Here is a 144179-nt window from a genome sequence, read left to right as displayed (position 1 = left end):
GGTGGGGGTAGAGGTAGAGGTGGAGGTTGGGGTGGAGGAAGATCAAGAACAAGGAGAGTAATATCTGATGAAATTCAGGCGACTGTGGTGGACCATGTGGTCAACCATGGTTTGTCCTTGAGAGAGAGGCTGGGCAGAGAGTGCAGCCCTATCTGAGCCGCTTCACCGTAGCATCCATCATCCGGACGTTCCAACACGAGAATAGGTATGCACAGCAGACATTGGATCTACAGTATCTAATACTTGACAGTAGTACAACATAAAGCACAGTAAAGACTATAGATTCCAATACATACTGTAAGGGGAAACAAAGTCAATGTTTCATGTATTACTGTATGTATGAAATTAGGAGCTATACTACTTTGTAACATGTTTATCTTGTATACTGTACTAGTGTAGTGTTTACTGTACTGCATGCTATTTTGTTTTTGTAGAACTGAACAAGTCTATTTACAGACGAACAGGAGTCTGCCTTTGTGCAAATGGTAGGTGAAAATAATGCCATAAAAGTGCGGGAAATCCAACAACAGATTATTGAAAACCCTGCCATCATACCATAACATCAGAGTGAGCATATCAACCATGGCCCACATCCATAAGAAACACCATCTCCGGATGAAGCACATCTACAGAGTCTCGTTTGAAAGGAATTCCCAAAGAGTGAAGGATAAACGGTCTGAATATGTGCAAGTAATTAATGCAGTAGTATTACACTCTTGAAACATTACAGACTCATTGATGTTGCCAGTGAACTTTACTATACAGCAATTACAGTATTTATTGTCATTTCAGAGAATCATGGAGTTGGATGCAAGTACCATCCCTCAGGAACTCATATTCATAGATGAGGCTGGATACAATTTAGCGAAGACGAGGAGGAGATTTTATTTTATCGCAATGGATCATTTGTTTCTTGACATGATTTATATTTTACAATGTTTTTCACTGTTTCTTTATCTATTCTGTACAATTGATCTAACATACAATACAGTAATACAAATAGGCCTATTTTTCTTCCTTTGCATATGCAAAATATATTTACTTTATGTTTGCAATTTTACTGTATGTATGCTTTTAGTATGCTGTTTGACATGTATTGAGTCATGTTGAAATATAAAACGTACATTTTTGCATTTGTGTTCCTTTCTTGTTTGAGTACACACAAACAATATACATTATAACAACAAAATCTTAGTCTTTACACTGAAATAGGTTCTGATAGTAGTGTTTTGAATATATACTAATGTAACATTAGTGTGATCTCAGTTGTCATTAAGTTTGATTCATTTGATGTCTAACTTGTAAGTTTCAAGTCATTGTAAATAATACTTTTTTTCTAAACTGACTTGCCTTGTTAAATAAAAATAAAAAAATAAATATATATAATGGAAAAAGCAAGTGTTCTTATTGTTTTGTATACTCAGTGTATATAGAATTGGGGGTTTTCGCAATGGTCGCGAGGTGGTTCACCACATTTAAGCTAGTGTACGTTCCTCAACACGGATTTATGTTTATAAACTGTGAAATTAGCATTGAGGAGGTGTTCGTTGTCACATAGTCACATTAGAGCCAAGTTTATGTCTCAGAAACAATTATCATAACTCTTTTAATGCTCCATTTTATGACTTTTATAACCAAAAGCTTATTGCAGTAATACTGTTTTTGATGTTTTATGAAAGTGTCTGCAAGTAGCCTCCTAACTCAATATAATTTGACATAGAAAGGGTGAGGATCATGAAATAAAACATGTATTATACCATACTAGTATCCAATAATAGACTTGTATGACATTTTAATTTCTTATCTCAAACAGACCTTTTGCTCATGAGAAGATGTATGCTTTACCATGACCCTGCAGAGTGTGTGTGTGTGTGTGTGTGTGTGTGTGTGTGTGTGTGTGTGTGTGTGTGTGTGTGTGTGTGTGTGTGTGTGTGTGTGTGTGTGTGTGTGTGTGTGTGTGTGTGTGTGTGAAAGACAGAGAGATGTGTGAGACATACAATGCTGTGTACAGACTACTGGCATTGACAACCCGATAATAGCTTAACAGCTCCTATGGTAACCTTTAAAAGGAATAGACCAACAATGCACTGATAATCAAGAGCTGATTAGAATATATTTTTGTATTATTGTCTTTATATAAAGCCCTGCCACCACATCCTACATACTTTTCTGTCCTTTAGTCTAAACAGCACCGAAATGCACAAAAATGCCAAATTACAACTTGCAGTGGACATTATCCGAAAAGTCCCTCAGCTAGTGTTAATTAAATGAGGATTTTACATATTGCAAAAATACATTGTACGTGGTGCTTCGCAAGTTGCAGAATTGCTAATTTAAAGTGCTTTCCGATCTATACTGAACAAAAATATAAACACAACATGGGACATATAAACACAACATACTTTATTGTGTTACAGTTCATATAAGCAAATCAGGCACTTTAAATAAATAAATTAGGCCCTAATCTATGGATTTCACATGACTGGGCAGGGGCAGAGCCATGGGTGGGCGTGTGAGGGCTTAGGCTCACCCACTGGGGAGCCAGGCCTAGCCAATCAGGATTATTTTTTCCCCACACAAGAGCTTTATTCCAGACAGAAATACTCCTCAGCACCCCCTCAGATGATCCCGCAGGTGAAGAAGCCAGATGTGGAGGTCCTGGGCTGGCGTGGTTACACATGGTCTGCAGATAAGAGGCCGGTTGGACGTACTGCCAAATTCTCTAAAACAACGTTGGAGGCGGCTTATGGGAGATAAATTAACATTTAAATTATCTGGCAACAGCGCTGATGGACATTCCTGCAGTCAGCACACCAATTGCATGCCCCCTCAAAACTTGAGACATCTGTGGCATTGTGTTGTATGACAAAACCGCACATTTTAGAGTGGCCTTTTATTGTCACCGGCACAAGGTGCACCTGTGTAATGATCATGGTGTTTAATAAGCTTCTTGATTTGCCACACCTGTTAGGTGGATGGATTATCTTGGTAAAGGATAAATGCTCACTAACAGGGATGTAAACAAATAATATTTTTGTACGTATGGAAAATCTCTGGGATCTTTTATTTCAGCTCATGAAACAAGGGACCAACACTTTTGCGTTTATATTTTTGTTCAGTATGTTTAAAATATTTATTTTGTGCACTTCTAGTATGATTAGAAGTGGAAATTGTCAGGCTGATAGTGGCACATTGTCAGCGATTGGGTGCAGAGATGTAGCGGAGTCAGGCGCAGGACACAGGATTTTGAGCAACACAATGGAGTTTACTCAAAAGGTCAAGCAAAATTCCAAATAGGAACATACATACACACTAGCACATACAACAACCACTAAAGACACCAACAATCACGGACAGAACAGAAAGGTATGCCAGAGGGTTAAATAAGGAACATGATATGGGAATTGAAACCAGGTGTGTGTAATACAGACAAAACAAAACGAAACTGAAACATGGATCGGTGGTGACTAGAAAGCCGGAGACGTCGACCGCCGAACACCACCCGAACAAGGAGAAGGGCCGACTTCGGCGGAAGTCGTGACACACATGCCTGATTGAAAGCTTGACAGTGATCCTGTATATGCCCTCAGTGGATTGTTCACTCATTGTCTGTAGGCATAAACAACCTTTTTACTGGCAAAACATAATCTTCATAGTGCTGCTATTAGAAACTCTATCACGAGGGTATAAAAACCTACACATGAAAACTGCATCTGACACTAGGGTTACTTACAGCCTCAAATACCCCAATGCCAGTGTTACACTTCTCTTATCCCACAGCTGACACCACAATATTCCAGTTAAGATCCCACTTCTGACACAAATGTTACATATTGCCCCAGATCCCACTTCTGACACCAATGTTACATGTTGTCCCAGATCCCAATTCTGGCACCAGTGATGATGGCATTGCAATAGGTTAGTAAGTGTTATGTCACCGGCTAGTCAAGACCCTTATACAGAAGTCAAAATCCCACTTCTGACACCAGTAAAGACTTGCATTTCAAAGTGTAGTACTTAAAAATAACATTAAAAAAAATATGTAACACATATAGAATCATGTAATAACCCCCAAAAATATTAAACAAAATCAAAATATCGATATTATAAATGTTTAATAAATATTAAACATATTTGGATTTGTTTAACACTTTTTTGGTTACCACATGATTCCATATGTGTTATTTCATAGTTTTGATGTCTTTACTATTATTCTACAATGTAGAAAATAGTACAAATAAAGAAAAACCCTTAAATGAGTAGGGATGTCCAAACTGTTGACTGGTAGTGTATATACATATATACTTTCCCATTTGAGTGAAGAACAGAAACAGGGTATCCTTCATCAGCAATTTATTGTATTATTTGGCACACAAAAGTAAAATGCATGCTGTGTTGCAACTGCAGTCTATTGTGGTACTTTGGACAGAATAACTGCAGTTACACTACAAAATTACTGCAATCTTTTTTTCGCAATTGGAAAGACCTAATTTAAGCATAAATGCCACATCGCTAGAGATTGTTTTTCCTTCTCAATACTTGAATCATCCAAGAGCATTTATTTTCTGCAGATTGTTTGAGGACTCTAAATGCGGTAGGTTAATGCATGATAAACAATTGGAACTGACTGCGATCACTCTAAGAGTCAACGCTCTCTCCTCTCTCTCGTGAATCAAATGGTAGCTTTTTCACAGTGCCTTACCGAAATAGAACAATATCTGTCTGGCAGGCCACCGGATTAGGACCGACTCAAAACAACACGTGCTTCAATAAATTCAAATTGACGCTGCTTCATTTCACAGCTCTGACCTTTATCATCAAGCTGATGTTCTCAGTTGCTTTGACAACCGTGGAGCTGTGCAGCACAGGTGAGCAAAGGCTTCTGTAATCAGTCATGAAAGTGCCAGCGGTGTCACCTTTCAGAGTTTGCAGGAGCTATAAAAAGAGCTGACTGAAATAAGACCGAGCAGCTGACTGAGAGCGCAGCACACTGGTGATGAATTCAAATCTCTCAACCCTCTTTACTGTGTGTAACCTCAGCAAAGCAGACACTGAGGGAAGATATAGCCCACCACGGGTCATATGTGTAAGAAACACTCTTCGAACGGTTTGAAAGCCGTGCGCGAACAAAAACGGGAAGCCTGCGCAGTCTGTATAAGATACCTTTGGTGACAGTATATATTGGATAATGCAGATTTGAGTTGTATTGTCGATAGTCATGGATCATTAATCCACATTCACTAAAGAGTTTCCCCAGGATATAGGCTGTCCATCTAGCAAGGATTGCATTGAGTACTGTGCCATTCCTGTACCACATGCACACGGTAGCCAGGAGCTTTTGTTTAGGGCAATATATTTACACTGACAAACTGCAACTTTGACCTCTCACCACACAGAGGACTTGCCTGGTTTGAGTGGTATTTCATTTATAGCTCAATGCAAAGGGCAGACGTGAATCTTCAGGACATTGCTGACTGACTTGACTGATTGAACTTTGCTGCTAGTCTACATCAAGTTAGGGATTTCATTTGAACTGTAGATGAGATCGGCATGCTGTTATGGGTTCTAGCATGTTCTAGCAAGGGCCAAAGTCACGGAGGTACTGAAGTTCACTCTGTCTAGACGTTTGTGAAGATTGAACATTATGGACAACAGCCTACTGTCCTGTCACGAAGACAGTGAAGGGATATTGTTTTGATTAATACAGGTGGCATTAGGCCTTTATTAATACAAAAAGAAAACAATCATGAATATATGTGATGCTGCTTGCACGTGTCACATACCACAATGCATATCAATGACAATTATTGTTTTCCATCAATGTAGCATACCCATTCGACTTTCATCAACCCTATTTTTATCTAACAATAGCAGGCCACGCAGGAGAGGTTTTTGGAGATCCAGTTGCCAGTTTTGATTCAATCGGTCTAGCAATGGGCTACATTATTTAAATAAGAGTTTGATTTAGAACACAAACTTACTTCTTGTTCTTCATTTGCATAGTTACACATATTAATGAGAATTTCAATACAAAATAGGCTAATGTCCTTTTATCTAAAGTATATGTATCACTACACAGAAAACAAACAAATAAATAAAATTATAGTGCCAACGAATAAAAGGATGTGCCTTATTGCAGGCTACAATCCCAGAATCAATGTAGCTGGTAATTTACTAACAACAGCGACAATGCCTGGATGGTGATCTCAAGAAAACATTGGCACTTTTAGGAAAAATTTGGCAGGGGGTTTGGCAAAAGATAATAAAAAAGTGACTACACATTTTTGTCAATTATGTGGCACACATACTTCATTTCCTGTGAACTAGTAAGAAACAATTCAACTACCCACCACTACCTATTGTACTTCTCATTACTCATTGACATCAATACTTTGGGCTCAAGTCAGTCGAATCCACATTACTTAGGCCTAATGCAGTAGTATATTAACATACACGTTTCTTTGCGGTTGAACATTAATTACTGTAGGTCTACAAGTTAGACTCAGCCCACAGATATGTGAGCACATCAGAATGTACATTGCCCTTTGGATAGTTGATGCCATTATTAACATAACAAATGAAAGCAATGCATCTCTAGGTTATCAAAAGAAGGGCATAAACATGCTGTAAACTGTATTTAGAAAGAAATGACTTTGAAATGACTTTGAAATATTAGGTTGCTTTGTAATCTTTATACACGTGTTACATTTTCTGTCGAAATTCTCATATTATTTCACAGAATTACATCAGTGCTCAAAACCTTCTAGTGCCATAAACGTTACAGGTACGCCTAAAGCCATTTACATGACCTAATGTTTTCCTCAAATATATATTTTTTATTTTCTTAACACTAGTAGTACACTACACAATCATACACACTACGATCTCGTTATCTTCAGACCACTGAAATGAAATTCACAGCACATAGTTCATTTGAAAAATGACATTTAACTCTCAAGCTTTTCATAACCTCTTGTAATAAAAAAGCATTTTATTCTCAGCTAAATAGTTAGTCTGCTTTTCACCATATGGATACATTTTGATTCAACACAATCTTCAACTGTTATTACGATGCGTCTGCTTGTTAACGGAAAAAAACGAAAAGTAACCTACTGTATCTTGTCTGTGACCTTGCCATAGAACCCATTGTAACCAAATGGTCAATCCTTGTTGGATTTTGAAACACACAGAACCCAGTCTGTCATTCATATCTATACAGTAGTTTTATATCTGTATAGCTTTACTTCTTCAAACCCTTCAGAGACCAGCTGAGATCTGTGTTGACCAATATCATGATTTTGGTTATGATATGTACAACATTTTACATTCCGATTTAAGATCAATATCATACACAAACTTCCTCAACATTCAGAATCATCTCAAAGGTACTTTGCAATCTCTCTTTCCTCCTTTCAGTTCAACTCTTTTTCCCTTCCAAACACTTGGTGGAAATTCATTTCTAACTTGCGAGCGTTTTTTCTTGACTAGTCGAAGAAATCGATTAGCAACCAAACATCTGGGAACAATTTGTGTTTGTGTGTACTTAACTTTTACGCCTTAACCAACTGCAAACTCAACATAGCAGTTCATGTATATTAGTTACCAATGTGCCCAATATTTATGTACTGATGCCCCAAACAACCCCTGACCTGAATTCATCACAATATATCTTTCCATGAAAATGTTACATTTTACACATTTCTCTGTGTTCGTGTGTGAATGTGTCCACGTACATTACAACCCATATCGTTAAAAATCATTCCAAAGTTGAAAAATAATAACAGCCAATTTCAATGACACGTGACAGTGGGTCACTAACCTACCAACATCTGACACCCCAGAAACACAATCTTTGTAGATTATCAGGTCAGTCACAGAACTCTTTCCACTCCTCTGTAGACTGGTCAGTATACACAGTACCAGTCAAAAGTGTGGACACACCTACTCATTCAAGGGTTTATCTTTATCTTTACTATTTTCTACATTGTAGAATAATAGTGAAGACATCAAAACTATGGAATAACACATATGGAATCATGTAGTAACCAAAAAAGTGTTAAACAAATCAAAATATATTTTATATTTGAGATTCTTCAAAGTAGCCACCCTTTTCCTTGATGACAGCTTTGCACACTCCGGGCATTCTATCAACCACTTTCACATGATTCATATGTGTTATTTCATCGTTTTGATGTCTTCACTATTATTCTACAATGTAGAAAATTGTCAAAATAAAGAAAAACCCTTGAATGAATAGGTGTGTCCAAACCTTTGGCTGGAACTGTATATCCAACAGAAGTATCTCTTTGATTTTTAAACGGATTGATAATGTAAATTGTCTGTCGTCGATGTTGATTCGTCACAGACCATCTCTCTTGCAAGACATCGCAAGCTCTCTTCCTACCCGGCTTCACTTCCTATTTTGGTGACTTCTCGTTGTGTTGCGGCAACATGCTGGAGATCTACTTCCTGTCGTATTCGTCCTCCTTGCCCTCTTCCACTGCCTCCACAGTGAATTTCCCTACCTCCCCTATCCGGATGGCGGCCGGCTCCTCCACGGGACCCTCCCTCTTGGTTTCCCTTTCCGTTACAACCTCCGTGTAGGTTACTACCGGGGTTTTACTGACTTCCGGGCTTTTTCTTCCCTTGACTGGGGTCACCGCCTCATCGACCTCCCCATCAGCCTCAGCTCCCTCCTGGCCCTCGGCCACGGTCCTCTCCTTCTTCAGCTTGATGCGGAAGGACTCCTTGGTGGGGGCCTTCTTGGCAATGTTCTCCTTCAGCCTCTCGCCAGAGTGCTTGATGCGCTCGCTGGCCTGGTGCATCTTCTCCCGTCTTTCGGGGGGCACCATTTTCTCGCCCATGTTGTGGAACTTGGTGCCCAAGTTGTCCTTGGTCTTGGTCATGGTCTCCTTGGAGAAGGCCTGCTTGATGCTTTCAATGCCCTTCATGCCTGACGCCTTCAAGCGGGCGGTTCTGGAGCCTCCTTCAGTCTCGTCCACTGTCATGTATTCCTCGTCTGAGGAGATGTCCTCGGGGACATCGTAGGTGTCTGGCTCGATCACCAACCCCTCCATACCAACAGCTCCTTTTGGGGTCTTTGTCACGGCCACCGAAGGGATCTCATGTTCCCCCTAAAGAAAGGCAAATGAACTCTTTTAAAGTACAATAATATGGGTTGGCTTCTTAAGTTATATAGCCAATGGTTGAGTGCAGACTTGGGTTCAAATAGTATTAGTATTTCTTTTTTTTAACTTGATTACGTTTTTCTGGTGCAATGGAATAGTCCCAAAAATGCCAACCATGTGGCCTGCAGAAACTCTCAATCAAATGCTCAAAGTCTTTGAAAGGAAAAACATACATTTTGAAACCAGGTCTGCTTGACTTTTCACTTTTTGGGCAATTATGGAGAAATTCTACAAGCGTTCTCTTCTCTCCCTATCAGACATTTGGTTTTGTAACGGTTGCTACGTCTTTGAGTTTGCAACAGTATATGTCCCGTCGGGCTATATATTACATGCCAGTAACCACTCAATTCCGTGGGCAATTTTTCTACAGGGATCACAGAGCTTGGTGGAAAGATCAGTTTCTCAACGATTGCCTAAACCACACTGTATCATTGTAATCCGCAAGATATGGACATCTATGAGTGGGTGTTCTCAGCAAATAACTCAGACAACTTAGCCCACAACATGAGAAACGTATGAGAAACATGACACATTATAAACCCAAGAATAGCATCGAAAGATGTGCCATTAACGAGTACTTCCACCAAACCGTTTTAGTGTTAAAACGTACATTACTAGCACTATGTGATACAAGGCCTAATTGCTGAATCTCCCTCTCTATTATGCATTCCTAAAAAGTTGTAGTGACCCCCCCTTCTGATGACTGGGCAACCTGCTGGGTTCTGCAGGTGACTTTGAATCTGAGACCCAATTAATTCTCATAAAGACTCAGCCACCTCCAACAATCACTCTCATTAATCAAGAGGGGGAGTCGTCTGAACATGCCCAGACTCTGTGAATGACCCAACAATTACACCACCAGGGAATGTGGGCCAGCAGATTTTTTTCATTTTCATACGTGATGTTGCCCGGCAATAATAATAGATTATTGGCCGACCGACATGGCAACCACCCATAAGATGACAGTCATTGGTCACAACCACGTTGGGCTCGTGCTTCCGTCAACGGGATGGTGTGCGTTCGATGCTACTTTATTCATGTTGAAATCTGACCTTATTGGTGCCTCTGTTGTCATGGTTACATAACAGTACATGGACAGATCGGGCTCGTGGTACAGAGTAGGAGACTGCACAACATGTTCTAAATTCTCTCTGTCAACCCAGCAGCAGTAGCTGGTCATTTAGTGCCTGTATAAGATTGATGATGTCCATGTGATTGGCTTATCAGCCAGTCACGCTTTAGAAAGTCCTATAATGTATAACCCCAAAACAAGGGATAACGACAGCTTGACTGCTACAACAAAGACCTTGCCGCTATACAGAAAATACATTACTTTGACAAATATGTTGTTACCTTGTGTTTGTTAATTTTAGCTTTGAATGAAAGTTTGGCTGTACATGCCCAATATCTATCCTTAAAACAATGCCACCCCCACAAAATCTACGGCCATTTATCTGTGTCCTATTACTGGCCCATAGTGAGCTGTTGTGTCACATTTTTCAGTCTTGCCATGCTTTGCCACTGGCAATGACTGTCTCTATAACAAACAGTGCTTGCTTCCTAACTAAAGTTAAATGGCCATTGCAGCCATTGCTGCGTCAGAGGCAAAAGCACTATATTAGGAGATCTCTGCCCTGCTAGCCATGCCCTCAGAATAACCGACAGTAAATCAGTCATCTGGAAATCCTACACTCAGACTGTCCTATTCAGGCAAGAGGGAAATGAAGCCCCTCCCAGGGATCATCATAGAGGAAAGATGAGATTCACTAAACACTTATTGTAAAGTGTAGTATAACTATCATCTTCAGAAGCCACGTTTCAATGTCGACTACAGAGACTGACAGGCATTTGTGCTAATGGCCATTCACAATTACCCTCAAATATTTCCCTGAAAAGCTAGCCCCTAGGCCTTTAAAGTTCAGTCATATATAATGATTTGCCATTACCCATAAGAGTATAAGCACTGTTTGATGAAAATGTTTATTTGGCCTTACTGATATTAGCCTATACAAACGCATTGCATAACAGATTCACTAGATGGAACTACACATAGTCCCCCTCAAAAAGTGTCTGTCCTATATCTGAGATATAAGAAAGATTTTTTTAAACTTGTATTTAAACACTTATTTTTGGCACGAAACAGTCTCCATATACAGTACCAGTCAAAAGTTTGTAAACACCTACTCATTCAAGGATGTTTATTTATTTACTATTTTCTACATTGTGTAATAATAGTGAAGACGTAAAAAATGTGAAATTACACATATGGAATCATGAGTGTGCAAAGCTGTCATCAAGGCAAAGGGTGGCTACTTTGAAGAATCTCAAAAATAAAATATATTTGGATTTGTTTAACACTTTTTTGGTTGCTACATGATTCCATATGTGTTATTTCATCGTTTTGATGTCTTCACTATTATTCTACAATGTAGAAAATAGTAAAAAAATAAAGAAAAACCCTTGAATGAGTAGGTGTGTTTTGACTGGTACTGTATACTTCCATTCATTTTTTCAACTGGTACGGGGGACCCTCAAAATGAGTCTTGTGAGGCCTGTGGGCATCCTAGAGCAAAACAACCGACATATACACTTTTGGGGTCACTTAGAAATGTCCTTGTTTTTTAAATATATATTTTTTAATTGTCCATTAAAATAACATCAACTTGATCAGAAATACAGTGTAGACATTGTTAATGTTGTAAATGACTATTGTAGCTGGAAACAGATGATTTTTTATGGAACATCTACATAGGCGTACAGAGGCCCATTATCAGTAACCATCACTCCTGTGTTCCAACGGCGCGTTGAGTTAGCTAATCCAAGTTTATCATTTTAAAAGGCTAATTGATCATTAGAAAACCCTTTTGCAATTATGTTAACACAGCTGACAACTGTTGTGCTGATTAAAGAAGCAATAAAACTGGCCTTTAGACTAGTTGATTATCTGGAGGTTCAGCATTTGTGGGTTCGATTACAGGCTCAAAATGGCCAGAAATAAAGAACTTTCTTCTGAAACTCGTCAGTCTATTCTTGTTCTGAGAAATGAAGGCTATTCCATGCGAGAAATTGCCAAGAAACTGAAGATCTCGTACAACGCGGTGTACTACTCCCTTCACAGAACAGAGCAAACTGTCTCTAACCAGAATAGAAATAGGAGTGGGAGGCCCCGGTGCACAACTGAGCAAGAGGACAAGTACATTAGAGTGTCTAGTTTGAGAAACAGACGCCTCACAAGTCCTCAACTGGCAGCTTCTTGAAATAGTACCCGCAAAACACCAGTCTCATCGTCAACAGTGAAGAGGCGACTCTGGGATGCTGGCCTTTTAGGCAGAGTTCCTCTGTCCAGTGTCTGTGTTCTTTTGCTCATCTTAATCTTTTATTTTTATTGGCCAGTCTTTGCAACTCTGCCTAGAAGGCCAGCATCCCGGAGTCGCCTCTTCACTGTTGACGTTGAGACTGGTGTTTTGCGGGATGTCTCTTGGTCTGACAAGCACAGCTCTAGCTCTGTCACCTTTCACCGCAGATGTGGAAGTGCGACATCGGTTGATGCGGTGGATTGAGATGCATCCAATGCTTAAACTGACAGATTTTGGGGGGGATTTTTAAATTATGCTAATTAGATTTACGCGGGGGCGCGGACATCAACTTCAGGGGGATTTAAAGCAATGGTGTTTCAAATGCCATGACTTATCTGAGAGCTAAAGGCCCCATAAAAAATGTTGGCTTTCCAACATTGATCGCTACAGAGGAAATCACTACCGTCTTCAGTCTTTTACAATAAATACATGTGACACCCATTGACTGCTGATATCGCTTTCTCGTTAGCCTAGTAAGAGGTTGCCCCCAAGCAGGGCCACGTGATTGGCAGACCCTCATTCTTCAGATTGGCCCTAACAGTCCGCTGCCACATAAGAAGGCAGTTTATCGTGTCCCCATTGGCAGCGGGGAGCATACCATGCTCCTAGAATAGGACTCACGGCCACACAGCAGCTGCTTCTTTCAGTGGAAAGCACACAGAGCTTTCATTGCCCCCGGAAGTCCCTTTAACAGGAGCTATATGTCCTATTAATACAGAAGGCTTGAAGTCTCTTTTAGGGTACCTAGTATCTATTTTCATCAAAGACATACTATAACTTCACTCATGCCAATGTCTTAGAGTGGGGCATGTTTTTTTCCTGACTGTCCCTATGCTCTTAACTGCTAGGCTACCTGGCAGTAGTACTTGAAGGCCCTTAAATGGTACCCATTTCTCAATGCATCTAGCTCGTACTTAACAGAGTCAGCGCTTGAATTTGTTACTGTCTTGAAATTGCTCTAATATCAACCAAAGAAGATGTGAACCCTCTCTAATTCGCTTTAACTGTAATATCCAGCGACTTAAAACTGACCTAGTACAGTATATCTTCACTGACTTGCACCACTGGCCAATAAATGGACTTGCTCAGATGATAGTTCGCTGATGTATCATTAATACTTTATACACACATAGTATCAATTGTTTATAGAGCATCATGGAGGTATATTAGACCACTGGGCATAGTGTAACTTCTGGTACACCCATTGTGTACAATACTCACCTGCTCTGCATAAGTGCATTTGCATATTCTCCGGTCAGAACCTGTCCGAACTTGTTGTAAGCATTAGCATATCTCCCCCCTGGCGCACCTGTGCCTGTTGTTTAATTACTAAACCTAAGTTTGTACATGTGTGCGTTCATACAACAGTAAGCACCTTATCATATTTTCTTAATTGCATATTGTGTCATCTTGTTTGCTATTTTAGCACACAGAGTTAAATTATTTTCTATTACTCATTGAAGCCTTATGCCCTGTAATTGGTATCTGTATAGAGAATGTGTACAATGTTTATTATTTTATTGTAACCGCAGACACGCAAGGTCTTATTACCACAAGGTATTATTTCTATAGGCTTTATGGTATCCTCTTTCGTTCATGTGCTCATGTACTTTTTTCCATTAGTTCTGTAACTTGTATGCTAATCACAATGGAGAATTGCTAGCCATTTCTCATCAATTTTTGAAGTGGCCGTCATGGCCCTTTGGCCTGAGTATCATTGGCCTCTTTATTTGTAGCTCTGCCCTACATCCTTGTGGAGCTTTTCAGTTATGGTTTCCTTATGTAACCTAACGGTGCATTCTACAGCTGATTGTGAATGTTATCAGTTATTATGTTTGCAGCTCATTATATTACTTCATGGTAATGTTGTATCATTGCATCCTGGTATTGCTTACATTGCATACTAATTACTCTCTTTATTCTGTTATTTCAGAAAACCACAAATCATTATTGGAACTGGAGTTGCTGACATCTTTTGTCACCGAAGATTGAGGCCAGCTTTTTTTGACTAGCAACATTTAGTGAACGCACACTCCACACCCCTTTTCACAGTGCCTTTTTTTGACTACCCAGTTCACTACCAAGTGCAACCCAATGGTGAACACGGTTACCTGATAAATGATGACACGGAACTTGTTTCGGGTCAGCAGCTCCTCCTGTGTGGTCTCCACCTTCTTGACGCGCACGTTCTGCTTCTCCACGCGCGTGCGCACCTCCTTGACATTGGAGCTGACCTTGCGCGTCTTCTGGAGCAGCTTCTCCACGGTGCCACTGGTGGTGGTGTGGTCTTTGGCTAGCTTCAGGACGTCACCCTGGATGGTCTTGATGTTGGTCTCCAGGTCCAGCTGCTGCTCCTCCATGCGCTGCTGGCCAGCCTGGACATTGTCGATGATGCCTGCCACACGCTCCAGCAGCGACAGGATGGTCAGGGCGCTGATGGGATTGCCCGCATCGTCCTCCACCCCCAGCACCTCCAGCTTGTTCTGTACGCCCGCCATGCGGTACTTTGGCTGATCCATGGAAGTGCTCCTCGAAAGGCGAAAGGGAAACTTGGATGTTGGGTGAAGAAGCCGAGTGAACAGCGCTGAAGTGCTGGAACTTTGATGCGAGTGCAGAGAACTTGAGGATATCTGGTTAGACTTGGGTTTATTGGGATAGCTCCAAGACCATTGAGGTACCACCGACTAAGAGACCAGAGACGCGACTCCCTACCACAGTGACCCAACTCAGGTCTGGTGCAAAAGAGGAAGCAGACTTCTCCTGCCCTTTTAGAATAGGCTGCAGGATCAAGAGGGGACCTGCAAAACAAGCGCTCAGAGGGCAGGAGATAGACTGAAAGGGGTGTGGCGTAGCCAGCTCGCACCACATAGATATAAATACTATTTTGGTAAGCTGACACTGACATTTTGGGAAGATGCAAAGCAGGGGGATGGATGGAAATCCCCCTCTAGCCCACTCTGTTACACCCCGATTAATTTATAATTTTCCATTCAACAAGTGGTTGAATGGATCTATCTAGGCATGGCTCGACGATGCAGCTGTATGTCAAATTCTGACTCATTTGTAGTGACAGATGGAAAGACAACGCTTTGGTCATCTGCCTTGAGTACCCATCCTAGGAATGTTGAGAGGAGTAAACATAGTCGGAGCTGCCCTTTTTGAGTCCCCCCGGTGCAGCAAAGTCCACACATTGAGTGGCAGTGAGATCAGGAGCCATTTATATTGTCTACCAGCAACATTGTATTGCAGTGAGTGTCAAAGTGGCGCCATATCGGAATTATGAGCATTGAGCAGCTGTTGAAGTGAAGTACTTGTGTGTTACTTACTGTTCCCCTATTGATTTGTTAATGTGCTGAAATCCATATTGTGTGTTCCTGCAAATCCCTTATTTATTCTATATTATTTGTTTTCAATATAACAATGAACACAAATCACAATGAACAACCTTATCCCATACTTGGCAAATGGGAAAACTTGGTGAATGGGGAATCTTTTAAGCATACAATACCACCAAACGAGAGTTTCTGTTTATGAGAACGTTTCCTCTACTCTCTGCTGCATTGTTCTATCATTTCATCTAAATTCCTGTGGCAGCAAAGCCCTGACAATAATAAACAGTAGCACTTTTGTCCTGCCTCTGCACCACCTGATCTCCTTACTATCCCAACTCGTCCTACGCTTCATTATATGTAGTCCCCATTTCCATGGAGGTCCAGCTTCCATTGATTTCTTCTCAGAATAGTAAGAGGTCCGATAGTCACGGCCTTGCTGCCTCCCGAAAACCAGTGGGCTGAGACTGCCTTGAGGACCAACCTCCCTTTCCCAATCAGGGTCTGGTCCCATTTACTCTCATCCCTTGGGGAGTGTGCCGGGGGCGCTGCTGAATCGCCTCAACTGATGCCAGCAGCTGCTTCTGCTCTCGAAAACCCCCACCCCCACCACAGCTTCTCCACTGTCTATAATTACACAGCAGCATAGTGGTTGAGCCAGTGAGCCTACCACCCCCTCAATCTCCCCTTCCATATTAGAGTACCCCTCCACCACCACCCTTCCGAAATGTATGCCCACGCATTGGTTTATTTTCACGAGGAGAGGCTCTGACCTCTGCTCCCATTCTGGGCTTCTGCAGACGAGCAGTTTTTAATTAGATTCGAGTGCCAATTAATAATCCAATCCCCCTCCCACTGTGGTCGGAACTACAAATGAATGGCGAGTGGGTTTCTGATGACATCGCTGGAGGCCATGTTCATCCTTGTACACAAAACATCACCTCCGGGTTGTGTTCAGCACCCGGGTCATGTTCAAATACGCACGAAATGGAAGAAAACTGTCCCAAACGGAGAGAAACTGGGATGTACTATCTGAACTTTTATTTTCCTTTGCAAAACTAAAAGATGACACACAGAGTTCTTTTGTGTCTCTCTGGGGGTGGCACACTGATTTGTAGCCTGTATCTGTATTGACCAGAACAACAGGAGATCAACCTTAGTCTATTGTGTGTGTGTGTGTGCAAACAGGGAAGAAGAGTCTCTGGTGAGCAGTCACATGGGCAGAGAGAAGGTCATCTCATTCATCTCTGTCACTGCTACCATTCTACCATACACATGCACAAACACACGCAAACAAACACGCATACACAAACAAACCCATGCACCAACTCCAAATGCATGCATTCACACCAATTGCACAGCACATTTGCTTAACACATTAAACACATTTGCTCTCAGTCTCACCCATATGCTCACTTGCATACACAGATACTCATTAACCCCAGTGACATAGTAAAAAACCTAAATGCATCATGGCCCCTTTTATATGGCATCAAATCAGCCTCTGAAGTCCACTGCGCCCGAAGATGGCACTGTCGAGCAAGATCCTTGAGAAAGCAAGCACTGAGACAACAACGCATAGGATGGGTCTCACGAGTGCCCAGGCAGCGTGGGAGGTGGGGGTGCAAATTAAAACTGAGTTGCAAGTGTGACTTTGAGAAAACAGAACATCATTGTCGCATGCAAAATATTAATTTGAGAGCAGAGAATTTTGTTTTGTTTTGCAGAGATACTTATTTTTTTACATTTTATTTCACCTTTATTTAACCAGGTAGGCTAGTTGAGAACAAGTTCTCATTTGCAACTGTGACCTGGCCAAGATAAAGCAAAGCAGATAGACACATACAACAACACAGAGTTACACATGGAATAAACAAACATACAATCAATAATACAGTAGAAAAATATATATACAGCATGTGCAAATGAGGTAGGATAAGAGAGGTAAGGCAATAAATAGGCTATGGTGGCAAATTAATTACAATATAGCAATTAAACACTGGAATGGTAGGATGTGCAGAAGATGAATGAGCAAGTTGAGATACTGGGGTGCAAAGGAGCAAGATAAATAAATAAATACAGTATGGGGATGAGGTAGATTGGATTCGCTATTTACAGATGAGCTATGTACAGGTGCAGTGATCTGTGAGCTGCTCTGACAGCTGGTGCTTAAAGCTAGTGAGGGAGGTAAGAGTCTCCAGCTTCAGAGATATTTGCAGTTCGTTCCAGTCATTGGCAGCAGAGAACTGGAAGAAGAGGCGGCCAAAGGAAGAGCACGTGCTACGGGTGGGTGCTGCTATGGTGACCAGTGAGCTGAGATAAGGCGGGGCTTTACCTAGCAGAGACTTGTAGATGACCTGGAGCCAGTGGGTTTGGCGACAAGTATGAAGTGAGGGCCAGCCAACGAGAGCATACAGGTCGCAGTGGTGGGTAGTATATGGGGCTTTGGTGACAAAACGGATGGCACTGTGATAGACTGCATCCAATTTGTTGAGTAGAGTGTTGGAGGCTATTTTGTAAATGACATTGCCGAAGTCGAGGATCGGTAGGATGGTCAGTTTTACGAGGGTATGTTTGGCAGCATGAGTGAAGTATGCTTTGTTGCGAAATAGGAAGCCGATTCTAGATTCATTTTGGATTGGAGATGTTTAATGTGAGTTTGGAAGGAGAGTTTACAGTCTAACCAGACACCTAGGTATTTGTAGTTGTCCACATATTCTAAGTCAGAACCGTCCAGAGTAGTGATGCTGGACGGGCGGGCAGGTGCAGGCAGCGATCGGTTGAGGAGCATGCTCCATTAAAAAAAAACCTGTCTGCCCTTGACCAACACAAAAACATCCTATGGCGTTCTGCATTAGCATCGAATAGCCCCCGTGATATGCAACTTTTCAGGAAAGTTAGGAACCAATATACACAGGCAGTTAGGAAAGCTTAGGCTAGCTTTTTCAAACAAAAATTTGCATCCTGTAGTGCAAACTCAAAAAAGTTCTGGGACACTGTAAAGTCCATGGAGAATAATAGCGCCTCCTCCCAGCTGCCCACTGCAATGAGGCTAGGGAACACTGCCACTACCGATAAATACCAATAATGGAGAATTTCAACAAGCATTTTTCTACGGCTGGCCATGCTTTCCACCTGGCTACCCCTACCCCGGTCAACAGCCCTGCGCTCCCCACATCAACTCGCTCAAACCTACCCCACTTCTCCTTCACCCAAATCCAGATAGCTGATGTTCTGAAAGAGCTGCAAAATCTGGACCCCTACAAATCAGCCGGGCTAGACAATCTGGACCCTGTCTTTCTAAAATGATCTGCTGAAATTATTGCAACCCCTATTACTAGCCTGTTCAACCTCTCTTTCGTATCGTCTGAGATTCCCATAGATTGGAAAGCTGCCGCGGTCATCCCCCTCTTCAAAGGGCACCCTCATAGATATCATCCTAACTAACTCGCCCTCCAAATACACCTCTTCTGTTTTCAACCAAGATCTCAGCGATCACTGCCTCATTGCCTGCATCCGTAATGGGTCTGCGGTCAAACGACCACCCCTCTGTCACGCTCGCTATCCTCAAACTCCCTGTCATAAATCAACCAAGGCGCAGCGTGCATGTCGTTCCACAACTTTTAATAGGAGTGAAACCTTAACAAACAAAAACAAACAGGTAAACAGCAATGAACGTGACACAACCGAGGTGCCCACAAACACACACGGAAAATAATAATTACCCACACATTAGATGGGGGAAAAAAGGCTGCCTAAGTATGATTCTCAATCAGAGACAACGATAGACAGCTGGCCCTGATTGAGAACCACACCCGGCCAAAACATAGAAATACAGAAACCTAGAAAACAAAACATAAAATGTCCACCCCACATCACACCCTGACCTAACCAAATAGAGAAATAAAACGGCTCTCTAAGGTCAGGGCGTTACACCCTCATCACTGTCAAACGCTCCCTAAAACACTTCAGCAAACAAGCCTTTCTAATCGACCTGGCCAGGGTATCCTGGAATGACACTGACCTCATCCCGTCAGTAGAAGATGCCTGGTTATTCTTTAAAAGTGCCTTCCTCACCACCATAATGTTAACATGCATGAAACCAAGGCTTTTACGGTTACAGAAGTCAACAAATGAGAGCACCTGAGGAGTAGGAGTGGAGCTAGGCACTGCAGGTCTGGATTAACCTCTATATCACCAGAGGAACAGAGGAGAAGTAGGATAAGGGTACGGCTAAAGGCTATAAGAACTGGCCATCTAGCACATTCGGAACAGAGAGTTAAAGGAGCAGGTTTCTGGGCACGATAGATTCAAGGCATAATGTACAGACAAAGGTATGGTAGGAAGAGAGTACATTGGAGGTAAACCTAGGCATTGAGTAATGATGAGAGAGATAGTCTCTAGAGACGTTTAAACCAGGTGATGTCATCGCATATGTGGGAGGTGGAACAACATGGTTAGTTAAGGCATATTGAGCAGGGCTAGAGGCTCTACAGTGAAATAAGACAGTAATCACTAACCAGGACAGTAATGGACAAGGCATATTGATATTAGGGAGAGGCATGTGTAGCCAAGTGATTGTATGGGTCCAGTGAGTGGTTGGGCTGGCTAGGGACACGGCGATTCAGACAGTTAGCAGGCCGGGGATAGCAAGCTAGCAGTTAGCAGGCCGGGGCTAGCAAGCTAGCATAAGGGCCTTAGAGGGACGTCGCGATGGGGGAAAGTCTGTTTTTGCCTCCTCGTGCGGTGATGTCGATAGACCAGTCGTGGAATTAGTAGGGCTCCAAGTAGCAGAGGGGTCCAAGTCCAATTGGCAAAATGGGTATAGTGGTCCAAGGAAACTGGCCGGTGGATCAGCTAACAGTCCAATATGCTCTAGATAGCTATAGATATTACATGTCAAGACTCAGAAGTTACTGCGCTCTCACAAATACACCACATCTCCACATAGATTTCACATTTCACATTTCTCACACACCCAAAAAAATCTTACTCTCACAAGCCATCATTTTATTACAGGTGAAAATTTGAGTCAATGAATATGGTCGTCACTAGTTAACACAGTCACAAAGTCATAATTATTATGTCTAAACCCTGTCTATTTCTACAATTGATCTTCTTAAAATCTGATTTTAAACCTCACCTTAACCACACTGCTGACCTTATGCCTAAACCCTAACCTTAAATCATGTTTTCATACATTTTTATGATTACAACCAATTTTGACTGGATGTGGATGTGTTATCTAGTGGAAAGCAGATTTTAACGGTGGTAGTGAAGTAGGGACGATGGCCAAGGATAAAAAGGTAAGCTCATAGTTTTTCAGTAAGAACCGAGGTAGTTATTTGGTATTCTCTTATTAGAGCTGGCTATTGATTAGGCAAGCTAGGTTAGTGTCAGCTGGTAGCTAGCTAGGAAGCTAACTACGTTTAACCACATATACAAGTTACCAGTATCTTTGGTTTAGCCAAGAGCATTGTAGCTAGCTAGCTAAGTTAACGACCTACTGGGCACACTGGTTGAATCAATAATGTTTCCAAATCAAACCAACGTGGAATAGACATTGAATTGATGTCTGTGCCCAGTGGGGAAGGGTTAGTAGAGGAGGAGGAGTTGGAAGACCAGCATAACTGGGAGGGAATGAAGGAGGAGGGAGAGGCAGAGTGAGAACAGACAGGGAAGGCCCTCACTGGGGAAGAGGCCCTTGATTGAGATTAGATGAGGGGGGGCCAAGAGAGATTAAACTCAGAACTAAATAGCCAATATTGTAAAACTCTAACTGCATACCTTTAGATACAGTCTATTTGAAATACATGTTTGATTACTTTTACTCTGGCAGTTTTTGTGCAGTTACAATAAAAAAGAATGACCTCTAACCGTTTCTCTCTCTCCGTCCCTCTCTTCATGCAGGCCGACTTTCACTATGTGGTAGGGAAGTTGCTCTCTGCTTAGCTGACAGAGATAGGAGATACAAGAGTCCACTCTGTTCCAAGTACCTTGGTCCTCCTCTATTCAAAGCACTCTGGGAACTTCCTGCAGGTAACCATGACTTTTGTCAAACAACCCCGTAACTTAATCGTTAGTGGTACTGAGAGCTCCTCTAATTGCTTTGACACTGTATCGTAGCGTTGTTATTAGGACATTTGTCACGTAGAGAGGATGACTTGTTATTGACTGTGACTAACTGCTATTTATTTGGTTAGAAAGGTGCTTCTATGTAGAGGATGGTTCTATACAGAATGTGTACAATTAGGTTAGGTAAGGGATGAAGTGAAAACCTATAGGAGGATAGCTCTCCATGATGAGAATTGGGCATGAAAATGACAGCAGGCTGTTCAATAGTGAGCATAATGACTGACGAGTGGCGTGGATTGGTACAGCTCAGCTCCACATGGTATGTTATCACTTATTTGGCTAAATGATTATCCATAGTTCAATGCATTTCTGTATACACTAAGATGTTAAAACTTTTTCTAAACTTAAAACCAATTTCCTGACATCCTATTTTTACTCTCTCACACTGCAGTTGTTCTCAGGAGACGGGTCAGTGTGTGAAGAGAGCATATGCCTGACAAAGTGGAGTCAGGCTTCGACTTCATCGTCCTGGACCACTACACCTACGAGGCTGAGGACACCGAGTTTGGACCTGTGAGTCACCTTTGACCTTGACATAACTTTCTTCTCAGCCTTTTGGAGTCATGGGTGTTCCCTAACTTATCTTGTGCCTTACACAACTCAGCACATTCACTGAGTGTACAAAACGTTAAGAACACTGACACAAATACTAATATTGAGTTGGACCCCCTTTTTCCCTCAGAACAGCCTCAAAAGCCACCTCTATAAGCTGTCGAAAACGTTCCACAGGGATGCTAGCCCATGTTGACTCCAATGCTTTCCATAGTTGTGTCAAGTTGGCTGGATGTCCATTGCATGGTGGATCATTCTTGATACACAATCGCAGTTCTTGACACAAACCAGTGCGCCTGGCACCTACTACCAGACCCTGTTCAAAGGCACTTAAATCTTTTGTCTTGCCCATTCACCCTCTGAATGGCACAAATACACAATCCATGTCTCAAGGCTTTAAAACTCCTTCTTTAACCTGTTTCATCCCATTCATCCACACTGATTGGAGTGGGTTTAACAAGTGACAACAATAAGGGATCATAGCTTTCACCTGGATTCACCTGGTCAGTCTATGTCATGGAAAGAGAAGGTGTTCTTAATGTTTTGTACACTCAGTGTACGTATCCCTCCACCTTCCTCAGTGGAGTTCTGGCTAGGTTATCAAACTCCAATGTATATGTACCTGTTGTGTTGGTAAAGTTACTGGACCAGTGGGGGGAGGTGTTGATGACAGTGATGCATCCCAGTGTGATCTTAACAAACACCTGTTGTGTCAACACTATTCCTGATGACGACAACCAGATGATATTCTTCCACCCCGGTAAACACACACTTAGTCTCTCTCCTGGTGTATGTTTGTTCTGCGTGAGAGGGTGAGTAATGAGTCTATATATGCAAGCGTGTGTGTTGTGTAGGATATACGTTTTGTGTATATGTGATCGACCACCTTGATTCGGTTTTATGTAGCAAAATTTGTAAATGTGTTTTTTACATTGGTTTAAAGAAGAGACTCAGAGCTAGAAAATGGTATATCATACACTGCAGTTAAGATACACATGGGAAAGTAATTCTGCTTTGAAAGTTGATAAACTTTTGAGGAAATGGGCCTTGAATGTTTTGGGACACTTACTGGAGAGCTCTTCTTTGTCTACACCCATTCAGCATCGTTCACACTCTCTTAAGCCTTAGCCCCACCCATCTCTTTAAGGATTCAGATGTGAGGCCGTGTGCTAAGCAGTGAGTATGGTAGTGTACAACCAAAGATTGGTTCATACTACTTCTATCGACATGTCTGTATACAATTGTCGCAGTGACTAAACCAACTAGGCTCTTAATGTAACAATTTTATTCAGATTTACGGATGGCATACAAGTTTGTTTTTCAAGGCACATGAAAGTTCAGATGTTCCAGAAGGCATTTCTGCCAAAAAATGCATTTGGATCACAAATCGCAACATGAACCTACTTTCTTGAAACGAGTCACATATGAGTCTACTTTCAGTTTGTATACACAAGTAGAGGCTCCTCAGAGGAGGAAGGGGAGGACCATGAATTTCATAAAAATGTAAATAGTGAAACATTTAAAAAGTTATCCTTCAAAGATAAAACTATACTAAATATATTCACGTCACATTATAATTGATTAAAACACACTGTTTTGCAATGAAAGTCTACAGTAGCCTCAACAGCATTCTGTAGTGTAGCACCGTGGTGTATCTGGGGCACAGATAGCTTCCATCCTCCTCTGGGTGCATTGACTTCAATTCAAAACCTAGGATTCTTATGGTTCTCACCCCTTTTCATTGACTTACACGGTCATTATGAAAACTCAATGTCCTCCAACCTATCAGAACTCTTGCAGCATGAACTGACATTTTGTCCACCCAATCAAAGAATCAGAGAATGAATCTAGTACTGGAAGCATAAGCTACAGCTAGCTAGCACTGCAGTGCATCAAATGTGGTGAGTAGTTGACTCAAAGAGAGAGAAAGACAACAATTGAAAAGTTTTTAACAAATGTATTTCTAAAAAAATTAAGGAGAAGCAAGAGATAGAGAGATAGTTGTATTTCCTTTACTTTCACTTAGCTAGTGAATGCAGCATGCTAGTTTAGCCTACTCAAACACCTGGCTCAAACAGAGCGATGCTATGTTAGCTAGCTGGCTATGGCTATCCAAAACTGAAACTCTTCCAAGTCAAGGTATGCTTTTGGTTTTATTAATTTATTGCCATCAGGGCCTGCCGGTGTAACTGCTAAACTGCTTGTGACTGCACACTGCACTGCATGATTGCAGCTGGTTTACTTATGTGTTAGTTCTATTAGCTATGTTGACTATGAAGTTACTAACATCTTAAGCTAATATGGTGACAGCAATGTAGGCTGTGTGTAGCGGTTAGCAGTTATGATATGAAGGTTTGACTTGGAAAGGTTTTTTCGCCTGGTTACAGACAGCTGATGTATTGTGCTGAAGTCCACAAGTGAAGGGAAAAGGTGAGAGGAGGAGAGCAGGGAGCTAAAGGTAGATGTGAGAAGGCATTATACAACAAGCAAAATGTTCATGCTGTTTGTATGTGGTTGCTATGAAAGTGAACTGTGTTTACGTGTGATGTATTCATTCCGGCGATTCTGTTGAAAAAACGTTTCTAAAACATAACCAAATGGAATGAAACGAGGATAAACATACCTGAATTTTTACAATAGAAACTCTCGTTTGCAACTGTTGGACTAATGATTACACCCTAGATCAGCTAGATGCAGGCAAGAGTGTGCAAAGCAATATTGGATGTGTCACTGTCTGTCACCTTGAATATAAAAAATGGTCTCTCGACCTGTGCACCTACTTTGTAAACTTTCATTCATAGGTCAGGTTGTAGCAACCTCATGTTGGTTAGAGGGAAAATGTTTGTATCATGTAGTAGCCTTAATTAACCTATCGATGTTACATTGAGCTGGGTGAATGGAATATGAATGACAGTCATCCAATATGCTGTGATAGAAATAAGGCCATGCTTATAATAAAAAAAAAAAAATCCTCCCTCATCTTAAACATCACTGACCGCCACTGGTATATGTAACGGATGTGAAATGGCTAGCTAGTTAGCGGGTACGCGCTACTAGCGTTTCAATCAGTTACGTCACTTGCTCTGAAACCTACAAGTAGTGTTGCCCCTTGCTCTGCAAGGGCCGTGGCCTTTGTGGAGCGATGGGTAACGATGCTTCGTGGGCGACCGTTGTTGATGTGTGCAGAGGGTCCCTGGTTCGCGCCCGTGTCGGGGCGAGGGGACGGTTTAAAGTTATACTGTTACATTGATGCTGTTGACCCGGATCACTGGTTGCTGAGGAAAAGGAGGAGGTTGAACGGGGGGTGAGTGTAACGGATGTGAAATGGCTAGCTAGTTAGCGGGTACGCGCTACTAGCGTTTCAATCAGTTACGTCACTTGCTCTGAAACCTACAAGTAGTGTTGCCCCTTGCTCTGCAAGTGCCGCGGCCTTTGTGGAGCGATGGGTAACGATGCTTCGTGGGCGACCGTTGTTGATGTGTGCAGAAGGTCCCTGGTTCGCGCCCGTGTCGGGGCGAGGGGACGGTTTAAAGTTATACTGTTACATATACACCCTGTATTACATGCCTGTGCTTTGTTTGCACACACTTTTCTTGTGTCTTATTTATTGCAGTGTTTTGTTTTGTGATCTCTCTCTCCCTCCCTCCCTACCTCCATCCCCCCAGAACAGTGTTTTGAGGCAGGGATGGACTACACTGTTGGTCTGAGCTTGTCCCTCTACTCTGTCATGTCCAGTCCCCACACACACTCAACTCGGTTAGTTCCCGCACACACTGTTAAACACCTAGACACAACTGGGACTTTTGCGTAAATCATGCATTGGTCACTTGCATAAAAATTTGAGCTACAAGGATTTTAAGTTGGAAATTGGAGTGGGTCTAGGGTTCCTGGGATGATGGTGTTGACTAGCATTTGTTAATTCTTCCATCACTCCAGTGAATGTGACTAATCTAAAGTTTCTAGACACACATCTGCCTCTGCAGCGATGATGTTCTGCTCGCCCAGCGTCACACTTGCAAGCTCTCAAGTTTGGCCTGTGCTCGCGGGACACATCCTCCGCTCTCTTGACCAAATTTCAGCTCTCTCGACTGACCTGTGCACTCGCGGCACTCATCCTCTGCTCGCGGGGCACATCCTCTGTGCTCTCAACTCAGTGCTCAATTATGTTTCATCTTGCTGACCAGACCGCTCGCAAGCATGCGTCCGGGTGGGCCCTCACGCGCATGTTGATTTTGTCCACCCACACCAGACGTGATCAGGACACGCAGTTTGAAATATCAAAACAAACTCTAAACCAACTATCTTAATTTGGGGACAGGTCAAAAAGTAAAACATTTATGGAAATTTAGCTAGCTAGCTTGCTGTTGCTAGCTAATTTGTCCTGGGATATAAACATTGTGTTGTTATTTTACCTGAAATGCAAAAGGTCCTCTACTAATCCAGAGATAAAAAGGTAAATTGAGTTAATTTTTAGTAATCTCTCCTCCTTCAGGCTTCTTCTTTGGACTTTATATGGCGGTTGGCAACCAACGTTAAGGTGCATTATTACCACCAACTGGACTGGAGTACGGACCTCAGTTCATTTTTCAATCCCCCACGTGGGTATATTCTCCTAAAAACCAATGAGGAGATGGGAAAGGCGGGACTTGCAGCGCATCAAGCGTCACAAAAAGAAGTGGTCAGCATGTAATAGAAGCTGATTTGACGCCATACTTTTACCCTTCCCTCTCTGTTGAGGGATGACAGTTTAGTAAAACAGGACATTTCATTCCAAATGATGCATTCCAAACCATGACATGATACATTAAAAAACATTTTCATTTTATTTTTGGGGGGACAAAAATCGCCTATGAAGTCCTACATGCAGAAGATCAACGACATGTCAAACACATTCTAGTCACATTTATAGTCACGGCTGAGATGGTAAAGAACAAGTAGAAACGCTCTCGCTCAAAGACCTACGACCAGATGAAGGCAGACTAAAGACATTTACATAAAGGCCCCAGTGATGAAAAACATATCTACTTAAAACTGGCGGTTAAGCATTACACTTTGGACCTCGCAAGTGTTCTTTTTCATCCTATTCATTCGTCCATTCAACATTTTCTCTGTATTTGGAATGTCTTGCTGAGGAGCAAATGTAAGTCACGTTTTGTGGAGAAACAACACCATTACATCCTCACATTCAAAGAAAACCCTTGATTACATCCATTTCGGCAACCAATACGTTTTTTAATTACATGTAAGTATCATAAAGGGATGATAGTAGTATCTCAATGTGTAGTCCTTCATTTTGTATCATTCAATTAAATACCACTGCTCCCCCAAAGTCAACAGCTCTTTCATTACAATCATGTGATTGTAAGACAGTTAAAAGACCCCCCCCCAAAATGCTGCCCCAACGCATTACAATCCACGTTCATGTCTCCACCATCGAAGTCAAACTCCAGTCATAGATACATTGATGTAACCCAGTATGACTGGTTTGAGAAGACTGACAGGAGACTTATTTGAAACATTGCACAATCCTTTTTTCCCCCTCCACTGACAAATCAATCAATCTACCATCCGAATTCTATTTTACATGGAGGCCTATCATAAATGTGCTGGGATAATCGGACTGGTCGAGCTGCTGAGATGAGAGCTCAGAGACTTGTCATCTTTTCTTTAAGTTAAAACTACATCACAGAACACAGTTTCACAAGTCATGCAATATACAGTACAGTAACTAGAATTAGAAAAAGAATCCTCGTAATAATAATGTAAACGTAAAAAATGTAACCATGAATAAAATGACAAAATAAATGATTAGCTAGTTAAACACAGTGTATTCTTTAAAATTCTAATTACATATCAAAGAATAAGTGTAAACATATTATCCACCTTGCTGGCTGACCCCTCACCCAATAAATAAAAACTTCATTTTGGTGATCAGCTGCACATCATTTGTAAAAAGAGATAGAAAGAGAGAGAGAGAGAGTCTTGGAAATAATTGTTTCCGATACGTAGCACATTCCATATAGGCAGACGCTGTACATGTTTCCTTGGGATTCATTTTCCAGTTCGCCGAAGGTACCGTATTTTCGAAAAAAGCAAAAAGTAAACAAACAGGAATAAAAAATAACGAAACAAAAATGCCGATATAAGGGTAAGCGACGAGCGGCTTGGTCGACGGTTCCTCATACCAGTATGTGGCTGGAAAATGTAAAAATAGCGTTGCAATATACGCTACATATCCACCAGAGAAACAGAAAAGTAAGGTCCCTGAAATAAATATCCTCATTCTTCTATATTTTTGGAAGAATAAAATAATAAAATGACACATCTTACATTAAAAAAAATTATGTTCCACGTTGTAAGAAAAAAAGATGTAAAAACACGAGCTATACCATCCTGGAGTTAGTGTCTGATGAGAAGTGTCCGAGGTTTTGCTTTTGTCGACGGCCCCTGTTGTTTTTTGGGCATTTCCTGTAAGTACAAAAATGGAAATTAGTTTTGAGCCTCAGATTCTAAGTCGGTGCTTAAAACTAAGCTATGAGAGATTTGTGGTTTTGTTTAATGATGGATGATTTGTTTTACTGTCGGCTAGGGAAGATTAACTTTCCCCACACACATTAATATTCTATTCTCTTCTAAGCACTGAATAACTTAATACAACTAGACAGCAAGTTAATTGATTGCCTTTGATCCAGATGTTATTTCTTAGCATCCATACACCTACTCCACGGAATTACTATCACGCGATGAGTAACCTTGCCTAAGATTTGAACAGCTAGGCTTTAGCTCAACGGACTAACAGTCCTGTGCCACGCCGGAGACCCAGGTTTAAACCCTCGTCAGTCACACATACGGTCGGCTTCCTTGGCTGTAAGCCGTTCACACCTCACGCCTAGGGTTATGTTCAACCGTCTCCGTCGCTGAACTTGACGACAACATGAAAGACCGAAACGTCACACCCTCCGTGAGAGCTGTGACACCTAGCTGCTTACCTCATGATGCACATCACCACGGCAACGATGACGGCGATCTGTACGGCGCCAATGATGGCGGCGATGAGGACGTAGTGGAGCTTCTGGCCGCTGGGCACCACATACAGGATGTTGAAGTCCTGGGGCTCCTCGCACTGCGCCCCCTTGTAGCCCGAGTCACACCTGTTGGCGCCATCACAAGGAGACAGAGCCATGATGAAAAAAAATGACATTAATAACAGGAATGCTGTACAATGTCACAATGCTCCATTTCTATTCTGAACAAAATGATCTGACCCTTCCATTTATGACAGACACATGACATACAGATTATCAGACCGTTTCATACTCTATCTAAACAGCGGGGGCGTCTAGCCTGTCAGCGATCTGCCTACAGCATGTGAACGTGAAAGAGGGAAAGAAGAGAGGAAGGGAGGAGCCATGAGAGATATGAGACGGACCTGCAGGTGGCCATGTTGTACTTGATCTCGCATTTCCCGTGTACACAGAAGCCAGCGTAGCTCTCCGCACAAGGGATGTGCATCCCAGCGTAGAGGCCATCCCCCGGGTCTGCGGTGTCTGAGAAATTGGATTTGAGAAGAAAAGACATAACCCAAGTAACTTTGCAAACTATTCCTAGCAATAGACAGATCCCGAATTATTTGTAGACTTCTTTTGAGCACAACTGTTTATTTATTTCGGCCTAGGACATGGAAGCTACTGTGGTGTACAGCAATTTAGCGGTCAGCTGCGAATGTGTACGTCAAAATCAAATAAACGACTAAATCTTCAAATGAAAAGAAACATTCCCAAAAAATAAGGAGAGAATGGCATTTGCAGTAATGATATGTGATGAAGTCACATGGGCGTTTTTATTTGATTCCCTCTCTCGTCAGGAACAGTTTTATGTAATGTGTATGTTAGGCATTGTCATAGTAACCTTTGTCAGTACCATTTGATTGCACAGTATTATGAATTGTATCGGCACTGAAGCCATTGATTCAAAAATGCTCAGAGCTTTACGGGAATGAAGAGAGATTGAGTTGATTATCATAGCAATGCACAAAATGAAGAGATGTAAAATACAGTCCTGGGTGCTTTTTGATCTTCTTTTGATCTGCTTCTATGCTACAGTAAGTAGGTGAAGCGGTGTAATTTGGTGTTTTGGTATACTGTATTACAGTATGTCCGCCGAGCGTTTTTTTAATCTACTGTAGCTTTATGGTGGGATTACGACTTCAATGCTACTACATAAAGCAACAATTGCAACACGATGACAGGTAGATTAAATAGTCGATTGAAAGTATGCTTGCCTAAAAGATTGTACGAACTGCCGTCATCTTTCTTCCCCATTTTCTCTTTATCTGCTGGTAGAAATAAGACAAGATAAGTTGAAGCACTCTCTCTCACACACACACATTCATATATGCATATAATACACACATATATATTAAGTATATGTGTGAAATAGGACAGACATAAGCACCCACCAAATTATAATGAATAACATGATTACACATACACACACTCGTTCACTTATGTTGTTCATCGTGAATACAGTCATCAGAATATGACCAAAGTTCTGGATACACATTCCTCTTGAGGTCTTTTTAAGAGTTGGTAAATGTAGCCTATGTTACTGTTCGGTCTGTGTTGGTGCCTACTTCCTGATCTTATCAGGATTGGATATATAGCCATCACCCATCTGGTATGCTGGATGGAGTTTCTGCCTCTGTCTGTCTGTTAAGTCCTCTCAGATCCACGAGGTGGGACTAATGAGTTTGGGATTGGGCCCTATGTCTGCCTGTGAGGACTTGGAGTTCTGTCTATCTGTCTGTCTGTGTCTGCCCGTGAGTCTATCTGTTTACCTGCCTGTCTGTATATCTGTCCATCTGTCTGCCCGTCTCTGCCTGTGTGTGTTTGCCCGTCAGTCTGTCTATCTGTCTGTCTGTCTGTTTACCTGCATGTCTGTCTATCTGTCTGTCTATCTGTTTACCTGCATGTCTGTCTATCTGTCTGTCTATCTGTTTACCTGCATGTCTGTCTATCTGTCTGTCTATCTGTTTACCTGCATGTCTGTCTATCTGTTTACCTGCATGTCTGTCTGTCTGTCTGTCTATCTGTTTACCTGCATGTCTGTCTGTCTGTCTGTCTGTCTATCTGTTTACCTGCATGTCTGTCTATCTGTCTGTCTATCTGTTTACCTGCATGTCTGTCTATCTGTCTGTCTATCTGTTTACCTGCATGTCTGTCTATCTGTCTGTCTATCTGTTTACCTGCATGTCTGTCTATCTGTCTGTCTATCTGTTTACCTGCATGTCTGTCTATCTGTCTGTCTGTCTGTTTACCTGCATGTCTGTCTATCTGTCTGTCTGTCTGTTTACCTGCATGTCTGTCTGTCTGTCTGTTTACCTGCATGTCTGTCTGTCTGTCTGTTTACCTGCATGTCTGTCTGTCTGTTTACCTGCATGTCTGTCTGTCTGTCTGTTTACCTGCCTGTCTGTCTGTCTACCTGCCTGTCTGTCTGTCTACCTGCCTGTCTGTCTGTCTACCTGCCTGTCTGTCTGTCTGTCTGTCTGTCTGTCTGTCTGCCTGTCTGCCTGTCTGTCTGCCTGTCTGCCTGTCTGTCTGTTTACCTGCATGTCTGTATATCTGTCCATCTGCCTGCCTGCCTTGCCTGCCTGCCCGTCAGTCTGTCTGTCTGTGCCTGCCCGTCAGTCTGTCTGTCTGTGCCTGCCCGTCAGTCTGTCAGCCTCTCTGCGCCTGCCCGTCAGTCTGTCAGCCTCTCTGCGCCTGCCCGTCAGTCTGTCAGCATGTCTGTGCCCGCCCGTCAGTCTGGCAGTCCGTCTGTGCCCACCTGCCCGTCAGTCCGTCTGTGCCCGCCCGTCAGTCTGTATATCTGTCCATCTGCCTACCAGTCTCTGCCTGTCTGTGTCTGCCCGTCAGTCAGCCTGTCTGTGTCTGCCCGTCAGTCAGCCTGTCTGTGTCTGCCCGTCAGTCAGCCTGTCTGTGTCTGCCCGTCAGTCAGCCTGTCTGTGTCTGCCCGTCAGTCAGCCTGTCTGTGTCTGCCCGTCAGTCAGCCTGTCTGTGTCTGCCCGTCAGTCAGCCTGTCTGTGTCTGCCCGTCAGTCAGCCTGTCTGTGTCTGCCCGTCAGTCAGCCTGTCTGTGCCTGCCCGTCAGTCAGCCTGTCTGTGCCTGCCCGTCAGTCAGCCTGTCTGTGCCTGCCCGTCAGTCAGCCTGTCTGTGCCTGCCCGTCAGTCAGCCTGTCTGTGCCTGCCCGTCAGTCAGCCTGTCTGTGCCTGCCCGTCAGTCAGCCTGTCTGTGCCTGCCCGTCAGTCAGCCTGTCTGTGCCTGCCCGTCAGTCAGTCTGTCTGTTTACCTGCCTGTCAGTCAGTCTGTCTGTCTACCTGCCTGTCAGTCAGTCTGTCTGTCTACCTGCCAGTCTGTATGCCTGTCTGTCTGCCTGCCAGTCTCTGCCTGTCTGTCTGCCCGTCAGTCTGTCTGTCTGTGTCTGCCCGTCAGTCAGCCTGTCTGTGTCTGCCCGTCAGTCAGCCTGTCTGTGTGTGCCTGCCTGCCTGTCTGACTGTCTTTTTGCCTGTTTATCTTGGCTGCATGTCTGTCAGTCTGTCTACACGAGAGACCGCTGGACACAGGTCCTGTCCATCTGTAGATCTGTCTCAAACATACAAACTGGCTGAGACTGTTTCTCTTCATGGATGTTTGGAGGATAATTTTTTCCCAGGGGTTCGAAGGAAGTGGGAGATGTTTGCTCTCTGTCTGATGGGGGATATCTATCTGTCAGAACGGAGGCGTAAAGAGCTGTGACAAAGCTACTATGTGTTACGGGCCTTTTCAAGGTGAGGTGAGTCCGGTCTGTGACAGCGAGTGCAGGGAGTTGTGACAGTGTGTGTGATTGTGGTGTGTCTGTATGTGTCTGTGTGTCAATCTGTGTCTCTGTGTTTGTAGTCTTCCTATCATACAAAACAGTCGATAGCTAACGCTAGCTTGACACAATGCCGCTCTCGTCTTGTTGCGATGGCCCGCGGACGAGAGCGGTTGGTGCGGTGCATGCTAAACAGGAAGATGAGAGGAAAAGAGGAATAGAGTGGGGCTGTGAATAAGTAAACATAGCAGCACATACTCATCCATTTTTTAGATTCTATCCTTCCTCTGGAAATATTGACAGTGCTTCTTTCTCTTGTGTTTGTTTTCGATGTTGCACTGTGTGGTGGCTCACAATGCAGCCACAGTGGGAAGTCAGTGATTGTAGAAAATGCTAGAGGGATAATCCCGGTTGTTTTAACCTAAAAAAATGTGTGTGCCTGATTATGAGAGAATTGTTGTGAGATGTAGCATTACTGAGATAGCTACTGATTTACCTTGCTGTTTCTTTGATGTGTAAAGATCTAACATGCAACAGTGGTAAATATGTAGTGCCACCTGCAAACAAATGCTTGTGCTTTATTTTGAAGCTGTCGGGTTTACTAACCCTTGAGTTAGTGTACAACCTAAAGGAGTTTAAATATGATCAAATATGTATCGACTCTAATCAATGACACTGTGGTTGAACGAACGAATCTGCTCAAATAAAATCATGGGGAAAGTATTAATTGATACCGCGATAACATTTGGCATATGGGCTTTCGAGCGTCATAAAATATCTTAATCCCTGTTTGTGTCAAGGAAACCGGCGCGATCCTGGCAAGTTGGTCGACATACTGAGGCAGGTGCTCCTCCTCGCAGACCCTGCAAGGCACACTGTCGCTTAGACTTCTCTCCCACAGAGGCAATCAGTAGCTTTGTCACAGCTGCTCCTGACATTTTGCAAACCAGGTTCCAAATAATATTATGCTTTCATTCAAATAATTGACCTGGGATTGATTGAGCATGTCTGGCACAACAGAACCAATGGAATGCAAACCCCAAATGCAAACCCCTCCCACCTGGCAATACAGACAGGCTCAGATGCTCAACGTATTTGAAAGAAAACAAATACTACTTGATCCCAAGTCTGGACATTTGACTGCCTTAAACAACCAACAAGAAATCCATAAAAGGTCCTGCGTTTTTTCTATTAGGACCTGTGGGAACACTCGTTTTAGGCTGTCGGCCAAGTTTTGTGTAAAAAATAAGTAGGCATATAGAATTCTGGGGGGGGGGGTTGAGTGAATCAAGTCTAAGAAGATATACTCTGAGGATGGTTTTCTGAAATAGCTTGGATAGTCAGCACTGTCAACCCCAGAGTCTGGAAACATCAGACTACAACACAGGACTACAAATGAGCCTCTCTACCCTACTTCACCCCAAAACGTCATCCAGCAGTGGCTAGATCAAAACTTCTCATACCGTGACCTGGGATAACAGAACTAATTTGAGCTTTTTCCCCCTCAAAAGATGCCTCTGAAACACACAAGACGAAGCGAGCTTCAATCACGGCTGAGTAAATTGAATTCTGGGAAGGTTTCGACGTGACAGGGGTTTGGAGTGGCGGCGGTATAAATATATGTTATTCCTTTTGAGGCACTGGTCAGGGCTTGTGCATTTGTTGACAGACTTCTGAGGCTTTGATACGCTTGCCTAGTGCTCATTGATTTTAGTGACTGATCGATCGGCTCAGTGCTGACGACGGGCGTCTGCTTGGTGAGGCTTATCTGGCTGCGAGCAGCTTCAGTCAGGCGAGCATGAAGGACTCTACGAGTGGAAACGGGGCCTAGCATTACCACAGCTTTGTGTCAAGTGTGACTTGTGACTTTGTAATAACTTGTGTGATGAGGCTACAATGGGACTACAGCTTTTGGGGTAAGCTAGCAGAGGGTTAGCTAGCATTTGTAGTAGCATAGGGTTACTGTAAGAAAGTCTCCAGGTGAGATGAGTGAAGCTAACAGTATTGTTCCTGGAACTAGTGTTATTACACTTCCCCGAGAGACTCAAACGGTTGACTAAAATGCAAACATACTGTTTAAAGTGAGGCATTGGCCTAGCCCTAATATGGCTAGCTTCCTATGGCATCTACCATAATTATGGAGGCTAGCTGTATACTGTAGGTTTGGCCCGGGCCAATTAGTGACAACAATTAAAAACAAGTTCAAATGGGACAGGAGCTATGCTTGTTCAAAGTTTGGAATTTTAGTTGATTACTATGACAAAATGGGAAAAATCGCCAAATCTGGTCTTGCTGGGCTTTGAAAAGCTGCGCCATAACCTAAAAGCACACCAATCCAACCCAGTTGTGTACAGTAGGTTGTGAGTTTGTGTCCCCAAATGGAAAAAAATGTAATAAAAACATTTTACAAGCAGTCAACCAGTTTTACTAGTTGCAGAGCGTAGTGCTCAGTCTCACCTGGGCATCTCCCAAGATGCTTGACGTCGATCTGCTCCTGCTTCATGCACGAGGCCTCTCGGACCAGACAGGGGTTGTTGTAGGAGTTTCCGTCCGTGGCGCACACAGGGTTCTCATTGTGTCCACTGCAGTAAATGTTACATATGCACCTGACAGAGAAAGAGGAAAATGTTTAACCCTTATTGCTTCACTCCAAACTACTGGTCTTCATCCATCAGCGTCGACTACAGTATATCAGGAAGATCTCTTGGACGTGTGGGTTCAGAGGGTGATTATGTACGATTATACTCCATGGATACCAATACTGTATATTGATGCAGTATGATATAGTATTGAAATGTATTTTAGATTATAATGACAATGTGTTTAATATTGTTGGTCCTACAATGAGGCCAGAGACAACTCATCAACGCTCAAGTTCAATATTCTATGACCTATTGTATGATACGAAAAATATATTAGATGAGATCGTTACTATTTTACAGAAACTCACCAAACGTCCTCAGAGTCCTCGTCGCATTCTGCTCCATACTTGCACTTGCCGCACTTAGTGAACTTCTTCCCCGCGTCTGTGCCTGAGCCTTCGTATTCTGGAAGAGCAGAGTGGTGTTACCAGCTATTTGGGTTTCATTCATAGTTTGTTTCACAGCATCCTGAACCATGGCTTACTTATTCCCATTCTACTCTCTCTTGTTCAGGCAATGGCTCAGTATAGAAGCAAACCCCTAGCCCCTTGTCACTTTATGTAGAACCAAAATAATTAGGCGTGGTAGTAGCTTCACCTTGCCCTCTGATAGGCAAGTAGGATGTTTTGCCATATTCTAATCCAATCTTTTCAGCGCCTAAGGGGTAAGGCCTAGGGGCTGTGTCCCGTTCGTTGAAAGGATGATACCAAGGCACAGCGTGAGTAGAGTTCCACATAATTTTTATCAACTGAAACTCACCTAACAAAACAACAAACAACCAAACAAACCGTGACGCTACCGGTGTGCACTCAGGCAACTCAAGGTAGACATCCCACAACCCAAATGAGGAAAAATGGCTACCTAAATATGATCCCCAATCAGAGACAAACGATAAACAGCTGTCTCTGATTGGGAACCATATCAGGCCAACATAGACTTACAAAACCCCTAGACATACAAAAACTAGAGTACCCACCCTAGTCACACCCTGACCTAACCAAAATATATAGAAAAACAGAGATATCTAAGGTCAGGGCGTGACAGGCTGGCCAGAGGTTTTTCATGACTGTATCATTCACTAGGTTTCAATTCAATTGGCGACACACACCATATCATTATGTGACTCCAAGTTTACTTCCATATGATGGTGAATATATCATATATTTGAAGGCGTTTCCACTGCCATCTCTCGCATAATACATTTTACCGACACAAAAAGATCCCGCCATGTCGAACGAACAAATGATCTGCCGTCATTTATTCAATTGTACCGAAAAGTCCTGTTTCCATCACTCTCATTACAGGAGGCGGAAAAAGGGGGAAAAAGACACCAGTGACTCACACGTTCTATTACGTCAGCTTGAATGGGATTTATATAATGACGGTGAAAACAAAACCATGATAATCAAGACAAAACATGGTATTTTGCAATTATAGTGATGCATTACTATTATCTGGCAGTGGATTAGTGCTTTTCCAGTGGAGCAGAGTGTTCACTACGGACAAGGCAACAACACCCAAATGCAGATATCAACGAGGTGAGGTGTCATTATCATCTGTGTGCAGATGATTGGGTCTGTATTCATCGAGGGCCGTTTAGGGATTCATCCGGTGTAATTTCCGAATGTAAAACACGCCCACCACTGTCAAAGCGGATTATAATTAACCCATATTTGATCAAATGCAATAAACCAGGGCGGCCGTCGTGGGGGGGAATATGGGTTATCGCTCTGTACTGACAGATTGGCCCGCTGTTTATGCGTGTATTGCCTGTGGTGCTCAGTTGTGTTTAGTCGGGAGGAACACAGGATCAATAGATAAAGATCTGCTAAGGCTTTGTTGTCACTACTAGGCTAACCTGTGTCACCAGACTTTGTCAGCATTACCCAGGAAATGATATGTACCACATTAAAAGCTCATGAGGCATTTATACGTTATATTCTCCAAGAACAAATGACTTTATATACAGTAGTCTATATCATTACTTTAACATCCTAGATTTCCCCTTAAATTGTAGCACGTCATTACAGATTCGTTTCGTATGCATTACTTGTGTGATAAAACAGAGACGTGAATATTATTTGTATCCTTCTATCAAATGGGTTTAACGGATGTAAGACCACATCCAGAAGTCCGCCCAAACTAACAGCAATTCTCCATTCTCTAGATAGAATATATTAGCTTTATGACACTCAGTCAGCCAGTCCTTGTTTTGATTAGATTTTTTTTGCTTTGCCAAAGCAGGATATTATACACCTGAAGTGAACACAACCCTACCACCCCACAATAACCCTTTCACATTGCTAGCAACCTACCATTCCATGGAAATGGCTGTACAGTACCTCACTGTGCATCCCCACTCAATCAATGCCAGTGTACGTGTTACCTTCTATCAATCTTTTTACATTATTACAACACGCCTACGCCTGTGCGCAAACACACAGCAGCCATGAGCCATCCACAGAGGCACACACAAAGGCTGAGTGTACCAAACATTCTGTTCTCAGTTCTCCCTCGCTCGCTCTATCCATCTCGCTCACACACACGGAAACACACACACACACACCACAGGAATGCTGGTCGGGAGAGGACGGCTCACAATAATGAATGGAATGGTATCGAACACATGGTTCTATTCCATAATTCCGTTCCAGCCATTACCATGAGCCTGTCCTCCCATCCAACCACCTCTGATACACAACATATTAGGTACACACACCAGACAATCCTCAAACACACCAGACACAGCAATCACACACACACAGCAATCACACACACACACAGAATCACTATCCCTACAGAGAACCACTGTGAACACCCAACCGTGTTCAAAGGGGACAGCAAAACACATCCAAAGCACACAGACAGATACACAAGCATCAGAGCTCAATTGCACTTTAATAATTTATATCATAAACAGCTCAGCCAATCGCCTGTAGGGGATTATGCACGTCTATCCAGTCCTGTGCAGATGGTAGAGATATTGGGTCCCCAGTCACTGCTTTCCAATTAAAACCACATTAAACAACAAACGCTGCGGTCGCCACATGCAGATGGTCACAAAATGTCTCGATGGGCTTGGCATTTGTGCAAGTGAGGAGATACACTGTTCAAATATTACTGACAGGCTACAGATATGCTGTTGAAAACGGTGCTGATAGTCTACAGATAGTTTGTTGAGCATCTATAGCTTGTTGAAAATGATGATATATACTGTTGAGATGCTACTGAAACGCTAAAGACAATTGAAATGTTACTGATAGTCTATAGATGGACTATCCAAATAGTGTTACTGAAATATCAATGCCTCCATCAGGAGAAGTTAATGGGGCGAACGAACGGCCATTTTCTCTCATACCATTATTCGGGACTTAATATTCCAGCTCGCTTACAGACTGTGTACAAAGCCGGGTGGTTCACTGGCTTGCGTAACCCCCATTCATAAATCATCCAAAAATCAGCTTGAGTATTCATTAAAGGAATTTGTTGTGTATTGTCTGAAATGTATTCCGAGACAAACTCAGAGTTGGAAGCTTCAGAAGGAGTGAATAAGCAGGGGGATTTAAAGTTAAACTGCAATCTAAATAGGCATTTCCAGAAATGGCCGACAAACCAATTGTCACAGTCAAGGGACTGCATTAGCATTCAGCATGAACAGAATAGGAAATACGTGGTTGGTGTATCAAGCCTGTGTACTTCCTAGGACTTGGTACACCCTTCTATGTTGTATGAGGAAAAATCTTCAAAAAGGGCTAAAAGTTAGAGGCAGTACGGAAGTTTATTTGCCAATTGTTTACCTCACATTTGACCTAAATGGTTCATATACACATATGACCGTCATACTTAACTTGTGAAACCGCACAATCCGTGGTTTTAGGTGTGCCGATTTCCTGTCCAATGTGGTCATTTTGGGACCTTTGAGGTATGTAAGTATGTTTCAATGATATATTTGCCTAAGTCACAGAACAAATGACTGTATGTGCAAATTATTTCAATGCTTTATCATATATTATATATGTAGTTATGAAACCATATCTGATGCATATGCTTAACACAGGATTAACCATAGAGTATACCACGTACCTCCGTCTCCAGAGCCGGAGCCAGTATCTGTGAAGACAGGAAAGACGTTGTCACAATTATAGTCCACACATGGTGTATGCCCTTCAAAAACACTGCTTCCCTATATTTCTTGGCATAGTGTTGTTGCATTAAGAAATGGACCCTGGCAACACAAATCTTGGCACAGTGGGCTTGAATTAAGAAATGGAAACATGCTTCCAAGATGTTGGCATGGTATTGTTGCATTAGGAGATGAATATTGGCTGCATCGTTTAATTAAAGTTCCCCACAGCTTTCTTTTACAGCACCTCTATCCAAATTCATAGTTCACGAAAAACAGAGGGACCGGACGTAAATTCTCTAGAAACGACCAAACATCAGCTTCAAGGTTTACTCAACCCAAAACCACAGCCCAGTCTTGACTGCAGAAACATTGACTGTAGTTCAATCTACCTCAATTGGGCCGACCAACCTGTGCTCCCGCACATTGGCTAACCCGGGCTATCTGCATTGTGTCCCGCCACCCCTCTTTTACGCTACTGCTACTCTCTGTTCATCATATATGCATAGTCACTTGAACCATATCTACATGTACATACTACCTCAATCAGCCTGACTAACCAGTGCCTGTATGTAGCCTCGCTACTGTTATTTTTCACTGTCTTTTTACTGTTGTTTTATTTCTTTACTTACCTATTGTTCACCTAATACCTTTTTTGCACTATTGGTTAGAGTCTGTTGTATTCGGCGGACGTGACAAATAAACTTTGATTTGATCAAATCCATACTGCAGAAAAATGACTGTTCCAGTCATCCTAAGTAACATTGACACACTTCTTGGTGTGGGTTTGATACATTGTTTAACAACTCTTATACTGAATGCTAATTCTATTATGTAACCCAAACAATACGTTTTTTCCTATCCGAATTCTGACACACCGTTGACTCTGACCAATTTTGGTACCAATTTTGACCCCCTGATCCCAGCAAATGTTTATTGCTTATCATAAACGATGTATGATGTCTCCTCTATCCATGCCCCTTTTAATGTGTTATTGGACAGTGGAGGGCATCCTATTCATCCCGGCCTACACGGACACTACTGTAACTACTTTTACCACTACTGCAAAAAGTGCTTAGCCCTATTGCTGCATCCTAAATGGCACCCTTTTCCCTTTATAGAGCACTACTTCTGACCAGGGCCCATAGGGCTCTGGTCAAAAGTAGTGCACTAAATAGTGAATAGCGTGCCCTTATCAGGGTCCTTAGTAGTCATGGTGTTGCCTCGGCAGTCGGCTCGTAGCCGCCAAACGCTTCAATGACAGAAAGCATGAATATAGGCAAGAGGAAATGGGACTAAGCAAGGAGAGAGGGGAAGGAAGCAGAGGGGAAGGAAGCAGAGGGCATATTGCGGCGCAGGAACGCTCGGTAAGTCGTAAAAAGAGTGCACTGCTGCGGTGCGTCACCAGGGAAACCACGCCACCGCCCCGAGAGATTGGGTTCACGACACGAGCTGGAAACTGTTGCTCAAAGTTTCTCACACGTTTGCTATGTGTGATGACAATGTGACCCCTGGCTGTCTTAGGGGATGTCTGTGATACTCGATGAGAAAACCTGTCTGTCTTAGTGTAGGCACAGTTGAACCAGTGATGTGTGTGTGTGTGAGTGTGTGTTTGTGTGTCTGTGGGCAATCTGTGCAGGGCTTTTGTTTCTGCCTCAGAATTGGCTTCTGGGTTAGACCTGGTGAACCAGTCAGATATTTCCTATTCAAAGCCATACCCCGATGAATGACGAGCAAATAACTAACACTTCCAAATACACCTATTCTGAAATTGTGATTGACAACAGGTATCCCCAACAGAACCAGCTGCTTTCCATCATTGTCTTCAATTGTTAATTGATGTAGACCTGAGAAACCAGGTGAGCGGGAATCTCAAACCAACCAGTGTAATCAATAAAGTATTGAGGAGAGTAGAAACCCTGTAGACACGGCAGCCCTTGAGGACTGGGATTGAGAAAACCTGGGTTGCGTTCAAATTCCCTACACTTCTCCCTGAAGTATGTGCTTGCTCACTCCCCCACATGGACGTCAAAGCTAATTGGATTGGCATCAGCTCGAACTAGTGCTGAAAGAGTTTCTATCATATTTCTTCCACCAGTCTGTTCCTTTTAAATCCACGAGGGGAGTGAAGGAGTGCACACATCGGGGTGACAGGTAGACAATCAGACTGCAGCCCTGAACAAGTCTACATCCATTGAACGTTATTGTAATAACATAAATCAAATTATTTGAACAGACATTTCCAGTCAAGTGAATGTTCTGTTCTGGGCTGTGATGGGTTGACCAGTGGACATATGAGTCAAATTGCTGTGGTCTGAGGGAATTTATATTTTTTTCCTTCAAGAAATGATATTTCTCTGATTGTAAAGTAGAAGTGGAAACACTCACCTGCAGAGCATGGCCCATCAGATGAGAGTGATATGAGCCTCTGCTGTTTGCAGGAGGCCTGTCTTCGGTAGCACTCATTCTGGTAGGTATCACCATTGGAGCCACATACAGGGATGTAGTTTTTGTGGCACTGAAATTCAAAGCAGAAAACAAAACAAAAAAGTGAGTGCGTCTACATAATGCAAAGAGGCAATATAAAAGTGCAGATACTTTCACAACAAGAAAACGTGAAATAGGTAGTATTCAGACCCCTTTCCATATTTTGTTGCGTTAGAGCCTTATAAAATAAAAAACAGAAATACCTTATTTACATAAGTATTCAGACAGTTTGCTATGAGACTTGAAATTGAGCTCAGGTGCATCCTGTTTCCATTGATCATTCTTAAATGTTTCTACAACTTGATTGGAGTCCACCTGTGGTAAATTCAATTGATTGGATATGATTTGGAAAAGCACACACACCTGTCTATATAAGGTCCCACAGTTGACAGTGCATGTCAGAGCAAAAACTAAGCCCTGAGGTCGAAGGAATTGTCCGTAAGGCTCCGAGACAGGATTGTGTCGAGGCACAGATCCGGAAAGGGTACCAAAAAATGTATGCAGCATTGAAGTTCCCCAAGGACTCAGTGGCCTCCATCATTCTTAAATGGAAGAAGTTTGAAACCACCAAGACTCTTCCTAGAGCTGGCCGCCCGGCCAAACTGAGCAATCGGGGGAGAAGGGCCTTGGTCAGGGAGGTGGCCAAGAACCCGATGGTGACTCCAGAGTTCCTCTGTGGAGATAGGAGAACCTTCCAGAAGGACAACCATCTCTGCAGCACTCCACCAATAAGGCCTTTATGGTTGAGTGGCCAGACGGAAGCCACTCCTCAGTAAAAGGCACATGTCAGCCCGCTTGGAGTTTGCCAAAAGGCACCTAAAGGACTCAGACCATGAGAAACAAGATTCTCTGGTCTGATGAAACCAAGAATGAACTCTTTGGCCTGAATGCCAAGCGTCACGTCTGGAGGAATCCTGGCCCCATCCCTACGGTGAAGCATAGTGGTGGCAGGGACTGGGAGACTAGTCAGGATTGAGGGAAGCCCAGACTTGAACCCGATCGAACATCTCTGGAGAGACCTAAACATTTCTGTGCAGCAACGCTCCCCATCCAACCTGACAGAGCTTGAGAGGATCTGCGGAGAAGAAATGGGAGAAACTCCACAAATACAGGTGTGCCAAGCTTGTAGCGTCATACACAAGACTTGAGGCTGTAATCGTTGCCAAAGGTGCTTCAACAAAGTACTGAGTAAAGGGTCTGAAAACGTATGTAAATGTGATATTTCATTTGTTATTTTTTTTATACATTTCTAAAAAACAGTTTTTACTTTGTCATTATGGGGTATTGTGTGTAAATTGATGAGGGAAAAAAATTATTTAATCAATTTTAGAAGGCTGTAATGTAACAAAATGTGGAAAAAGTCAAGGGGTCTGAATACTTTCCCGAATGCACTGTACATTCTAGTCATCTATCATTCATTATGAGGGAATGTCATGAATGGTTATAACCTATGTCATGTCGCATCTAGGAAGCTTCATAAAGGCTTTGCAGGCAAGGACTGATTGAAGACATACTGTAGCCTATTGCTCAGTCTCCCCATTAGACTATGTCTCTAAGGTATTCTGGTCTCTTCACACACACACCTGTCCTCCTTCTGTTGCAATTACAGTCACATTAGAGAGAAATATGGTGGCCTTCTCATTCAGCAACTCAGACTACAGAAAGCAACCTAGACTAGAGGGCGAAAACAACAGCACTCCTCTCCGAAGCTATACCAAGCACCGGGGGTGGGTAGTAACGCACAACAAGTAACGCGTTACATGTACTTCAGTCAGTTTGTGGAAAAACTAGTACTTTTCTAGTTACTCTCTGTGGGCTGTACTTGTACTCTTACTCAAGTATTTTCTGAAGAAAGTAACTTACCTTTTACTCTGTTACATTTGACCAAATCACTTCAGTTACATAGATTTATTTTACTCTACTGTCGCTGTCAGATGAAAACCTAGTGACTGTTGTGATTATACATTTATTGACTCTCAGTTGTCCATCAAACCCTGTATCTCCACCACAGAGTTAAATTGCACATGAATTACCTTCTGCCTTTGTAATATTATATACTACAGTTCAAAAGTTTGGGGTCACTTAGAAATGTCCTTGTTTTTGAAAGAAAAGGACATTTTTTGTCCATTAAAATAACATCAAATTGATCAGAAATACGGTGTAGACATTGTTAATGTTGTAAATGACTATTGTAGCTGGAAACGGCTGATTTTTAATGGAATATCTACATAGGCGTGCAGAGGCCCATTATCAGCAACCACCACTCCTGTGTTCCAATGGCACGTTGTGTTAGCTAATCCAAGTTGATCATTTTAAAAGGCGAATTGATTATTAGAAAACCCTTTTGCAATTATGTTAGCACAGCTAAAAACTGCAATAAAACGGGCCTTTTTTAGACTAGTTGAGTATCTGGAGCATCAGCATTTGTGGGTTCGATTACAGGCTCAAAATGGGCAGAAACAAAGAATTTCTTCTGAAACTCGTCAGTCTATTCTTGTTCTGAGAAATGAAGGCTATTCCATGCAAGAAATTGCCAAGAAACTGAAGATCTCGTATAATGCTGTGTACTACTCCCTTCACAGAACAGAGCAAACTGGCTCTAACCAGAATAGAAAGAGGAGTGGGAGGCCCCGGTGCACAACTGAGCAAGAGGACAAGTACATTAGTGTCTAGTTTGAGAAACAGACGCCTCAAGTCCTCAACTGGCAGCTTCATTAAAAATAGTACCCGCAAAACACCAGTCTCAACGTCAACAGTGAAGAGATGCTGGCCTTCTAGGCAGAGTTCCTCTATCCATTGTCTGTGTTATTTTGCCCATTTTAATATTTTCTTTATATTGGCCAGTCTGAGATATGGCTTTTTCTTTGCAACTCTGCCTAGAAGGCCAGCATCCTGGAGTCGCCTCTTCACTGTTGACGTTGAGACTGGTGTTTTGCGGGTACTATTTAATGAAGCTGCCAGTTGAGGACTTGTGAGGCGTCTGTTTCTCAAACTAGACAGTAATGTACTTGTCCTCTTGCTCAGTTTTGCACCGGGGCCTCCCACTCCTCTTTCTATTCTGCTTAGAGCCAGTTTGCACTGTTCTGTGAAGGGAGTAACTGTGCTGGAGGACATCTGCAAGATGGTGCTAGCAGGCTTAAATAATGCATTTCAAATCAATTGCACTAAGTTGTTATCTTTGTTTGCTGTCACATTTTACCATAAGGTGTAAAAAATTACTGAACTAAATGTGTAACTAGTTTTCTGACCGGATCCTTTTTACTCTTACTTGAGTAGTTTCTTAAGAGGGCTACTTTTACATTTACTTGAGTAAATTACAATCTAAGTAACAGTACCTTCACTTAAATCCAGATTGTCAGTACTCTACCCACCTCTGCCAAGCATCATTTCTTCAACATAAAAATAGACACACTGCAGGCTCGTGTTTTCCTACCTTGTCAGGACATTCTGATCCTGATAACGTAGGTAAACATGTACACACACACACACACACACACACAAAATATGGTAGAAACTACACCACATACCTGAAACTGGCACACACACTTCAGCGTGGTCCCGTCATCCCTACAGACACCTCCAAAACGGCAGCTGGAGTCGTCACACACTCGTAGGTCGCTCTTCTTCTCCGACAGATCTAGTAAGACAAAGAAAAAAAAGAGGTCATTCATTCATTTTGAATGTAGGCTACACATCGTTGTGCGTTCCAAATGGCACCCTATTCCCTATTTAGTGCACTACTTTGACCAAGTCCCATCCACTCCAAAAAATGTTGCATGAAAAACAACCCTATTTGGGTTATTTGGTAACCCAGCCCTGGGTAAATACTGGACAGAACACATGTTGGGTTATTTTGACCTGTTATTTTGCTGCGTAAATAACCCAACATGACGTGTTCACTACTACCCAACATGTAGTGAATCTTTGTTTTCATTTCAACAATTTACTATCTGTGATGTTCTAGATGCTTTGCTTAAGATTGATGTAAAAAATAAAAATCCACTGGGGCTGATATGTTTGATCCACTTTTACTGCAGCTCTCTGCCACCCTGACAGCTGAATCCTTTTACCTGATGATGTCACGTTCCTGACCTGTTTTCTTTTGTCTTGTTTTTATTTAGTTGGTCAGGGCGTGAGTTGGGTGGGTTTGTCTATGTGTGATTTTCTATGTTGGGATTTTGTGTTCGGCCTGGTATGATTCTCAATCAGAGGCAGCTGTCAATCGTTGTCCCTGATTGAGAATCATACTAAGGCAGCCGGGGTTTCACGTGTGTTTTGTGGGTGTTTGTTCCTGTGTCAGTGTTTGTGCCACACAGGACTGTTTTGGTTTTGTCACGTTTGTTGGTTGTTTTGTATTTTGAAGTGTTTTGTTGACTTTCATTAAATAATGAACACTAACCACTCTGCATTTTGGTCCGACCCTTACTCCTTCTCCTCATCCGAGGAGGAGGAATTAGACAGCCGTTACAGAAACACCCACCAAGAAAGGATCAAGCAGAGTGGGGACAGACAGCAGCAGAGACCGAAGACACAGGACTCATGGAGTTGGGAGGAGATCCTGGACGGCAAGGGACCCTGGGCTCAGCCAGGGGAATATCGCCGTCCCAAGGCGGAGTTGGAGGCAGCGAAGGCAGAGAGGCGCTGGTATGAGGAGGCAGCGCGGCGACGTGGTTGGGAGCCCGAGAGTCAGACCCAAAAATGTCTTGGGGGGCACACGCGGAGTGTGGCAAAGCCGGGTAGGATACCTGAGCCAACTCCCCGTGCTTACCGTGGAGTGAGAGGGCGTCGTACTGGTCAGACACCGTGTTATGCGGTAAAGCGCACGGTGTCCCCAGTACGCGTGCTTAGTCCAGTGCGGGCTATTCCACCTTGCCGCACTGGTCGGGCTAGGTTGGGCATCGAGCCGGGTGTCATGAAGCCGGCCCAACGCATCTGGCCTCCAGTGCTTCTCCTCGGGCCGGCGTACATGGCACAAGCCTTACAAATGGTGTCCCCGGTTTGCCAGCATAGCCCAGTGCGGGTTTTTCCACCTCGCCTCACTGGCAGGGCTACGGGGACCATTCAACCTGGTAAGGTTGGGCAGGCTCGGTGCTCAAGAGCGCGTGCCCTCCTTCACGGTCCGGTTTTTCCGGTGCCACCTCCACGTAACAGTCCTCCGGTGGCAGCCCCCCGCACCAGGCTGTCTCTCCGTCTTCTCTCTCCAGTTGCTCCCACCTGTCCAGCGCTGTCAGAGCCTTCCTCCTCTCCAGCGCAGCCAGTGTCTGAACTGTCTGCCTGCCCAGCGCTGTCTGAACTGTCTGCCTGCCCAGCGCTGTCTGAACTGTCTGCCTGCACAGCACCGTCAGAGCTGTCCGTCTGTCCCGAGCCGCCAGAGCCGCCCGTCTGTCCCGAGCCGCCAGAGCCTTCCGCCAGACAGGAGCCGCCAGAGCCTTCCGCCAGACAGGAGCAGCCAGAGCCTTCCGCCAGACAGGAGCAGCCAGAGCCTTCCGCCAGACAGGAGCAGCCAGAGCCTTCCGCCAGACAGGAGCAGCCAGAGCCTTCCGCCAGACAGGAGCAGCCAGAGCCTTCCGCCAGACAGGAGCAGCGAGAGCCTTCTGCCAGACAGGAGCAGCGAGAGCCTTCTGCCAGACAGGAGCAGCGAGAGCCTTCCGCCAGACAGGAGCAGCCAGAGCCTTCCGCCAGACAGGAGCAGCCAGAGCCTTCCGCCAGCCAGGACCAGCCAGAGCGTCCAGCCAGGACCAGCCAGAGCCGTCCAGCCAGGACCAGCCAGAGCCGTCCAGCCAGGATCCGCCAGAGCCGTCCAGCCAGGATCCGCCAGAGCCGTCCAGCCAGGATCCGCCAGAGCCGTCCAGCCAGGATCCGCCAGAGCCAGCCAGCCAGGATCCGCCAGAGCCAGCCAGCCAGGATCCGCCAGAGCCAGCCAGCCAGGATCCGTCCCTCAGTCCGGTGCTGCCCCTCATTCCGGTGCTGCCCCTCATTCCGGTGCTGCCCCTCAGTCCGGTGCTGCCCCTCAGTCCGGTGCTGCCCCTCAGTCCGGTGCTGCCCCTCAGTCCGGTGCTGCCCCTTAATCTAGTGGGGTTAATTTGGAGGAGGCTACGGAAGAGGGGATTGACTATGGTGGGGTGGGGACCACGACCAGCGCCAGAGCCGCCACCGTGGACAGACGCCCACCCAGACCCTCCCCTAGAGTTTATGCTGGTGCGCCCGGAGTTCGCACCTTAAGGGGGGGGGGGGGGTTGTGTCACGTTCCTGACCTGTTTTCTTTTGTCTTGTATTTATTTAGTTGGTCAGGGCGTGAGTTGGGTGGGTTTGTCTATGTGTGATTTTCTATGTTGGGATTTTGTGTTCGGCCTGGTATGATTCTCAGAGGCAGCTGTCAATCGTTGTCCCTGATTGAGAATCATACTAAGGCAGCCGGGGTTTCACGTGTGTTTTGTGGGTGTTTGTTCCTGTGTCAGTGTTTGTGCCACACAGGACTGTTTTGGTTTTGTCACGTTTGTTGGTTGTTTTGTATTTTGAAGTGTTTTGTTGACTTTCATTAAATAATGAACACTAACCACTCTGCATTTTGGTCCGACCCTTACTCCTTCTCCTCATCCGAGGAGGAGGAATTAGACAGCCGTTACAGAAACACCCACCAAGAAAGGATCAAGCAGAGTGGGGACAGACAGCAGCAGCAGCAGAGACCGAAGACACAGGACTCATGGAGTTGGGAGGAGATCCTGGACGGCAAGGGACCCTGGGCTCAGCCAGGGGAATATCGCCGTCCCAAGGCGGAGTTGGAGGCAGCGAAGGCAGAGAGGCGCTGGTATGAGGAGGCAGCGCGGCGACGTGGTTGGGAGCCCGAGAGTCAGACCCAAAAATGTCTTGGGGGGGCACACGCGGAGTGTGGCAAAGCCGGGTAGGATACCTGAGCCAACTCCCCGTGCTTACCGTGGAGTGAGAGGGCGTCGTACTGGTCAGACACCGTGTTATGCGGTAAAGCGCACGGTGTCCCCAGTACGCGTGCTTAGTCCAGTGCGGGCTATTCCACCTTGCCGCACTGGTCGGGCTAGGTTGGGCATCGAGCCGGGTGTCATGAAGCCGGCCCAACGCATCTGGCCTCCAGTGCTTCTCCTCGGGCCGGCGTACATGGCACAAGCCTTACAAATGGTGTCCCCGGTTTGCCAGCATAGCCCAGTGCGGGTTTTTCCACCTCGCCTCACTGGCAGGGCTACGGGGACCATTCAACCTGGTAAGGTTGGGCAGGCTCGGTGCTCAAGAGCGCGTGCCCTCCTTCACGGTCCGGTTTTTCCGGTGCCACCTCCACGTAACAGTCCTCCGGTGGCAGCCCCCCGCACCAGGCTGTCTCTCCGTCTTCTCTCTCCAGTTGCTCCCACCTGTCCAGCGCTGTCAGAGCCTTCCTCCTCTCCAGCGCAGCCAGTGTCTGAACTGTCTGCCTGCCCAGCGCTGTCTGAACTGTCTGCCTGCACAGCGCCGTCAGAGCTGTCCGTCTGTCCCGAGCCGCCAGAGCTGCCCGTCTGTCCCGAGCCGCCAGAGCCTTCCGCCAGACAGGAGCAGCCAGAGCCTTCCGCCAGACAGGAGCAGCCAGAGCCTTCCGCCAGACAGGAGCAGCCAGAGCCTTCCGCCAGACAGGAGCAGCCAGAGCCTTCCGCCAGACAGGAGCAGCCAGAGCCTTCCGCCAGACAGGAGCAGCCAGAGCCTTCCGCCAGACAGGAGCAGCCAGAGCCTTCCGCCAGACAGGAGCAGCCAGAGCCTTCCGCCAGACAGGAGCAGCGAGAGCCTTCCGCCAGACAGGAGCAGCGAGAGCCTTCCGCCAGACAGGAGCAGCGAGAGCCTTCCGCCAGACAGGAGCAGCCAGAGCCTTCCGCCAGACAGGAGCAGCCAGAGCCGTCCAGCCAGGACCAGCCAGAGCGTCCAGCCAGGACCAGCCAGAGCCGTCCAGCCAGGACCAGCCAGAGCCGTCCAGCCAGGACCAGCCAGAGCCGTCCAGCCAGGACCAGCCAGAGCCGTCCAGCCAGGATCCGCCAGAGCCGTCCAGCCAGGATCCGCCAGAGCCGTCCAGCCAGGATCCGCCAGAGCCGTCCAGCCAGGATCCGCCAGAGCCGTCCAGCCAGGATCCGCCAGAGCCAGCCAGCCAGGATCCGCCAGAGCCAGCCAGCCAGGATCCGCCAGAGCCAGCCAGCCAGGATCCGCCAGAGCCAGCCAGCCAGGATCCGTCCCTCAGTCCGGTGCTGCCCCTCATTCCGGTGCTGCCCCTCATTCCGGTGCTGCCCCTCAGTCCGGTGCTGCCCCTCAGTCCGGTGCTGCCCCTCAGTCCGGTGCTGCCCCTCAGTCCGGTGCTGCCCCTCAGTCCGGTGCTGCCCCTTAATCTAGTGGGGTTAATTTGGAGGAGGCTACGGAAGAGGGGATTGACTATGGTGGGGTGGGGACCACGACCAGCGCCAGAGCCGCCACCGTGGACAGACGCCCACCCAGACCCTCCCCTAGAGTTTATGCTGGTGCGCCCGGAGTTCGCACCTTAAGGGGGGGGGGGGGTTATGTCACGTTCCTGACCTGTTTTCTTTTGTCTTGTATTTATTTAGTTGGTCAGGGCGTGAGTTGGGTGGGTTTGTCTATGTGTGATTTTCTATGTTGGGATTTTGTGTTCGGCCTGGTATGATTCTCAGAGGCAGCTGTCAATCGTTGTCCCTGATTGAGAATCATACTAAGGCAGCCGGGGTTTCACGTGTGTTTTGTGGGTGTTTGTTCCTGTGTCAGTGTTTGTGCCACACAGGACTGTTTTGGTTTTGTCACGTTTGTTGGTTGTTTTGTATTTTGAAGTGTTTTGTTGACTTTCATTAAATAATGAACACTAACCACTCTGCATTTTGGTCCGACCCTTACTCCTTCTCCTCATCCGAGGAGGAGGAATTAGACAGCCGTTACAGATGATTAAATCTGGTACTATCCCCAAGGTTTGGAAGGCGGCCCATGTACTCCCCCTTCACAAAGGTGGTGACCCTTGTGACCTAAATAATTAATCGCCCTATTTCTTAACTTTCTTGCCTAGCTAAAATATTACAATCCTTGAATAATTCTCTGCTAAGATCTTTTTTTATTATCTTAGAAATGTATTATAAATGTAAATCAGTCGGGTTTTAGACCAGGTCATAGCACTATCTCTGTTGCATCTTACATTAGTTATAAATGATGTAGTTTCCTGTATGAATCTTCCTTGACCTGTCAAAGGCTTTTGATACTGTTGATTACTCACTGCTTATTCAGAGGCATTGTCATAGACCAGGCTGCATGTAATTAATTGACAGATACAACTCATTGTGTATCTGCTGATGCTGTTAAATAAGAATTCCTGGATATTACGAAAGGTGTCCCACAAGGGTCGATTCCGGGTCCTGTAGTTGTTACGGTTCACATTAACAATACCACAACCACTTCAAAGCAACACAGTAAGCCAAGTACATTGCTTTTGTTGGTTCTGGTAAGGAGTTCATTTGTCCCTTGGACTCCCCTCCCAGGTCTATACAGGTGTAATGGTCCGCAGGCATACGCGGTATACCCACGTATTTTTCAGTGAGCATTGCGTATACTCACTTCTTAATCCCCAGGATGTGTAGCAAATTAGTCAAGTGGAAGTATATGCCGTTTCAATGAATAAGGCTGATTGAACAGGTCAGTATGTTTAGCTTAAAATGTTGATCAACTATTATTTATTCAATTTTCAGCACAGCAATGTGGACACGCGGTGGTAGGCCTAGAATGGTGCGAACATTAAACATTTTGTGGGGAAAACACTGCTCTAAAATTCACACTGCACGTGCGAGCGGTTTCATGGAGACAGAGATGGAAGTATTTATTTGTGATTTAGAGAGGGAAGGGAGATCTAAAGATGCAACAATTATCGTTGCTAATATGACTGGGATAATGACTTTGGCTGCTAGACAATGAAAGAAAGCTGAAAGAATACCAATAGAACAGGAGAACACATATGAAGTCTTTATAAAAATAATTGCCTCCACATTTCTATGGTGGGAATTTGGCTCTAGGCTACTTTGAAACAAGGTAAGAAATGATTCATAATACGAAGTAAATGTCCAGGTTTCAAACGATTAGGAACAGGAAAAATATAGTGATGCTAATTGTGGCCATGCTAATGATAACTGTCTTCTGGTAGATGGAAAGGCTTCCCCAGAAACCGTCTCAATTAAATGTTAACTAGTTACAAAGTAGCATTTGCCTACCTAGCAGAATGATATCATGAATATTTGCATCAATCCAGTGGCCATTTGTTTTGCAAACTCCATCCCATGTGTTACAGAAACACCACTAACCAAACAACCGTGCTAGGTGCATGGGGCCTCATTTATAAACCGTATGTACGTATAAAATATACCCCAAAATGTGCGTGCACCAGTTCACGCAAAAGTTGGAATTTAAAACAATTTTACTTGACGCGAGAATGGACTAACCTCCCCGCAAACTTTAGACCATGCGTACGCACATCTGCTAGTGGTTGAAATATTGTATTGCAAGCTGGCAAGTATCTTGTACAAATCGGGGATATGATGAAAATCTTATTCATAAAAAACAAAAAAACATTACTAACAAGAATGTAGCCATTTGCCATTACTGAGAAGAATGAAAATATGTTTATTAGAATAGTATTTTCCTTGAAATAGGCATCTTAAAATTAGACATAGGAATTTGTTTCCTATTTATTTTATCTTCATAACCATTGCAGAATATATTCCTCACCTTTTCTGGCTGTGATGGGTTCATTTTCCCGAACGAGCCATACAACAAATGACCATGTGCATCTCTCAGCCTAGTAAATTGGTTATATGTATCTCTAGTTTTGCGAGATCATTAGCAGCATGGTTTATAATACTGGCATACAGTCGAATTTAACAGCTTATCTTTGACATTGATGTAGGCCTATGTATCAAGTTTCAAGTATTTATTGTCACGTGCACAAGTACAGTGAAATGCCTTTCTTGCTTGCTCTTTCGCAACATTGCAGTAATGAACACCAGTAGTACTATAAAATTAAAACATTTTAAAGTCTAGTAGAACAAAAAACACACGTACTGTAATTGCATTTTTATTTAGTAGCCTGCCCTACAATGTTACAGAATTCATGGGCAGTCCATCATAGTTCGGTTGTTGGAAAAGTCGATATAAAATGTTTTGCTGACAGGTCCACGACAATTTGACATTGTTTTCTCATTCAGAAACGGACAGTCCTTTTCCAGATACAGCATAAATTACTGCTAAAGATTTAAACGTTCTGCCAAAAGTATGGGTAGGTTAACGTATTGCTGTGCGATAGGAGCGCGACATCATTGCCCATTTCATCTCAGAGCCTATAGCAAGGGAGGACAGACACTACATTACCAGAAGAATGTGGACACCTCGTCGAACACCTCATTCCAAAATCATGGGCATTAATATGGAGTTCGTCCCCCCTTTTGCTGCTATAACAGACTCCACTTTTCTGGGAAGGCTATCCACTAGATGTTGGAACATTGCTGTGGGGACTTGCTTCCATTCAGCCACAAGAGCATTAGTGAGGTAGGAGCACTGATGTTGGGTGATTAGGCCTGGCTCTGTCGGCATTCCAATTCATCCCAAAGATGTTCGATGGGGTTGCGGTCAAGGCTGTGTGCAGGCAGATCAAGTTCTTCCACACCGATCTCAACAAACCATTTCTGTATGGACCTCACTTTGTGCAAGGGGGCATTGTCAGGGTGAAACAGGAAAGGGCCTTCCGCCAATCTTTTACCACAATGTTGGAAGCACATAATTGTCTAGAATGTCGCTGTATGCTGTAGCATTAAGATTTCCCTTCACTGGAACTATGGGGCCTAACCCGAACCATGAAAAACAGCTCCAACCATTATTCCTCCACCACCACACTTTACAGTTGGCACTATGCATTGGGGCAGGTACCGTTTTCCTGGCATCTGCCAAACCTGGATTCATCTGTCGGACTGCCAGATGGTGAAGCATGATTCATCACTCCAGAGAAAGCGTTTCCACTCCTCCAGAGTCCAATGGCGGCTAGTTTTACACCACTGCAGCCGACGCCTGGCATTGCGAATGGTGATCTTAGGCTTGTGTGCGGCTGCTCGGCCTTGGAAACCCATTCCATGAAGTTCCCGACGAACAGTTATTGTGCTGACATTGCTTCCAGAGGCTGTTTGGAACTCGGTAGTGAGTGTTGCAACCGAGGACAGACGAGTTGTACTCGCTATGCGCTTCAGCACTTGGCGGTCCCTTTCTGTAAGCTTGTGTGGCCTACCACTTTTGGCCATTGTTGCTCCTAGATGTTTCCACTTCGCACTTACAGTTGACCAGGGCAGCACTAGCAGGGCAAAATTTGATGAATTGACTTGTTGGAAAGGTGGCATCCTATGACGGTGTTTGTCTATGGCTAATGTGCTCGATGTTATACACCTGTCGGCAATGGGTGTGGCTGAAATAGCTGAATCCACTAATTCAAAGAGGTGTCCACATACTTTTGTATATATAGTGTATAAACCCAATGATCTATTGGTAAACTAAATATTTAACAACAATTTGTCTAGACCTGAAAAGTCTCCTGATGTGGTTTAAGAATTGTTGTGGACTTAGATAAACAACAGAATTGGATGTTCTATTTAAAGGTGTGAATTAAAATGGGACAATTCAGAAACCTGTGAATTTCTGACTCATTTATCCGTTTCAATAACAGGTCTACAATTTGCCTACTTACACAGTACAGCTTGGGTTAGCCTGACTGTGAAAGACCCAATATGGGATTAATCATTTTAGGTCATTCAAGAGTGTGTCACAAGCTCGGTTTCCATGCAATCATGCGAATATTCTAAAATCAGCATGACGAAAATATGCTCAGTTTCTCACCAGCGGTGTCTCCACCTAATGGACTTCTTGCGGATAAAAATCAGAGCGTGATGACGTAGTGCGCACAAAATATACTTTTTCGCTTAAGTTTTCATGTACTGAATAAAAATCTAAAGTTCAATGTGCTTGCGTCGCATTTTCAACTCTACCGATAGTTTTGTCTCAAACTGTTGCGTTAAATAGCAAATGTGCCGACTCTAGTCTTGGCACTTGTGCTCTAGCCAACAGCTGGCAGATAATGAGAATATTATGGATAAGTCCGAATATTTTTATTTGTCAAACAGCAGTTAAATATCAATCATCATGTCACCAGAATAAGACCCTCAATATTTTTTGGAAAGGAGCATCAATCACCGTGCACTTTCACCACCCTGCGAAGTGCATCATCATTTATTTCATCTGTAGCCTAATAAACTGCCTGGTTTCCCGAGTCATAATGGGAGGCCCACACACCATATCATCGCGTGACTCCAAGTTTACTTCGACATGACGGTTATTATATCAATATTTGCGCATTTCCACCACCATTTCTCACTGAATAAATTTTACAGACACAACAAGACCCCACCATGTCGAACGAACAAATATCTGTCTGCATTTATAACATTGTACCGAAACGACCGGTTTCCATCACAGCTTTCCGGCTTTAAAAACAATATATGGTATGACCTGACACGCATAAAAACTGTGGATGTAAAAGTGGTTAGTGTTTCTCATAGAATTTTTCACACAGGGTGCCTTTCCTTTAGAAGGCGGGGCGTTTGGGAAATGCTTGTCAAAATGAGAGTATACCCTCTTCTCCAGGCACCACTACACCACTGCTTCTATAGTAATGATAGGGCTGGTGACTACAAAAATGTGCAGAGTACCTAAATTAGCTACGTTTAGCAACAAACTCAGCAGAGATCAAAGGGAGGAAATCTGCACAAAATTATGTAGCGGTAGCAGTGTATTACTCAGTCATGCCTCTGTATGTGTCACACACCATGCCTGAGTGGGCTTTGAAGAGCCGTGTTATGGTCTGTAATTACCACTTTTGGACCAGCCTAGACTAGCTAACGACTATCTGCGCTAACCAGACCAGGCTTTCAATGTTGCTCCCAGAACGAGACACAAAAACACAGTGCTACTGTCTAAATTTCAAGTCGACCCAAAGGCCTAAACCCTATGCCATGTCTAGCCCCTAATGTAGATCTGAAATTATTTGATACATTTAAGCGATATTTGCATCACCTTGCCCATAATCTCTTGGACAGACGTACGTAATATAAATGGTATCGTAGCATCTGTCAACAGACTGTGGGATGTGGCGGCTAACAATGAACTTTGTTCCTGTGCCCTGATTTCTTGTCACTGATCATTTTGGGGGGGGGGGGGAAAATCGCGATTTCACAGGTGCTTGCATCTTTCAAATTTAGCCCAATGTCACGGCCGTTGTAAGGAGGAGACCAAGGCGTGGTAAGCGTACATTCTTCTTTATTAAAAGAACGAACACTGAACAAAACGAACAAAATAACAAAACGAACCGTGAAGCTAATATGGATAGTGCAGACAGGGAACTAAACATAGATCAAGAACTCACAAAACCAAAAGGGAAAATGGCAACCTAAATATGATCCCCAATCAGAGACAACGATAAACAGCTGCCTCTGATTGGGAACCAATTCAGGTCACCATAGACATACATATACCTAGATTTACCAAAACCCCTAGACATACACAAAACCCTAGACAACACAAAACAAGCATACCCACTCTCGTCACACCCTGACCTAACCAAAATAATAAAGAAAACATAGATAACTAAGGTCAGGGCGTGACACCCAAAGACTTGCCCGAAACCTGGAAAGAAAAGGGGGTGGAGCTACCACCCAGCGTCCGTAGTATCTTTTCTAACACATCTCCCCCAGAACTTAATTGAGCATCTGACACAATTACACACAATTTTACTTATGGGTTTCCAAGATTACCTTGCCCTAGACTGGGTGGAATGTTTTCCCTTATTGCTTATACCTATCCAATTGTTTGAAATCTACAGTTCTACATGTAGAACCCTTTCCACAGAGGGTTCTACCTGGAACCAAAAAGGGTTCTCCTATGGGTACAGCCAAATCATTATTTTGGAACCCTTTTTTATAAGAGTGTAGTAGGGGCTTGGGGTTGATTTAGAAATCAGAATGACGACAGCCTTAGATGTGCAAAGTAAACTCAGCTTTCCAGGAACAACAAGCTGGTGTGTAAGTAAACTGGTGTATAAGTAATGCACACGTAATGTAAAACCTGTCCCCATTTTATTTGTTAATCTCGCAGAGTCTAACTCTTCATCTCAAATAGCAACCCTTTTCCCTACATATTGCAGTACTTTTGACCAGAAACGTATTTGCCCTGGTCAAACGTATTGCACTTTATAGGGAATAGGGTGCCATTTGAGTCCTAAGTTAGAGAAGCTGCTCTCTGGGCTTACTGACCACATAGACAGAGAACCATGTAAGATATTCCAATGTTAAACCCATTGGAATGGATAACGCCTTGCATATATTGTACAACATGTCTTGTTCCAGAACTTTCTAGAAGATGGTTGCATATCTAAATCGTTTATCTTCGTCTCAGCATTGCAGTTCATGAACAAACCGTTATACCTTCGACCTACTACCTACCGTACCCTGTTCCAAGGCACTTACATATTTTATCTTTGCTATTCACCTTGGATTCACCTGGTCAGTCTATGTCAATGTTTTGTACACTCAGTGTATAGAACCTTGTCTCCTGTACTAGAAATAGTGTTACTTAGCCACACTTATCTTTCCAGACTGAGCCAAATGAGACAATTTCATAGAGCTTCAAAGAGATACACGTTGCTTAAGCGAACCTCTCTGGCTGATTTGTATCTTTTCTCGTTTGACTACGCGACGTTACTTCTGACCGGCTGTCGACGTCATAGCAAGGCGGAGAGGAGCAGAGAGAGGAGTGCGTTGAGGTGACCAGGACCCTGAACCGTCTGTGTAGTTTAATTTGTTCCGGGGAGGGGCTGTCAACAACAGCTGTTTACGGCAGCTGTCCACTGCTGGCCGGCTTCAATCTCTCATTGTTTCCTTCCTTCCGCTGGCTAGTGTGCCTTTCATGGCTAATTAAGCCAAGCCATCGCCCCATCCATCAGGGTAGATTGTGCCTGGTGCGGTTGAGGAGGAAGCATGTGTGTCTGAGTTTGAGTGTATTTGGGAGTAAACATTTCAGTTGCAGGCATTTGTGTGCTTAACTTAATATACATAGACGTCAAATGTATCTATTAACAGAGATTTCTGCGTATATCTGTGTGGGTGCTTGTTTACAACAGAGCACTGTCTATCTATTTGATATTTTCCCTAGAATATAGGCTATATATTCCAAGAAACTCACTAGAAATTTGTGATTTTTATTTACAGTTATATATCACAATATTATTTTTGGACAATATTATATCTATATTTGACTCCAAGTATCGATTTGTACCTGCACCAAACTCCTGTATTTTTCATCCTATAGCTTGTTCTCCATCTTTAAAAAAAATCTCACGTTCTATCGTATTTCTGCAGAAGAAATATAGTGATCAATATGTTTGGAGTATCAAATCGCAATACAACTGCAGAATCGAATCACAATACATATAGAATCGTTAGATTTTTTTTTTATTGTGAGAATCGCAATACATATCGTATTGGCACCTAAGTATAATGATAATATCGTACAGTGAGGTCCCTGGCATTTCCCAGCCCTACTAGAAATGCAACATAATTCCTTATTCAGCCAGAACTGGAGAGAACTCAGTGGTCCGTGGCTGTCTGGGCCGAGCGCAGATCAACCTCTGTCTCAAATCCCCCCCGCTTGCCTGAGTCGTCATGCCCACCTAGCGGTCTGTCTCCTGGGTCGTTATCTATGCCGGGCCCCCCTGACTCCAGGCTAGTAGACGTCAATACTTCAACTCCTGTCTGGTAGACTGGGGCCTACACTTCACTGGTTTTCCTCAGCTCAGACAGAAAGGGTCTTTTAGCTTTTAACCCTTTCGGCTTGAAACACAAGGATTAAAAGGTTCGATTCCAGCTGTGGCCACCCATATGAAAATGTATGCACAGATGACTAAGTTGCTTTGGATAAAAGCGTCTTCTTAATGGCAAATATGATATATTATGATACTGAATTCAGACCATTCTTATTCATCGCCATTCATAGTTGGACATAAATATGTTTTGAATGTATATTTAGACTTTGCTCAAGGATGGCTCAAAGTGTCTATGGATTCCTCCCTGTTGTGTTGAACATTGTCAGATCAAAATGGAATATTGTGTAGCGAGCCTCGCCTCTTCGCTTTACAGTTTAATCATGGACAAACCTCCATTCCCCTTCACTCCTTGCAAGCCAACACATTTCCAAAGGAGAACCTTGGATGTTTGACATTGTGCACAACTTGACAGTTGAGTAGCATTCGTACTCGTGAAAAAGAGATATGTGCTGCCCTCAAATACATACAATCACGTGAGCATGTACACATAGAAACACACACAAACACACACATGCACACAACACAGAACTCATGGCAGAAGTAAAACGGTTTTCATTTCATAGCAAAACAACCTTTTCAAGGACGATTGTATCATATTGATATTGTCTAAACGTAACGGGAGACTGTAGGGAGCGATGCGATGCCATTCTCTGAAAAGAAACATGAGAGGGGGGCGCTGAGCAATGCATGTAAAATGTCACCATCAGAAATACATTATAGGGACTTAATACCCAAACAGCTATTGATTTCATAAATAATAAATATACACTACAGGTCAAGTTTTAGAACACCTCCTCATTCAAGGGTTTTTCTTTATTTTTACTATTATACATTGTAGAATAATAGTGAAGACGTCAAAACTATGAAATCACTCATATTGAATCATGTAGAAACCCCAAAAATGATCCAAATATATTTTATATGGGATTCTTCAAATAGCCACCCATTGACGTGATGACAGCTTTGCACACTCTTGGCATTAGGACCGCAACAGGAAAGGAAGACTCAGAGTTACCTCTGCTGCAGAGGATAAGTTCATTAGAGTTACCAGCCTCAGAAATTAAAGCCCAAATAAATGCTTCACAGAGTTCAAGTAACAGACACATCTCAACATGAACTGTTCAGAGGAGACTGCGTGAATCAGGTCACACTACTAAAGGACACCAATAATAAGAAGAGACTTGCTTGGGCCAAGAAACACGAGCAATGGACATTAGACTGGTAGATATTTGTCCTTTGGTCTAGAGTCCAAATTGGAGATTTTTGGTTCTGTGACGCGGTGTGGGTGAACAGATGACCTCCGCATGTGTATTTCCCACTGTAAAGCATGGAGGAGGAGGTGTTATGGTGTGGGAGTGATTTGCTGGTGACACTGTCTGTGATTTATTTAGAATTCAAAGCACACAGCATTCTGCAGCGATACACCATCCCATCTGGTTTGGGCTTAGTGGGATTAACATTTGTTTTTCAACAGGACAATGACCCAACACACCTCCAGGCTGTGTAAGGGCTATTTGACCAAGGAGAGTGATGGAGTGCTGCATCAGATGATCTGGCATTCACAATCCCCCAACCTCAACCAAATTGAGATGGTTTGGGATGAGTCGGACCGCAGAGTGAAGGAAAAGCAGCCAACAAGTGCTCAGCATATGTGAGAACTCCTTCAAGACTGTTGGAAAAGCATTCCAGGTGAAGCTGGTTGAGAGAATGCCAAGAGTGTGCAAAGCAGTCATCAAGGCAAAGGGTGGCTATTTGAAGAATCTCAAATATAAAATATATTTTGATTTGTTGAACACTTTTTTGGTTACTACATGATTCCATGTGTTAGTTCATCATGTTGATGTCTTCAATATTATTATACAACATAGAAAATAGTAAAAATAAAGAAAAGCCCTTGAATGAGTAGGTGTTCTAAAAGTTTTGACCAGTAGTGTGTGTATGTGTGTATATATATATATAATGGTTTTGTTATATTAGTCTTCTGTGACACACAGCAAAAAGAGGCTTTCCCAATCACATAATCAGTAAAAACCACTTTAACCTGCTATCCTACTACATACAGTCTTTCACATTTTAAATGTAAGTGCAGCAGGACGACTGCTGGGTTTGTCTAATTACTTCATTTGAATAACAGGCTCTGGCTCGGAAGCACAGTCGCCACCTGCCACCCGGGTAGCTGAGCGATAGCCGGTCTCTTTTCAGACCCTTGACCCGAGATTTATAGAGGGACACATCTAATCTCCCATCCCCCACTAACACACACGAACATGTAAAACAGACAAGCACACGCTCACATGCAGTGTGTAGATGCACACAAAGCACACACACACACCATGCAGAGTGCAGACAGACACACAATCGTTCATTGCCATTCTCTGCTGGGTTGATTAGGTGACTTCCTGGATGACTTCCTTGAGGGCTTAAACCCACTTCATCCCCTGCACGCACGCACGCACGCACGCACGCACGCACTTTGCAAATGCTTTGGTCTGCTTGGGTCTTGAGCAAGGAAGTCCACATGGAGTAGTTGTTTAAGGTGTAAACACTAGTGTAGAACACGGGTATGTTGTAATTAAGCCTCAATTACTAAGATTGTTATACTGGAAGTGTAGAATCGCGAAACCTTTATTTCTACTTCCATTGTCAACTACAGACATTGTTCAGCCCCTGACTCACTTTCAGGGGTGTGAATATTTACAAGGACTTCATTATTTCCTCTGCAAAACATGCCCAAAAACAAAATGTTGATAATGAGGAAACCGTTGTTTTGAACCAAATCAAGACAATGCCACCTTAGAGAAGCTGCTTTACAAATTGATGAACAATGAGGAGTGAAATGTGATTGTCTATTGTTGTTTTCGAGACCAAAAAAAGCTTGACCTCAAAAGAAAGATTAGTTAGCACTTTTTTTGTTTACCATCCTCTAAAAAGCCTTTCACTGTTCCCTTCACACCACGAGCAAAAGTGCCTGCTTTTGGTTTTTGAATAAAACATGATATTTTCCATTATTCACTCTGAGTCTTTTTTGGGCCCATTTGCTACAGGCAACACAGAAAAATGCACCAACCATGACAAAATGGAACATCGATTTGGGCAATTTTTTACATGGTAAAATTAGACTCGTATTGTCCGTAGCTTTTTTCTCTCTCGTCTCTGTGTGACAAAGCATAATCTTGGAGACTTTAAGGTAAATGGGTACAAACATTGTGTTACAATGCTTCCAAGAGCTTTACATGGTACTTTGGCTTGATAAGAGTTCCTGAACATTTACGGCATCAGTGTTTTACAATGTGCTGTAGTCATGCACTCTGAAATGTCTACAATCACCCTCAGACAATTAGTGTAATATGAATTTACCTATTCCGAAATGTTTCATGTCATACAGTGTTGGTATATGGTAAATCAACATTTTATGCCATGTCATTTCAAGGAATAGGAATAGAGCAACGCAATAGATTCATCCACCTTGGAATTCATTAGGCTAGATTAATAAATATTGAACAAATCCAAGATGGCTCCCTCAGGAAGAACCCCCTCTCCTGCAGACAGAAGGCTTTGCTTATTACAGTGCGGGCCTGTTTGCCAAGTCATCCCAGTGATCCGTGACTCCTGTGGAGGTGTCTAAATGAGTGTGTCTCTTTCTATACTAAGTGTGCAGACAGCACAGGTGAAGGAGAACGTGTCTGGCTTTCTACGAGGTGAGCACAAACGTGGGATGCTAGAAGATTGGCTTGTGTGGCACAGACCTCTCGTACTGCTTTTGCCCTCGGTCGAATCAACGTCAAATACCAAGTAAACAGTTCTCTTTCAGTCAAAACAGCTTTGAAATGTCAAATGCCCAAAGTGTCAAATGCCAAATTTAAAGCAACAGATGTAGCCTACATACCATCAAAGTGTGGACCACCAATACTTTATTTTTACAAACAACCATGCAAATCCATTCCAAAAAAGTGTTCACATTCAAATAGCACTTGATTTCTAAGATATATCTGGAGTGCTCAAGGAATGACATTCCATGAGCGATATTACTTGATTTGAAGCAATACATACTTTGTTTACAGTCTCATAACAGGACAGTTGCCTAAAAAACACAACATGAAACCACAGGCATCAGAAACCTAAGCTTCTGTCACGAGGTCTATGTGTAGCTGGTGTATAGGAGTCAGCCGCAGGACAGCAGAGATGAGTAAATAAACGTATTTGACTCAACATATAATAAATGCAATACAAAAACAGAGCCCACAATAACGGACCTTCCTACATAGAAACAATCACTCACAAACAAACGTGGGGGAACCGAGGGTTAAATAATGAACAGGTAATTGGGGGATTGAAACCAGGTGTGTAAGACAAAGACAAAACAAATGGAAAATGAAAAGTGGACCGGCGATGGCTAGAAGGCCGGTGACGTCGACCGCCGAACGCCGCCCGAACAAGGAGAGGGACCGACTTCGGCAGAAGTCGTGACTGCTTCAGTCAAAGACAATGCAATGGGACTTTAGTTTGGGACTTTAGTCAAATAAGTTCAGCTTCAGCTTCAAAACACCAAAGCCAAGGCGGTGCCTCTGTCAAAACAAATCCAAATTCCAATCCCACAGCCTGGTTTACAACTAAAAAGCACAACCAAATGACTTTTGCCATGTCAACTGAAGGCTTACGCAACCTGAGAGGATACCGTGCAGATACAGTAAATGTTACAATTTCCTGCTTACCAAAGGTGGTGTAACGGTAGTCATATTCCTCCTCCTCGGACGAGGAGAGGCGAGAAGGATCGGACCAATACGCGGAGTGGTTAGTGCTCATGATGATTTAATAAAACGAAACTGAACACTGAAAATACAAAAACAAATAAACGAAGAGCAGAAAACCGATACAGTACCGTGTGGAGAAAAACACAAACACGGAAACAAACACCCACAAAACACACGTGAAACCCAGTCTGCCTAAGTATGATTCTCAATCGATCGACAACGATCGACAACGATTGACAGCTGCCTCTGATTGAGAATCATACCAGGCCGAACACAAAAATCCCAACATAGAAAATCAACCATAGACAAACCCACCCAACTCACGCCCTGACCAACTAAAATAAATACAAGACAAAGGAAAACAGGTCAGGAACGTGACAGGTGGATCTATTTTCTATTTTGAAACAAATATAATTGAAATATAATGCCAGCGAGTAACTAGAGGACACATAGGTAAGAGAAACTGTATATGCTTGCAATATAAATTGGCAACTGTAAACTTTTGTAATGACTAAGAATTCATTATTATTTTGATAAGTGCACATTCATAGTTTGGGTCAAAATAGCAGAGCCTTGTTAACCTTCCTACCTTAACCTACTGTACCTAACTTAACCCTCATCCAAAGTTGACATTTCTAAACTTTAAAGGAGAAAACTCACCAGACCGATTGTCGTTCTGTACACTAGGGGGTGGTTCGTCCGCTTGCTGTCGGCGCGGTGTGTTATAGGGACCACTGGGCGACTGACGGATGTCATTGTCGCCCGTTTCTACATGTAGAATCGGTTTGCACTTCGTTTAGAGTTGCTAAGTACTCTCAGCCTGCAATCATACCGGTCTGTCCGTGCCGTAAATAAACGTATTGCCCTCCAGCCCTCCAGCACTCCAGTTTGCACTGAATTCAACATTCAGAAACATTCACTAAATAGAAAACTGACATTGCAATCTGTGTTTCACACTAAACTACAGTATACTTTCTTCCTTTGGTGGACAGCAAACCCCACACTCCTGAAGAAAAAACAATATTGTGATTGTGTCCTCTTGCTTCAAAGAGGCATGAATATCTATCCCAGCACACGGTTACAAAGGAGGAGGGGACAGAAATTTTACAGGGGGAGGGCTGAAATAACTAACTAAAACCACAGAGAAAGAGCAGGAGCTTCTCAGCAGGCGGCGAAGGAACAGGGGGATGAAGACCCTGACGCCATGAAAGATTTAAGTGCTGGGGGAATTCAAAGGCTGAGTGACCCCAGGCCTTTCAGCCTGTAAGCTGCACGCAAGCGCTGTTGGTGTGAGTGTGAGAGAGAAGAGAGAAGAGAGAGAGAAAGAGGGAGGGGGGTGAGACAGAGGGGTAGAGGGAGAGCAAGAGAGATGGAAAGAGATGTAATGTGAGAGAGAGAAACACAACTTTTGACGCCAATTGACTCAACAACAAAAAATCCAATCACTTCAGGACTAAAATGTTTTATTTTCCAGTCCTCAAATAGACAAACATTTGAAACAGCCACCATCCCTCACAAACTGTTAGAGGAGAAGAAGACAGAGCGAAAGAGAGCGAGGCATGCAGTGCCCTCAATGGGTCTTCTTTCCAGAGGTTTCCATCTGTCTGTGTAAACAAGACAAAAGACCCAGTGGCCTTTTCAGAAGCACAACAAGAACCTCTCGAGGAGGACCATCTGCCACCTCAGGGTTTGGGAGAGCCTGGATGGACGAGGCCCTCAATCAGGGAGAGCCAACCAAAGATCCACTCCATACCGCGATTCCCTTCCATTCAGCCAATGTGTGTCTCCTCACACAATCAACAAAAGAAAAACACTGTATTCAGTCTTTGCTTCACTTTACAGTCCACCGACCCCCCTGCCATGTTCCGGGTTAAGGCAAACATCTGACCCCAGCCAGTGCAGATAACCTCAGATAAACCGTGGTGATGGTAGGCTAGGTCTACATAGAAAATTAAAGGCAGTAGCAAAAACAATGGTGTGTCCCCCCAGGGTCGGTCCTAGGCCTCCTAGTTTTCCTGAGTGACTAACGGCTAATGTACTGTATAAGTCAGATCCTAAAAGGCAACACAAGTACTGTTGAGACCATTTGTATCTTCAAATGGTCCAGTTCCCTGACATTGTTCAGACTGTCCAAGTTTTGGCCATTGTTCCGGTATTTGAGATGCTTTCAGATCTTTGAGGCGTTCATATATGCCGTTTAGATTGATTTTCTTTGAGTTACTTCCCACTGGCCAAAAACTGGTTGAATCAACATTGCTTCAACATAATTTGTCAACACATTGTGACGTGGAATATATGTGTAAAATACATCGGATTTGCAAAAGTCATCAATCTTATTGATCAACATCTCAAACAAATATTACCCAATTGTCCATGCTGAAATGGCATGGTGTGCCCAGTGGGTTGAAATCACACTGAAATGGCTCCATACAATCATGGCTATTTTTTGTTTTCCAGATTCAGTGACGTTTGCTGCCTCGTGTTAGATTCTCCATTTCAGTTGCAACACATCGAACAAGAGAGTTCATTTAACGATTACTGAAACTACCTAGTATTCACACCCTCTCAGCCTATCCCTGGATCCATCTGCCAGAAACGGCAGACCTAAATGTAGGGAATAGCCAAGCAAAACCACTCTGATATCCCATGTCCTTATTTATCCATTAATCTGATGGATTTCACCTCCTCCCTACCTGGATGTGTCTGCTGGTTCCGCTCCTGATGAAATGAGACCTACTGGCAGAGACTCCCAAACCTCTCCCTATGGACCAGCCAACATCCTCTAATGCGGCCTGCCCTGCCTCCCTCTCTCCGCCTCCTCTGTCTCCCTGCCAGACATGCAAACACTCAAACGCAGACTTGGACAGTTAGACATGGGCAAACATAGAGATGGACAACCATATGACAAACACATTTTTTCTTGCTCTCTCTCTCTCACAGACACACACCTTGCTCTCTCGCCCCCTCTCTCTCTCACACACACACCCTAAAGACAGGGTAAGAAAGACTTCGCCTCCAGAGGCATCAGACTTGGCAGTGTAGCCTTTGGTGCAGCAGGGAGGCCAATACAATTGGCAAATGGCGTGGTCACCGATTGGACACCAACCAGCCTACTATCAATCTCCGGCCCCATGTCAACATCCATAATCCCTTCCCCCTGCCATTGGTGTATACTATATGCATTATTATCATACTATAATTCAATACAGTTTGTTTGGTCTCCCAATGATATCTGCCATTCAGCCACTGAGTGAACACTGCACTCTATATGTTGCACTGCCTTTCTAGTTGCCATTGGACATGACAGATCTCCACAAAACTGTCCTTCCTTATAGTGGTTCGTTCTGGAAGTTGCTTTTGTCTTAAAGTGGGGCATGGAGCTCAAAGAGGCTTCATAAATGTCTGCTTTGAAAGTCAATGGAAAGGGCTTTTGTCTTCTCTCAGGCAGTTCTCACAGTCCCTCATGAAGAGTGTTAATATCCTCTCTGCATGTTCTTATTGTTTATGGGAGCCTTATGGGAGAGACTGGAAGGGAGCACAGCAACCACCACTAACACGCAGAATGCCAGAGATTAAATGACAAGCAATGCAGATTTTGCCACACATCCTCTAACCCTAGTGAATAGTCTATAACTCTAGTAGATTGTCTTCATATTCATTTCATTTCATTTGCCTGTGTCTGTCCTCAAATGTAACTAGTTGTCACAGTCTGTACATCCCTCCACCATCTTACTGCAGTCTTTGAGCGTGCCTTCTCCCGATCCATGCAATCGCATAAATCTCAAAGTGAGCGTGTTACGGAGGAGGGAAATTCTCGCCCATTATTGATTTAAAGCAGAGACCCAACCGATTCAAGTGCTGTTCGATTTGATTTTACTACTTCTTGTGACAAGCGACATCACTCTCTTCTGTAACACTAAACAGATTTAGCGGTGAGTATTGCCCCTCCGCAGATCCACAAGACTGCACAATGTGCTGCTGCAGTCGGGGCCGGAAAAGCAGAACAAGAAAGACAGCATCTGCGAGTGAGTTACAGTGATAAACAACAATAAAGTAGGTGATGTAAAACTACATTTTAAAGGTACATCAATTTCTGCGATGCAGTGATGTAGGCCTACCACTGAATCACAAATACATCCATAAAACAAATCAGTATTTATTGTAAGGCCTGTACGATCAAAGTACCCATTTAGCAGATACTCTTATCCAGAGCAACTTACAGGGGTAATTAGGGTTAGGTGCCTTGCTCAAGAGCAAATCAACAGATTTTTCACCAAGTCGGCTCAGGGATTCAAACCAGCAACCTTTCGGTTACTGGCCTAATGCTCTTAACCGCTAGGCTACACCACAAGATTATCACAATCAGAAAAAAATACAATAATATATATAATGATAATATGGCCAGAATGTTTGCGCAATATGTGATATTTTCTACCTGTCTATAGCACGAGACACTTTTTGAGGCAAAACCCTTTCTGCTCTGCTGGTACATGGAATGCTGTTGAATGAATTTGGCCAAGGACTCAGTGATACGAGAATAATCAGGCCCTCATTACAATTCTGGGCACACACACAAGAGGACGCCCAACTTGATGCATTCTACTTAACATAGAATGGGCCTATCTAGCATATTCTAAATTCTGCTTCCTTTAGCTGTGTAAGAGGAGATGGCAGATCCGACTGCCGCTGTTCAAGGGACCGACAGGGCCATCCTTCTTGTGCTTCTTTTGTCTATCCACAATCAATGGGAAGGAAAGCTAAAACCCCAACCCAATGCCTCTAATGACTGCATAACAGACCCTACAGCCAATATGAGCTGCTTTGGACGGTTCAATATTAGAGAGGAAAGAAACAAAAGCCTGCCATAGATCAGGGGTTCCAAAGCTTTTTGGGTAAGGGGACCCCTTTTGTGATAGCAAATTCATCAGGGACCTTTCAAAATCAGAATACAACTCGACTGTCATGTTCCTGACCTGTTTTCTGTTATTTTTGTATGTGTTTAGTTGGTCAGGGCGTGAGTTGGGGTGGGCATTCTATGTTTTGTGTTTCTATGTTTAGGTCAGGTGTAATTAGCCTTATATGGTTCTCAATCAGGGACAGGTGTTTGACGTTTCCTCTGATTGAGAACCATATATAGGTAGGCTGTTCACACTGTTTGTTTGTGGGTGATTGTCTTCTGTGTCTGTGTATGTTGCACCACACGGGACTGTTTCGGTTTGTTCGTTCGTTTGATGTAGTCTGTTCCTGTTCGTGAGTTCTTCGTGTATTTATGTAAGTTCCATGTTCAGGTCTGTCTACGTCGTTTTGTTATTTTGTAGTTTGTTGAAGTGTTTTCGGTTTTCGTTTTTACTTTGAAAAAACTTCATTATGTCAAATTATCACGCTGCGCTTTGGTCCAATCCCTACTCCTCCTCTTCGTCTGAAGAGGAGGAGGACAGCCGTTACATCGACTTTAGAATGTGCTAAAAATAGCACACAAGGAGTTTTACTATGACTGCTGCAGCACCTGGCTGGACAAACCAGGGCCTCTATTCAATCTGTATCGCTGAAGCATTACAGATTGCGTGACAGAAATGTAAAGGTAATTTCCGATTGAGCCGACGTATGCAGCGTTTACCGTGAATGAGGTGTCCATTCCCTTTAAATTTCAGTAACGCTGGACTTCCGCAATATGGATTGAATAGAGCCCCAAGTCTCAGGCCCTGGGAAAGAACATCTTAAAGGCCCCCATCTTCAAATCTGAGAGACTATTTTGCAGTTTTAAGGTCATCTCCTGTAATTCAACACATTTTCCCTTGTGGCAGGGAAACAATTAACTGTTTAAACGCTTTAAATTACAGTGCAGTTATGTAAACAGTTTAGGGTATACAAGAAGTATTGAGTTAAACTATCATTGATTGAGTACTGTGGATCCCTGCGAGCCTCCCAGGCCCTGTGTGCATATAAGAGTAGCCTATATTGTAGATTAATATTACATTGCATTGTGTTGTATTGCAACCTCTAAACTTATTCTACAGACCCCTTGGTCAAACCAAGCATATAAATGCATCCCAATAAGTTTGCTATCAATAAGAAATATGTGAATATATGGAAATGAAATACTAAACACGTCTCATTGAAAATATCACCGTGTCAGGTATAAATTAACGTATAAGAGGTTATTTTATTTTGCTATCAAAAAGCACATCAATATATGCAGTAGCTAGAGCTAGACCGTACCCTCGGTTTAACAAACCGGCTGCATAGACAAAAAGACAGGATGCCATCTTCCACAAATTTAGCCATTCTTTTGACATATGTACATTTTGTGCACTGGCCTCAATGCAGCCTTGTCGTCTTGTAGACACTGGAAGTGCTCTCGTCACAAAACATGGTTTTGGGAAGGCTGGAATGTTCCTCCCACCATTTAATTCGCTCTTCCGACTGTCCATCTCCTGGCTGAACCCTACATCACAGCCACTGACAAAGCACACGCCTGCAAACCTTACATCGTAGCGCAGCAAGAGAGAGAGGTTTAAATAACTATAGCACATTCAGAGATCGATTTATAGCCATTCATCAAAAATAATTCATCAATTTTAAAAAAATAAAACGACTGTGTCATATATGGACAAGATTAATTTAAGATGAATGGCGAATTCCTATTGAGTTCAGGAAGCCAAGCCAGAGCTCTGTGTGACATTCACAGCAGTGGGGAAGAAGTTTTGATCAAGAGAGACCATTAGAAAATATGAAAATTTTCTTACACACTAAATGTAGAAATATGCATTTTACAGTTATAAGGAAGGTGAAATCTTATAGTTAATGGTTTTATAATTTTATTCTAAACTATTTAAAAAGCACATGTCATTTCAAGCCTTATTCATACAGTTTTGTTGAATAGGAAATACATCATAAAATGTCAGATTTTCATATTTGTACTGTGTACTTGAGCTTGTGTCCTTAAAAGTGAGCACATCTCTTCTATTTTTACCAAAAAGGTGAGATTTAACCGTTCAATGAAACTAACAAATGACAATTATGAGATTAAGTCTGTAGGAGAAACTGTCGTTTTTTGTGCTTTCTTTATACTTTACGTTGCTGCTCAAGGCTAGGATTTCAGTGTCACAACATCAAGGCAAGGCAACTCCTCTGTGTGCAAGTGGAGAAAAACTGTAAACTACAGTGCCATCAGAAAGTATTCACACCCCTTGACTTTTCCCACATTTTGTTGTGTTACAGCCTGAATTTAAAATAGATTAAATTGAGATTTTGTGTCACTGATGTACACATAATACCCCATAATGTCAAAGTGGAATTATGTTTTTAGAATTTTTTACAAAAAAAAAAAGAAAATGAAAAGCTGAAATGTCTTGAGTCAATAAGTATTCAATCCCTTTGTTATTGTAAGCCTAATTATTTTCAGGAGTAAGAATGTGCTTTACAAATCAGAGAATAAGTTGCATATAATAAGTAACTCTGTGTGCAATAATGGTCTTGAATGACTACCCCATCTCTGTACCCCACACATACAGATTATTGGTCCCTTAGTCGAGAAGTGAATTTCGAGCACAGATTCAACAACAAAGCCCAGGGAGGTTTTCCAATAGCGTGCAAAGAAGGGCACCTACTGTATTGGTAGAGTTATTATTAAAATTATGAATTATACTTTGGGTGGTGTATCAATACCAGGGGTTGGAACCAAAATGATTTTCCAATCGTTTCATTGAGAACACAACCACAATTTTTGTTTCGTTCCACTGTTCCGATCAGCAAAATAACGTTTTGAACCGTTTCAAAAAACAATTAACGGTGTATATAGTTCCTCATTGTTATTTTTTAACCTGTGAAATCAACATATTTTTTTTACATTTAGCTCATTCAATTACTTCACCAATCAGTGTGGATAGAGCAATCAAGCTAGTTGTTTACATGTTTGATGGACAGACAGGTGTTGGGGAGGTAGGTTAAGAGCATTGGGCCAGATACCGAAAGGTCGGTGAAAATGTACCCTTAAGCAAGGCACTTAACCCTAATTGCGCCTGTATGTCGCTGTGGATAAGAGTGTCTACTGAAATGAAAATGTAGCCTACGGCGCAAGATACGACTGAAATTTTGCGGGTGGGGAGAGAGGGTTGAAAAATCTTGAAGAGCTAGGCATCTTGTTATGACACGCATTATCTGAATTAGATCCACAGAATTAAACCTAGGAGGAGCGGTTTCTATGGAGGAACTTTGAAAGTCCTTTGAGCTAAACTCAACAAAAAAGAAAAGTCCCTTTTTCAGGACCCTGTCTTTCAAAGAAAATTTGTAAAAATCCCCCAAAAAATCACAGATCTTCATTGTAAAGGCTTTAAGTTTCCCATGGATGTTCAATGGACCATAAACAATTAATGAACATGCACCTGTGGAACGGTCGTTAAGACACTAACAGCTTACAGAAGGTAGACAATTAAGGTCACAGTTATGAAAACTTAGGACACTAAAGAGACCTTTCTACTGACTCTGAAAAACACAAAAAGAAAGATGCTGCAAAGAGGCATGAGGACTGCAGATGTGGCCAGGGCAAAAAATTGCAATGTCAGTACTGTGAGACGCCTAAGACAGCGCTACAGGGAGACAGGACGGACAGCTGATCGTCCTCGCAATGGCAGACCAAGAGTAACAACACCTGCACAGAATCGGTACATCCGAACACCATACCTGCGGGACAGGTACAGGATGGCAACAAGAACTGCCCGAGTTACACCAGGAACGCACAATCCCTCCATCAGTGCTCAGACTGTCCGCAATAGGCTGAGAGAGGCTGGACTGAGGGCTTGTAGGCCTGTTGTAAGGCAGGTCCTCACCAGACATCACCGGAAACAACGTCGCCTATGGGCACAACACCACCGCCGCTGGACCAGACAGGACTGGCAAAAAGTGCTCTTCACTGACGAGTTGCGGTTTTGTCTCACCAGGGGTGATGGTCGGATTCGCTTTTATCATTGAAGGAATGAGCGTTACACCAAGGCCTGTACTCTGGAGCGGGATTGATTTGGAGGTGGAGGGTCCGTCATGGTCTGGGGTGGTGTGTCACAGCATCATTGGACTGAGCTTGTTGTCATTGCAGGCAATCTCAACGCTGTGCGTTACAGGGAAGACATCCTCCTCCCTCATGTGGTACCCTTCCTGTAGACTCATCCTGACATGACCCTCCAGCATGACAATGCCACCAGCCATACTGCTCGTTCTGTGCGGGATTTCCTGCAAGACAGGAATGTCAGTGTCCTGCCATGGCCAGCGAAGAGCCCGGATCTCTATCCCATTGAGCACGTCTGGGACCTATTTCATCGGCGGGTGAGGGCTAGGGCCATTCCCCCCAGAAATGTCCGGGAAATTGCAGGTGCCTTGGTGGAAGAGTGGGGTAACATCTCACAGCAAGAACTGGCAAATCTGGTGCAGTCCATGAGGAGGAGATGCACTGCAGTACTAAATGCAGCTGGTGGCCACACCAGATACTGACTTACTTTTGATTTCTCCCCCCCCCTTTGTTCAGGGACACATCATTCCATTTCTGTTAGTCACATGTCTGTGGAACTTGTTCAGTTTATGTCTCAGACGTTGAATCTTGTTATGTTCATACACATATTTACACGTTAAGTTTGAAAAGAAACGCAGTTGACAGTGAGAGGACGTTTCTTTTTTTGCTGAGTTTAGCTAGCTAGCAAGCTTGACTGTACAGGGTTGCACCAGAATTAAAAACCCATCTTACCTTTTTGTAGCTAATAAATCCAACGTGAAACCTAGACCTATAGTATCCTTAACTAGCATTGAAAAAGTTTATCCATTATTCTCTTGCTAATAAAAAAATCCCTTTCCCCATCTTCTGAATCAAGCTTGCAACGTACAGTAGCCTACGCTTCGGAGGGGGGGGGGGGGGGCAGGTAGCCTAAACACGCACAAGCACAGGCAAAGATTTTCAGCTTGCACGCAGAAACTCAAATAAAGTTTGAGTGACAGAGTGAGAGTTTTGGATAAGCGCTTTGTTGTTTTTTGATGTGGGACTTGAAAAACAATGCCTGGAACGTAAAATAACGTTATTAACCGGTTGGTTCCCATGCTTTTAAAATAACGGTTCTGTTCTGGAACAGTATGGATCAATTTCGTTCCAGGTTCCGTTTCTGTTCCTTGAAAATGTTTGTTATTTTCCTGTTTTCAGTTCTGTTCCCTGAACCGGTACCAACCCCTCATCAATACACCAAGTCACTACAAAGATACAGGCGTCCTTCCTAACTCAGTTGACAGAGAGGAAGGAAACCTCTCAGGGATTTCACCATGAGGCCAATGGGGATTTTATACCAGTTACAGAGTTAAATGGCTGTGACAGGAGAAAAATGAGGATGGATCAACAACATTGTAGTTACTCCACAATACTAACCTAAATGACGGAGTGAAAAGAAGGAAGCCTGTACAGAATAAAAAATATTACAAAACATGCACTGTTTGCAATAAGTCAAAAAGGATGCAATAAGGCAAACAACTGCAAGAAATGTGGCAAAGAAATTAACTTTTTGACCTGAATACAAAAAGGAATATGTTATTGGCAAATCCAACACAACACATCACTGAGTACCACACTTCATATTTTCAAGCATGGTGATGGCTGCATCATGTTATGGGTATGTTTGACATTGGAAAGGACTGGGGAGTTTTTTTAGGATAAAACAAGGAATAGAGCTAAGCATAGGCAAATTCATATAGGAAAATCTGGTTCAGTCTGCTTTCCAACAGACACTGGGAGACAAATCCTTTCAGCAGGACAATCACATAAAACGCAAGGCCAAATATATACTGGAGTTACTTACCAAGACAACATTGAATGTTCCCTAGTGGCCTAGTTAAAAGTTTGATATAAATCGGCTCGAGAAACTGCAGAAATACTTTAAAGAATGGGCAAATACTGTACAATCCAGGTTTGCAAAGCTCTTATAGACTTATCCAGAAAGACGCACAGCTGTAATCACTGCCAAAGGTGATTCTACAAACTATTGACTCAGTGGGTGGAATTCTTATCTAATCAAAATATATCTGTGTTTTATTTTCCATTCATATTATTATTTTTTCAAACACTGTACAACAATGCATGAACTCTATTGCCTCAAACGGTTTTGAGCTTGTCTAGTTCATATTTAAATGTACATTTTCTTAGTGCTGGAGCAATGGCCCTCTTTAAAGCATCTGTTTCATTTCTTATTCAGAATCTCAGTGCAAGGCATTTTTCACAAACGACATTCATTGCATTCCCTAAAGGGAGGGCCTGTTCTGGTTGAAACCCTTTACTCTCAGTGTGTGCACTGGACCACAGTTTATAGTGTGTATCCTTTGGCTGTTATGAGAAAATATCAACACTGTGTTCTGTTGGGCTTCAAGGACATCTGTAACAGAATCATACCAGGAGCATTAGTCATCTCCATTTCTTCCAGCTGTTATTGTCCAAATGCACCCTCTTGCTACAAAGCTCCTTCATAGACACCAGTACAACCCACACTACTATTGCACAACCGACCAGAAGAAAGTACAGAATATCCACAACCACATGCCAAGTCAAAGGAAAAGCAACAATGGTCCCTAATAAAAGTCTGCATTGTTGGAGGCTAAAGGGGAGGAAACAGAATGTATATTTGTATTTATTAAGGAACCCCATTAGCTGCTGCCAAGGCTATATCTTGTGGAAGGATGAAAAAGTATTTAAAAAAATTGTTAAATAATGTTTTTAATGAAAAAAGGTAAATCATTATTTGAATATATTGCTAACATATAAAAGTGATAAAGCCAGACGAACTGGTTGCATCAACCAGCCTAATGTTAACTAGCTACACTAGATATCTATCTAGCTAGGCTACTATAGATAACGTTACTGTAGATAAAGTGGATCATTCTAGATAGTTTAAGAGGTAGTTGAACTGCTTTTATAACCTGCTTTTATTAACACGTATCTTGTTTTCCATGAAAATGTGTGTTTGCTCTCTCGTGAGGCAACCAGGCAGGTAGTTACCACAGCCACAAAGTCAAAACTGGCTATATTGTAAAATGTAGGTTCTGTAGGCTGTAGCTAGAATCCACCTGTCACAGCGAGTGTGGAGTTTACCATGTGGAATCCCAGGGACAGGGTTGAATTCACTAGAGAAAACAGAGGCAAACGGGCTGCAATTGGGGGAGGTAATATGTCGACTTGTCCAATAAGAAACGCGTGCTTTCTTTTCCGTTGCAAAACGTTTTTCTACGACGTGAACTATTGAATATATCTGGTAAACAAGATCGCTGCTGCTGCTTTGAAAGTCTGAAAAGTACTGGTGAAAAAGCTGTCTTTTCTGGCGGCTCTGGGATGGTATAAAGGGTTAGTTAGCATGCTTTCTTATGCTGATAAATGATGCCATTGCAATTTCACTAGCCATGTTGTTTTCATAAACTTGTCATTTGTGCATAATCTAAAAAGCCATCGACACATACCGTATCACAACGCGTAATAACAGACCACACATTCTTAAGCTGCTGTTATAAAAATCGTTGTCATTTACTCAGTGTGGGGGGTTCGCCGCCACATCTTAATTGCTTCTGTTTAAGGGGTGAGTAAGGCTCCCATAGGAAGCACTGGTGGGTGGTAAAGTCTTGAAGATTAAGGGACACCATTAGAGTGATACGATAACAGACCTTGTGTACATACAGGACGGCACAGCCAATGTGCTATATCATGGACAGTATTAGTATGCTGTATCCATGTCTTATCAATTCACTACTGGTTTCTCATCGCAGTTACTTCAGCACCACGGCAGTGTGCGGTGGTAGACAGGCCGCGTCCCGCACACTTGTTGTCTATCTTTTTTAATTGAACCTTTATTTAACTTGGCAAGTTAGATAAGAAGAAATTCGGTCAAAAAATTCGGACAAAACACACATCGCGACAAGAGAGACAACACAGCACTACATAAACATAGACCTAAGACAACATCATAGCATGGCAGATGCACATGACAACACAGAATGGTAGCAATTCAACATGACAACATGGTCGCAGCACAAAACATGGTAAAAACATTATTGGGCACAGACAACAGCACAAAGGGCTAGAAGGTAGAGACAACAATATATCACGCGAAGCAGCCACAACTGTCAGTAAGAGCGTCCATGATTGAGTCTTTGAATGAAGAAATTTAGATAAAACTGTCCAGTTTGAGTGTTTGTTGCAGCTCGTTCAAGTCGCTAGCTGCAGGGAACTGAAAAGAGGAGCGACCCAGGGATTGGTGTGCTTTGGGGACCTTTAACAGAATGTGACTGGCAGAACAGGTGTTGTATGTGGAGGATGAGGGCTGCAGTAGATATCTCAGATAGGGGGAAGTGAGGCCTAAGAGGGTTTTATAAATAAGCATCAACCAGTGGGTCTTAACCTCAACCACCCTGTTAACCTTATACCAAACCCTAAATTAAGACCAGACAGCTCATTTTTGTTTTCATAAATTTTTACGCTATAGCCAATTTTGATTTTGTGGCTGTGGTAAATAGTGGAAACCCTAACTATCGACATTCAAAATCTGCATCTTGCAATGGAATGCTTCAAGACAGGTCACTCCACCGAGACTGCTCTTCTCTGTGTCATGGAGGCTCTCCGCACTGCCAAAGCTGACTCTCTCTCATCCTTCTAGATCTATCCGCTGCCTTCGACACCGTGAACCATCAGCTCCTCCTCTCCACCCTCTCAGGGCTGAGCATCTCAGGCTCTGAATACTCTTGGATTGCATCCTACCTGGCAGGCTGCTCCTACCAGGTAACGTGGAAAGGATCTGTGTCTGCACCATGTACTCTTACTATTGGTGTCTCCCAGGGCTCAATTCTAGACTATCTCCCCTTCTCTCTATACATCAAATCACTCGGCTTCGTCATATCCTCACATGGTCTCTCCTATCATTGCTATGCGGATGACACTCAAGTACTTTTCACCTTCCCCACCTTCTGCCTGGCAGATATCTCAGCTTGGATGTTGGCCCACCACCTCAAGCTCAACCTCGACAAGACGAATCTGCTCTTTGGGAAGGCCTGCCAGCTCAAAGACCTTTCCAGTCCCGTCTGGACTTCTGCAACTCACTGTTGGCTAGGCTCCCCGCTTGTGCCATCAAACCTCTGCAACTTATCCACTGCAATTTATCCAGAATGCTGCAGCCCACCTGGTTTTCAACCTTCCCAAGTTCTGCCATGTCACCCTGCTCCTCCGCACACTCCAATGGCTTCCAGTCGAATCTCGAATCCACTACAAGACCATGGTGCTTGGCTATGGAGCAGCAAGAGGAACTGTCAGTCCCTACCTTCAGGCTATGCTCAAACCCTACACAACAACCCAAGCATTCCGTTCTTCCACTTCTGGTCTCTTGACCTCCCCACCCCGATGGGAGGGCAGCTCCCGTAAGCAGCCCAGTCCAAGCTCTTCTCTGTCCTGGCACCCCAATGGTGGAACCAGCTTCCCCCTGAAGCTAGGACAACAGAGTGACTGCCCATCTTCCGAAAGCACCTGAAACCCTACCTCTTCAAAGAGCATCTTAAATAATCCCCCTCCTCACCTCAACTTTCCTGAACCAACACTTGCAATTGATCCCCCCCCCCCTTTTCCATCTCTGACTTCTCTGATAACTACTTTGAGGAAAAGTGTACTTACTATGCCTGTGATATGTGGTTGTTCCACCTAGCTATCTCAAGATGAATGCACTAACTGTTAGTCGCTCTGGATAAGAGCGTCTGCTAAATTACTGAAATGTAAATGTAAAATGTAATGCTGTGTCTTGCAATTTCTTGGCATGCAATGTCTCGCAACTTCAGTAAAGCAGGGCCTATCATCAATAGGTTAGGAAATTCTTACACTCAGCAGATCGAAGACTGAACACACACTTGAATCCTTAACGAAAACAGTGAGGAAGAGGTGAAGGGAGAGGTTTCACTCTCACCAAAAACATCTGTCCATACGCCAATGCGTTTTCATGGGCCTTAATTTGGACCTAAGCTTGTAGCTGGCCTTCCCGCCTTTGGGACGAGGACTCGCATTATTAAGGCGGAGACATGAGGATCTCATATCTCTGGCGAAGAGCAAGAGCATGCGAGCCAGCGCGAGGGAGAGAGACAGGGGGCAGGCAGAAATAATGTCTTGTCTCGCATGCCTCGCAAATTCACCAGAGCAACCTAAAGTTCACCTCTATCTTTCAGTTTTTATTTCAAATTACACAGCTTCCCCCAGCCATTTATTGCCTACCGTCTAGTTAGGCTATAACAAGGAAAATAATGTTTGGTGCTAACTGCACATAGTTTTTCTGTTCGGGAATGTTTTTATACATTTTTTTTAATTCACCTTTATTTAACCAGGTAGACAAGTTGAGAACAAGTTCTCATTGACAACTGCGACCTGGCCAAGATAAAGCAAAGCAGTGCGACAAAAACAACACAGAGTTACTCTAATGTACTTGTCCTCTTGCTCAGTTGTGCACCGGGGCCTCCCACTCCTCTTTCTATTCTGGCTAGAGCCAATTTGGGCTGTTCTGGGAAGATCTCTAAAAAGAGATCATAGACAGCACCAGCATGAAACTATGTAAATGTGATAACAAATTCACATGAGCTGTAAAGTGAATGGACTGACTTATTCCTTGCCACCCATTCTGAAACGAACTGCGTCTTTTGTGTAGTAGCTGACGTGTATAGTGTTGAGTCATCTGCGTGTCGTTAGTAAAGATTGAAAAAAGTAAGGGGCTTACACGGAACCCAAACCGGCTGCGCGCGTGCGCCAACGTGCGCTATCGTGCATACATTTATTTTGCCCCCCCCCACACCAAACGCGATCACGACACGCATGTTAAAATATCAAAACAAACTCTGAACCAATGACATTAATTTGGGGACAGGTCGAAAAGCATTAAACATGTATGGCAATTTAGCTAGTTAGCTTGCACTTGCTAGCTAACGTTAATTTGTCCTATTTAGCTAGCTTGCTGTTGCTAGCTAATTTGTCCTGAGATATAAACATTGAGTTGTTATTTTACCTGAAATGCACAAGGACCTCTACTCCGACAATTAATCCACACATAAAACGGCCAACCAAATCGTTTCTAGTCATCTCTCCTCCTTCCAGGCTTTTTCATCTTTGAACTTATATGGTGATCGCATCTAAACTTTCATTGTATTACCACGACAACCGGCAACAAAGTTCGTCTTTCAATCACCCACGTGGGTATAACCAATGAGGAGATGGCAAGTGGGTACCTGCATCTATAAACCAATGAGGAGATGACTTTCAGTGCGATCTGCGTCAGAAATAGGAACGACTTCTATTTTAACCCTTGGTGTCGCAGACGCTCGTTGGCGCTCGTGAGCAGTGTGGGTGCAATAATTGAATAACATGGATTTCTAAATTTATTTTGTGACGCTCGCGCACGCGACGTGTCCGGTCTGGTCAGCATGTTAGACAGCTGCCCATGGGGAATTCCTGATACAACATGGATTATGTTGGAGGCTTCCATTAAAGATCACCCTTTGTGTTCTGTTAGACAGGTATTTCTTTATCCACAATAGAGCAGGGGGTATAAAGCCATAACACAAGCGTTTTTTCCAACAGCAGACTATGATCGTAGGAATATGAATGAATGTTACTAGCAAGTTAAGGATTTCATGAACGTTGTTTCTTATGTTTTTTTTTTTTTTTTTTTTTTTTTTTGTAGGCTACATATGTTAATGTGGACTATTTCTAGCACTTTTCTGTGATGCTAGATTGCTTTTATTGCTTTACAGGAAAGCTTATCGGAAGTTATTGTTATGATATTTATGTTTGAGCTGATTCAGCAACACAATGGTAGGAATTAACGGAGCAGGGCTTGGGTCATTGATAAGTCATTGTCTCAATACAGCCTTGAAATGCGTGGACTAAGTCCAGGAGCCAAGATGATTTGGATGGACTCCGTCAATCCTGTAGAGCATCTTTTTTCCCCAGAAGATGTCAAAGTTCTCTATAAAAGTGATTCCAACAGAGCTACAGTAATCTTTTAGCCAGGTGTGTAATGCCAGTAGCCTGCCGAATCTTTCACATCCAACGATGGTACCGGATCTGAAATAATTGGCCGCATTTTGGAATCTTTCAGTGCTAGAATCTGTTCTTTAAAATACATTTTCAGACGTGCCGAGCTAGCCCTCCTAATTTCGTTTGACCCCACATGGACTACAACAGCGTCAGCTCCCGGCAGCTGTCGTAGAATGGTCGGAAGCAGCCTTGTAATGTCCTGTACTCATGCTCCAGAATAGCACAGGGTTTTTGCCCCGGGAACCAGATGTTTCTTACCATAGAACTGCCGATGACAACAGCTGGTGCAATGGCTGAGGAGGTCCAGCTGTTCTTTCGCCTGTGGAGGAAATGTAATTACCTACTATGTTGTTTAATTAGAAAGACATAATATGCTGTTTTTAACTTAGAGAATTGTCCGTTATGTTAGTATTTTGCTGACACAGGCTTGTCTTGTGTGACTTAGTCATAAGTCTGGGCGTACAGATAAGAGCTGTTTGGGTCCGACTGCAGTATGTGACATCCTGTTTTTACAATCTACAGGAACTTAGATGTGTGGAAACACGCAGGAAGGAACAGACAATGGTAGCAACACCAGCTATTTTAATCTGCACAGACAAGCTAAATCAGCTTTTACACACCATGTTCCATCCTTGTTTCCACCCATCTGATGAACTGCCACAGACAAAATAGGTTGTACTTTTTCTACAAGATGAGAGAGACAACTCTGTTCGTTGGGCTTTCCTGACGATGCACTGTTGAGTGGTTGTTATTGATTGCTTCATTTTTGCAAATCTTATAATAAAGTTGTTTTGAAGAATACAGTCTCTCCTTTTGTTAGAATTACCACGACACTGCTCGAGTGGTTTGGCAAACCGATGGACCCTAGCCAGCTGTAGTATCAACCGTGGATAATGAATGGGACGGAGTTTCAAACAACCTCATGGTCTGATGAAGGTGGGAGGTCTGAGGATCTGAACCCGAGGTAGAAACCACCAGAGAGGGAGACAGAACTGAGGACGAAGGCGCAGGTACCTCCGGATCCGATCTCAAATCGGAAACCCCCAGAGAAGAAGGCTCCAGAACTTCTATATCCAGGGCTAGTCTGTGTCCCGTCCAGGTTTAACATCTCCAAGGAGGCTCCCGTTGCCAGAGGACACTGTTTTCGAGTGTCACAGCGAGTGACATATCTCCATGGCTGGTTGGTAGGATCAAGAACATCCACCAAGTCATCCAGGAGCATTCTACTAACACCATTCTCCCTTAGGGGAGGGATCCCTGCAGAGTACCGGCCAGCCGGCTGTGGAGAGCCAACACAGCGGCGACAATTCCACCGGGCCAGAGTGGCGTCCGGCTACAGAGGTAGAAGAGAAAGAAAATGTAGGCAGGCATGGATTACCCAGTAGCTAGTGCAGGTTGGCTACTTGTTTGCTAAGAGTAGCCACTGTAGTTCTCTGCAAGAAAACAGTTGCTACGTTGAAAGTCCGGGCGGTCCACATTGTCCCGGAATTAAGCAAAATAAACAGCTCCTGCAGCGTTGAAAGCATTTGTTAATGTCCACGGAGGCCAATCGGGCCTCCGTGTCTCTCCTCTTTACAGGGAACTCACAACTTGTCCTAGAGAGAACCACACGACTATTAAAAACGCGAGGCCAAGGTAAGCCTACACCAAACACACAATTAATTTGAATTTGTTAAATTCACGATGTGAAAAATGAATGGAGGTATAGAGTATTATAACTCAGGCAAGTAAAACACGCTTTACGCACACCTGGGAAGGAAGACTGGGACTACAGAAATGCTTGATGACCGACAAGGCGAGTGAATACCATTATGATTTTGTTCCCATTTCCATTTCACCAAAGTTTTAGAATAAAAAAATTAATTGAAAAAATTGAAATAAAACACAACAATAAGACAACAGTAGTGGGCTTGATTACCAACAATGACGAGACAGCCAACAGGGAGGAGATGAGGGCACTCGGAGTGTGGTGTCAGGAAAACATCTCACTCAACGTTAACAAAACTAAGAAGATGATTGTGGTCTTCAGGAAACAGCAGAGGGAGCACCCCCCTATCCACATCGAAGGGACAGCAGTTGAGAAGGTGAAAAGTTTGAAGTTCCTAGGCTTACACATCACAGACAAACTGAAATGGTTCACACACACAGACAGTGTGGTGAAGAACGCTCAACAGCGCCTCTTCAACCTAGAAGGCTGAAGAAATTTGGCTTGTCACCCAAAACCCTGACAAACTTTTACAGATGCACAATCGAGAGCATCCTGTCGGGCTGTTTTACAGCCTGGTACGGCAACTGCACCGCCCTCAACTGCAAGGCTCTTCAGAGGGTGGTGCGGTCTGCACAACGCATCACCGGGGGCAAACTACCTGCCCTCCATGACACCTACAGCACCCGATGTCACAGGAAGGCCAAAAAGATCATCAAGGACATCCGAGCCACTGCCTGTTCACACCGCTACCATCCAGAAGGCGAAGTCAGTACAGTTGCATCAAACCTGGGACCGAGAGACTGCTAAACAGCAATCACTAACTCAGAGGCTACTGCCTACATTGAGACCCAATCACTGGCCACTTTATACAAGATCACTCTAAATAATGCCACTTGAATAATGTTTGCATATCTTACATTACGCATATCACATGTATATACTGTATTTTATACCATCTATTGCACCTTGCCTATGCTGCTCGGCCATCGTTCATCCATCTACATATTCTCATTCACCCCTTTAGATTTGTGTGTATTAGGTTGTTGTTGGGGAATTGTTAGATGACTTGTTAGATATTACTGCACTGTCGGAACTGGAAGCACAAGCATTTCGCTACACTCGCATTAACATCTGCTAATCATGTGTATGTGACAAATACATTTTGATTTAGTTAAGGAAAAGCAGCCAACAAGTGCTCAGCATATGTGGGAACTCCTTCAAGACTGTTGGAAAAGCATTCCCCATGAAGCTGGTTGAGAGAATGCCAAGAATATGCAAAGCTGTCATCAAGGCAAAGGGTGGCTACTTTGAACAATATAAAATATATTTTGATTAGTTTTAAACTTTTTTGGTTACTACATGATTCCATATGCATTGTCATAGTTTTGATGTTTTCACTAATATTCTACAATGTAGAAAATAGTAAAAATAAAGAACAACTTTTGACTTGTACTGTAAATTAGATATTTCTGTATTTCATTTTAAATAAATGTACAAACATTTCTAAAAACATGTTTTCACTTTGTCATTATGGAGTATTGTGTGTAGATGGTTGAAAAATAATCGATTTAATCCATTTTGAATTCAGGCTGTAACACAAAATGTGGAATAAGTCAAGGGGTATGAATACTTTCTGAAGGCACTGTAACTGCAAGCACTGAATCAAGACCTCATGATTATACACCACACTCTTATTTATTTTGTATGAGATTACAGGGTACTGACTACAAGGCTAATACAGATTATGGTATATTTTTTCCTTCCTTTTTTAAAAAGAAGATTAGAGATTTAAACATCCTTTCATACTTAGTTTTTTTTAGAAAGGACAGTTAGGAGGTAAGGGGACAGACAATGACAGATAGGAAAGGCAAAGACAGTGGGCGAATCAAGGCTCAAACCCTGTCGCTGAGGGGCATATGGAGGCGAGAGTTGTTGCCGCTCGGCCAGACTTCGGCACAAGACTATGGACTTTAGGCTCTCAAACAACTCTCTCCAAAGATTTCAGAGACTCAAGCACTGAGGTGAATTCAGCTGTCACCCTTTAAAGTAAGCCCTGGTTCTGTATAGGCTTAAACTAGCTTTAAATTCATGTTACAGAAAAGTGGCTTGTGAGGTGTAGTTATGGGGGGGGGGGGGGTCAATACAGTTACATATTGGGATATTATTTTAGATGATGTATTGTATCTTATAGTTTAGAAGTCGACCGATTAATTAGGGCCGATTTGAAGTTATAACAATCGGTAATCTGCATTTTTGGACACCGATTATGGCCGATTACATTGCACTCCACGAGGAGACTGCGTGGCAGGCTGACTACCTGTTATGCGAGTGCAGTAAGGAGTAAAGGTAAGGTGCTAGCTAACATTAAACTTATCTTATAAAAAACAATAAATCTTAACACAATCACTAGTTTACACATGGTTGATGATATTACTAGTTTATCTAGCTTGTCCTGCGTTGCATATAATCGATGCGGTGCCTGTTAATTTATCATTGAATCACAGCCTACTTCGCCAAACGGGTGATTTAACAAAAGCGCATTTGCGAAAAAAGCACAATCGTTGCACAAATGTACCTAACCGTAAACATCAATGCCTTTCTTAAAATCAATACACAGAAGTATATATTTTTTAAACCTGCATATTTAGTTAAAAGAAATTCATGTTAGGAGGCAATATTAACTAGACAAATTGTGTCACTTCTCTTGCGTTCATTGCACGCAGAGTCAGGGTATATGCAACAGTTTGGGCCGCCTGGCTCGTTGCGAACTAATTTGCCAGAATGTTACATAATTATGACATAACATTGAAGGTTGTGCAATGTAACAGGAATATTTTGACTTATGGATGCCACCCGTTAGATAAAATACGGAACGGTTCCGTATTTCACTGAAAGAATAAACGTCTTGTTTTCAAGATGATAGTTTCCGGATTTGACCATATTAATGACCTAAGGCTCGTATTTCTGTGTGTTATTATATTATAATTAAGTCTATGATTTGATAGGGCAGTCTGACTGAGCGGTGGTAGGCAGCAGCACGCTCGTAAGCATTCATTCAAACAGCACTTTCCTGCGTTTGCCAGCAGCTCTTCGCAATGCTTGAAGCACAGCGCTGTTTATGACTCCAAGCCTATCAACTCCCGAGATTAGGCTGGCAATACTAAAGTACCTATTAGAACATCCAATAGTCAAAGATATATGAAATACAAATGGTTTAGAGAGAAATAGTCCTATAATTCCTTTAATAACTACAACCTAAAACTTCTTAACTGGGATTTTTGAATACTCATGTTAAAAGGAACCACCAGCTTTCATATGTTCTGAGCAAGGAACTTAAACGTTAGCTTTTTTACATGGCACATATTGCACTTTTACTTTCTTCTCCAACACTTTGTTTTTGCATTATTTAAACCAAATTGAACATGTTTCATTATTTATTTGAGACTAAATTGATTTTATTTATGTATTATATTAAGTTAAAATAAAAGTGTTCATTGTTCATTCAGTATTGTTGTAATTGTCATTATTACAAATATATATATATAAAAAAAAAAATAATAAAAAAAAAAAAATCGGCTTTTTTGGTCCAATAATCGAAAATCGGTCGACCTCTAGTATCGTTTTGACAATATCACAAAATTATTTTTGCATTTGTTGGCTGTAACTGTGCCAAAACTCCAGTATTTCTCCTTCATAGCTTGTTCTCCATCTTATTTCTACATATGGAGCCAATTTGTTTTTCAGCAATTATTTCCATGACTGATTAAAACTAATTTTCTCATGGCTCTCTTTTGTTCTTCTGCACCAGACATATGGTGTGCAATATGTTTGGAACATCGAATTGCAATTAAATCACAGTATTGAATAGTATCGTGAGAATCGGAATACATATCGTATCAGCAACTAAGTATCGTGAATAATATCATATCATGAGGTCCCTGGCAATTCCCAGCCCTAATGTGGTGCACAAGCTCCTTCTGAGCCCTGGCAGTACCATAACAGACATCATTTTGCAAACAAAAGCTGAGGTGTTTTTGCCTCCCGGGCCATATAAGATAATATTTTAGAGGTTTTAACAGATGATTCTAAAGGCTCATAAAATATAAAATATGCATTCTTCAAGGACTGAAATCAGTGCTCCCTGTCTAGTACCTGAAACGTGATAGTACTATGAAAGCTCGCTGACGAGACTATGTTGGCGAGCAAATAAACTGCCTCTACCCTCCGCGCTGTTGGCAAACGTACAGTCACTAGAGAACAAACTGGACGAGCTCCGTTTGAGACTATCCTATCAAACCTGAAGAACTGTAATATTCTGTTTCACGGAGTCATGGCTGAACTAGGACATGGATAATATACAACTCGATGGCTTTTCCATGCATTGGCAAGACCAGTCAGCAGCCTCAGGTAAGATGGGGAGGGGGTCTCTGTTAACAACAGCTGGAAGTCTTGAGTTTTAGCTCGCCTGAGTTAGAATACCTCATGATAAGCTGCAGACCATACTACTTACCAAGAGTGTTTTCATCTATATTTTCCATAGCTGTCTATTTACCACCAAAAACTGATGCTGGCACTAAGACTGCAGTCAACGAGCTGTATAAGGACCTAAGCAAACAAGAAGAGGCACACCCAGAGGTGGCACTTCTCATGGCAGGTGATTTAAATACAGGGAAACTGAAATCTGTTTTACCTAATTTTTACCAGCATGTCACCTGCGCAACTAGAGGCAACAAAATTCTAGATCAGCTTTACTCCATACACAAAAATGCAGCTTAGGCTCTCCCTCGCCGTCCTTCTGACAAATGTGACCATAACTCTATCCTCCTGATTCCTGCTCACAATCAAAAACTCAAACATGAAGTATCAGTGACGCTCAATGACGGAAGTGGTCCGATTAAGCAGATGCTAAGCTACAGGACTGTTTCACTAGCACAGACTGGAATATGTTTCAGAATTCATCCGATAACATTGGAGTTTACCACATCAATCACCAACTTCATTAATAAGTTCATTGACGACGTCATCCCCACAGTGACCTTATGTACATATCTAAACCAGAAGCTATGGATTACAGGCAAAATCCGCACTGAGCTAAAGGCTAAAGCTGCTGCTTTCAAGAAGCAGGACACTAATCCGGACGCTTATAAGAAATCCCACTATGACCTCAGACAAGGCATCAAACAGGCAAAGCTTCAATAAAGGACTAAGATCTAATCCTACTACGCCGGCTCTGATGCTCATCGGATGTGATAGGGGTTGCAAACTATCACAGATTACAAAGGGAAACCCAGCCACAAACTGCCCAGTGAGGGGAGCCTACCAGACGAGCTAAATGCCATCTATGCTCGCTTTGAGGCAAGCAACACTGAACCATGCATGAGAGCACCAGCTGTTCCGGACGACTGTGTGATCTCCCTCTCCGTAGCTGATGTGAGTAAGACCTTTAAACAGGTTAACATTTACAAGGCCACAGGGCCAGACGGATTACCAGGACGTGTACTCAGAGCATGCGCTGACCAGCCGGCAAGTGTCTTCACTGACATTTTCAACCTCTCTGCGACCCAGTCGTACATGTTTCACCTACATGTTTCAAGCAGACCACCATAATCCCTGTGCCTAAGAATGCTGAGGTAACCTGTCTAAGTGACTATCTTAGCCATGAAATGCTTTGAAAGACAGGTCATGAATCACATCAACACCATCATGCCAGACACCCTGGACCAACTCCAATTGGCATACCGCCCCAACAGATCCACAGATGATGCAATCTCTATTGCACTCCACACTGCCCTCTCCCACCTGGACAAGAGGAACACCTATGTGAGAATGCTGTTCATCGACTACAGCTCAGTGTTCAATACCATAGTGCCCTCCAAGCTCATCCTTAAGCTCAGAATCCTGGGACTAAACCTCTCTCTGCAACTGGATCCTGGACCTCCTGATTGGCCCCTCCCAGATGAGTTTCAAGTTCCTTGGTGTCCACATCACTAAAGAATTAATATGGTCCACAAACCACACACACCAACACAATCGTAAAGGCACGACAATGCCTCTTCCCCCTCAGGACGCTGAAAAGATTTGGCATGGGCCCTCAGATCCTCAAACAGTTCTACAGCTGCACCATTGAGAGCATCTTGACTGGCTGCATCACCGCTTGATATGCCAACAACTTGGCATCCGACCGCAAGGCGCTACATAGAGTAGTGTGTACGGCCCAGTACATCACTGGGGCCGAGCTCCCTACCATCTAGGACCTCTATACCAGGCGGTGTCAGAGGAAGGCCCGAAAGATTGTCAAAGACACCAGCCACCCAAGTCATGGACTGTTTTCTCTGCTACCGCAAAGCAAGCAGCACTGATGCACCAAGTCTGGAACCAACAGGACCCTGAACAGCTTCTACCCCAAAGCCATAAGACTCCATAATAGTTCAACAAATAGCTATCTGCATTCACCCTTTTTGCATTAACTCTTTTGACTCATTACATACACTGCTGCTACAGTTTATTATCTATCCTGTTGCCTAGTCACTTTACCCCTACCTATATGTACATACATTATGTTTAGCCTTACTTGAATAAGAAAGATTAAGCGTAAAGTAAACGTTAAGATTTCCCTTTACTGGGAGTAAAGGGCCTAACCCGAACCATGAAAAACATCCCCAGACCATTATTCCTACTCCACTAAACTTTACAGTTGGTACTATGCATTTGGGCAGATAGCGTTCTCCTGGCATCCGCCAAACCCAGATTTGTCCGTCGGACTGCCAGATGGAGAAGCATGATTCCTCACTGCAGAGGACGCATTTCCTCTGCTCCAGCGTCCAATGGGGGTGAGCTTTACACCACTCCAGCCAACGCTTGGCATTACGCATGGCGATCTTAGCTTTGTGTGCGGCTGCATGGCCATGGAAACCCATTTCATGAAGCTCCCAATGAACAGTTACTTCCAGAGGCAGTTTGGAACTCGGTAATGAGTGTTGCAACCGAGGACAGACGATTTTTACGTGCTATGCACTTCAGCACTTGGCGGTCCGGGTCTGAGAGCTTGTGTGGCCTACCATTTTGCGGCTGAGCGGTTGTTGCTCATAGACATTTCCACTTCACAATAACAGCACTTACAGTTGACGGGGGCAGCTCTAGCAGGGCCGAAATTTGATGAACTGGCTTCTTGGAAAGGTGCAATCCTATGACGGTGCCATGTTGAAAGTCAATGAGCTCTTCAGTAAGGCCATTCTACTGCCAATGTTTGTCGATTTTATACACCGGTCAGCAATGGGTGTGGCTGAAATAGCCAAATCGGATCATTTGAAGGGGTATCCACATACTTTTGTATATATAGTGTATCAATGAGGGCTCAGCTTTGCTTTTCCCTTTAGCTGTGACAATAAATGCAATAACACAAGTTCTCGAGTCTTCCTTCTTCATTAAAGAGTGAGATGTGATCACTCTGTAAAAGCCTTTCCATAAAAACTTCCAATTACCTGATATAAAAAAATTACTTTTGTGACAATGAGGGGCTGTTGTTGTTGCTCATCATCCAAATTGGATTGGAATAAAAATCGCCCTTCTCCTTCAGAGGAGAAAACTAACAAATATTTGATCATTCCACTGTTTATGCTCGATTACCAAGAATATCATTCTTGTTAAAAGGTCCAATTAAGTACTGTGATTGTTTTCAATACAAATTGTCAAAAAGAAGGGGAAAAAAAGATTCTTAGCAATTTCTCAAGCAAGAATTTTGCTAGGACTGTCTGGGAGTGGTCTATGTGGAGAAGGGAAAACTGAAAACGAGTTGTTATTGGCAGAGAGGTTTGGAACTCTTTGTTATTGGTCTATTAACTAATTTACCGCCCGTGACCAGTGTGGAAATGCATATAAATGCTAAATGATTGAGCAGTTGTGGACTGCACTGGTCCTTTAACCATATAAACCAGACAGTGTTTTAAAATTCTAATCTCCTTCACTTTGTATTGTGGAGATGTTCGTGTTCATCCAAACATTGAATAGGTGACTTCTCCATTAGAATTGCGTATGTGTCTGGGGGTTTTAGAATTGTCATTCATGTCGTAGCTGAATTTCACACTGAGGCAATTCAAGCTAAGTGTGCTGTTGCCCAAGGGCACAACAAGAGCATGCCCCATTTAAGATTAGGACCTGCTATGCATACTAGCCTATTTTGTGAAATACTGCCATTACAGGACTTGACACTGATTTCAGATCAGCCTGGAAGGTAATCTTGAACCCTCGATGAATAAGAACTATTAACTTGTAAACTACACATGTATATCAGATGATTTCATGCATACCTAATAACATCACAGCAAAATTAGCCCGTTTGTATAAATACTGCCATTACAGGACTTGACAATGATTTTAGATCAGCCTTGAAGGCGAGCTTGAACCCACATGGAATTTGAACATGTAAACTATACAAATATAAGCTATCAGTGGATTCCAAGCAAGTCTAATAACAATTTCAGAAAAAGAAATCGTAAATGTAACGAGACACAAATGACAATAAATATTCATATTCATCCATCAAAGCTAATGTTGGAGCTCCTGTTCAAATCTATCAGATTCACCAGTGTGATAGGACCACTTCGTAGAATATCATAAAGGTATGTGAAAATCGCTCAATCAGGTAGCACGTTGGGAGGTAATGAAGCCGTGATGCTCCATCAATGACAGTCGAATTAAGATTCAAACTTGAGACTTTGAAACAACTCCCAATTTATGTTCTCAGTCGGTGTGTAACACAGTGCTGATTGGTGCTGATTGGCCGACCAATCAACTGTAACTAGTGCCTGCAACCTGGTTCAGGTTATCAATCAACCTAACAAGGTAGTTACAAACAGTACAGGAATGAAATCATCAACGTGTATTGATCACATCTTTACTAACGCTGCAGAAATTTGTTTGAAAGCAGTATCCAAGTCCATCGGATGTAGTGATCACAACATAGTAGCCATATCTAGGAAAACCAAAGTTCCAAAAGCTGGGCCTAATCTAGTGTATAAGAGGTCATACATAAGTTTTGTAGCGATTCCTATGTTGTTGATGTAAATAATATTTGTTGGTCTGGTGTGTAATGAGGAGCAACCAGACGCTGCACTTGACACATTTATAAAATTGCTTATCCCAGTTACTAATAAGCACTCACCCATTAAGAAAATTACTGTAAAAACTGTTAAATCCCCTCGGATTGATTAAATAAAAAAATTGTATGGTTGAGGAATTAAAAGGAATTAAAAAATGGTATGGTTGAGGGATGAGACAAAATAAATGGCAAGTAGGTTTCGCTGTACAACGGTTTGACAAACGCACTGGAAATTGAGACATCATGTGACTAAACTGAATAAAAAGAAGATGAAACTACACTATGAAACAAAGATAAATGACAGAAAGACTCATAGTAAAAAGCTTTGGAGCACCTTAAATTCAATTTTGGGCAAAAAGGCAAACTCTGCTCCATCATTCCATCAGATGGCCGACCAATCAGCATAGGCAAGATGCAATAGATGGTATAAAATACAATATATACATGTGATATGAGTAATGTAAGATATGTAAACAGTATTAAAGTGGCATTGCGTAAAGTGACTAGTGATCCATTTATTAAAGTGGCCAGTGATTGGGTCTCAATGTAGGCAGCAGTCTCTCTGAGTTAGTGATTGCTGTTTAGCAGTCTGATGGCCTTGAGATAGAAGCTGTTTTTCAGTCTCTCGGTCCCAGCTTTGATGCACCTGTACTGACCTCGCCTTCTGGATGGTAGCGGTGTGAACAGGCAGTGGCTCGGATGTCCTTGATGATCTTTTTGGCCTTCCTGTGACATCGGGTGCTGTAGGTGTCATGGAGGGCAGGTAGTTTGCCCCCGGTGATGCGTTGTGCAGACCGTACCACCCTCTGGAGAGCCTTGTGGTTGTGGGCAGAGCAGTTGCCGTACCAGGCGGTGATACAGCCCGACAGGATGCTCTCGATTGTGCATCTGTAAAAGTTTGTCAGGGTTTTGGGTGACAAGCCAAATTTCTTCAGCCTTCTAGGTTGAAGAGGCGCTGTTGCACCTTCTTCACCACGCTGTTTGTCTGTGATGTGTACGCCTAGGAACTTCAAACTTTTCACCTTCTCCACTGCTGTTCCTTCGATGTGGATAGGGGATAGGATAGGGGCGTGCTCCCTCTGCTGTTTCCTGAAGACCACAATCATCTCCTTAGTTTTGTTGACGCTGAGTGAGATGTTTTTTTCCTGACACCACACTCCGAGTGCCCTCATCTCCTCCCTGTTGGCTGTCTCGTCATTGTTGGTAATCAAGCCCACTACTGTTGTGTCGTCTGCAAACTTGATGATTGAGTTGGAGGCGTGCATGGCCACGCAGTCGTAGGTGAACAGGGAGTACAGGAGGGGGCTGAGCACTCACCCTTGTGGGGCCCCAGTGTTGAGGGTCAGCAAAGTGGAGATGTTGTTTCCTACCTTCACCACCTGGGGGCAGCCCGTCAGAAAGTCCAGGACCCAATTGCACAGGGCGGGGTTGAGACCCAGGGACTGTCATTTCAGCATATGTAGGAACTTCTTCAAGACTGTTGGAAAAGCATTCCGGGTGAAGCTGGTTGAGAGAATGCCAAGAGTGTGCAAAGTTGTCATCAAGGCAAAGGATGGCTATTTGAAGAATCTCAAATATAAAATATATTTTGATTTGTTTAATACTTTTTTGGTTACTACATGATTCCATATGTGTTATTTGATCGTTTTGATGTCTTCACTATAATTCTACAATGTAGAAAATAGTAAAAATAAAGAAAAACCCTTGAATGAGTAGGTGTTCTGAAACTTTTGACTGGTAGTGTAAAAATTGAGCACCTACCCACTACTGATCTTAACTTTAGACAATTTATAATAAAGCAACATTTCAGCAAATATTTAACTGGCTACTGACTGGTCGAGTAACCTCTTCTGCCAGGAAGTCTTTCATAAGGATTAGTGACACGCCCAATACATCGTCATCCAGACAGACTGGCAGGAACCTCTGACTGGATGTAATACAGCCACCATTCGCTGGGATTTTGTGTTGTATCACCACCATCTCTCTACAACACACACACTCATACTCTCTAGGCATTAGCTGGCAGCATCCGCACTCACACCAGTTTTTGTCACCACTACGCCGACCCTCTAGCTGATGTGTTTCAGGCGGCATATCTGTGTTGTTACTGCAACGAGAACAAACTCTTTGATCTGGGGCAACGATCGGCTCAAACAGGAACGGTTTCAGTAGGTTTATTGGCTCCCTATCTAATGTTATTTAATTCTCTGTTATAAACTCATCTTCAGACTCGGAGCGACTCGGTAAATTCAGCCATTTTTGGGAGTTCCAAACTTTTCCCTCCTGCCAGTGATGTAACAATGCCAATATGGCGATTTAGTTAGCTGGAGTCCTAAATCCTAGTGTTTCCATTCCCCTTTAACAGCATTATCAACAAGGCAGGTCCTACAGGCCGTACTTTTGTCACACCTGGACTACTGTTCAGTCGTGGTGTCAGGTGCCACAAAGAGGGACTTAGCAAAATTACAATCGGCTCAGAACCGGGCAGCACGACTGGCCCTTGGATGTGCACAGAGAGCTAATATTTATAATATGCATGTCAATCTCTCCTGGCTCAAAGTGGAGGAGAGATTAACTTCATCATTACTTGTATTTGTGAGAGGCATTGACATGTTGAATGCACCGAACTGTCTGTCTAAACTACTGGCACACAGCTCGGACACCCATGCATTCCCCACCAGAGGTCTCTTCACAGTCCAAGTCCAGAACAGATTACAGGAGAAGCACACAGTACTACATAGAGCCATGACTACATGGAACTCTGTTCTGCATCAAGTAACTGATGCAAGCAGTAGAATTAGATAAAAAACATAAAAATCACCTTAAGGAACAGCGGGGACTGTGAAACAACAAACATAGGCACAGACACATGCATACAAACACACTATACATACACATGGATTTTGTGTTGTAGATATGTGGTAGTAGAGTAGCGGCCTGAGGGCAAACACAATGTTTTGAAATCTGTTGTGAATGTATTGTAATGTTTTTAAAATGTATAACTGCCTTAATTCTGCTGGACCCCAGCAGCTAATGTGGATCCATAATAAATACAGAGCCCTGACCGCAACCCCATCGAACACCTTTGGGATGAATTGAAATGCCGACTGCGAGCAAGGCCTAATCGCCCAGCATCAGTGTCCGACCTCACTAATGCTCTTGTGGCTGAATGGAAGCAAGTCCCCACAGCAATGTTCCAACATCTAGTGGAAAGCCTTCCCAGAAGAGTGGAGGCTGTTATAGCAGCAAAAGGGGGACCAATTCCATATTAATGCCCATGATTTTGGCATGTGCTGTTCGAGTTCACATGCTTTTGGTAATGTAGTGTGAATGCTTTCATGACGCAGCCACTGATTCCATAGCCTGATAATTCACACTAAATTCTTCCGCTGCTCTGTCGTTGGCTACATCATTTAGACTCATTGAAGTCGTTCGCGGTAAAGATGGGCACGAGGGCCGTTGTACAAAACAAAGTCATTAGTGATTGGATCGCCTGTAACCAATCAGAGTATCAAAGCAATGAAAAATGTCTAACCACCGCTTTACCCACGTGTGTTCTGCCTCTGGCCCAACCCATCGGTTTCTGGACCAGTCAGACAACCCCAAAAGTGTTGAAGGGGTACGTCCCTGAAGGATCCGGGACGTACTCAGATGCAGAGAAGAAACTTACGTCCGTTGGCGTGGCTTAGCGGTTTGCCGGAGCAAGGAGTCTGGATAGCCAGGCAACTGATTCCATCCACCACAACCTCAAACTGTTAGTGGTGGAGACTTGGGTTTACGTCCCAGCTGACACCCTATTCCCTATGTAGTGCACTACTTTTGCCCCGAATCCTATGGACCCTGTTCAAAAGAAGTGCACTACATAGGGAATAAAGTGCCATTTTAGATGCAGCCTCTGAGAGGCAAGGGTTTCATTATGGAGGGAATGAAGCGGACACTCCCACAGCAAAATCTTCTTTTGTTTCAGTGAACATATGTCACTAATAAGAAGCCCTGTAAACCATATAATTACACAGTCCAGCTCTGAACTGGTTTACAAGATCAGCACCCTTAAAGAAATTTGCTGGGCAGAAGGACTTGATGAACACACACACACACACACACACACACACACACACACACACACACACACACAACTACTCATAGATGCTCGCATATATAGTGCCTTCAGAAAGAATTCACACCCCTTGACTTTTTAAAAATGTTGTTGTGTTACGGTCTACATTTTTTTATGAATTAAAAAGAGGTTTTGTGTCACTGGCCTACACACAATACGCCAAAATGTCATAGTGGAAATATGTTAGACATTTCTACAAATTATAATTACAAATGAAAAGCTGAAATGTCTTGAGTGAATAAGGATTCAAACCCTTTGTTATGGCAAGCCTAAATAAGTTCAGGAGTAAATATTTGCTTAAAAAGGCAAATAATAAGTTGCATGGACTCCCTCTGTGTGCAATAATTGTCTTGAACATGATTTTTGAATGACTAACTCGTCCCTGTACCCCACACATACACTGTATTCAGACCCCTTGACTGTATCCACATTTGTTACGTTACAGCCTTATTCTGAAATGGATTAAATAAAATAAATTCCTCATCAATCTACACACAATACCCCGTAATGATCATGTGAAAACAGGTTAAGAAATTTTTGCAAATGTATAAAAAAACAGCAACACAGAAATACCTTATTTACATAAGTATTCAGACCCTTTGCTGTGAGACTCGAAATTGAGCTCAGGTACATCCTGTTTCCATTGATCATCCTTGACATGTTTCTACAACTTGATTGGAGTCCACCTGTGGTCAATTCAATTGATTGGACATGATTTAGAAAAAGGCACACACCTGTCTATATATGGTCCCACAGTTGACAGTGCATGTAAGAGCAAAAACCAAGCCATGAGGTCGAAGGAATTGTCCGTAGAGCTCCGAGACAGGATTGTGTCGGGGCACAGATCTGGGGAAGGGTCCAAAAAAACACCAAACTCAGGGAGGTGACCAAGAACCCGATGGTCACTCTGGCAGAGCTCCAGAGTTCCTCTGTGGAGATGGGAGAACCTTCCAGAAGGACAACCATCTCTGCAGCACTCCACCAATCAGGCCTTTATGGTAGAGTGGCCAGTCAGAAGCCACTCCTTAGTAAAAGACAACACGGCAACATGCTTGGAGTTTGCAAAAAGGCAAATAATCAAGATTCTCTGGTCTGAAGAAAATAAGACTGAACTCTGAAACATGACCCGCCTAACCGCGCTCCTTAACACCCAACACGTAAGCCAGCCGCACCACCGTTCAACTGGCAACCAGATTCAGCCTGCCACAAGGAGTCACTAGAGTGCAATGAGCCAAGTAAAGCCCCACCGGCCAAACCCTTCCCTAACCCGGATTGTGCACCGTCCTATGGGACTCCAGGCCACGGCCGGTTGTGGCGCAGCCCAGGAATGAACCCGGGTCTGTAGTAACACCTCTAGCACTGCAGTGCCTTAGACCGCTGCGCCACTCGGGAGGCCCCTGGATTTAATTGTTTCATTGTGTGAATTGTTTGCCCTTAGATTTTTTTTTTATCAATCCCCCATTAGATATGTCACCAGAAGTAAATGTACCGTTAATCCCCGTCATTTGGTTACATACATTTCTGTTAATGAATGTATTAATTAGTAATTTACCATTCTCAGAGTAGAAACGTTGTTTGCAGAGTTCACAACCTGCCACACTTGTGAGAAACAAGTTCGCCTAAACAGAGAAATAGATGCACTTCCTCAATCCAGAAAGCAAAATCTAGCTACTTTATATCTTAAGACTCTGCTGGAGATCCTTCAATTTTGGAAAACAGTTAATGCACTGAAGTGTGAAAATTCCTCTCCTTCCCTGCGTAAGCAAGTTGTCAGAATCTGGTATCATTAATGAGAAAAATGAAGCTTTTTATTTGAAAGAAATGGTGGTTGAACTGACCCTGGTCAGCTAGTCGGCTGCCTGCCCCTCCCCAGCCTCTTGTTGGCTTAATACCTGGGTTAAACTCATGGGTGTTTTTGAGTCTGTATATTTTTTTTAACAAATATATACTTTCCAGTTGTATTTCCAAATGTATTAAAATGTTCAACAACTTGTCTTTTCAAATAAAATATTAATCAGAATACTTACTTTGAATATATGTGAAAACAATTGAGATATTTGAAATACTATTTGAACCCAGGTCCGTTATGCATACGTACATTGGATGGTGCCCTTATTGATCGTGTCCTTGCTGGATTGACAAAAAACTATTTCAAAAAGCATTTTGATGAGTTAATAAATATATCATTAAAATGGGCTTCTTCTGTAGGAACAGGTCTGTATTGATCCCTGTGGTACACCCTTTGTTATGTCCAGAAAACCTGATTTAACACCAACAGTAAACAACACTTGTAACACTGTGTTCTGTCCTTTAAATCATTTTGAAACCAACTACACGCAGCCTGGTCCAGGCCAATTGATGAAAGTCTCTGAATAAGTAATGAGTGATCCAGTGTCAATAAAAAGGACTGCACAGTGTTTCTTCTTATCCAAACAATTAAGAACATCATTTAAAACCAAAGAAGTAGCAGAGATGGTGTTATGACCTGGTCTGAAACCTGACTGGTGTACATTTAGAATAAATTTTGTCGTTAAAAAGGATCAAAGTTGAGTATTTACCAATGATTCTAGAATATTTGCTCGGTAAGAGAGCTTGGGAATGAGGCAATCATTATTTAGGTAACACGGGTCACACATATTCACTAGAAGTTGACTGAATTTCAATTGAGCCAAATGGAGGCTGGGAGAGGGAAGAGCAGTCAACTCAATGACTAGGGTCAATTAAACCACAATTTCTTTCATATAAAAGCCAACAGAGCTAAATGCTACTTAAAAGCATCACTCATCAATGTTTTCTCAGTAATGATGACAACTTGCTTAGGCAGAGAAGTATAGGTATTTCCACGCTTCAGTGCATTACCTTTCCAAAATGTTGACGGATCACCAGCAGAGTCAGAGATAGAACTGGAAAGTAGCTTGATGTATCTTTCTTAATTGAGGAAGTACATCTATTTCTCAATTGCCTGAAATGCTGCCAATCAGCAATCAGCATCAGCAGTCCATTTTTCTAGCCTTGGCTCAGGCCTGATTTTTCCACATAATTCCCTTCACTTGTGTACTTACTGACAACCATAAACATCCTGATATACATTCTGTGGCACAAACGACAAAATATTCAACTCTTCCATTGATAGCGCTAGTTCCTCCAGAGCTTTCTTCCTACCTTTTCTGGCCAATTCCCATTATAAATGTTGGTCTATAAGCCAGTGCTTTGCTCTCAGATGATTGCTTGGGCTAAAACCTCTGTTGATACTCTGTTGTAATGAAATTCTACGATTAATACAAATATAGTTTTGAAACAAATGTAATTGATTCGGACAGTGTATTACTATGCATAGGCTAACTGCAACTGCGTTCCGTGCAGCAATTCAGTTATTTAGTTTGGGTAGTGAACTAGAACATCTCATTTGCCTTTACTGATATGGCATTTTGTTCCACTCATGTGTGGTCGCTTGGAAAGAGTGAAGAGGTAGGTTCACAGTGCATCGGTCTATGATGAAAATGCTTAATGTTTAATGTGATGGGAAAAGGCAATTCTGAGGTGCATTAATAAAACATGTACACCAGGTTATTCCAACACCCTCCAGTGAATTGGCTACAGTAGAGTCCTCTTTAAATCTCCATGCACGAGAAGAAAAAAGACAATCTTCCTCTTAAATTGTTAATCTGTAACAGAACGGATGTTCCAGCATGGGCTAACGGCAAGAGCTGCTGTGCATTTGTTTTTCCCCTACATGAAAGGCTTGATGACAGAGTTGAGATAGAGGGACACAAACTGGCAAGGGCGGGGTTCCATTCTTCGATTATTTCCAATATGCTACACCTGAGTGACAGGCATTAGGCTACATATCTGACAGTTGAAATGTGACATAATGGCCCATTCAATGGCCCATTCCTAGGTATACACAGAGCAACATGTACTAGCCTACTAGGGGAGCGCATTGAGTGGCAAACTCAAGGTGTTTCTTATCCGCGACATGTTTGAATAGGATATTTAAACATTGTGACACCATTCACAGTCCGTGCGTAAACATAAGCAAAATAGACGGCAGCATCATATTTTGAGCACCCTTACCTGTGCAGTCTTTTCCTTTCCCTTTGCATTCGCCACTTTGTAGGTAGGATGCCAATGATCCAGGCAATGAAGCGATAGCCACGAAGCAGAGGAACGCCAAGGAATAGCCAGCCAAAGGTCCGGGCAACCTACCAGGTCGCAAGCTTCCAACCATGATGAAAAGGATGGAGACGATAACCAAACAAGGCTACTGTCAAAGAATGTATCCAAAATTAAGTCAGTTCGACAACTTGACGAAAATATTGATGGGTAAATTAAGTTGAATGAAAGAACACAGCATAGAAGCAGGGATGCATGCACGAAGGAACACGCACTATGACAACGGGACGCGATGCAAAAATAATATAGCAGTATTCTTAGATGCCGAGCACACAATTCTGAAGGCTCTTTACTCCAAATAAACGAGGTGGTCATCTATGAAACCTCGGTGGCTGACGAAATTCCCCAAGACGACAACAGAAGCAGCAACAGCATCCTCACAGTCCGTCCTTCCAACACGCTCTGGGTCGTTTTATGACTTATCTGACGCCCCGGATTTAACACCGAGGCAAATCCCTCCTTTCAAAACAACACCTCACTTTGAATCAATGTAAGTAGTCCTACACTCCCGGTACGTTTCCGTTCATAAAACCAAATCTGGTTTCAATAACCGGGAATTAAAGAGAAAAGGCGCCGGATGCGAAACAGCCACAGCAGCTACAACAAAGAGATTTGGAGAGAATAGTCACGTGAGAGGATGCCCCCCTTCCTAGCCCTTTTGGGTGATCTATCCCTTTAATAGCTCTCTTGGAGTGACTGTCCCTACACATTGGCAGTGAACAACTAAAACAGATGTGAAATCTCTACTCTGGGAAGGGATTTTTCACTGTTTCGTATTGGGTGCCTGCAGTGAGCAACTTGAAGAAAATGATGGGCTGCAAGTCTTATTTTCTTCTGTTTGTTCATGTTGTTCCCACACCACATCAGCAGTGAAGTGTGATTTTCACAGTGTGTTGAAGACAGTCTTGGGTAAGAGTACACTCCTACAGGCTGACTACAACGCTCGCGTCGCGTGCGCGAGCGTTGCAAAATAAATTAAGAAATGTATGTTATTCAATTATTGCACCCACACTGCTCGCGCGCGCCAACAAGCGTCTGCGTTGCCAAGGGCTAAAATAGAAGTCAGTTCTATTTCTGACGCAGATCGCGCTGCAAGTCCTGCCTCTCCCATCTCCTCATTGGTTTATAGAAGCAGGTACCCACGTGCCATCTCCTCATTGGTTATACCCAAGTGGGTGACAGAAAGACGAACGAGGTCAGTGGCGGTAATGCACCTAATTTCAGAAAGTTGCCAATCTCAATATAAAGTCAAGAGATGAAAAAGCCTGGAAGGAAGAGAGATGACTAGAAACGATTCAGTTGACCGTTTTATGTGTGGATTAATTGGCGGTGTAGAGGACCTTGTGCATTTCAGGTAAAATAACAACTCAATGTTTATATCCCAGGACAAATTACCTAGCAACAGCAAGCTAGCTAAATAGAACAAATTAGCTAGCAAGTGCAAGCTAACTAGCTAATTTGCCCTAAATGTTTAATGCTTTTCGACCTGTCCCCAAATTAATCTAATTGTTTCAGAGTTTGTTTTGATATTTTAACCTGCGTGTCGTGATCGTGTTGGGTGTGGGGGGACAAAATAAATGTATGCACGATGGCGCACGCGCGCAGCCGGTTTGGGTTCCGTGTTAGGAAAAAAGGTGCTATCTATGTCACGCTCTGATCTGTTTCACCTGTGCTTGTCTCCACCCCCTCCAGGTGTCGCTTACTATCCCCGGTGTATTTATGCCTGTGTTTGCTGTCTCTCTGTGCCAGTTCGTCTTGTTTGTCAAGTCAACCAGCGTTTTTGTGTCTCAGCGCCTGCTTTTCTCAGTCTCTCTTTTCTCGCCCTCCAAGTTTTGACCCTTGCCTGTCCTGACTCTGAGCCCGCCTGCCTGACCACTCTGTCTGCCCTTGACCTCGAGCCTGCCTATCGTCCTGTACCGTTTGGACTCTGACCTTGTTTATGAACTCTCGCCTGTACCTGCCTTTTGCCTACCCCTTTTGTTATAATAAATATCGGAGCTCAACCATCTGCCTCCTGTGTCTGCATTTGGGTCTCGCCTTATGCCCTTATAATCTAGAACTTAAAAGGGTTCTTCGGCTGTCCCCATAGGAGAACCCTTTGAAGAATCCTTGTTGGTTCCAGGTAAAACCCTTTTGGTTCCATGTAGAATCCTTTCCACAGATGGTTCTACATTGAACCGAAATCTTTCATACCCAAGACCAAAAATTGTTTACCTACAACCAGAAAGGGTTCTCCTATGGGGACAGCCGAAAGAACGCTTTCGGAATCCTTTCTTCTAAGAGTATAATTTCACTGTCTCTCCACCCCTACAGCACTAAGTGAACTGGTCATGGCTGGTAGGGTTTTTCCCTGAGTTATCACAATTTTTGTTCATCCATTTTTCACTACAGCAGTCACTTCCTGTGGGATTTTTCCACGGTACTTCACTGTTTTCCCCAATTCCTCTCTCCAAATTCAAAAGTGAACACCAATTTATACTATTTTCACAGTTCCTTGTCTATACTCCAGTGTAATAGCTTTAATATCATGCTTTTCTCCATATTTCATCATCCCACAACAGTGAGTGGCATTGCCTGCAATCCTTGGGTAGCATTTTACATTTTCAAAGCCTACAGTACAACCCAGTAATAAGCTCCTCGGTACTGCTGCCCTTTTCCCCCATCGATTCTCTCTGCTTCAATCCAACAATGCTGAACAGCAGAATCATACAGTAGGCTATGCGAACCTCTCAAAGGCATACAGTGTATCCTTGACGACGGCCATTTATTGTGCTGAGTGTAAAAGGCCATGAATGGAGCGTGGAATCCGCCGATTCTCTGGGTCCCTCTCTGCCCAGGATAACGGTTTTAATGTAGCGTAAGGGGATACTGTGTGGATTGCAGGGGCTAAATGGATAAAGCCATCAGCAAATCAGCAATGCTAATTCCATTAACATCCAACTAATTGGCCTACTACATTTATGCAGGATTGGCAGGGATGTTGTCTGTCCACAATGTTATTCAGAAGTTTCAGGGAAAATCCTATTGAGGTGAGGTTTGTTGGGCTAACATGAATGGCAACATGAATGACATGACAAACACCCAACACAATACTGACGACTCCTAATTATCATATCACAATTCTCAAGCAACATAATTGGTCAATCACAGCATCAGTGAAATCTTCCCCATTAAAGTAGAAGTGCCAGCAACATTAAGTGCTAAAAGACCTGTGACAGAGGATACCAGACTACTGTACACAATGCCAGAATTTTGCTAGGATTCTAGCGACAGCGCATTATGGCAGCGTACTGTGTAAGACTAGAGGCCCTACTACAAGGCATAGGGCATCTGCAGTGGGCAGTGGGCCTTATCCATCCTAGCGTGCAAGGTCTAATTCACTCCCACCATCTGCACCACCAGACCTTCCTCTTCCAATCCCAGCAGACCACCAGTGAGCGGGGATAATCCCGAGCCATCATGGAGGACCGGTGGTAGGAGTTTAACCCTCAAGTTAATCAGCCCAAGCCCTTGAAAGGTGTCCCGCTGGTGGATCCCCTAATGCTTACAGTACTGTAACATAGGAATCACCCCCTTCAGGCTTCAACTTTAACCATTATGTTAAGACTTCTTCAGCTATGCTTATACAGATAACAATGGGAAGATAGCACTAATGCATACTCTATTGCAGTAATTCTGGGGCTACACTTTGCAGTAGGGGAATTAACCCTAAATCCTTTAGACTATTTTAGAGATGCTAAATCTTAGGTATTTGGTATTTTGTCCCCAGATGAAGTTTCAAGTTTTATTAGTCGTATGTATGGGATACGCATGGTAACATCGTCCAACGTAATGCTTACTTTCAGGTTCCTTCGACAATGCAACAATAAGAAATAATAAAAGATAGGAATATGAACATAAAGTAAATAAACATTTTAGCGTAAGGATAATACAGGAAGACACAATTTATAGTCCAATATTTACATGTGTATTGGGGAAGGGGGGGTGGGGGGCAAGTGTATAAATTGAGCAGTATAATAAGAGTCTGGTAGCAGCAGTTGTGATGTGTGTGTGTGTGTGTGTGTGTGTGTGTGTGTGTGTGTGTGTGTGTGTGTGTGTGTGTGTGTGTGTGTGTGTGTGTGTGTCTGTGTGTCTGTGTGGGTGTGTGCATGAGTGTGTACATGTGTGGGTGTGTGCATGAGTGTGTGTGGGTGTGTGCATGAGTGTGTGCATGTGTGCTAAGATGCAAACAATCAGAGCAAGTGGTCAGGCCAGTTCCAGTGTTCAGCAGTCTGATGGCTTGTAGATAGAAACGTTATCTGAGCCTGTTGGAATCAGATCTCATGCTTTGATACCGTCTGCACGAGGATAGGTCGTTGATGCTGCTGAGTGCCTTCCTCAGGCACCGTTTCGAGTAGATGTCCTGGATGGGTGGTAGCACGGTCCTAGTGATGTACTGGGCTGTCTTCACCACCCACTGAAGGGCCTTGCGGTCGTAGCCGGAGCAATTCCCGTACCGGGCAGTGATGGTTCAGGATGCTCTCGATGGTGCTGTTACATCTGCGCCTGCCAAGCCCTCTACTGCTCATTCTGTGTTTCCCTAACCTGCCGTCACTCCCCTTGTGCTCTTTCCCTCTTTCTCTCTGTGTGTGTGTGTGTGTGTGTGTGTGTGTGTGTGTGTGTGTGTGTGTGTGTGTGTGTGTGTGTGTGTGTGTGTGTGTGTGTGTGTGTGTGTGTGTGTGTGTGTGTGTGTGTGTGCGTGCGTGCGTGTGCGCACGCACACGAAGTGCAAGTGCACCATGAAAGTGCACCATGAATTTGGTGCACTTTGAGATGAACATTGAAAGATTAGAACATTAAGAAATTAGATCTTTTTCAGGTAACTTGCACCTTCCCACCTGCCACAGCAGACACTGCTGACACTGCCTTCCCACCTGCCACAGCAGACACAGTACTCAATTACAGTTGCTACTGTGAGTCTCTCTACTCTGGAACACTCTACTCTGGAACACATCTATCCTGTATTGTCAAAAAGCACTCAATAACTTCAAACAGACTGACCTGTCCAGTGAGCCAAACTGTCCAATAAGCCTCCTCTGCCTCTCTCCATAGCTTTATCTGTGTTGTCTGTTGTTGTCTCGCTTGTCTGCCCTCTTCTGTTGCTGTCTTTGTGTACCCTCCTCTCTCGTCCTGTCCTGGTTGTAAAAAGTGTCAAAGTAAACAATTGTTTTCATAGTAATTACACAGGCTTTTTCACCTCACCTGCAAATTCTTTGTAAACCATGTTTTACTATTTCACTATCGGTATTTCACCTCTTATAATTTGTGCAAATAAATAAAACTAATTAGAATCTATAGAGCAGCTTGAAAATCCACCTCTGTTCTCTCTCCATCTGCCCTCTTCTGTCTCTTTTTCTGTATCTTGTCTGTTGCTGTCTCAGGATATTGTTTGTTACTGTCTCCTTTGTCTATCCTCTTCTGTTACGGCCTGTTCAGGTCTCTCTCCATCATATCCTATTCTTCTGTTGCGGTCTCTGTGTCTTGTCTGGTGTCTCTCCATCACCTACTCTTCTGTTGCTGTCTCTTTTTCTGGTCTGTTGTCTCTCTCTCCATCATATCCTTCTCTTCTGTTGCTGTCTCTGTGTCTTGTCTGGTGTCTCTCTCCATCATCTACTCTTCTGTTGCTTTCTGTGTCTTGTCTCGTGTGTGTCAAACGGTCAAGGGGATACTGGGGTAGCTAAACTTGTTTTGGGCCTGTGTCTGGGTAACTTAAATCATCTTCTTCCTTACCATTTGCCCTAGCTGCTGCTGTTCTAAGTGCTCCACTGGCCTGCTATTCTCATTGGTCCTCCTCCTTGGCTAATCTGAAAGGTAGCAGGGTAGAGGTGCAACATGTCATTAGTTTGTTTTAAAGGGCGACTGTACTTCCTGCTTTGACCTCGTTTTAGATCTGGTTCATTAAGAAATGTGTCACACCCTGATCGGTTTCACCTGTCTTTGTGCTTGTCTCCACCCCCCTCCAGGTGTCACCTATCTTCCCCATTATCCCCTGTGTAGTTATACCGTTGTTCTCTGTTTGTCTGTTGCCAGTTCGTCTTGTCAGGTCTTACCAGCGTGCTTTCCCTTCTTCCTGCTTTCTCAAGTTTCTGTTTCCTAGTTTCCCCGGTTCTGACCATTCTGCCTGCCCTGACCCTGAGCCTGCCTGCCATTCTGTACTTGCCTGACTCTGACACGATTACGAACCTCTGCCTGCCCTGACCCCGAGCCTGACTGCTGTTATGCACCTTATTGACTCTGCCCTGGATTACCTACCTCTGCCTGCCCTTGACCTGTCTTTTGTCTGCCCCCTGTTTGGGTCAATAAACATCTGTGATTCTAGCTATCGGCATCTGGGTCTTTTCCTGAGTTCTGATAAAATGCTAGCGGCCATGACTGAATTCGGGTGTGGCTTGATGTGGGTATCTTGTGTGTGTGTGTTCCCATGTGGGAAGAGTTAGCCAAATGATTTCGCCAATTAGCTTCAGCCGGTTGGTGTGCAACCTGACTGACTTTGGATAGCCTATCTCCGGGGCTAGTTAGGGACCGTCAATATGTACTGTAAATGAGACAATATTTTCACGTTGCACACATTTTAGTTCCCATTAAATGCTTTAAATATTTGTATATGCATTTCTACAATTTAGTTAGTTTGAGGTTTTTAAGTCAGTGAAATTTGGAGCTATTGGGATGTTAACATATTGTCCCATGTACATTGTGTAGTTTACTACTGATAGTCCCTAACTAGCCCCATTGGGAAATCCAAAGTCAACCCAAATTTACCACAGGCATTACGATCGGGTCGCTTGCAGCTGCACTCCAAATTTCTGATTACTTGTGTGCTGCCAGCTGTGGGCATTAATTTACATTGTGATGCAGTCACAACCACAAAAAAAAAAAAAAAAATGTAAACTATGTTTTGGACAAGACTGACTTTATGATCAAAATGATCCTATTTACACTTTGTAGTCAATTTTGACACGAGAATAAATGTTTGACTCAGGTCAATGCCACATAGCCTGTTTTCTAAATGAGAGGTTTTTAAGGGGCAGTTGCTCTTTAAAGTTACTGTATACTGACTCGACCAGGGCAACTCAACTGTGAAGAAAAATTCAAGTGCCTGCATAAAAGCGCAACACAACTCCAAACATGACAGATAAGAAACGACATAGCTCCTAGGCTTTGTGAATATAAAGAGACATGAGCCCAATAAATGGAATAAGTTGTAAGACCTCTATAACCACGTTTCCATCCAACCATTTCATGCGGATGAATTACCTGACTCATGAAAAAAGTCACAACCGGGCTGATGGTAACATGAAATGCCGGTAGTTATATAAATGCCAACAGACAATTTGTTCTTTAGACATGGTGGGATCTTTTTGTGTCTGTAAAATTAATTATGCGCAAATATTGATATAATTACCATCATATTGAAGTAAACCTGGAGTCACACAATATGTTGTGTGGCATCCCAGTATGACTTGGGAAAGCATGCAGTTTAGGCTACAGATTAAATAAATGATGAACTTCACAGGGTGGTGAAAGTGAACAGTGATGAGCTTGATGCTCCTTTCCAATAAATATTGAGGGTCTTATTCTGGTGACATGATGATCCATGCTTGGCTGCTGTTTGACAAATACAAATAATATTTGTAATAATCTCAATGTAGACAGCCTACCCCCAATCTATCTGTGAGCTGTTAGCCAGAGCGCATGTGCCAAAACCAGAGTGGGAACATTTGCTATATGACGCAACAGTTTTTGTGACAAAACCATCAGTAGAGTTGGAAATGCGATGGAAAGCCATTTAACTTTCATTCGGCACATAGGAATTTAATGGCAAAAGTAATTTTTATGGGCATTATGTCACCACGCACAGCTTTTTATCAACAAAAACTTAGTTTGATGGAAACACATCTCTGGTGGGAAAATGCGCATGTTGTTTAATGCAGATTTTTAGAATATTCACATGAAAATCTGAAGTAAATTGGATGGAAAAAAATTGGATGGAAAATCTAATTTTATTGGTCACATACACATATTTAGCAGATGTTATTGGGGGTGTAGCTAAATGCTTGTGTTCCTAGCTCCAACAGTGCAGTAGTATCTAACAATTCACAACACACAAATCTAAAAGTAAAGAAAGGAATTAAGAAATATCAATATTAGGATGAGCAATGTCAGAGTGGCATTGACTAAAATACAGAAGAATAGAATACAGTATATATATAAGAGATGAGTAAAGCAGTATGTAAACATTAAAGTGATTCATTTCATTTCGTCAGTTCTTCCAACTAATGTGAGATATTTAGATTACATAACATTTGAGGACACAACTTAAGGGCCAATGTATTTTCAATGTTTTGTTCACCTACAATCTAACCACAAAGCTGGCCAACTTTTTCCCTCTCTTTCTGGCTGCCCTCCCCCTTCCCTTCTAAGTTCAAGTTTGTTTATTTGTCATATACACATCATTTACATGGAGTACACAGTGCAATTAAATGCTTACTTGAAGGTTAACCTCTCGACAATGCAACAAAAATAGAAAAAGTAAGTAGCCAAGTGAATAAAAACCTAAGTTCAATGGGTTGTTTTTTGTTGTTTTATTACTATTTATTTATTTTACAAATAGTTACATAGCCTATATGGAAATAACATACATGAGCCAACCATATTTACCTGCAGAATGGAATAGGCGATAAGACCTTAAAGCAGCAATCAGCAGTAGAAACAATAACAAAACAGTCACTCCACCCCTGGTTCGGTAAAAAGCTGAGAGATGGCTCTGGAGAAATGTATTCACTCTCAAATTCATACAGAGCTATGGATACAAGGATTGACCATCCGTGATATCAACACTATCGTTTTAACCATGTGTTGAGGCTATAATGTTTGTTTACATTTTCTTTGTTTTACAAACATTGGAGGAAAACATGCTTACATTTTGGGTTCTGATGGGGTACGACTGTTGAAATAAGCTCACGAGGCATTTCTAAGTAATATTCTATAAGAATCAATGGTGACATATCATTACTTTATACTGTAAGTCTAAAAATGGATGTAGCAACTGCTGATAGCCCCTTTAATTTTAAACAGGGTTCAATATAATATTGGAGTAAAATCCCGCTTCAGTCCACTGGGTGTCACTGGGTTACTGTCAGAAGATAATGCTTCAGTCAGAATAACGTTCTCTCCTTTCTTTGGTCTCAGCTAGCTAGCCAGCCAGTAGCTACCCGAAGAGGCTAGCCAGCCAAGCTAGCTACAGAAATGAAACCCATCAAATACACTCGCTGGAAATAAACACTTCCTAATATCATGGCTCATATTAACATCCTTAGCTTGCCCGTTCCCTAAATATACTGTTAAATGACTCTGACTGACACCCAATAGTTTAAGGATGCTGAACACTAACGCTAGCTTATTAGCATTAGCCAACCATTATGCTGATGGGAGACTAACTTGTTTGCCTACACCAACCCTGCACAAACCTGTGGCTAACTCTGCTGCACTTTGACTTTCTGGCTGTTCTGTCTTCTCCACCTCATTCTTTTGGAAGAAGTTCCCAGTATCCAGACAATGACTGAGTGACAGGCGTTTTGCTAAGTGATGACATTGTAGGGGTAGGTGTCAAGAGACGTGAGCGGTCCACTGCATTGTGAAATCTAGACCAATCACAGCAGGCACTCTGTCGCTCCAGGGGCTTCTTGCAGTGCCTGCTAGTGCCTAGCACAGTATACTGTATTGTTTATTTTTGTCATAACAATGTGTCAGTAAAAAAAAAAATTAAATACTGCATAGTGCAAGTGATGGGTGTTTATGGAAACTCGTATCAGACTGAAATGTTTTTAAAAATTTTTTTAAAAAAATAAAGAAGTTTCGGGGCTGGATAAAAAACGTGGACTAACGATGCCACTGGTAGATATTATTTCGTACAATTTCAAGATTCAAGGCAGTTTTGCTAGATTCATAACAGTTTTATGGGTCATTACGTGTGGGCCATGAGAGGAAAAGGAAGAGCAATATTTACAAACCCTCAAGTTCTGATTACATGTATGTTTGATTACTGAAATGAATTAAATTGAGACTAAGCGTTAATGATGTTTAGCCTCACACTCTTAGTAGTTGCGGAAGTTGGCCCGATACTGCTGTTAAGTTTTTGCATCACTGACTAACTGTAATGACCCAACCATGTTTTATGAAGTCAATAACAGCCCCAAACATAAAATGAAAATGAACTATAAAATGATGTGCAAGTTCATCAACTATAACAACACATAAAATATTGAAGACCTACATAAATTATTCATGAATCAATTTAATCTGCCCATCAAAATCTTTGGCACATAAATGTGTCATTATAGGTTAAATTACCTAGATACGACATTGGCATTGAAATATATTGTACAAGGTAAGAAAATTATGACATTATGGCTACTACGGTAAAAGTAGGACAAGTTACCAATGTCTGTACAAAGTGTTAATTTTGTTACATTAAATATTTCACATTCTAAAATATGCAGAGTGGTCACTAGCTTGCACAGCCACAAAGTCATAAATCTGATTTTAAACCTAACTCTAACCTTAACCCTAACCTTAACCACACTGCTAACCCTAACCTTAAATTAACATCAAAAAGCTCATTTTAGATTTCATAAATTTTTACAATACAGACAATTTTGACTTAGCAACTGCCCATCTAGCGGATATCACTCAGTTCTGCCTTCAGGGAATGATTTACGACAATAAACGTCAACCTGCCTCCCATCACCCCAACAAAGAAAATAACTTAGGTAATTGAGCACAAGAACATTTTAAAAACTCATTTTAATGTAACCCCAGAAAGCTAGTTGCCAGTTTTGATTGAACAAATCCCCTGTCTTTCTCTATTGTGACTGGCAAAGGTGACCGTTGCTCATCCTAACAGAGTTTAGGTAAAACCCAGTGTGGCTAAGCCCCTGTCTGCATGCTTGCATTGTATTAGCCTTAATCCCCCCCACAGATGGATTCATCCAGCATGACCAGTCATTCAATATCTCATAGCATCGCAAAAAAAGATACAATCGATGACCCGCTTTGGGGTATCAGGTAAACAAGAAGGAAATTGAAAGTGTACGAGACACACAAGTGGAGATAACAGACATTTGGCATGGGATGTCATATTGATGTAATTTCTGGTTGAAATCTGAGAAATCTTTTACATAGTGTTATCAGTGAGTGATGTCAATTAATTGATGTAGCATTTGTCTACCAACTCAAAGCACTTTGAATAGTAAGGGGGAAACTCACCTCATTCACCAATGTGTGGCACCTGGGTAATGCACGGCAACCATTTTTGTGCCAGAACACTCACCACACATCAGCTATCAAGTGGAATATGCCAATTAGGAATGAGGGGGATGATTACGTGGCCATGATGGAACGGGGCCAGGGTGGGAATTTAGCTATTTAGCTATTGTAGAAACTATGAAATAACACATATGGAATCATGTAGTAACCAAAAAAGTGTTAAACAAATCAAAATATATTTTAGATTTTAGATTCTTCAAAGTAGCCACCCTTTGCCTTGATGACAGTTTTGCACACTCTGGCATTCTCTCAACCAGCTTCACCTGGAATGCTTTTCCAACAGTCTTGAAGAAGTTTCCACATATGCTGAGCACTTGTTGGCTGCTTTTCCTTCACTCTGCGATCCAACTCATCCCAAACCATCTCAATTGGGTTGAGGTCGGGTGATTGTGGAGGCCAGGTCAACTGAATGCAGCACTCATCACTCTCCTTCTTCATCAAATAGCCCTTACATAGGCTGGAACTGTGTTGGGTCAACGTCCTGTTGAAAACAAATGATAGTCCCACCAAGCACAAACCAGATGGGATGGCGTATCGCTGCAGAATGCTGTGGTAGCCATGCTGGTAAAGTGTGCCTTAAATTCTAAATAAATCACAGACAGTGTCACCAGCAAAGCACCCCCACCATCACACCTCCTCCTCCATGCTTCACATGGGAACCACACATGCGGAGATCATCCGTTCACCTACTATGCAGTCCCACAAATCTCAAATTTGGACTCACCAGACCAAAGGACAAATTTCCACCGGTCTAATGTCCATAGCTCTTGTTTCTTGGCCCAAACAAGTCTCTTCTTATTATTGGTGTCCTTTAGTAGGGGTTTCTTTGCCTGATTCACACAGTCTCCTCTGAACAGTTGATGTTGAGCTTACTACTGTACATGATTCCATATGTATTATGTCATAGTTTTGATGTCCTCACTATTATTTTACAATGTATTTGTCATAACTCTCCTGTGAAGATCTTTAGGATCAGGTTACAGTGGTTCTGCACTACAGCTCCCTCTCTCTCAAGCAGAGGTGGAGGGGGCTGCTTTATGGGGGTCGTAAAATACTCTGCTTCTGGGCTCTGTAATATTTGAGATTGGAATGTGACTGTGGAACACAGAGAGACACTTGGACATCAAAGGATGAATAATTGAACAGCGTTTCTTTATTCCAAGCAGTTGGAGTGGTCTGTGGACACATAAGGAACAGTCATGTCGAGTTTGTTTCATTTGGTAAACCTCATGAAGGACAGAAGACACACACGACTGTTTCTTTGTTTGTATACACTTCTCAATTATGGGGTTTGCATCTGAATGTTGTATAAAATAAATGATTAAGCATAAGAATACTTTTGGAAAGATAACAATGTGATCTTAGTCTTCTAAATGAGAATTATTTTAAATAGTAACTTAAGATAAGTCAGTGGCCACGTCCCCGTGAGCACAGAATACTCTGCTTCTACTAAAAGTATAAAACCCACTTCCAACAAAATTGGAAAAAAATTTACATTAGACCAGAAAACATGGAAGCTGTCGCTACATGTTGAAATGGTTGGCAACTCTGCCAATGGACAAGACCAGAGAACGTGGAGATCATTCCTATGTTGAAATGGCTAAGAAATCTACAAACTAAAGAACACTTATTCAGGCTGCAGCTGTTTAAGTACTTTAGTCTGGTAAACGCAACTGGTCGAACGACTGACTGGTACTCTGACATATCCATTATAACAAGATACAACTACGAAAGACTTTGATCTCTGGTGGACAACCAAAGACTTTCTTGCAATCTATCCAGCAGACAGACCGGCGATTGTAGAAAGGGACAACAAAGGCATACACTCGTAAATATGTAAATTGCATTTTCTTTTTGAATGAGTGGTTGTTCATGTTCAAAGTATTAGCATTTTCATGAGTGTAGCTATTAACTGTATGTACTGGGGTCCACTGAGTTTCCCGCTCTTGAGCTGGCCCCACCCCTTTCCGTTGTCTACAAAGCATTCATATCGGCTTAGCCCACTAGGGACTTTCCGTGTATCATGTCAGTAACCAATGTATAACTATTGTGTGTGTGTTTATGTAATTCTGTGATTGCTTAGTTAGTTAGTAAATAAATAATTAAGCCAATTTGTATATCGCTGATTCATGATTTATGATGCTAGGGTTCGTGCAGATATCCAAGGGTTTGCGACGTTCAGGAACAGGACTGATGAGGTAATAATACATTAATAGAAGACTGTAATCGATAAGATAATAAAATATCTGAAGAGTTATATTCGGCAAATTGCAAGTCTATAAACAGCATTTTCCCGTGGTGCCCCGACTTCCTATTTAATTACTCTTCCGTGATTCATTTAATCATGGAATAATTCCACATAGAGAATTGATTTGATAATATAACAGTCTTCACATTTAATGACAGCATACGCTACGACAAATTAAATAGTAAAAATAAAATAAAAACTTGAATGAGTAGGTTTTTCCAAACTTTTGACTGTTACTGTGTATAAAATATATATATTTTTAAATATAGTGTCCTTTATTATTTTCCCCCAACCCTACCACCCCTGGCAATTTTAGCATGTAATCTTGGTGGGGGGGGGGGGGGGGGGGGGATCAAGTGGGATGCATGCCAGCAAAGCCACTACACAACACAACACATTAATTGCACTATAACAGTGGCAAACGGTGCCCACAAATGGCCTACATAAAGCTGTCCCAATAGCAGTCCCAACATCTTACCACTGCTACACCTGGCTATCAGAGGAGCCTTGTCTGGCAGCGAAACAATTCATTCAGCTTCATTTACTGCCTTTAAAAAAAACATAGCTGATATGGTTGACTTGCTTAAACAAATGTGGTTTCGAATGGCAATTGAGATGTACAAACTATGGCATAAGGGGACGACAAGCAGATAAGAGGCAATGAGCGAGCTAGGAAGGGCGTAGTCAATATAACTATTTGTTTAGCACTTTTGAAATGTACAGCGACAGAACTCAGAACATGGGCCGTTCTTACAGTGTTCTCCCTGTACACCAAGTCAGAACCGTAGGATAAATAAAGGGGGTACATAAGCAGACAATGAAAGCGCTTACATTTAATGATTACATTTCTCTAAAACAGGTTCTAGGCTACATGTGCACCACCAAGTCAGAACGGTAGGCAAAATTAAGAGGGGTAAATAGACCAAATTATTAGGATGAGGCACATGGGCAACTAACATCTTACTACACAACATACACTTAGTATTACTTTCTTAGTTACATTATACATATCTCCCTGTCATATTACATAGTTTATGCAGCAGCATACAATACATTTTTGGACTCACCTTGTTGTGCTTAGCTCACTTGAACAGGAAGGTGGCGCAGCGGTCCTTCGTGGTCAAATTTTATCATCAAAGTCTAGCATTCTCTGGATTTATGGTGCCTTCCCCAGGTCTGTGCCTCGACACAATCCTGTCTATGAGCTCTACGGACAATTCCTTCAACCTCATGGCTTGGTTTTTGCTCTGACATGCACTGTCAAATGTGGGACCTTATATAGACAGGTGTATGCCTTTCCAAATCATGTCCAATGAATAGAATTTACCACAGGTGAACTCCAATCAAGTTGTAGAAACATCTCAAGGATGATCAATGGAAACAGGATGGAACTGCGCTCAATTTCGAGTCTCATAGCAAAGGGTCTGAATACTTATGTAAATACGTTATTTATTTATTTATTTTAATTAAATTTGCTATAATATCTAAAAATCTGTTTTCGCTTTGTCATTATGGGTTATTGTGTGTAGATTGATGAGGATATTTTTTTATTTAATCCATTTTAGGATAAGGCTGTAACGTAACAAATGTTGGAATAAGGGAAGGGGTCTGAATACTTTCCAAATGGACTGCATTCTGTCCCCTATCAACACTTTTTAAACCTTTGGTGCCAGCGAAATGACATAAGAAAGTAGTCAAGACGACTAGCTTGATTGAGCCTCCACAATGTATATCTCACTAGGTTACAATATTTAAGCCTCCATATATCCACTAGTTCCAATATATTCATTATATTTGTGATTTCCTTAAGTCCATAAGGGGGATAGTTTGTAGTGTGATTTTCTTTATGGTCCATTGAGGTATTTAAAACCGTATTATAATCTTCCACTGTCACGACTTCCGCCGAAGTCGGTCCCTCTCCTAGTTCAGGCGGCGTTCGGCAGTCGACGTCACCGGCCTTCTAGCAATCGCCGATCCACTTTTCATTTTCCATTTGTTTTGTCCTTGTCTTACACACCTGGTTTCATTCCCCCAATTACTTGTTCATTATTTAACCCTCTGTTCCCCCATGTTTGTTTGTGAGTGATTGTTTGTTGTGTTTACGGTCCGTATTGCGGGCTAGGTATTATCGACTTGTATTTGTAAGTCTTAAGTAAAATTACATGTATTACTCATCTCTGCTGTCCTGCGCCTGACTCCTCTGCACCAGCTACACACAGACCTATTACACCCACCATAATAATAGAGTCTTGTATAGCTTGTAGGCTTGATAAATTATTATATATATTTTCAAAGAAGCGTGGATCATCATTATTTGGAGCGTATACATTATTTAGCCAAATTACTTTATGGTCCAATAACATATTTAAAATAATCCAACTACCTTGCGGATATGTTTGAACAATTGGCACATTCAGATCAGATTTGTTAATTAATATCATCATCCCTTTTGAGTTTCTTTGCCCATGGGAGAATTATATTTCCTCCCCAGTCCTTTTCCCACTCAACTTCATTTAAAATTGTTGAATGAGTTTCCTGTAAACAATATATATTATATTCCTTCTCTTTTAGCCAGGTAAATACTAATCGTCTATTATTTGTATCTGCTAAGTCTTTACAATTATAACCCCTACAATAAATGCCATGGGTATTTAATAACCACAGAGAGTCAGGACACACATTTAACATCCTATCTGAAAGATAGCACCCTGCAATGTCCTCTTCACTATCCTGGGGTATTGTGTTTTCCTTAGACCAGAGGGTAGAGTGCATTCTACTGGTAATACAACACCACTTCTAGCATTATCTGGCTTCCCATCCAGGACCAACCCTGCTTAGCTTCAGAAACAAGCCAGCGGAGGTATGCAGGGTGGTATGCGTCTGGGAAGAGATTACTAGGGTAGCATTCATTCTGATCATATTACAGAGAGAGGTAGACCTCTGCCCAATTAAAAAATAATAATATTTTAATCACATACTTCAAACAGACTATTCTACTTCCACCTCAAGGCAATGCAATGAGTTCATTTCACGTTCATCAATTCTGAACGCAACAAAGGGTAGCATCCATTCTGATCAAATTACAGAAAGAGGTAGACCTTTGCCCCAAAAAATGGTTTTATATCTTTTGATCAAATATTTCAAACGGACTATTCTAGAGATCTGCATCTGCGCCCAGGGGGTTAGGAGACTGTAGTGCTCAAGAAATGTGGGAGAAATTCATCCCCCACCTCAAACACTGAATAAATGTTTTGATTTTGACATTCCCTCAATCAAGGAGTCAATTAATCAATGAAGTAGACCCGCCAAAGGCTGGACTACACTTCTCCGTACAGAGTGACAATATCGACACGATCTACTACCACAGCCTGGTTTTGTTCACCGGATCCCCATCCCCCCCTAAATCCCCTCTCACAATGACAATTTATGTTTATTGATCTGACTTACACATTTGAAGTCAACCTAGAGTTAACCTATAAGAAACAAGTAGTGCATAAATAGTAGGATCGTCGTGGAAAATTGTGGATCAAGGCAAAATATTAGTCTCGTAACATGGGTGGATGCCAGTATCATATAGCATCAGAGCCCAACCTGTCATGGTGAGAATTGTATGCCAATCCATTCCTGGTGAACCCCGAGGGGGTGCACATTTCTCTTCTATCTCAGCACTAACATGGCTGATTCAACTGAAAATGGGCTTGGTGATTAGTTGAGTTGAATCCTGATGTTAGTGCTGGATGCTAGTGCTGGTCCCCACACTCTTAAAAATAAAGGTGCAAGCTGGAAACAAATAAGGTTCTTGAGAGCGATACCATAGGGGAACAATTTTGGTGTCTCTGAAGAACCACAAATGGGATGGTTCTTTGAAGAACCACAAAAAAAGAACGCACATGACTGCATTTGCTAGTGATAGAGCCATGGTTGTTGCATTCATACATTTTCAGTCCTGTGGCCCTCACCAAGTGAGATGGTAGATATGTTGTCATTAAAATTAAATTCCTTAGACAATACAATATATATTTCATAAGGCTATATTTTGAGAGCCTAGTTGTACAGGCCACATTATTATGCTGGCTTGTGTGATGTGTAATTCCCATTTGAATCCAGACAGAATGGGCATTTCCAACATTTGGAATTTTTATTCACCCGCAACTTGCATTCAGAATGACTGCCAGGGTTGGGAAGACTAAGATATGAGACTACCTTAAATATCTGAACTGGAACAACCATTTCAGTAACGGCTGCAATAAGTCCAAGCTACAGTCTTACAGAATCCCCCTGCCAAGGGAGCTGTGTGACAAATGTCCAGCGTGTGTGTTGTTGTGAGAGTTATCGATCACCTCCAGCTTGTAGCTTCAGCCGATCAGACTGTCCCCATGCACCCCACACTTTGCCCATGCACTGATACCGCATCAAGTGATTGGTCAGATGATCATAGCTAGCCTAGCACTGGACAGTTGGGTCGTTTGCATGCTCTTTCAAGTGTATAAATATACTCCTGAGCTTGAGTGTTATTGTGGGTGGAGTTATGTCACGTTCCTGACCTATTTCTGTTAGTTTGTTATATGTGTTAGTTGGTCAGGACGTGAGTTTGGGTGGGCATTCTATGTTTTCTGTTTCTGTGTTGGTTTATTGGGTTGCCTGGTATGGCTCTTAATTAGAGGCAGGTGTTTGGCGTTCCTCTAATTAAGAGTCATATTTAGGTAGGCGTTTTCACAGTGTTCGTGGTGGGTGGTTGTCTCCTGTGTCAGTGTTTGTCGCACCATACGGGACTGTTCGGTTTGTTTGTTCTTCGTCATTTATGTGTAGGCTTTTTTCCCTGTTCGTGCGTTCTCGTGTGTTATGTGAGTCCGTCGTCCAGATCTGTCTACACCGTTTGTTATTTTGTTAGTTTATCCAAGTGTATTTCGTTTCGTGTTTTTTCCCGTCTTGTTTAATAAAATATGTCATTTCACTACGCTGCGCCTTGGTTCCCTCAATACTCCTCCTCTTCTGATGAAGAGGAGGAGGACCGCCGTTACAGAACCACCCACCAAATCTCCAGAACCAAGCAGCGTAATTTCGAGCAACGGGAGAGTATACAGGACTTGTGGAGTTGGGAGCAAGTATTTAACGGAGAAGGACCATGGGCTAAAGTGAATCACCGTCCATGGGAACAGCTGGAGGCAGTTCGGAGAGCGGAGGAAAAGAGAGAGAGGAACCGGCGTTATGAGGGGACGCGTCTTGCACGGAAGCCCAAAAAGCCCGTGAGTAACACCCAAAAATTTCTTGGGGGGGGGCTAAGAGGTAGTGGGCCAAGGGCAGGTAGGAGACCTGCGCCCACTTCTCAGGCTAACCTTGGAGAGCGGGTGTACGGGCAGACACCATGTTACGCAGTAGAGCGCAGGGTGTCTCCTGTACGTGTGCATAGCCCGGTGCGGGTTATTCCACCTCCCCGCACTGGTAGGGCTAGATTGGGCATTGAGCCAGGTGTCATGAGGCCGGCTCAACGCGTCTGGTCTCCAGTGCGTCTCCTCGGGCCGGCATACATGGCACCTGCCTTACGCATGGTTTCCCCGGTTCGCCTACATAGCCCGGTGCGGGTTATTCCACCTCCCCGCACTGGTCGGGCGACCGGGAGCATTCAACCAGGTAAGGTTGGGCAGGCTCAATGTTCAAGAGAGCCAGTACGCCTGCACGGTCCGGTATTTCCGGCGCCACCTCCCCGCCCCAGCCTAGTACCTACAGTGCCTACACTACGCACTAGGCTACCAGTGCGTTTCCAGAGCCCTGTTCCTCCTCCACGCACTCTCCCTGTAGTGCGTGTATCCAGTTCGGTGCCTCCAGTTCCGGCACCAAGCACTAAGCCACCTGTGCGTCTCCAGAGCCCTGTACACACTGTTTCTTCTCCCCGTACTAATCCTGATGTGCTTGCCCTCAGCCCGGTGCCACCAGTGCCGGTACCACGCACCAGGTGTAGAGTACGCTTTGAGAGTCCAGTGTGCCCTGTCCCTGCTCCCCGCACTAGCATGAAGGTGCGTGTCATTAGCCCGGTGCCTCCAGTTCCGGCACCACGCACCAGGTCTACAGTGCGCCTTATCCGGCCAGAGCCATCCGTCTCCCCAGCGCCATCTGAGCCATCCGTCTCCCCAGCGCCATCTGAGCCATCCGTCTCCCCAGCGCCATCTGAGCCATCCGTCTCCCCAGCGCCATCTGAGCCATCCGTCTCCCCAGCGCCATCTGAGCCATCCGTCTCCCCAGCGCCATCTGAGCCATCCGTCTCCCCAGCGCCGTCTGAGCCATCCGTCTGCCATGAGCCTGCAAAGCCGCCCGTCTGCCATGAGCCTGCAAAGCCGCCCGTCTGCCATGAGCCTACAGAGCCGCCCGCCAGACAGGAGCCGCTAGAGCCGCCCGCCAGACAGGATCTGCCAGAGCCGCCAACCAGACAGGATCTGCCAGAGCCGCCAGCCAGACAGGATCTGCCAGAGCCGCCAGCGAGCCATGAGCAGCCAGAGCCGCCAGCGAGCCATGAGCAGCCAGAGCCGCCAGCGAGCCATGAGCGTCCAGAGCCGTCAGCCTGCCATGAGCGTCCAGAGCCGTCAGCCTGCCATGAGCGTCCAGAGCCGTCAGCCTGCCATGAGCGTCCAGAGCCGTCAGCCTGCCATGAGCGTCCAGAGCCGTCAGCCTGCCATGAGCGTCCAGAGCCGTCAGTCAGCCATGAGCTGCCCCTCAGCCAGAAGCGGCTAGTAATCCAGAACTGCCCCTCAGTCCAGAGCTGTCTCTCTGTCCGGAGCTGCCCTTCAGTCCGGAGTTGCCCCTCTATCCTAAGCTACCTCTTTATCCTGATCTCCCTCTCTATCCTGAGCTACCTCTATATCCTGATCGATCTCTCTGTCTTGATCTATCCCTCTGTCCCGGTGCTGCCCCTGTCGTGGATGTTACCAAGAGGATTTTGTGGGGGTAAGATGTGGGTGGACATTTTTAGGGGGAGATGGAAGCTGGGATTGACTATGGTGGGGTGGGGACCTCGCCCGGAGCCTGAGCCACCACCGTGGTCAGATGCCCACCCAGACCCTCCCCTAGACTTTGTGCTGGTGCGCCCAGAGTTCGCACCTTATGGGGGGGGTTATGTCACGTTCCTGACCTATTTCTGTTAGTTTGTTATATGTGTTAGTTGGTCAGGACGTGAGTTTGGGTGGGCATTCTATGTTTTCTGTTTCTGTGTTGGTTTATTGGGTTGCCTGGTATGGCTCTTAATTAGAGGCAGGTGTTTGGCGTTCCTCTAATTAAGAGTCATATTTAGGTAGGCGTTTTCACAGTGTTCGTGGTGGGTGGTTGTCTCCTGTGTCAGTGTTTGTCGCACCATACGGGACTGTTCGGTTTGTTTGTTCTTCGTCATTTATGTGTAGGCTTTTTTCCCTGTTCGTGCGTTCTCGTGTGTTATGTGAGTCCGTCGTCCAGATCTGTCTACACCGTTTGTTATTTTGTTAGTTTATCCAAGTGTATTTCGTTTCGTGTTTTTTCCCGTCTTGTTTAATAAAATATGTCATTTCACTACGCTGCGCCTTGGTTCCCTCAATACTCCTCCTCTTCTGATGAAGAGGAGGAGGACCGCCGTTACAAGTTATGTGCGTGGGATACGTGAACACAAAGTTGCTGTTCAAATCAAATAAATGTTTATTTGTCACATGCGCCGAATACAACAGAGGTGTAGACCTTACTGTGAAATGCTTACTTACAAGCCCTTAACCAACAATGCAGTTCAATAAATAGAGTCATGACAATATTTACTAAATAAACCAAAGTAAATAATGTAATAAAAAGTCACACAATAAAATAACAATACCGAGGCTATATACAAGGGCTATCGGTATCGAGTCAATATGCAAGGGTACAGGTTAGTTGAGGTAATTTGTACATGTAGGTAGGGGTAAAGTGACTATGCATAGATAATAAAAAGTGAGTAGCATCAGTGTAAAAACAAAGGGGGGGTCAATGTAAATAGTCCGGGTGGCCATTTTATTAATTGTTCAGCAGTCTGTTAAGAAGCTGTTAAGGAGCCTTTTAGACCTACAATAGACTTGGCGCTCCGGTACCACTTGCCGTGCGGTAGCAGAGAGAACAGTCTATGACTTGGGTGACTGTAGTCTTTGACAATTTTTTGGGCCTTCCTCTGACACAGCCTATTATATAGATTCCTGGATGGCAGGAAGCTTGGCCCCAGTGATGTAATGGGCCGTACGCACTACCCTCTGTAGCGCCTTGCGGTCGGAGGTCGAGCAGTTGCCATACCAGGCAGTGATGCAACCCGTCAGGATGCTCTCGATGGTGCAGCTGCAGAACATTTTGAGGATCTGAGGACCCATGCCAAATCTTTTCAGACTCCTGAGGAGGAAAAGGTGTTGTCATTCCCTCTTTACAACTGTCTTGGTGTGCTTGGACCATGTTAGTTTGTTGGTGATGTGGACACCAAGGAACTTGAAGCTCTCAACCTGCTCCACTGCAGACCCGTCGATGAGAATGGGGGCGTGCTCGGTCTTCCTTTTCCTGTAGTCCACAATCATCTCCTTTGTCTTGATCACGTTGAGGGAGAGGTTGTTGTTCTGCCACCACACAGCCAGGTCTCTGACCTCCTCCCTATAGGCTGTCTCGTCGTTGTCTGTGATCAAGCCTACCACTGTTCTGTGGTAGGCCTGATCAGCAAACTTAATGACTTACTGATCAGCAAAATCAGCAAACTTAATGTCACGCCCTGATCGTAGATTGCTTTGTATGTTTCTATTTTTTGTTTGGTCAAGGTGTGATGTGGGTGGGCATTCTATGTTTGTATGTCTAGGTTTTCGCAAGTGCCATGCGAGAGTGGGCATCCAGCCAGGGCGGATTGTGCCAGCTCAGCGCGTTTGGTCTCCGTTGCGCCGTTTCGGTCCAGGGTATCCTGCGCCGGGTCTGCGTACTGTGTCTCCGGGGCGTTGGGAGGGTGCAGTTCGCCCTATGCCTGCGCTCCGCCCGTGCCGGGCGAATGTGGGCATTGAGCCTAAGGGAGAGGTGCGAGTGGTATGCACCAGATCTCCAGTGCTCCCCCACAGCCCGGTTCGACCTGTGCCTGCACTCTGGAGGGTCCGGGCTAAAGTGGTCATCCAGCCTGGAGGAGTGGTGCCAAGGCTGAGCTCCAGTGCTCTTCCACAGCACGGTCCATCTGGTGCCTCCTCCACGCACCAGGCCTCCTGTAGGTCTCCCCAGCCTGGTGGGCCCTGTGGCAGCCCCACGCACCAGGCTGTCTCTCCGTCTCCTCCCTCCAGGTTCTCCCTCCAGTCCGGAGCTGCCAGAGCCGCCCTCCTGTCCGGAGCTGCCAGAGCCGCCGGTCAGTCCGGAGCTGCCAGAGCCGCCCGTCAGTCCAGAGGCGCCAGAGCCGCCCGTCAGTCCAGAGGCGCCACTCACTCCAGACTCGACCATCAGTCCAGTGGCGTCCTCTAGTCCGGGGTCGGTGGTGAGGGTTCCCGCTCCAGAGGCTTTACTAAAGTGGGCCGAGCCAGAAGTGGAGCGGGGTCCACGTCCCTCACCAGAACCGCCACCGCGGAGTAATGCCCACCCAGACCCTCCTCTATAGGTTCAGGTTTTGCGGCCGGAGTCCGCACCTTTGGGGGGGGGGGGTACTGTCATGCCCTGACCGTAGATTGCTTTGTATGTCTCTATTTTTTGTTTGGTCAGGGTGTGATGTGGGTGGGCATTCTATGTTTGTATGTCTAGGTTTTGTATTTCTATGTTTTGGCCTGGTATGGTTCCCAATCAGAGGCAGCTGTCTATCGTTGTCTCTGATTGAGAACCATACTTAGGTAGCCTGTTTTCCCACTGTTAGTTGTGGGTGGTTATTTTCTGTTTAGTGTTTGTATCAACTGTCAGAACTGTTTCGGTTATTCCTTTTGTTATTTTGTATTTAGTGTTCAGTTTCGAATATATAATATGAACACAGATCACGCTGCACCTTGGTCCTCACCTTCTTCTTAATGATGGTGTTGGAGTCGTGCCAGGCCGTGCAGTCATGAGTGAACAGGGAGTACAGGAGGGGACTGAGCACGCAGTATATCCTTTGTGTCGGACTCATTAAAGAAAAAATCTTTGTCCAGTTCGAGGTGAGTAATTGCTGTTCTGATGTCCAGAAGCTCTTTTCGGTCATACGAGACGGTAACAACAACATTATGTACAAAATAAGTACAAACAATGTGAAAAAACACAAAATATCACAGTTGGTTAGGAGCCCGTAGAAGAGCTGCCATCCCCTCCGGCGCCATTATCCTCATGTTGTTTAGCTTGGCTTTGTATATCACTACGTAGCTATTACAATGTTATATTCTGAAGTTGTTATTAGTATTATTACCTTTAGTGTAATTTATATGTGTAATACTTGCTATTTATGTTGCCCATTTGTATAGCCTCATTGTATGGTATTAGGTAAGATGTTATTATTGTACTTTTATGTAATACCTGGTTATTAAATACAGTCCTTAAATACTACTTAACTACTTAACTGCTATTCCAGTTCCATTTGTATTCACTGTTGTAGCTTATTTGATATGCATCCATCCATCCTGCTCTATTCATTGCATTCCATGTGTATATTCATTATCTCTCTGATTTTGTGCCTGTACAGAACCATACCCATGTTCATCTTCTTCTGTGTGTGAATAAAGTTCCTGTAGGTACTCAGCAGGAAGGTCTGATTTCTCTATTATTAAAACAAGACCCAGATGGGAAATATAAAGACCCGGTCTATCTAAAAAACTGGAGGCCCCTTACACTTCAATGTTATGATGCAAAAATACTAGCAAAATGCATAGCACTCAGAATTAAAAGGGTTTTACCAGGTATTGTTCATCCTGATCAGACATGTTTTTTACATGGACGATACATTGGAGATAATATACGACAACAACTAGAAATAGTAGATTATCATGAAACATATAAGAAGCCAGGAATGGTATTTATAGCGGATTTTGAAAAGGCATTTGATAAAGTAAGCCTGGATTTTAATTTATAAATGCCTGGATTTTTTCAATTTCGGTAATTCTCTTATAAAATGGGTAAAAATAATGTATAGCAACCCCAGGTGTAAAATAGTAAAAAACGGCTACTTCTCAGAGAGTTTTGAATTGTCAAGAGGAGTTAAACAAGGGTGTCGCTGTCACCATATCTATTCGTTATGGCCATCGAAATGCTAGCTATTAAAATCAGATCCAATAACAACATTAGAGGATTAGAAATCCAAGGCTTAAAAACAAAGGTGTCCATGTATGCCGATGACTCAAGTTTTATGTTAAGTCCGCAAGCTAGATCCCTGCAATGTCTCATTAAAGATCTTGATAACTTTTCTGGACTCTCTGGACTAAAATCTAATTATGATAAGTGTACAATATTACGTACTGGATCCTTAAAAAATACAACTTTTACATTAACTTGTAGTTTACCTATAAAATGGGCTGATGGTGAAGTAGACACATTTATATCACAAAAGATATAAATAAGCTCTCCATAATGAATTTCAAAAGAAAAGTTGTAAAAATAGACAAGATCCTGCAACCATGGAGAGGTAAATACTATTTATGGAAAAATGTCCCTGATTAACTCTTTAGTCATATCTCAGTTTACTCACTTACTTATGGCGTTGCCTACTCCTGATGATTCGTTTTTTAAATCATATGAGCAACATTTTTTTGCTTTATCTGGGATGCTAAACCATACAAAATAAAACAAGCCTATCTATATAATGAATATGAATTGGGTGGGTTGAGATTAGTCAATATAAAAGTACTAATTTGAACCCTAAATGGTTCTCAAGTAGATTAATAAGAAAAGCTCATCCATTGTTTAAAATTGCCTTTTTGCCTTTCGATTAACCCTTCTGCGCACAGATCCCGATTCCGGGATAATTTCCCTAAACAACCGCTGAATTGCAGGGCGCCAAATTCAAAAATATTACAAAAAATATTTATAATCATGCAATCACAAGTGAAATATACCAAAACACAGCTTAGCTTGTTGTTAATCCACCCATTGTGTCAGATTTTGAAAATATGCTTTACAGAGAAAGAAATCCAAGCTTTTGTGAGTGTATCAATCAATGCTACAACAGCTAGCCCCAAATTAGCATGGTCACGAAAGTCAGAAAAGCAATAAAATGAATCACTTACCTTTGATAATCTTCGGATGTTTGCACTCACGAGACTCCCAGTTACACAATAAATGTTCTTTTTGTTCGATAAATATTACTTTTATAACAAAAAAACGCCATTTGGGTTTGCGCGTTATGTTGAGAAAACTACAGCCTCGTTCCGTTCGACGAAAATTCCAAAAAGTATCCGTAATGGTCTTAGAAACATGTCAAATGTTTTTTATAATCAATCCTCAGGTTGTTTTTAACAAACATAATCGATAATATTTCAACCGGACCGTAACCTATTCAATAAGAGAGAAAAGGAAAATGGAGAGCTCCCTTCTCGCGTGCAGGAACTATTCAGAGGACACCTGACTACTTTTGAAAAATCTTGTTCATTTTTCAAAATAAAAGCCTGAAACTAGGTCTAAAGCCTGGTCACAGCCTGAGGAAGGCATTGGAAAAGGAATCTGGTTGATACCCCTTTAAATGGAAGAAAGACTGGCCAGGAAACACAGATTTGTAAAAATAAATATCACTTCTGGGTTATATTTTCTCAGGTTTTCGCCTGCAGAATCAGTTTTGTTATACTCACAGACAATATTTTGACAGTTTTGGAAACTTTGGAGTGTTTTCTATCCTAATCTGTAAATTATATGCATATTCTACGATCTGGACCTGAGAAATAGTCCGTTTACATTGGGAACGTTATTTAAAAATAAAATAGAAATCTGACCCCTAGCGTCAAGAAGTTGAAAATGATACTTTTTTCAGAGTATCTGTCTTTTTCAAACAAGCATTGCAGAGCTGGCTACAATTTCAATTTCATCCCCCTGAAAAGATAGAACAAATATTACAACAAATATTATGGCAGAACTCGTTGATAAAATACCTGTATTTATGGGAAAGATGTTTGAAAATAGCATTTTGTTCTTAAATGGTATTGTAAATCGTAATGGTAGAGTTATGTCCTTCATGGAGTTATCAGAATTGTACCGGAAGGTCTGCTCAATCCAAGAGTACAACCAATTGATTACAGCATTGCCTCAAAAATGGAGGAGGCGGGTAACAGCGGGAGGAGGTAGGGAGCTGGTCTGTCTGCCCAATATAAAGGATCAAAACTGGAGGAGGAATAAAAATACCATATAGGAAGGTATACCAGTTTCATTTGAGGACCAGCATGTTGACAACTGTGCCATACATATTGCAAAATAGTTGGAGAGATTTTTAATGTACCAATTCCATGGTACAGGGTGTATGAGTTGATATATAAAACAACGCAAGATTCAAGACTTCGTGCTTTTCAGCTAAAAATTATTATATAGAATTCTTGCCACCAACAAAATGTTGAATATTTGGGGCATAAAATCATCGAAGCTCCGGAGATTTTGTTGTGAGGATACAGAATCAATAGACCTTTTACTTCGGTATTGCCCTCAGGTAGCCTGTTTCTGGTCTCAGGTTCAGGAATGGCTTAAAATGCATAGCATTGATCTAAAATTGACCCTAGAAATAGTACTGTTAGGAGATCTGGAGAGACCGGGTCAGTCAATTACTAATATACTAATACTCTTAGTAAAAGTATTTATCTTCAACTTGCAATCTGTGGATTCTATTCGATTAGACAGATTGAAATTGTACGTTAAACATCACAGCATAGTTGAAAGTTATCTGTTGCGTAGAAACACAAAGTGGGTGGCCAGCAGAGATAGATGGGATTGGCTGAGGGAAGCTGAGGGTTGGTTTTTGGAATTGGAGACAAGTGGGAGTGGAGTTGCTGTGTGAGAGAGAGAATGATGGTCAAAAGATAAAGGGGAAAAAAAGTCTAAATAAAACATAATAAAAGTACATTTGAATGACACTAAGTGGCAGTGTTTTTACAACTAATGCCGGTTTGCCTGAGGCTGATGCCGTGCAGGTGTGTGTACACATACATATACACACACTCTCATTCAAATAAACACATACAAGAACACACACATACATGTAATAGTGCCAGACATGCCCGCAAACATATAAAGTAGGCATTGATGTTATGATTTAGTTGTCCTTGATGCCCTTTGTTTTAATAAAATAAAACGAAAAATGTTTTGCATTGTTGTTTGCTGTTTTCTTCTGTCTTTTCCTTTTTTCTCTTTAGTTCATTCTCTTGGTTGTTGGTGCATTGGGGGGTTCTTGGGGGTGGGGAACGGAATTCATTTAATAATAAAAAAAGGGGGAGGGGTCTCGAATGGTTGAGGGACAGCTATTGGGGAACTGTGGGGGGATCTTGGAGGGTTCGGGTTTCACAAGATTGTGATCATGAAAAAGGAAACTATGACATATATATAATCACTATCATGCACACGCACCATCACGCATAAGGATGGCTCTGTTGTAGAAAGACTGATACATGTTTGATAGTGTCTTGATGCTGTATTGTTTGTCCTTCATGTTCTAATACTTTAATGTTACCCATTCCTAGTGTTTTTTGTGATAAATTATTGTAAAATAAATAAAAAATAAATACATTTTAAGAATTTTAATAAAAAGTTCCTGTGTGTGTTAACTCTTGGTCTGCTTTATTCCCCTCTAACCGGGGGCGGTGTCAGTGAGTCACAAACCAGCAAAATACGTAGAGCCACGTCGCTCTCTTTCAAACAGATTGGGATAGTTTAGAAAAATGTATGTTTTTCACCTTTTGTTCGATGAAGTCCATCATTTATGTCCAAATAACTCCTTTTTTGTAACGCTTGTTTTTATGTGGAAGAGAGGAGGACCAAGGCGCAGCGTGGTGAATGTTCATGATGTTGAATTTTAATGAATTATCCAACTAAACAGAACACTGACAAAATACAAAATAACAAAACGACGTGAACAGACCTGAACTTGAGAACATAAAACATGAACGCACGAACAGGAACAAACGAACGAAACGAAACAGTACCGTGTGGTGAACAAACACAGACACAGCAACAATCACCCACAAACAAACAGTGAGAACAGCCTACCTTAATATGGTTCTCAATCAGAGGAAACGTAAAACACCTGCCCCTGATTGAGAACCATATCAGGCTAATACAATGAACCCAACATAGAAACACATAACATAGAATGCCCACCCAGCTCACGTCCTGACCAACTAAACAAGGCTAAACAAAGGAAATAAGGTCAGGAACGTGACATTTTTGTTAGCGCGTTTAGCCCAGTAATCAAAATTCATGACGCACGATCACTAGGTGCAGACGAAAAGTCAAAAAGTTACGTTACAGTCCGTAGAAACATGTCAAACGATGTATAGAATCAATCTTTAGGATGTTTTAAACATAAATCGTCAATAATGTTCCAACCAGAGAATTCCTTTGTCTTCAGAAATGCAATGGAACGCAAGCTAACTCTCTCACGTGAACGCGCCTGGTCAGCTCGTGGCTCTCTGGCAGACCTCTGACTCATTCCCCTCTCATTCGCCCCCACTTCACAGTAGAAGCCTCAAACAAGGTTCTAAAGACTGTTGCCATCTAGTGGAAGCCTTGGGAAGTGCAATATGACCCCATTTCCACTGTATCTTGGATAAGCAAAGAGTTGAAAAACTACAAACCTCAGATTTCCCACTTCCTGGTTGGATTCTTTCTCAGGTTTTTGCCTGCCATGTGAGTTCTGTTATACTCACAGAAAACATTCAAACAGTTTTAGAAACTTCAGAGTGTTTTCTATTCAAATCTACTAATAATATGCATATCCTAGCATCTGAGCCTGAGTAGCAGGCAGTTTACTCTGGGCACGCTTTTCATCTGGACGTGAAAATACTGTTCCCTACCCCAAAGAAGTTAAACTGTAGCTGGCCCAGAACAGAGCGGCACGTTTTGCTCTTATTTGTAATCAGAGGCCTACTATTAATACGATGCATGCCAATCTCTTGGCTAAGAGTTGAGGAGAGACTGACTGCATCACACCTTTTTATATGAAACATTAATGTGTTGAAAATCCCAAATTGTTTTCATAGTCAACTTACACAGAGCTCTGACACACACACACTTATCCCAATAGACATGCCACCAGGGATATTTTCATAGTCCCCAAATCCAGGACAAATTCAAGAAAACATACAGTATTATATAGAGCCCTTATTGCATGGAACTTCCTTCCATCTTTGATTCCAAGATGGCTTGCAGTCGGACATTTGTTTTGTCTTGTCTTGTCCCGTTCCGTGTACATATCGTTTTCTTCGCATATATTTGGTATATATTTTTTTTCTTCTCAATTTCCATCTACGGACTGAACATACTCTCCTGCAACCCGCCTCACCCAAAGTGTTACGGATCTGCTATTTTTTTACACTTTAGAACCGGAACCCCCATCAACAGCTAGCCAGCTAACTAGCTACTAGCTAGTAGTCAGTTAGCCACTGCTAGCGGTCATCACCATCAGCTCAGATATCAGCCAGCCTCAGCTCTGTCAATTCCTGACAGTCTGCACAGCTCGATATAAACCCAGAGCATATTGGACTGCTCTTTCTCTACCACATCTCCGGATTCCTACCACAAGCTCTGAACCTTTACACCGGATCATCGCAGCTAGCTCGCTGCTATCCGAGTTGCTACTCCTGGCTAACGTCTCTGTCCCGAAGCAAGCACTAGTTAGCCTGGAGCTGGCCTCGAGCTAGGCCCATCTCCTGGCTAGCCGAAGAGATCCATCAGACAATTCCTGGGCTTCAAAACCTCTTTTGCCATTTGGCCTGGACCCTTCGACACGGAGCCCCAATGATCCATCATGACTCTGGTCTGCTGATGTAATCATCCGAGGGGGTTTCAACAGACGGCACTAATTCCAAAAAGGGAGACTGTAAAGTCCATGGAAAATAAGAGCACCTCCTCCCAGCTGCCCACTGCACTGAGGATAGGAAACACTGTCACCACCGATAAATCTACGATAATCGATAATTTCAATAAGCATTTTTCTGCGGCTGGCCATGCTTTCCACCTGCCTACCCCTACCCCGGTCAACATCTCAGCACCCACTGCAGAAACTTGCCCAATCCCCCCCCCACTTCTCCTTCACCCAAATCTTAAAATGATTCGCCGAAATTGTTGCAACCCCTATTACCAATCTATTCAACCTCTCTTTCATATCATCTGAGATCCCAAAAGATTGTACAGCTGCCACGGTCATCCCCCTCTACACTCACTCTAGAGCCAAACTGTTATAGACCTATATCCATCCCGCCCTGCCTTTCTAAAATCTTCAAAGCCAAGTTAACAAACAGATCACCGACTATTTCGAATCCCATGCTACCTTCTCCACTATGCAGTCTGGTTTGCAAGCTGGTCATGGGTGCACCTCAGCCACGCTCAAGGTCCTAAACGATATCATAACCGGCATCGATAATAGACAGTACTGTGCAGCCTTCTTCATCGACCTGGCCAAGGCTTTCGACTCTGTCAATCACGCATTCTTATCGGCAGACTCAATAGCCTTGGCTTCTCAAATGACTGCCTCGCCTGGTTCACCAACTACTTTGCAGACAGAGTCCAGTGTGTCAAATTGGAGGGCCTGTTGTCTGAACCTCTGGGAGTCTCTATGAGGGTGCCACAGGGTTCAATTCTCGGGCCGACTCTTTTGTCTGTATATATCAATGATGTTGCTCTTGCTGCTGGTGATTTTCTGATCCACCTCTACGCAGACGACACCATTCTGTATACATCTGGCCCTTCTCTGGACACTGTGCTAACAAACCTCCAAATGAGCTTCGACGCCATACAACACTCCTTCCATGGCCTCCAACTGCTTTTAAATGCTAGTAAAACTAAGTGCATGCTCTTCAACCGATTGCTGCCTGCACCCTCCCGCCTGACTAGCATCACTACTCTGGACGGTTCTGACCTAGAATATGTGGACAACTACAAATACCTAGGTGTCTGGTTAGACTGTAAACTCTCCTTCCAGACTCACATTAAGCATCTCAAATCGAAAATTAAATCTAGAATCGGCTTCCTATTTCGCAACAAAGCCTCCTTCACTCATGCTGCCAAACATACCCTCGTAAACTGACTATCCTACCAATCCTTGACTTCGGCGATGTCCTCTACAAAATAGCCTCCAACACTCTACTCAGCAAACTGGGTGTAGTCTATCACAGTGCCATCCGTTTTGTCACGAAAGCCCCATATACTACCCACCACTGCGACCTGTATGCTCTCGTTGGCTGGCCCTCACTACATATTCGTTGCCAAACCCAATGGCTCCAGGTCATCTATAAGTCTTTGCTAGGTAAAGCCCCGCCTTATCTCAGCTCACTGGTCACCATAGCAACACCCACCCGTAGCACGCGCCCCAGCAGGTATATTTCACTGGTCATCCCCAAAGCCAACACTTCCTTCGGCCACCTTTCCTTCCAGTTCTCTGCTGCAAATGACTGGAAAGAATTGCAAAAATCACTGAAGCTGGAGTCTTATATCTCCCTCTCTATCTTTAAGCATCAGCTGTCAGAGCAGCTTACCGATCACTGTACCTTTACACAGCCAATCTGTAAATAGCACACCCAACTACCTCATCCCCATATTATTACTTACCCTCTTGCTCTTTTGAACTCCAGTATCTCTACTTGCACATTATCAGCTGATCAAAGATGGCGTAGCAGTGAAGACGTGTTTTTGTTCGTCCTCTCGTGTACTTTTGTGTATTTCTTATTTTTTGTATATATTTCAATTTTATTTTCACTCTTTTCCATTTTAATTCCATTTTAATTTGATTATACCTTCCGGTAACCTGCCTCAACCAATGTGATACGGAATCGCTATTATTTTTAATTTTAGAACACATTCAAGAACCACCAGAAGCTAATTAGCTACAAGCTATTTAGTCATTGTTAGCCACTGCTAGCGGCTTTTACCTTCTGCACAGATACCAGCCCTGTTTTTTAGCCTGGATAATACTCGCCAATCTACCAGTATTGGACTATCTCTCCACTACAACGCCGGATTCCTGACGTAATCCCTGGACCACCACTTCTGATCTTAACAGCTAGCTAGTGGCTAACGCCCCTGCCACGAAGCTAGCACCAGTTAGCCGTGAGCCAGGCGCATCTCCCGGCTAGCAAACTAAATTCTACAATACCTCTTTCGCCATCTGGCTTGGATCCTCTGTCGACACGGCACCCCGCCGCACCACCACGACTGGTCTGCCGACGAATACTCCATCCGCTGTGCCTTCAACCGGCCTCCGTCGGAGCAGACGCTCCTACTAGCCCCGGGCTACTAACATTAAACGCAAGCAATGCAGATGTAGAAGTACGGTGACTAGGAAAAACTCCCTAGAAAGGCAGGAACCTAGGAGGAAACCTAGAGAGGAACCAAGCTCTGAGGGGTGGCCAGTCCTCTTCTGGCTGTGCCGGGTGGAGATTATAACAATACATACAAACGTTCACAGATGACTAGCAGGGTCAAATAATAATAATCACAGTGGTTGTAGAGGGTACAACAGGTCAGCAACTCAAGAGTAAATGTCAGTTGGCTTTTCATAGCCGATCATTCAGAGTTAGAGACAGCAGGTGCGATAGAGAGAGAGTCGAAAACAGCAAGTCCGGGACAAGGTAGCACATCCGGTGAACAGGTCAGGGTTCCATAGCCGCAAGGAGAACAGTTGAAACTGGAGCAGCAGCACGACCAGGTGGACTGGGGACAGCAAGGAGTCATCAGGCCAGGTAGTCCTGAGGCATGGTCCAAGGGCTCAGGTCCTCTGAGAGAAAGAGAGAAAGAGGAGAGAGAGAATTAGAGGGAGCAAACTTAAACTCACACAGGACACCGGATAATAACATGATAAATACAGACTGACCCTAGCCCCCCGACACATAAACTACTGCAGTGTAAATACTGGAGGCTGAGGCAGGATATAACCCCACCGACTTTGCCAAAGCACAGGCCCCACACCACTAGAGGGATATCTTCAAACCACCAACTTACTATCCCGAGACAAGGCCGAGTATAGCCCACGAAGGTCTCCCCCATGGAGTAATCAGAAAGATAGTTAGGACTAAGCCTATGTAATGCTTTGTAGGTTAGCAGTAAAACCTTGAAATCAACCCTAGCCTTAACAGGAAGCCAGAGGATCGCACTGGAGTAATATGATCCCATTTTTTGGTTCTAGTCAAGATTCTAGCAGCCATGTTTAGCACTAACTTAAGTTTATTTAGTGCTTTATCCGGGTAGCCAGAAAAGTTTTCAGAACCACAGCAGTGGAAAGAGGCCACTCTAGTCGGGCCATGAAGTTAAGAATGCTGAAACTGATGTTGGACAATCAAATTTGATATGTAAATAAACAAAATGCATTAAGGCTGGGACATCGAGAGGAAGCTTATTTTACACACCCTCCATGCATTTATGAAAGCACTTGTTTTTTTATGAAAACACAAAGCTCAAAGGATAGAGTTCTACTGGAATATTAAAATATATATTAATAAGTTGTGGGGTCATGGTATACATGATATACATTGAGTGTACAAAAAATTAGGAACACCTTATTGAGAGCATCCTGTCGGGCTGTATCACCACCTGGTACGGCAACTGCAGGGCACTCCAGAGGGTGGTGTAGTCTACCCAACGCATCCCCGGGGGCAAACTAACTGCCCTCCAGGACAACTACAGCACCCGATGTCACGGGAAGGCCAAAAAGATCATCAAGGACAACAACCACCCGAGCCACTGCCTGTTCACCCCGCTATCATCCAGAAGGCGAGGTCAGTACAGGTGCATCAAAGCTGGAACTGAGAGACTGAAAAACAGCTTCTATCTCAAGGCCATCAGACTGTTAAATAGCCATCACTAGCACCTTAGAGGCTGCTGCCCTATATACATAGACTTGAAATCAATGGCCACTTTAATAATGGAACACGAGCCACTTCAATAATGTTTACATATTTTGCATCTCATATGTATATACTGTATTCCATTCTACTGTATTTTAGTCTATGCCGCTCAGACAATGCTCGTCCAAATACGTATATATTCTTAATTCCACTCCTTTACTTTAGATTTGTGTGTATATTGTTGTGAAATTGTTAGATATAACTTGTTAGATATTACTGCACTGTTGGAGCTAGAAACACAAGCATTCCGCAATAACATCTGCTAAATAGGTGTATGTGACCAAAAACAATTTCATTTGATGTCACTTTGTAAATTGCAGTCAATCAGTATAGACGAAGGGGAGGAGACAGATTAAAGAAGGATGTTTAAGCCTTGAGACAAGGATTGTGTATGTGTGGCATTCAGAGGGTGAATGGGCAAGACAACATACACTACCTGTCAAAAGTTTTAGAACACCTACCTACTCATTTAAGTGTTTTCCTTTATTTCTACTATTTTCTACATTGTAGGATAATAGTGAAGACATCAAAACTATGAAATAACACATATGGTATCATGTAGTAACCAAAAAAGTGTTAAACAAAGAGAGGAGTAGGCAGGAGGCAGTCGCAGGTTTAGAATTAATGAATTTATTTAAGTACCATAGATCAATGCGAAACCAAACGCTGTTTGTGCTCAAAATATATTTTCATAAACAGAAAGGCACAGGCGAACCCAAAGTAGAAAATATAAAGTACTCAGGAAATAGTAGGCGAGATTCCTCTCAGGAAAACAATTAACATTTACAATGACCGACAAAGACAAATGGCAGAGGGAGTATATATACAGTGATAGAGTGGGGATTGGAACCAGGTGTGTGTAATGATGACGAGACAAGTCTGGGGTTGATGAGTGAAGGGCGTTTGCCAGCAGTAGGTTCGGCAGCAGCTAGAATGCCAGCGACGGAGGGGGAGCCAAAGCGAAGGCTGGTGTGACAATATTTGAGATTCTTCAAATAGCAACCCTTTGCCTTGATGACAGCTTTGCACACTCTTGGCATTCTCTCAACCAGCTTCATGAGGTAGTCACCTGGAATGCATTTCAATTAACAGTTGTGCCTTCTTAAAAGTTAATTTGTGGAATGTATTTCCTTCTTAATGCAATTGAGCCAATCAGTTGTGTTGTGACAAGGTAGGGGGTCTATACAGAAGATAGCTCTATTTGGTAAAAGACCAAGTCCATGTTATGACAAAAACAGCTCAAAAAAGCAAAAACAAATGACAGTCCATCATTACTTTAAGACATGAAGGTCAGTCAATAAGGAACATTTCAAGAACTTTGAAAGTTTCTTCAAGTGCAGTAGCAAAAACCAGCAAGTGCTATGATGAAACTGGCTCACATGAGGACCACCATAGCAATGGAAGACCTGGAGTTACCTCTGCTGCAGAGGATAAGATAATTAGAGTTACGAGCCTCAGAAATTGCAGCCCATTTAAATGCTTCAAAGAGTTCAAGTAACAGACACATCTCAACATCAACTGTTCAGAGGAGACTGTGTGAATCAGGCCTTTATGGTCGAATTGCTGCAAACAAACCACTACTAAAAGACACCAATAAGAAGAAGAGACTTTCTGAGGTCAATAAACATGAGCAATGGACATTAGACAGGTGGAAATTTGTCCTTAGGTCTGGAGTCCAAAATTGAGATTTTTGGTTCCATCCGCCGTGTCTTTGTGAGATGTGGTGTGGGTGAACGGATGCATGTGCGGAGGAGGAGGTGTTATGGTGTGGGGGTGCTTTGCTGGTGACACTGTCTGTGATTTATTTAGACTTCAAGGCACACTTAACCAGCATGGCTACCACAGAATTCTGCAGCGATACGCCGTCCCATCTGGTTTGGGTTTAGTGGGACTATAATTTGTTTTTCAACAGGACGTTGACCCAACACATCTCCAGGCTGTGTAAGGCTACTTTACCAAGAAAGAGAGTGATTGAGTGCTGCATCAGATCACCTGGCCTCTACAATCCCCCGACCTCAACCAAATTGAGATGGTTTGGGATGAGTTGGACTGCAGAGTGAAGGAAAAGCAGCCAACAAGTGCTCAGCATATAGTTGAAGTCGGAAGTTTACATACACCTTAGCCAAATACATTTAAACTAAGTTTTTCACAATTCCTGACATTTAATCCTAGTAAAAATTCCCTGTCTTATATCAGTTAGGATCACCACTTTATTTTAAGAATGTGAAATGTCAGAATAATAGTAGAGAATGATTTATTTCAGCTTTTATATCTTTCATCACATTCCCAGTGGGTCAGAAGTTTACATACACTCAATTAGTATTTGGGAGCATTGCCATTAAATTGTTTGACTTTGGTCAAACATTTCGGGTAGCCTTCCACAAGCTTCCCACAATAAGTTGGGTGAATTTTGGCCCATTCCTCCTGACAGAGCTGGTGTAACTGAGTCAGGTTTGTAGGCCTCCTTGCTTGCACACGTTTTTTCAGTTCTGCCAACAAATTTCCTATGAGTCTGAAGTCAGGGCTTTGTGATGGCCACTCCAATACATTGACTTTGTTGTCCTTGAGCCATTTTGCCACAACTTTGGAAGTATGCTTGGGGTCATTGTCCATTTGGAAGACCGATTTGCGACCAAGCTTTAAGTTCCTGACTGATGTCTTGAGATGTTGCTTCAATATATCCACATACATTTTTCTTCCTCATGATGCCATCTATTTTGTGAAGTGCACCAGTCCCTCCTGCAGCAAAGCACCCCCACATGATGCTGCCACCCCGTGCTTCATAGTTGGGATGGTGTTCTTCGGCTTGCAAGCTTCCCCCTTTTTCATCCAAACATAACAATGGTCATTATGGCCAAAAAGTTACATTTTTGTTTCATCAGACCAGAGGACATTTTTCCAAAAAGTACAGTCTTTGTCCCCATGTGCAGTTGCAAAGCATAGTCTGGCTTTTTTATGGTGGTTTTGGAGCAGTGGCTGCTTCCTTGCTGAGCGGCCTTTCAGGTTATGTCGATATAGGACTCGTTTTACTGTGGATATAGATACTTTTGTAACTGTTTCCTCCAGCATCTTCACAAGGTCCTTTGCTGTTGTTCTGGGATTGATTTGCACTTTTTCACACCAAAGTACGTTCATCTCTGGGAGACAGAACGCGTCTCCTTCCTGAGTATGACGGCTGCGTAGTCCCATGGTGTTTATACTTGCGTACTATTGTTTGTACAGATGAACGAGGTATCTTCAGGCGTTTGGAAATTGCTCCCAAGGATGAACCAGACTTGTGGAGGTCTACAATAATTTTTCTGAGGTCTTGGCTGATTTCTTTTGATTTTCCCATGATGTCAAGCAAAAGAGGCACTGACTTTGAAGGTAGGCCTTGAAATACATCGACAGGTACACCTCCAATTGACTCAAATTATGTCAATTAGCCTATCAGAAGCTTCTAAAACCATAACCATCATTTTCTGGAATTTTCCAAGCTGTTTAAAGGCACAGGCAACTTAGTGTATGTAAACTTCTGACCCACTGGAATTGTGATACAGTGAATTATAAATAAAATAATCTGTCTGTAAACAATTGTTGGTAAAATTACTTGTGTCATGCACAAAGTAGATGTCCTAACCGACTTTCCAAATCTACAGTTTGTTAACAAGACATTTGTGGAGTGATTGAAAAACGAGTTTTAATGACTGTCTGTAAACTTTCGACTTCAACTGTATGTGGGAACTCCTTCAAGACTGTTGGAAAAGCATTCCAGGTGAAGCTGGTTGAGATAATGCCAAGAGTGTGCAAATATGTTATCAAGGCATATTTGGCTATTTGAAGAATCTCAAATATAAAATACATTTTGATTTGTTTCACACTTTTTTTGGTTACTACATGATTCCCTATGTGTTATTTCATAGTTTTGATTTCTGCAGGTGTAGCCCATCATGCAAACAATGTTTCCTATTAGCAGGACAATAGACTCTTCTTAGCCCGGCTACTGTAGGTGTGAAAATCCCCCAATTTGCAATGTATTTGATGCTTAAGTACTCTAAAGTGTTACATTTCTAACTCAAGATTTCATGCATCTGCAAAATGTCGGAGAGCCATATAGATTGCAAAATAGTTGGGAAGAGATCCATGGCACATGGTTTTTGAATTGACACACAAGTCTTCCTAGCCCAGCTGCTGTAGGTGTGAAAATCCCCTAATTTGGACCTAGCAGTTCTTCATCAACATCTATATGCTTTCATTTATAAAATAATGAGAAAAAAGACATTCAAAGTGCAGATGTTTATTTAAACTACATTTTAGTTGCACTTCCCCCCCAGCTCCACGGCCACGGATAAAACCTTGCTGACATGATCAATGTATTTGTTGCATTGTTTTATCGTCAATTTCTCAAGCCAAAACGTGGCTTGTAGGCTTGTCAGAGTTCTGGATGAATGTTCTCAGTTGATGCCAAACAAGTTTGATTAGGTTTAAATCAGGAGACCTATACATGTAGAGATGGAAAAAATATGTTTAGATACTTTAGGCCTACTGTAGGTGTTGTAGGTCTTTAATTCATTTATATTTATTTTACTACATAAAGGTCTACTTACTCTGCTGGCGTCTTGACCCAGTTTATGCCCTCATTTGCAATGCAAACCCGGGCGGCAGTGTGTTTTGGGTCATTGTCTGCATTTGGAAAAGACAAAAGTAAATTTAGCCTAACAGCCAACATTAGGTACAACACTAGAAATATAGATGTAAATAGGCTTAAACATAGCAAAATATTGCTATAATCCTACCTTGAAATAAAATATGTGGTGCCGTGATGTGAGTCGATGGCTTGAATAGTCTCGCTGGAAATGGAATACAATGTAAAAATGTGCAGCATACAGTAAAGACCTAATAAACATATGCAGGCGGCTTCTATCTTCAATATGCTTTAAATGCTTTATTATCAAAATGTTTAAAGTGCGTGTGGGTGACCTCAAAGAACTGCAAAATGTTGGATAAAGCATATACTGTACAGTACTGTATTTCTTCCTCAGCATCTTTATACTTTTGTTAATAAAATAAATGATAAAAATACTCTTTCAAAATGCAGATGTTTATTTCGTTATAACGAAATTACTATGGGAATAAATATCACTGAATGACAGAAATATTGGAACAAAGTAGGCTAATGAAGGTAAACAAATTGTTGCTTACTGGAAAATACTCGTTCAAAATTAATGGAAGAGGCAAGTGGAAGGGGGAAAAGACAGCGCTGCTCTGAGACAAGCATAGGGACTGGTCTTGATAAATCAATGAGAATTTTCATTTATCTCCGTGTGAGTATTGGTTAGACTACAATTAGGGTGTGGAAATATTAGGAATATTTTGCTCTTACTGTTTCACATCTGACCGAGATTGGGAGTCCCATAGGGCGGCTCACAATTGGCCCAGCGTCATCCGGATTTGGCCGGGGTAGGCCATCATTGTAAATAAGAATTTGTTCTTAACTCTCTTGCTTAGTTAAATAACAGTTACATTTAAATTGAACAAACCTCATCCAGGGAGGGTATTGTTTTCTTAACAAGGGAGGAGAATTCTCCACCTGGGCGGACTGTGAGAGGATCACGTACAAACACAATGATATCCTTGGGCATGCTGTTGTCTTCAAATCTGGTGGAGAAGTTGTCCCTCAGCTGCTTGATGAAATCTTCCCTCACCTCTGTGACAATGCTGCGGCCTGGTCCCTCTGCCTGTCGTTTCTTCAGTGTGCTGAAGTGCAGTAGCCTTCCAGATGACAAGTCCAAATCAAACAACTCAACCTTCCTAGTAAAGGCCTCAAATTTCTCCACCATGTCCACGACTGTTTCCCTCTTCTTGTTTTTCCACAAACAGGGCTGTTTTCTGGACTCAGTGGCGCAAACGATCTGGGAGAATCTCAATTGCATACTCGCGTCTTCTCTCTTGGACTCCTTCTCAAACCCCATTAGAGGAGAAGGTCAGAGGGGCGGGACCAATGGCTTTTATCGTCCAATGGGTTTTGAGAAGAAGGGGAGGAGAGAGGACGCAATGAGGATGCAGTTGAGATTCAGCCCAATGGGTTAAAAATAAAGTAAAAATATATTTGATATCTTCTGTGCCCATATTAATAACCCCTATGATGTAACTGGAATGATGAGATAGATGTTCTTCTTCTCTGTTTTTGTTTTATTATTTCACTGCCATACTGTGTTCGATCTTGTCTAGCCATCTTGTCTCAAGAGGAGCACAATGGAAATAAGTCCCAGACTTTATTGTGTGTTATCCTCAATGATTTTACTCATGTGCATGTATGGCTTTTTCAAGTTTTGTGTGTGCTTGTTTTTATTAAATGGTCAAATTGATAAACTAAACACTAAACTAAAAAGTCTGATAAAATGGAAAATTAAATGGAAAAGATTGGATGTCAAAGTCATGAGTTATTCAAATGCATTAAATCATTCCTAACCAGAAATACTAATTCAGGGAGGACAAGTAACACAAACCAAAAATATGCAATAAGTAGTAAGACTATGGCCAGCTTTATAGATAAGGTAACATCTTAATAATTCGTTCCCCTTTTCAAATAGAAGTTCAATTTTGTGACGTTGTCAACCCACAGAAATATTGCTAAAATCTCTTCTTCTTCCTCACATGTCCCCTCTGCTGACCCAAGCTCAAGTAAGTCGAGAGATAAATGGGAGAGGCTATGAACATGTCCTGATGTGCCTTTCCCAGCTAGTTAGTTTATGCTGGCTAGCTTGCAACAACAGCATTGCGCTAGTTAAAACTTGTAAAGGAAAGTGATGTTTATTTACACTGAACAAAAATATAATGCAACATGTAAAGTGTTGGTCCCATGTTTCATGAGCTGAAATAAAAAGTACCAGAAATGTTCCATACGCACAAAAATATTATTTCTCTAAAATGTTGTACAAAAATGTGTTTCCATCCCTGTTAGTGAGGATTTCTCCTTTGCCAAGATAATCCATCCACCTAACCGGTGTGGCATATCAAGAAGATGATTAAATAGCATGATCATTACACAGGTGCATGACAATAAAAGGCCACTTTAAAATGTGCAGTTTTGTCACACAACACAATGCCACAGATATCTCAAGTCTTGAGGGAGCATGCAATTGGCATTCTGACTGCAGGATTGTCCACCAGAGCTGTTGCCAGGGAATTTAATTTTCATTACTCTACAATAAGCTGCCTCCAACATTGTTTTACAGAATTTGGCAGTATGTCCAACCGGCCTCACATCCGCAGACCACGTGTAACCATGCCAGCCCAGGACCTCCACATCCGGCTTCTTCACCTGCGGGATTGTCTCATGCAACAATCTTTGAAATTGTTGCATGTTGCGTTTATATTTTTGTTCAGATGGGCGAAGGAGAAATAACTTGTAGTATTAGTTACCATCTGGATGTCACTGTGACATGCCAATTAGCTAACGTAACGTGCTTCCCACTGTTTTCCTTCACCGGGCAGCTGTATCACGTTGCTGGTGGTAGCTAACATGGCCAATGTGTTCCAGCCAATGATGTACAGTGTATATAAACCCTGGATTGCATGTATTGGCCATTACTAGGCGTTGAAGCCACAAGTCTGTCCTATTGGCACTCCCCAGTAGGAGCAGTCCCCAGTAGGAGCAGTCCCCAGTAGGAGCACTATCCCAGTAGGGGCACTCCCCAGTAGGAGCAGTCCCCAGTAGTAGGAGCAGTCCCCAGTAGGAGCACTATCCCAGTAGGAGCAGTCCCCAGTAGGAGCACTCCCCAGTAGAGGTAGTCCCCAGTAGGAGCAGTCCCCAGTAGGAGCAGTCCCCAGTAGGAGCAGTCCCCAGTAGAAGCACTCCCCAGTAGTAGCACTATCCCAGTAGGAGCAGTCCCCAGTAGGAGCACTCCCCAGTAGGGGCACTCCCCAGTAGGAGCCCTCCCCAGTAGGGGCACTCCCCGGTAGGAGCAGTCCGCCATATAAATGAATAGAATGTTTCAAGAAAAACAATGTGTGTTTTAAACTATTTTTGTTGTTGTGGTGGGGATAGTAACAATAGTAATCTATAAAATTATACTTTATTAAGTAAAATGTTTTAATATATAAAAAATGTTATGTTCAGTTCGCAATATAATTTAAAACTATGCATTAAGGTGTCTGTAATAGAATAAATGTGGCAAAAACGAATGTAGACATTAATAAATTCATTTCTATAGCTTCCAAAATATTTTTTGCAATGGTGGAGTGCCAAGATGGAGGAACAGTGGCTTTAACACAGCACCCCCAATGATTCATCTAGTGTATAGATAAATCATTGGTTCTGTCCCACTTGATTATATTTTGAGTAGGATACCAGCATAAATGAGAAATAGCTTGTAATATTGGTAGTAACCATCTGGATGTCACCGTGATACAGTCTACTGCTCAATGGGGAGACACAAGAACACAGGGCAGTGTGTCCTTCATTCCTGATTCCCGACTAAAGTGTGAGCATTGCTGTCCTGCAGTAAGGAGGGAAGTTGGAATATCAAGCCAGGGTGACAGCTAAAGTACATTTCTTCTACAACTACGTGATTAAAGTAAAATATATATTTTTTAACATCAATTACTCCGATAAAATCGGAATGATTCTGAACACTCTCCCACCTGCTGTGTTAGCAGGAGGCAGGGGTGACAGGTACTAGATAGTGACATTTTCTCCCTCCTGTTTTGCTAGCGGGAGGCGGGGTCGACCAGTAGACAGTGTCCTTCGGCCCTGGCCGTCGGGCATGGTTTTCTCCGGTACACAGCAGGCGGGATGTGGGGGGGGCGACACTAACTAGCAAGCTAGCTAGCACGCGGGGGCGACCGATAGACAAATTCCTTCACCCCCGCCTGTCGGGCACTGCTTTCCTGTGTGTTTTGTTAATGACGGTGAGGACAGGCGGGATCGAAGGATACCGTCTACCGCTAGCTAGCAAAGAGGACTCCAGTAGGTGGGGAGGGGGGGGGGGGGGGGCAGGAACCAATGGGATGCTCGAGTGGGGGTGTTCATGAAGGAACTTTGGGTGGGAGGCAGATGCCCACATGCAGGAACGCCCCAAATTGCGGGCTGCAGTTGCACACAGGT

The 144179-nt window shown here is 43.0% G+C and overlaps 2 protein-coding genes across 2 annotated transcripts; both read right to left on the bottom strand.

Annotated features, from left to right (window-relative positions):
• Positions 1 to 8462: 8462 nt before the first annotated feature.
• cavin4a (caveolae associated protein 4a) lies at positions 8463 to 15042 on the bottom strand. The gene is made up of 2 exons (XM_039004469.1): positions 14656 to 15042; positions 8463 to 9134 (listed from the first exon to the last, which is right to left on the bottom strand). The coding sequence occupies exons 1-2, from the start codon at positions 15040 to 15042 to the stop codon at positions 8463 to 8465; spliced, it is 1059 nt and encodes a 352-aa protein (XP_038860397.1).
• Positions 15043 to 28943: 13901 nt separating this feature from the next.
• tmeff1a (transmembrane protein with EGF-like and two follistatin-like domains 1a) lies at positions 28944 to 140910 on the bottom strand. Its single transcript, XM_039004468.1, has 10 exons — positions 140661 to 140910; positions 46191 to 46300; positions 42565 to 42694; positions 40137 to 40163; positions 36362 to 36458; positions 35869 to 36017; positions 30848 to 30892; positions 29990 to 30119; positions 29550 to 29711; positions 28944 to 29028 (listed from the first exon to the last, which is right to left on the bottom strand). The coding sequence occupies exons 1-10, from the start codon at positions 140908 to 140910 to the stop codon at positions 28944 to 28946; spliced, it is 1185 nt and encodes a 394-aa protein (XP_038860396.1).
• Between the last annotated feature and the right edge of the window lie 3269 nt (positions 140911 to 144179).

Source organism: Salvelinus namaycush, chromosome 11, assembly GCF_016432855.1.
Source record: "Salvelinus namaycush isolate Seneca chromosome 11, SaNama_1.0, whole genome shotgun sequence".
NCBI lineage: Eukaryota > Metazoa > Chordata > Actinopteri > Salmoniformes > Salmonidae > Salvelinus > Salvelinus namaycush.
This window is presented reverse-complemented; position numbering and strand designations above follow the sequence as displayed.

What these genes read in the sequence shown, in the direction of transcription:
- cavin4a (XM_039004469.1), bottom strand. Translation starts at nt 15,042, where the DNA reads ATGGCGGGCGTACAGAACAAGCTGGAGGTGCTGGGGGTGGAGGACGAT. An exon ending in TCCGTGTCATCATTTATCAG is followed by an intron (nt 9,135 to 14,655) that starts GTAACCGTGTTC and finishes GCCTTTCTTTAG; the next exon opens with GGGGAACATGAGATCCCTTC.
- tmeff1a (XM_039004468.1), bottom strand. Translation starts at nt 140,910, where the DNA reads ATGGTGGAGAAATTTGAGGCCTTTACTAGGAAGGTTGAGTTGTTTGAT. An exon ending in TACAACATGGCCACCTGCAG is followed by an intron (nt 29,712 to 29,989) that starts GTCCGTCTCATA and finishes TGGCGCCAACAG; the next exon opens with GTGTGACTCGGGCTACAAGG. An exon ending in GTGGTGATGTGCATCATGAG is followed by an intron (nt 29,029 to 29,549) that starts GTAAGCAGCTAG and finishes TTGTACTTACAG; the next exon opens with GAAATGCCCAAAAAACAACA.